This window comes from Amblyomma maculatum, chromosome 3 (assembly GCF_055883805.1).
Source record: "Amblyomma maculatum isolate TAMU_Amacu chromosome 3, ASM5588380v1, whole genome shotgun sequence".
Classification (NCBI taxonomy): domain Eukaryota; kingdom Metazoa; phylum Arthropoda; class Arachnida; order Ixodida; family Ixodidae; genus Amblyomma; species Amblyomma maculatum.
The window spans coordinates 52,055,264-52,199,442 of NC_139346.1; the positions used below are offsets into that span (position 1 = coordinate 52,055,264).

The 144,179-nt window shown below is 45.7% G+C and overlaps 3 protein-coding genes across 7 annotated transcripts; 1 reads left to right on the top strand and 2 right to left on the bottom strand.

The window, feature by feature from the left end:
* Window positions 1–19,116: 19,116 nt before the first annotated feature.
* LOC146194756 (monocarboxylate transporter 9-like) lies at window positions 19,117–111,484 on the bottom strand. Its single transcript, XM_084596113.1, has 5 exons — window positions 111,391–111,484; window positions 68,928–69,178; window positions 62,097–62,240; window positions 19,671–20,570; window positions 19,117–19,582 (listed from the first exon to the last, which is right to left on the bottom strand). The coding sequence occupies exons 2-5, from the start codon at window positions 69,157–69,159 to the stop codon at window positions 19,395–19,397; spliced, it is 1,464 nt and encodes a 487-aa protein (XP_084452239.1). The 5' UTR covers window positions 69,160–69,178; window positions 111,391–111,484; the 3' UTR covers window positions 19,117–19,394.
* On the top strand, window positions 91,690–105,994 carry LOC146194757 (uncharacterized). Of its 5 annotated transcripts, none has more exons than XM_084597533.1 (5): window positions 91,846–92,114; window positions 93,612–93,700; window positions 94,236–94,339; window positions 103,997–104,199; window positions 105,842–105,994. In XM_084597533.1, exons 3-4 carry the CDS (start codon window positions 94,244–94,246, stop codon window positions 104,195–104,197), a joined length of 297 nt encoding a protein of 98 aa, XP_084453659.1. In that variant the 5' UTR covers window positions 91,846–92,114; window positions 93,612–93,700; window positions 94,236–94,243; the 3' UTR covers window positions 104,198–104,199; window positions 105,842–105,994. The 5 variants fall into 5 exon arrangements, 4 of the variants coding, with proteins under 4 accessions (XP_084453657.1, XP_084453659.1, XP_084453658.1 ...); XM_084597535.1 differs by lacking the exon at window positions 91,846–92,114 and adding an exon at window positions 92,198–92,600; XM_084597531.1 differs by lacking the exon at window positions 94,236–94,339 and having other exon boundaries at window positions 91,690–92,114.
* A 19,521-nt stretch (window positions 111,485–131,005) lies between the features above and the next one.
* On the bottom strand, window positions 131,006–135,705 carry LOC146194758 (uncharacterized). Its single transcript, XM_084596632.1, has 4 exons — window positions 135,648–135,705; window positions 132,893–133,170; window positions 131,996–132,216; window positions 131,006–131,228 (listed from the first exon to the last, which is right to left on the bottom strand). The coding sequence occupies exons 1-4, from the start codon at window positions 135,703–135,705 to the stop codon at window positions 131,006–131,008; spliced, it is 780 nt and encodes a 259-aa protein (XP_084452758.1).
* Between the last annotated feature and the right edge of the window lie 8,474 nt (window positions 135,706–144,179).

Sequence of the window (144,179 nt, forward strand, 5' to 3'; positions counted from 1 at the left end):
GCAGCCGAGCCACCTTCGCCGCCTCGCGGAGACCGAAGAGAAACTGATTGATAATATAGGAAGGGAAAAGCACGGTAACTGTCTCAATTGTTTTCAGTGGACACCTCAACCGCGCCGTAAGAGAAGGAAGGAAGGTGGGAGTCACAGTGGAAAGGGAGAAAGAGGAGCCGTAGTGGAGGGCTACGGAGTAATTTCGACCACCTGGGGATCTTTAACATGCGCTGACCTCGCACAGCACACGGAATGACTCCTCGTTTCGCCACCATCGAAGCACAGCCGCCGAGGTAGACCGAAGAGAAAATAGAGAAGAAAGAAAAGGAAGAGGGAGAGCAAGACGCGCGCCACAACAGCCGTCGTCCACCACCGAAGCGGCGGCGGGCGCAATGACGGCTTAAAACAGATAAAAATTCGGTGGCAGGCTAGCTCCCGCCGCAAGCGGCGGTGACCCACCTGTCCCAGCCCCATCAGGGGAGTCCCTCAAACAGAAGAGAAAATAAAGAAGAAAAGGAAGAGAGAGAAAGACGAACTTGAGGTTCTTGAATAGGGGGTGAAGAAATTGGGAGGCACAGCCCTATAACTGTCTCCTAGAACAGATTAGGGACCTCCGCAACGGGGCTGTGCAGGGGAGGGGTAAGTGGAGAGAATATTGTCACGTACAAGGTGATTGAGGATATAAAGAATAGCAAAGGGGTTAGCTCCGATACAACAGCGGTGAGCAGCACAGACGCAAAACCCGCAAGCGACACTTCGTCGTTCTTCACTCAGTCATGCGCCACCTGGCAACGCTAGGTGGCACTACTCCCCCTTCCAAAAAAAAAGAAAAAAAAAGTGAACACGGGCGGTGAGAACGGTGTGCAAAGTAAGAGAGTCGTCACAGGAGGTGGCCGTGCGTTATCGTTGGTAGTACGGCTTCAGCCGCACAATGTGCACAATGTCCGAGCTGGGCTTTCGACGTTTTGAAAGTGCGGCGCCGTCTGGAATAACTTCATAACTGACATCACTCACACGACGCAACACTTTGTACGGCCCGAAGTAGCGGGAAAGGAGTTTCTCTGACAAGCCTGGACGGCGAACTGGCGTCCACACCCAGACTTGGTCCCCAGGTTTGTAGTGAACCTGGCGGTGCCGGAGGTTGTAGCGGTCCGCGTCACAGGTCTGCTGCCGCCCGATGTGCACACGGGCAAGCTGGCGGGCTTCCTCAGCGCGGATGGCATACTGCTGGGCATCTGGCGGAAGCTGGTCATCATCTGGGCATGGGAGCATGGAATCGAGCATGCTCTGAACTTCACGCCCGTACACAAGTCGAAATAGTGTGAAGCGCATTGCTTCCTGTTGGGCTGTATTATACGCAAATATGACGTACGGCAGCACCTCGTCCCAGGTCTTGTGCTGCACATCGACGTACATTGATAACATGTCCGCAATCGTCTTATTTAACCTTTCGGTAAGACCATTGCTCTGCGGATGGTACGCTGTGGTCTTGCGATGCGTCGTGTAACTCAACTCAAATATGTGGTCGATGAGCTGCGAAGTGAAAGCTGTCCCTCTGTCGGTAATGACATACGAAGGGGCGCCATGCCGCAAGACTGTGTTATGCATGAAAAACTCGGCTACTTCGGAAGCTGTGGCATGAGGGATTGCCTTTGTCTCAGCGTATCGGGTCAGGTAGTCAGTAGCGACTACTATCCATATGTTTCCCGCCTGCGACAAAGGGAAAGGACCAAGGAGGTCCATGCCGATTTGGTCTAACGGAATACGTGGTGCTCTAACGGGCTTGAGAAATCCGGCAGGCTTCAGGGGCGGTGTTTTACGGCGCTGGCATTCGCGACAGCTTCTTACATAGCGTTTCACAGTTGCGGAGAGTCCTGGCCAGTAATACATGTTGCGGACTCGAGCAAGCGTCCGTGAGTAACCCAAAAGACCAGACGTGGGTTCGTCGTGCCAAGCAAGTAGAATATCCGCACGGAGCTCGCATGGTACTACCAGAAGGAAAGCTCTTTCTTGGCCTTGGGAGTTTCTTTTATAGAAGGCGCCTTGCTGCATACAGAATGAACCGATGGGCCGAGATAGGGGTCGAGGGAGCGTCGTATCACGCCCTTCCAGATAATCGATGAATGGAAGGGTGTCTGGATCAGCTCTTTGTCGATCCCTGAGCTCAGATGCACTGAGAGCTCCTAGAAAGCCGTTGTCGCCATCGGTTGCAGCATCGTCAGTGTCAACAGGGGCTCGTGACAGCGCGTCAGCGTCTTCGTGTTTGCGGCCTGACTTATAAACAATAGTTATGTCAAATTCCTGAAGTCGTAAACTCCAGCGTGCAAGTCGTCCCGATGGATCTCGCAGATTTGCCAACCAGCATAAACAATGATGGTCCGTGACGACTTTAAATGGTCGGCCGTAAAGATAGGGGCGAAACTTCATAGTGGACCACACGACCGCCAGGCATTCCTTTTCCGAGGTGGAGTAGTTCGTTTCGGCGCGAGAGTGTGCGGCTAGAATAGGCTATTACTCGCTCAATCCCGTCTTGATGCTGAACAAGGACCGCGCCAAGACCGATACTACTGGCGTCAGTGTGCACCTCTGTGTCAGCCGCTTCATCGAAGTGCGCCAGAACAGGGGATGTTTGAAGGCGCTCGCGAAGCAAAGAAAAGGCCGTCTGCTGCTCAGAGTTCCACACAAAGGCGGTGTCCTTCCTTGTGAGGCGCGTTAGAGGTTCCGCTATTTGAGAGAAGTCCGCAATGAACCGCCGATAATATGCGCACAGGCCGAGAAAGCGCTGAACAGCCTTCTTGTTAGCTGGAACGGGAAACCGTGCGACGGCAGCAGTCTTTTCGGGATCCGGGCGCACCCCATCGGCGCTCACAACATGGCCAAGGAACTTGAGTTTTGTATACCCGAAGTGGCATTTCTCGGGCTTCAGCGTGAGATCAGCAGAACGGAGCGCTTCCAGTACAGCTCGAAGGGGTTCGAGGTGTTGGTCAAATGTTTCGGAAAAAACAACTACGTCGTCCAAGTACACAAGACAGATCTGCCACTTGAGGCCAGTGAGGACGGTGTCCATCATCCTTTGGAATGTAGCTGGGGCAGAGCACAATCCAAATGGGAGTACTTTGAATTCATATAGGCCATCTGGAGTTACAAATGCGGTTTTTTCTCGGTCTCTTTCGTCTACTTCGATTTACCAATAGCCGCTTTTGAAATAAATAGAGGAAAAATACTTCGCACTTCGCAATCTGTCCAGTGAGTCATCGATGCGCGGCAACGGGTATACATCTTTCTTTGTCACATTATTCAATTTCCGATAGTCGACGTAAAATCGAAGAGTGCCGTCTTTCTTCTTGACCAGGACTACTGGTGAGGACCCCGGGCTTTGTGAAGGCTGCACAACACCATCATCCAGCATCTCCTGAACCTTTCTCGTTCTTTGGCAGACACACGATAAGGCTGCTGTCGTATAGGGCGAGCGTCTTCATAAGTAATGATGCGATGTTGCGTGATGGGCGTTTGACGAACCTTCGAGGAAGAAGCAAAACAGTGCTTGAAGTCCAGCAACAGTAGCTCTAAGGCCCGCCGTTTCTCCTTCGACAAAAGGCAGTTAATGCCGATGTTGTCAAGAGATGGCTGATTAGTTTCGACTGCTGTGGATGTAAAACAGACCGGATCGTGCGTAACAGGGTCAGCGAAAGCGATAGCAGTTCCCGTAAGCAAGTGCCGGCGCTCATTAGAAAAATTTGTGACAAGGAGTGCAGCCCGGCCATTGTGAAGCGACAATAAACTTCGAGCAGCGCAGATGCCTTGAGCAAGCAGGAGTGAATGGTTCGCTTCCGCTACAGTATCGCCGGCACGGAAATCGTCACAGGTGACTTCCACAAGAACACTGCTTCGCGGCGGCAGCGATACGCTCTCGGCGGAAACGTGAAGTGCGGCACTGCAAGGACTTGTACTATCTCGTTCGGCAGATTGTCCCATCGAAAATGTGACACGTCTATTTCGCAGGTCGATAACTGCTCCGTATTCTCGCAGAAAGTCAATGCCGAGGATAAGGTCACGGGAACAGTCACTCAAAACGACTCAAAACTAACGATGAACGTATATCTGTTAATCTGAATACGAGCCGTGCACATCTCCTTTGGGGTAACTATATGACCACCGGCGGTTCGAAGGTACACACCTGGCCAAGCAGTGAGCACCTTCCTCAAAACAGTCGCCATGCGACCACTCAAAATCGAATAATCCGCACCGGTGTCCACTAATGCATTGACTGGAGTACGACCGTCTAAAATAACAGGAATGTCCAGAGAAACGCTTTTGGCTTCCCCAGGGGACGGTACCAGCAGCTCGCGGTCGGATCGAAGCGGCGACGACGGGAGGTCTTCAACGCAGCGACTGCCAGCGGCCTCGCCCCCGAAGGTCACTGTTTTCAGTTTTCCCGACCAGGGCTAGACGAGCGGCCTTGCCCCTCTCGCGAGGAACCTTGGGTGGACGTCGATGAGCGCCTTGGTGAAGGGGAGCGGGACTGACGCTGCGAACGAGATGAATGCTGTTCCGCCAGGTACTCTTCAATAACGCGGGGTCGTTGACCAAACCGGGGAGGAGGCGAGTCGATGCGGAAGCCTTGAAGACCGAGGCGTCGATAAGGACAATCCCGGTAGAGATGGCCTGGTTCACCGCAGTGGAAGCAGAGTGGACGGCGGTCAGGCGTGCGCCAAATGTCGGCTTTGCGTCGGGGCAGGGGACGTTCGTTGAAGTACTGCACTGGTTGCACCGAGGGCAGCGGAACTGTAGGCGGCGCGGGAATGGGTGGCGGTGAAGGAGGAGCCTGACTCTGCAGAACTTCCGTATATGTGGGACGGTTTTCGGTCCCCGACAGCAATGGCGGGCTCGTAACTAGAGGCGAAAGAGGGCTCTTGAGCGCCTGTCGTACCTCCTCCTGCGCTATAGCAGAAACGGAAGCTGGTGATTGCTGCAGGGGGTTCCAGAACTTTCTCAGTTCTTCGCGCACGACACTGCGAATTAGTTCGCGCAAAGCATCAGGATGCCGCTCGGAAGATGCAAATGACTCCGCAGTTGTGCCAGTATGGAGAGGTCGGTTATAAGCCGCGGCACGTTATTGGAGCACCCTTTCCATTGTGGCGGCCTCCGAAAGAAATTCATTTACAGTCGACGGTGGGTTGCGCACAAGTCCTGAGAACAGTTGCTCTTTCAAACCCTGCATCAAGTGCCTGACCTTTTTGTCCTCGGACATGGCGGGATCGGCTCGCCTGAAGAGGCGCGTCATGTCCTCGACGTATGCTTGGACACTTTAATTCGGCATCTGGATGCGGGAGTGAATGGCACGTTCTGCATGTTCGCGACGATCCGCGCTGGTGTAGGCCTCGAGCAGTTGACAACGGAATTCCTGCCACGATGTTAACATTTGCTCTCGGTTCTCGAACCAGATCCGGGCGCCATCCTCAAGGCTGAAGTAGACGTTCCTTAGTTTGGCAGTATCGTCCCACTGGTTAAAAGCAGCGACACGCTCAAACTGAAGGAACCAGTCCTCCACATCCTCAAAGAGGTCACCATGGAAAGGCTTCGGTACTCGAGGGGCCTGCAGGGTGTAGTTACAGGCCGGTGCGACGCCCGTTACCTGCTGAGCAGAAGCACTAGATGTCATGGCGGCGGGTGATGGCTGAAACTCTGGAGACAGTCCCTGGAGCCGTCGACTGCAGCGATGCACGGGGGTGTCAATGGCACAGGGCTGGCGCGACGTCTTTCAGATGGAGACTCTTGTATAGGTGATCTTACCCAGCAGCTCCACCAGAATGTCACGTACAAGGTGATTGAGGATATAAAGAATAGCAAAGGGGTTAGCTCCGATACAACAGCGGTGAGCAGCACAGACGCAAAACCCGCAAGCGACACTTCGTCGTTATTCACTCAGTCATGCGCCACCTGGCAACGCTAGGTGGCAATATAGATAGTGGGGGAGGGATGGGAAAGGGAGGCAGGGGGAGGAGAATTCGCGGGATGCGTTTGCCGGAACGCACATGTCAGACGCGTCCACATCGGCTCCCTACAAAAGTGTCCATTGCGATGCTAACTTCGATCGAACCACATTCAAATTGCCGAGCGAAGATAGGAAGATGACAAGAGTCTGACAATACCAAGTTTTTGGTGAGGAGACCATCAATGTTTTCGATTATTGCTACAATTCTGTCGACTACGCCGGCGTTAAGCTTAGCACGGCGGCGGAGGAAAGAGCGGGACCGAGAGTGCCTGCAGGTGGTGGCAGCCACCGCGGGGGCGATGATTTAGACAAAGGAGGTCCATCCAGGCCAACATTTGGATCGAGAATGGACGGTACCAAAGCCAAGATTTATCGATGGACACCACACATACCGCGCCCTAACCTGCCTCCATCCGACGGGGAGACAGGCGGGATGCCGGCTGCCAAGACCAACGAGACCACCGATACAAATTCCACGGAGGGCTCCTTTCAAGCCGAGTGGAAGACCGTAGTTTCGAGACTATGGAAGAAAAAAGCAAAAAAAAAACGGGAGAGAAAAACATGCATCGCAAAACAGCCGTCGTCCACCACCGAAGCGGTGGCGGGTTCAATGACGGCCTACAACAAATAAAAAGTCTGTGGCAGGCTAGCCCCCGCCGCAAGCTGCGGTGACCTACCTGTCTCAGCTATATCCGCGATATTAGCGCTAGTTAAATATCACCAGGTGGTCGAAATTACTACCTAGCCCTCCACTATGGCTCCCCTTTCACTCTTTCTAGTTTCACTCTCACCCTTCCCTTACGGCGCGGTTAAAGTGTCCACAGAAACAAGTGTCACGGATACAGTGCCGTGCCCTTCCTTTGAAGCAATTATGATACTATTAATTATATGATTTTGATACAAAAATGGCTACAGACAAACATTTGGTTGAGATACAGAATGCCGACATCATGTCATGCCGGATCCCTATCAATGAGTGGTTTGTTCTCAGTGCAACTGCTAAATTTTTAAATTCTGTTATAGAGCAGATACGAGGTTATGACGGGTAAGTGAAAATACTTGCCAGAAAATCATCTAATTGTGGCGGCCTTGCATTTGCAAAAATTATTAGTATATTGTGAGCGCAACGCGTGAACTTTCACCTCTTTCATCAGTATAGATCCATCATCATGATCATCATCGTCATCATCATCATCATCGCTGACTGCTGCTCGGAGCGTCGCGCGCTGTGTGCCAGCTGGTTCTGGAATAGAAGAGACGTTTTGTGCAAGTGCTGTCCCAGAAGTGGCGGAGGTGTGATTCGTATTCCCCACCTCTCGCTATAGACCCACCTACCGTTCTCCCTGGAGCTCCGTTCAGGCCTTCGCTTGCGTCAATGGCCCTGTGCTATGGATGACGGCAACGGTGCTCGCTCACCCCCGGCGTTTCCTCCTCCTACTGCGGCTGCCCCTGCCTGGACTGTCATCAGCCGCCAGCGCGATCCCCAAATCTTTGCTGGCCTTCGCGGTGAAGATGTCGACGACTGGCTCGACAACTACAACAGGGTCAGTGCATTTAACCGCTGGGATGACGCTCATAAACTGCTCAACGTCGTCTTCTACTTGGCTGACGTTGCCAAAACCTGGTTCCTCAATCACGAGGATGACATCGCTGACTGGCCTACGTTCACGGACCAGCTAAAGAAAATTTTCGGCACTCCGGCTGGTCGCTCAGAGCAGGCAAAGAAAAAACTTGAAGCTCGTCTCCAGCTGCCCGGCGAGTTCTATACGTCGTATATCGAGGACGTTCTGGCCCTTTGTCGCCGTGTCGACGTTGCTATGCCTGAATCTGAGCGTGTTCGCCACCTTATTAAGGGCATCAACACTGCTGCTATCAATGCCTTCGTGTTTAAAAACCCGTCGTCCGTGTCTGACATCACATCCACATGTCAATGTCTGGACCAGCTACAGTCCTGCCGCCTCGTGCAAGACCCCGGTGATGGTGGCTCCCTCATAGATGGAAATTTGCGGTCCCTAATCCGCACCATGATCCGAGAGGAGCTCTACGGCCTCACCAACCCCTCTGCAGTATCTCCAACTCTTCCGCCAGCAACGGTGAATTTGCGCAGCAACATCAAAGATGAACTGACGAATTTCAACTGCACTGTGGCACCTGCCTCACCTCCCATTGCCTCCCAACCTCCCTCGCCGCCTCCCAACGCCTCCCAACATTCCTTGCCAACCTATGCCATGCCTACTTCACGTCAACCCACTCCGCCTTCCCCGACTTGTTCGGCACCCGTATGCGGTAACGTCGCCGCCATGGCACCAAATCCTACAATGCACCGTCCTGTTACAGCCTGGCGCCCCTCCCGCCCTCTGTGCCACTATTGTGTGATACGTGGCCACATTGCCCGTGTCTGTCGCCACCACCGGCAAGACGAGCAACGGGGTTATGCTCCCTTTGAACGGGCCCGCGTGCGCCAGCCTGATGATTCTGCACTGCCCTACTCAGACTTTTACCGGCGTTCTTCCCCTCCTCCGAATTCCACCAATATTTCACGGCCCTCGCGTCCTTCCCGACGCCGATCTCCTTCGCCTTTTCGCCGCACGTCACCGCTTCGTCCTGCCTCGCAACCCTTCCAACCTATAACGGAAAACTAACCGAAGCAGTGTTTGGAGGGAAAGCTGCTTCGAGTTCGAAATCTACAATCCCTCCTGGGCGACCGTCGAATATGTTAGTAGTGATTGTTGAAGGATTGTACGTTGAGGCCCTCATCGATACCGGCGCCGCTTATTCCGTCATGCATTTCTCTCTTTGTTCTCATCTGCGCAAAGTTATAACGCCATACATTGGTCCGCCACTTCGTGGAGCTAATGGAACTCTTATGAAACCCACCGGCCGATGCACAGCACGTGTCCTCAACGATAACCAGCGGCATCATATCGAATTTATTGTGCTCCCCACGTGCGTTTATCTCATGATCTTGGGTTGGGATTTCTTATCGTCGGCGTCCGCCCTCATCTCTTGCCGTGAGCGCCTTGTTCATCTTGCGGACCCCGATATATTACCGACTTCTGATTGTTCACCACCACACGTGTTCGCAGCAGTTGATTTCGTTTTGCCCCCAGGACGCGAGCAGCTGATCATCGTGGCATTGGACTACTCTCTCGATGGCGAAGCCTTCGTTATGCCCGCTCCTCGGTGGACCTCCGACGGCCTAGCTCTTGCCTCGTGCCTCACCTCCTTCACCCGTGGTTGCGCGGTCGTTGCGGCCCTTAATACAACTCTCCAGCCGTTCTTACTGCCCAGAGGAGCCACAGTTGGGTTTATTTTTGACTGCGATCCCGTTCCCCTCAACACATTTTCCAGCGCACCACCGCCTCCTGCCAAGCCTCCATTTCCGACATCCTCTGCGCTCGCAGCCGCCATCAGCCCTGACCTTACGTGCGAGCAGTCCACAGCTCTGCTAGACGTCCTCCTGCGGCACCGAGAGTCTTTTGATGTGTGCGCCTCAGCGTTGGGGAACACCTCCGTCACCTCTCATCGCATAGAGACTGACGGCTGTGCTATTATTCGACGAAGGCCGTATCGCGCTTCAGCAGCAGAACGCAAAGTCATTGAGGAGCAAGTTGCTGACATGCTTGCTCGAAATGTCATCCGACCATCCACGAGCTCTTGGTCCTCACCTGTGGTCCTCGTTCGCAATAAAGATGGTTCAGTCCGCTTCTGCATGGATTACCGGGCACTTAACAAGATCACGCGCAAGGATGTTTACCCTTTGCCTCGTATTGATGACGCATTAGACTGTCTGCAAGGCGCTGAGTATTTCTCCAGTCTTGACCTCCGCTCGGGGTACTGGCAAATTCCTATGCACGATGCAGACAAGGACAAGACTGCTTTTTCTACCCCCGACGGTCTCTACGAATTTAACGTGATGCCTTTCGGACTCTGCAATGCGCCGGGCACCTTTGAGCGCATGATTGATACCGTGCTTCGCGGCATGAAATGGAAAACATGACTATGTTATCTCGACGACATTATTGTCTTCTCGTCAAACTTCGCTCAGCACTTACAGCGTCTCACTGATATCCTCACGTCCCTTGCACAGGCGGGGCTTCAGCTGAATACCAAGAAGTGCCACTTTGCCAGTAAGACCATCAAAGTACTCGGCCATGTCGTCAGTAAGGCAGGAATTCAGCCTGATCCCGAAAAATTTACGGCTGTCGTTAATTTTCCTCGGCCCCAACGTCAGAAAGATCTTCGCAGCTTCATTGGCTTAGCCTCCTACTTCCGCCGTTTTATTCGGAAGTTTGCAACAATTGCTGCCCCGTTACACAAGCTCGTGTCTTACCTAGTGTTTTACACCTGGTCCACTGAATGTGAAGACTCCTTCAAAGCTCTCAAGCAGGCACTCTCTTCCACTCCTGTGCTTCGCCATTTTGACGCTGACGCGCCCACCATACTTCACACAGACGCCAGTGGCCACGGTATTGGCGGGGTTCTCTTGCAACGCAACGCAGTGTCTGAACAGCAAGTCGTCGCATACGCCAGTCGTACGCTTACTGCAGCTGAGCGTAACTATACTATTACCGAGCAAGAGTGCCTCGCCGTTGTTTGGTCGGTTCAAAAATTTCGACCTTATTTGTATGGCCGCCACTTCACCATTGTCACAGACCATCACGCACTCTGTTGGCTGTCATCGCTGAAGAACTTATCGGGTCGACTGGGTCGCTGGGTACTACGTCTTCAAGAATACACCTTCACCATCACTTATAAATCTTGGCGAAAACACCTCGACGCTGACGCCCTCTCCCGCTGCCAATTGCTATCTACTGACGCGGCCCCACATACGGTCTCCTCTCCCTGCTGCCATCCGAGTCAGCCTTCTGCTAACCACCTGAATGCTGCACCCATCGCTATAGCTCCACTCGAGAACAATGCTGATTTCTCATCCCTGCAGTTGACTGACCCTTACTGCCGCACTATCATCGCTCGCCTCCGTGGAGAATCAGTTGTCCCAAACAGTCGCTTGCGCCGTCAGCTTCGTCGGTTCCGATTTCACCATGGAACACTTTACCGCGACGTTTATCACCCTATGCGTCAACGCTGGGTACCCGTAGCCCCTCGCTCCCTTCGTTTTAAAATTATGGAGGCTTACCACGACGACCCCACTGCTGGACATTTAGACCACTTTAAAACTTACGACCGTATCAAGAGCCGCTAATTCTGGCCTGGGCTTTCTGCCAGCGTCGCCAAATGCATTTCATCATGTCCGTCTTGCCAGCATCGCAAGCGTTCAACATCCCCTCCTGCTGGCCTACTGCAACCTCTACCTTGCCCATCTGTGCCTTTTGACACGGTCGCCATTGACTTGTTTGGTCCTCTCCCTTTGACGTTAGACGGCAACCGTTTTGTTGTCACTGCCATTGACCATCTAACGCGGTACGCTGAAACCGCACCTCTTCGCTCCGGTGCCGCCTCTGAAGTCGCCGATTTTTTCCTGCGCGCGATAGTTTTGCGTCATGGTGCTCCTCGTATTCTCATTAGCGATCGTGGAAAGACATTTCTTTCTCAAGTCCTTGAGGAAGTATTGCGCGCAGCCAACACCGTCCATAAGACTTCTTCTAGCTACCACCCTCAGACCAACGGACTCATCGAGCGGTTTCATCGCACTTTGTCCGGCATGATATCCATGTATATCGCTCCTGATCACCGGAACTGGGACAACGTTTTACCTTTCGTAACCTACGCCTACAATTCCGCTGTTCAGCTCACTACTGGTTATAGCCCTTTCTTTTTAGTTTATGGCCGTCAACCATCGACAGTACTGGACACTACTTTCTTCTCTGCTCCCTGTACGTCTGAATCTCTGGGCGAAGAGTTTGCCACTCGTATGGCCCAGTGTCGCCAACTTGCTCGTTTGAACACTGAAGATGCTCAACAAGAACGCAAAGCCCTGTATGATCAATGCCATCGAACTCCCTCCTTTTACCCCAGTGATGAAGTTCTCCTGTGGACACCAATCCGCATTCCTGGCCTGTGTGAGAAGTTTCTCCATCGTTACATTGGCCCTTATACAGTACTCCAACAAACGTCTCCGGTGAACTATCGCGTTATTCCCTCGCACACCGTCGCAGATCGGCGTCGTCGCTCCGATGAGATCGTCCATGTCTCGCGCATGAAGCCCTATGCCCGTCGTCCCTCATCCCTGTAATCAGCGACCAGGGTGGCCGCTCTTTTGTCGGGGGATTTGGGTGAGCACAACGCGTGAACTTTCACCTCTTTCATCTGTATAGATCCATCATCATCATCATCATCATCATCATCATCATCATCATCATCATCATCGCTGACTGGTGCTCGGAGCGTCGCGCGCTGTGTGCCAGCTGGTTCTGGAATAGAACAGACGTTTTGTGCAAGTGCTGTCCCACAATATTTTTACATATATAGAGAGAGACATAGATAGGAAACTGTCAGCGATTTAGATGATTTTTGCCTTGGGCTGCATTCAGCTGCTCCAGGTGACCGGCAGTCCAAGTCTAGCAGTGACCTCTTGCGTTCTTGCCATGACCGGCGACTGGATGTCTGGGTCCCGGCTGATAAGAACAGCTTCGCAGTGTTCCAGCAAGGGAGGTGGAACTAGATCTGCCGGAGGCGCATCCACCGCGCATTCCGAGACTATATGGTTTAAGGTGGCAGACTCGCCGCACAGTTGGCAGTACGGATTTGGTTGGTTGGTTTGTGGGGTTTAACATCCCAAAGCAACTCAGACTATGAGAGACACCGTAGTGGAATGTTCCGGAAATTTCGGCCACCTGGGTTTCTTTAACGTGCACTGACATCGCACTGCACACGGGCGCCTCCACTGAAAAGTTGCCACCGAGGCCGTAATTCGATCCCACGTTCTTGGGAACTAGTCGAGCGCCGTAACCACTGCGCCACCCCGGCGCGGGGGAAGTACGGATTTACTATTTCCGAAAAGGTTCTAGGCATACGTTCAGGGGTTTGGCTGCGACCGCGTTTGGAGCCGCCGCCACGTGGCAGCTTGATCTCGGCTGAGCGAAGCACGCGGAGACAGGCTCGCCCTGAGCTCTTTGTAATAAGTAGTAATGGGACACACTGTAACAATCTCTAAGTTCAACATTTTCTGGTGATTCATGGGCCCTACACACTGTATCTAATTGTATCAAGCTTGGTTTCTTAACTTAAATATAACTTATGCAGACTTCCTGCCACGTTATAACAGTCCATAAGTTTATCACTAACCTTTTCCGCATTTCATACATCATTCACATAATTAGCTCAATTTTATCAAGGCGTTTGCTGTTGATTTTGTGAAGCCCGGCACATATTCGCTTGATTGAAGTTTGTAGACTCTATATCACTGTTGTGATGTTTTCTTTTGCATCGATGTTCACGAGTGTTGCGTGGCTACCGCTGGTGGATATTGATGTGCATTTGTAATACAGTGTGTTTATTAATACAATAATAACGCGATATTTTTAAGGACCCCGTGTCGAAGAAAAGCTTATGCCAGTGTTCTGGTTGTAATGTGGAAATCAGAAGTAAAGAAACAATAAATCGTTTGCGGAAACCAACGGTCTTGAGCACGACTTCATCGCAGTGCGAGGCGAGCACTGAACCACTTCTTCACAGAAACGCATTGGTTCACTTCGAATAAAGGTGGACCTAAGTTATGCATCGTCTTATTACTCTACTATCAGCTGCTATTTAGGTGCGTCTTTAGAAAGAAGGTAATTACGGAAGTTACAGTTAAGTGAGTGGCAAATAACATTTCCGCTTTGCTTACTTGCGATGCTGCGCTGACTGAAACATTCTTTAATTTATATGGCGATGCCGCAAGAGATGGCGTGAGCTGCCGCGAGATTCAACTACTTATACAACCACCTACTATTTTCAAAACATTAGATTTAAAGACTGCTGAGACAAAGCAAACTACAGACTTTAACTGATAAGAAATAACAAAACGGAGGTGTTCCGATTGATGGTTAAAATCAAGGCAGGAGCGAAAGTTCACCCTTTGCTAAATATAAAAACGTAGTGGAGTGTCATCAGAAGCACATCGTTTTGAGGCTGAAGAGCATGAGAAAGCGATGCGAACAGGCCCCTGTAACGCTATTGAGTTGAACTTTTCAAAGCGGTAGGGGAGTAATTACTCATTGGCATCCACCCAAGCGCAGCCATACGGCTACAAATAAAATCTATACAGCTTTCTCAGAAACGTCGTAAAGAAAAATTCGTCCTGATCCGGGGATCGAACCCGGGACCACCGCTTTTCCGGGGCAGTCGCTCTAGCAACCGAGATAACCGGGCGGTCAGCAGATCAGATGGCAGGGTGAGAGCGAATTGATCAATGACGTATGGCTGCGCTTGAGTGGAGGCCAATGAGTAATTACTCCCTGAGTAAAAATTACTCTACCTTGGCGGATTCCCCTAAATATTTGACCAAACTCTTAAAAGCGAAGCTTAAACGTCCTCCACTTTTTTATTTTGTGAGTTAATATTTATGTGGTGGTTGTGTAATAAGGATTCCGTAGGTCAACCGGTTACATACAATTGCGTGCCTTTGCAGACCTTTAGCAAACACAAACTGCTTTCTCTATTAGGGGCAGACACCTCCATGCATCATGTGTGAGGGAAACCAACTGGATTTCTAAAAATCGTCGCTGTCTTGGCGGATCTTCTTCTGCCGAAAGCATTCTGGGTGTTCAGCCGCCCATGCTTCTGCATGACCTAACATGGGCACCAATCAGGGATGACAGTAATGGCACCTGTAAAGTAACTTAGGGTGCCTTGTAACAATGAAACCGAATTCAATGGGAAACGGGGTTTTTTAGTTTCTCCACGGAGGCGACAAGAAATGTCCAAAGAAGCGGTTTGAACATTCTGGCATAGTGCACACCATCGGAACCAGAATCTCCCTTGGTTATTCTGCTCCGGCCCCCAATCGCCTATTTATAATGGCTTTGAAGTTCCCTCCATGTTGTCGACTGAAGAAAAGCGTGGATGGCACGTGGCAGCTCATCAGTGGAAAGAATTTGGCAAGCAATATCAGTGCAGACGAGGAAGTGGCGTGCAGAAGGAAAGTAGGAAGACGGCCTCCCGTTGGGAGAAAATTCGATACCCTTAAGGGAGACAGTGTTGCTTCATTTGTTTGTATGCAGTTCGTACTGCTAGTGGTGCCCTTGGTTCAAAACTGAGCCCAACCCACAGGGCAGTGCCTACGTAGCATGCCATGTTTGGTTGAATAATTTAATTAGAGGTAAGAAAGGTAGTTAGGCGTATAAATAGCCTTGCACATGCCCATAATGTATAGACGTGCAAACCGGTAGTGACGTCAGAATTGAGAAACAAGTTGTGGAAATTGTGGCAAACCACAAACAAGACAAATAAAGGTTGAAAGCGGTTAAAATTACCAGAAAATTATTCAATCATCAATTTTTAAGACAAAACTTCCAGAGAAACGATGAAAAAAAGTATGCACACATGGTGAAGTCGCGCCAACGTGGTTGCTATATTGACTGCCGCCCCTGATATCTATAAGCCTTTCAGTAACAGCGTCACGCCATAGGAGAGGCTGGAGATGCGATGAAAAAAGAAACCTTCTGGAAAGTTTGTGGGCGTCGCCTCTGGCCACTTCAAGCCTTCCGGCTTGTTTCAGAACGTCGTGGCTATGTGAACGCCGAGCAATCGGAACGCCGCCATACCACCAATCCCACACTTCAATCAGCACTGCAACGAACGCGCGACAAGAAATGTAAATTTTCACGACGCGGCGCGAGCTCCGCCAGTAATCATATTCTTACCACCGCCACTTCTCTCGACCGAACGGTTATCTAACGTGGATCCCAGGGCATGCCTCGATCCCCGGTAATGAGCGCGTTCATGCGCTGGCTCGAGAACTCTCTACCCGAGCCCCGGATGATCAGGCACCCAACTCCACGCAGGAGGCCGCATCGGTCCTTTCTACTTACCACCAAATCACCACATTCTACAGTTACAAGCGCATGACACTGCCACCACCCCACAGCACCTTGTCACCCTTATCCAGTGCTACATGGCGACAATTGCAGACGGATCGTTTCATTTCCCCCTACCATCTCTCATGCCTTCACCCTGGCTTTCCCCCTCACTGCGACACCTGTGGCGAGCCAAAATCCTCACTTTTCCACTACCTGTGGGAATGTCCTTCCCCCCAGGCAGTGACCCCCATCCCCCATCCCACCTTTTCTTCCTGGGAGGCTGCTTTGCGGACAGCTCCACCTGCCGGTCAGAAATGGCTGGTAGATTGGGCTCTATGTGAAGCAAAAGCCCGTGGACTCCTGGACTAGTAGGGGACCACCCTGGAAGACTTGTTTTTTTTTGTTTTATGAAATAAAGTTGTTTCCTACTAGCAAAAGCTCTACAATGCAGCGCAACGGTCAGGCTTTCGCATGTTTTCGGCGCTGATTCTGGAGTGCCATCGGAATTTTTGAGGCGGAAACCTTTATTGCCCCATCACTGTTGACAGAAGATTCTCAGCAGAGGTGACACCCATTCGAAAGCTGGAGTTAAAAATAAATTAATAAACCTTGTGTTCACCTGCAATCGGACATTCATCCTTTAAATCCCCAGCCCGGCGGTTTACCAACTGCGCCACGCCCGGGATCGAGATGCGCTCTTCATAATTCCCGTTGTCCACCGTGAGGATGCAGTCTACAAGCCACATGCGAGTTGTCATTTATATTTTCTTGAAAAATGGGCATTTTGTAAACTCTAATGAAGGACAAACAGATTCTCAAATACATGGTTTGGTTTTGGTTTTGTGGGGTTTAACGTCCCAAAGCGACTCAGGCTATGAGAGACGCCGTAGTGGAGGACTCCGGAAATTTCGACCACCTGGGGTTCTTTAACGTCCACTGACATCGCACAGCACACGGGCACCTTGCTTTTCGCCTCCACCGAATAGCGGCCACCGAGGCCGGGATTCGATCCCGCGTCCTTGGGAACAGTAGTCGAGCGCCGTAACCACTGCGCCACCCCGGCGGGGTGATTCTCAAATACAATGTTCACGAGTATTTGTTTATGGCATAGAAAACGTTTGTTCAGAGTAAACATATTTTCAAATTGTAACTGGAAAACAATAGTTACGACATGATAGTAGTGCGAAAAAGACACATCAGACAGGGACAGATTAGACTGAGATCCTAAGTGGGATCTCTCCCTAACCACTAATGTATCGCGGGTGACATCAGACAGGGTATGGGACGACTTCGAGCTGACTACTGATTTTGTTGCACAAACGCTACGCATATTAGATCGAAAAAAGACACACTTTGAGCATGCGCCGCCAAAGATGACAGAAGTGACAATCACTCTAAACCGAACCTAGAAACCCGATCGAGATATGTTACCTCACTGTTGTACAGCACTACAGAAGAGTCGCTGATAAAACTGTTCTATTTTTTCTTGTTATAAGATAGGCTCCTATCAGTTGACGTGTGAGGAATTGCGGCTCTTGCCCAACTCCACACCCATTCAGCCGAGGCCGACAGCCCCTGCAGGTCACGCACTTAGCCAAATTAAAACCTTCTCCCCTTGTTTACAATAAGTGACATTCTCTTGCTCGATCGTGCACGCAGCGTTCATGAAAGAGTGAATGGCTGTATCACCGACTCTTCTATTGTGCTGCACAACAATGAGATAGCTTATCTTGATAACATAATGTAGGTTTCGAGGCTCGGTGTCTTTTGATTGTCACTTGCGTGACCTTTTCCTGCGCATGCTCTAAGTGTGTCTTGTTTTCGCTCTAATAGGTGCAGTGTTTGTACAATAAAATGAGTTATCAGTTTGCGCTCGCCCCGTACTGTCTTGTGTGTTTTTTCGTGCAACTACCATGTCTGATATACTGCACCAACTAGCCCGCAACACATCCTGCCAAAGCAATAGCACTTGGGAAGCAGCTAGAACGAGACTTTATGGCGTCAATCTATTTTATAAGAGGCACACGGCGCGAGCAGCAATCTAAAACAGACGCGCATTTGTCTATACAAAAAACATGGCGAGCACGTTAGACGACATGGTACAGAGTTGAGTAATTTTCAAAGCCAGCCAGCGAAAATACCCCCGCTGTATTATTTGGAGCGCTAAATTATTTTAGATGAATAAAACCAATCCTAGGATCTGTGCACTTAGAAATACGACTACAATTTCCCAAAGAACACTGCTATGCGATAGTGCCTTAACGGATATAAAACAATAATGCATAGGTGAGGATTTCAGCGCCAACTTCTTGATTGCAATAATTTAAGAAATTCTACCTCCTCCTGGGAAAGGTTGGGAAAGGTTAAGGGTCACCGGAGAAGGGGTAGGCAGCGAACGCGATGGTTAGATGGCATCCTCGAGGCGCTGCAGATGAAGTTATGTGATGTTGGGAGGATACTGAGAGACCGGAAGGCGGGGCGTGATATGGTCCATAAGGTCGCGAAGAGTCGGACACGACTGAACGACTGAACTGAACTGACCTCCTCCTCCGGCGTTGGACAGTGCGCAGTCGGTAACACTTTCTAGCACGGCACAAATTACTGTCTGATATGAAGTAAAGTGTGCCTCATGATGCAAGCGCCCATATGTAATATGGGTAACTAGTGATCAATTGCAGATCATGTTTGAATTATAATACTTAGCATGCAAAACGCAATGAAACAAGGCAATTGAGGAGCACAATGTGTTGTGCATTCCAAGCATCGTGTTGATTATAAATACCCGTAGTTATGAACACTGACGATTTCAGTGCGTTATAACAAGGATGAGACAATGCATTGGAGGCTTTTGCCCTTGATGACCATTTCTATAGATAAGGTTTTACGTTTTTCGGGTGAAATCATTCAGTAAAAACAGGTTCTTATCATGCCAGGTGCCCTTGCTAGATTGGTGTAAATACAGGAAATAAACTTCATGTAGTTTTCGTGCGGTGTTTTCAACTATTGCTGATAATGTCACCCAAAAAATAACAGAGCGACTATCAAGCTTCGTCTTAAGATCAGCGGTGATATTGACTTTACCTCCGCCTTTTCATTCCATGGTTTATCATTTTTGTATAAGTTAGATTTTGAGGAAAGAAAAGCGGATGACACTTGCACTTGCAATTAAAAGCATGCAAAAGGGGTACGTATATTTGTCAATTCGAATACATGACCAGTAGATGGATGCTAAATGTGAATAAAAATGGCACGACCTACCATGAACACGGCACCAAGAATGGCAGCGTCATAATTTTGATATGAAATCATGTGCATTTTTTATGCGGCGCGTATAAAACAAGGCCAACGTTCTCCTTTAAAGTTTTCGTTTACGGTGACGGTTTTTCGGCCCGACGAGTGCAGTACGCTATAGAATAACATCCTTAACTGCTATCTTTGCAACCTCAACGTCCCTGAAGCTTCTTTATACACTCATGTTCCGACTCCGCAGGCACTTGCGTAGCCTGGCGTTGCCCTCTTTTGATGGCACTGCTACACGTGAGTCCTGCCAGGAGAACGCCAACGACGGTATTCACTCCGGCGAGCATGAAGTACAGATGGTCGTATGAGCCCCTGACATCTCTGAAGAATCCTGCGCACAAGAGGGTAGTCAAAAATGACTCACATAATTTATGACTGAGTAATATTGTGATGTTCTCAACTTTTGCGCATGTACTTACCCAAAATGGTGGGTCCAGCGAGCCACACGGGGATGCTTGCAAGGCCTGCCACACCGCAGCAGAAGCTGAATCTAGCCAATCCGATATGGTCGGCCTGGATCAAGGGCCTGATGCATATGATGTAGCCCTGCGCCATGCCGGCTACACACGCGAGAGTCACCACGTACTCGTACTTTGAAACACTCGGCATCGTAAAAAAGGAGGCAGCAGTTGCTAGGAAGCAGGTCACAGCAATAGGTGACCGGCTGAAGGGAATCTTGTCTGACACGAAGGGCAGCAATAGTCGACCTACGGCTTGGCTTAGTGCATTGTACATCAGGATATTTTTTGCACTTGCCAGTCTGATACCTTTGTCGACACTGTAGTCCACAATGGTGGTCGTGTAGGTGGCGGTGGTGTAGTCTGAGACGATTTGAACTAGCGCGACGACGTAAAATGCAGGCATTGCAAACGTAGATAGTATGGTATTCGAGGAACCTGTAGTCGCATCCGAACTTGAAAATGGCTGTGGCGATTTTCGAGAATTCTGGTCGTCCGGCACGACTTCATCGCTCCCGTTGTACTCTTCAGTAGTACCGTTGAAAGAGCTGCTCTTTTCCTTCTGCTCTATCCTGTCTTTTTCATCTTTACCATTTCCTTGTTTTAACCCAGGGAAGTTACAGGGAAGAGGATTGCGGACCAACATTATGACTGGAAGCATATGCATCATTACACCGCCGGTCAGAAGAAGACACCCCTGCAGTCCGTATTTTGCCGTAAAGTAAGAGGTCATCGGAACACCAGTAGCTCCGGCGGCTACAGTACCTATATCCTTAACAGCCGTGGCAGTGGCTTTGTACTTGTCGAAGTAGAGAAGCAAGTACATAGCGACGCCCAGGAGTGTCATTCCCACGCCGGTCCCTGCAAAGGCAGACAAATGCACGAATGATTGCGCGTAGTTGTGATACATTGAGGAAGGCAGAGAAAAAAGACGTCAGCCTATTATAGCGCCTAAGTTCTGAGGTTTCAGTACATCAAAAGACTACAAGAGCACATTTTATATTAGGATACCGTTAAGAACCTGTTTGAGAGAAACTGAGGAAAGAAGAATAAAAAGAACAAATCTACGTTTCATGCTTTCCGCGCCGATCGTGTAGACGGTAGGGGCGGTGGCTTATTAACTTTGATATTGTCAAAATTATGTAACCTGGCAAAATAAGCAAAACAATAATGAATCTTAAGTGTAAGATTTTGGCTGTAGATATCACATTGCCGCATTGTGGCCCTGTCACAGTCGCTAACGTCTACTGCCCAACAGGTGTACGTAGGACAGACTATTTTGACACATTACTTGCAAATTCTAATAGGGTCGTTATTGCAGGCGATTTTAACTCGCACCATACTCTTTGGGATAACTACTCCGACGCATGTGGACAACTGCTATGGACGTGGATGTCGGCAAATGCTGTGCGCTGCTGCAATTCTCGGGCTATAACCTTCATGCGCATAAATTCGCGATCTGTCATCGATTTATCCCTGGCAGCAGGTGGGATATAGTATAGGAGGATGGTCAACAGTAGACAGTGATACATCTAGTGTCCACTTTCCAATAACATTTACCACCATTATGAGCACAACACGAGATAGCACTTTTGACCGTAAACTAGTAAACAACGCCAAATATGCAGCTTCGCTACGCTCCTCCCTCAAATCGAACCTTTGTTCATGTAGGGCCGACAAGCCACAAAAGGTATTTTTCTCAACTGCGAATGCTACTGTACATTCCCAGTTCACTGTGTGGTCTGCAGTAAACAATAAGTCGCCATCCCCATGGCGGAATGACGCGTGTGAGAAAGCCTTCCGCCGTAGGAAAGCAGCATGGAAAAGCCTTTCTTATAACCAGAGCCCAGTAAACTGGATAAACTGCAAAATTTGTTCGGCGTCATTCAAAAGAGCCATAGCGCAGGCAAAGAACGAGTACAACGAAACTTTAAATACTTATTTGTCAAACCCTAAGCACAGGAAGGCTTTGTATCGTTTCATGGAACGAAATAGAAACTCGCACCTTTCTCAGTCATTAAGGTCAGTAGTGTTGTCTCCACAGGAGGCAAAGGATGAGTTGGAACAAATTGCACAAAAGCTAGCATTACGTTTCTAGGAGCAGTGCAGAGTTCCCTTGCACGCTCCCATTTCCTGTTCAGATTATGTTGAGGTTGATAGGTCAGAACTCCTATCTGTGATTTCTTCCATGCAAAATTCGGCTCCAGGTTGGGACGGGGTTATGGTAGGCATGCTCAAAATTTTAGCAAATGAATTCACTCAGGATCTCCTGGATCAAGTTAATGAATCATTATAATCTTCATGGCTGCTGCACGTCTGGAAAGTGGCGAAAATTATATTGCTCTTGTAAGACCCTGGTAAAAGATTTCATGTTGAAAACATTCGGCCGATAGCTTTGACTTCGAATCTTGTAAAATTAATAGAAAGAATTGTGCATGGCCGCCTCTCAAAGCATATCTCATAGGTTAATGCTTTGAGTTCTTCCCAGATTGGTTTCCGCAATGGATGCTCAATATGGTCTGCACATATATTGAGAAAGCAGGATTCGCCTTGCAATGTGCAACAAGGAGGTAGCGTTAGTGACGCTCGATATTGCTAAGGCATTGAACATTCCATTCTACTTAACAAGCTGTCATTATTACGTCCTGCGCTCAACATTTGTGCGTGGAATAGGGAATTTTTGAAAGGACGAGAATTCTTTTGCACTGATGGCTCATTAATCTCAGACACCTATGCACAGACTAGAGGGATGCCTCAGGGCTCTGTGCTCTCCCCACTCTTCTTTAATATATTAATGTGCGATATTCCTGTTCATCCTGATGTCACTGTATATGTATATGCAAATTACAAAGCATTCTTCGCCTCTGAAAATGATATTCATGACCTATATCGCTCACTACAGGCTTACCTAAATGCACTTGGGGTCTGGTTGGACAAAATTAAATTGGGTTTAAATGTGTCCAAAAGTAGTGTACTAGTTTTTAAAGCCATAACCCCCTTTTATGTTTCGTTAAACTACCGCTCAGATGTCATACATCAAGTGGAATCTGTGCGGTATTTAGGCATTACGTATGATGCTAGTATGGATTAGAAGCTTCACATCAAGTCTAATGTTCGGAAAGTTGAGCGTGCCCTTGGTAGGCTCATGCGGATAAGTAATATGAAATTTGGTATGCGTCGAGATACTCTTCCACTTTTGTACAAAGCCTATGTGAGACCGACTCTGAAATTTGGCTGCATTCTTTTTTCTGGGTGTCCAAAATATAAGCTTCATCCTTTGCTGCTTTTAGAAAGACGGGCTTGCGCCTCTGCCTAGGGCTTCCACAGTCAGTCTCTACCACTGTTCTGTACTTGGAGACCCACATTTCGGACCTTAACTCCCGTTTCCGCCGTCTAACTGTCAGATCATTCTTGCGATCATTTGAGGCTACTCCCGGTGTGGCTATACCTATTTTTGTGTCAAACCCCGCACTTTTTCTCGCTCACTAGTGGCCAAGGGTCTGCATGTCCCAGGTTGTTTTCACGCAGAGCATTTTAGCAAACATTAGTGTGGACCTTGCTTCTATAAGTCCTACTGGTTGCTCAACGTTCTTTCTAGATATAAATTATGATTCTATATTTCCATCTAATGTGAAGCTCTTACCCTCGTCTAATATCCAGTCTCCTATGTGAATACCTTGAAACGTTCCCTGATCACACTGTAATTGCCACTGATGCGTCTGTGATTCCGCACAAAGCAGAGATTGGAATTTTTTTCAGTCTCTTTCCTGGAGTTTTTCGGTGCATGTGCATGTCCCGGATTACACACCGATATTTTTAGCAGAGTGTATGGCAATTAGGCTAGCAATAATAATAGTTCCCTGCAGTCAATTAAAAATAATTTTTCTATCAGACTCTCTGTTTTATTGTCACTGGAGTTACCACGGGATGCTCTGTTGAGCCGCTCACAAAAGTATTTCATACCGGGGGAGGGGGGGGGGGGGTGAAAGAAATACGCTTCACCTGGGTCCCCGGTCACAGCGGTATCTTCCAGAACGAAGCGGCAGATTTCCTGGCTTAATCAGCTCTTGATGCATCTGTTTCATGTACCATCCCTAATATCACCATTTTTGGAATGTCCCGTTTCCTGCGATATCAATACCTAGCCGCTTCACGCAATGATCCTTTGCTATCTACAGCCGAATACCAGCATCTGATATACTCATGGAAAGTTCGTTCATGCAAATCACAGCAGTGTGAGGTAACGATGACTCTCCTGAGATGCAGGATTCCTCGCCTAAATCTTTATTTATGTAGATGCGGGATCAGTCCCACAAACCTTTGTGAGGCTTGCGGTGAGATTGAAAATATTGATCACTTCCTTCTCGCTCGCCGAAGGTTTTCACATCAGAGGAGGGTGGATTTAGAAACTCCAATTGCACGCTTGGGATTTACGTTGTCGGTAACGCTTCTACTCTCCTTCGGCGCGAGTGCGGAAGGATTTGCGTTGCCTCAAATTTGTCAGTACTTACATAACTACATCACAGCTACGGACAGATTCCCTTGTTAATTGTATTCCAAATTTACAAAATTCCAAATTTTTGCTTCATACTTTTTCTTTCAAAAACTTTTGAGATCTTAAATCTTATGTTTTTGTTTAGTTGTCAATTACTTTATTACACTAATTCAGTTTGTGTACGACATTTGGCAGTCAACACTGAACCCTGGCCAATCCCCCTTCGTGGGTATGTGCCAAATATCAAGGCAGAAGAAGAAGAATAAGAACAACAACAAGTAGAAGAATAGAAAGAAGAAGAAAAGAAGAAAGAAGAGGAGAACGTGGAGAGTGGTTCGAGGAGCGCGAAGCACGGGTAGAGGACAACGGGCGAGCAGCGGCGCTCGGGAGGTGCGCATTCTACTAGGCCTGACTTGGGCCTGCCTGCCGCATCCAGTCCTGGTCCTCCTGCTGTCCCGGGTGATCGCACCAGGCAGTACTACCTCTGCCGCTCATTGCTGCTGCTGAAACGGCAGTCCATCACCGGCACGGGCGTTCGGCGCCGTGCTGGACCTAGGCATCGTCGGGGAGACCTGATTCATCGGCCATGGAACGGCAACCCGAGGCTTCGGGCCTCCACTGGGTCCCATTCGGTGGCCTAGCCTTCCACTGTGCTTACTGAGGCCTTTGTGACTACCCACACTGTGACTACCCGGAACGTCTGCACCGGCTTTCCTTACCCAACGAACTGGTGACTCTTGTCAATTTTGTGTTTAGCCTTCGTCTTACTTGCGCGTCATACTCTCGTCCCGTCCATATGTGTAAATAAAGGTATTCGTCGCTAACGTGGTCGGTCTGGTAATATATTTCGATTGGCGTCTTTGAATAAGCCACGGAATAAGGTGGCCAGTACCTGAAGGAAAGAACCTCACAGATACATAGTTGATCAACGTAAAGCAAGTCATGTTAAGTCAGGTTTTATGTCTTTCCCGTGGGAAAAGGAGGAGCCAGGACTAAAAGCTGCGGTAAACAGCTTGTTGGGGCACTGTCCTCCCTGCATACAGTAGCATACGAGCGGTGAGTATAGACATATAGAATACGAATATATATATATATATATATATATATATATATATATATATATATATATATATATATATATATATATATATATATATATATATATATATATACTGTTACGTGAAGACTCAATCTATTTACAATATATTTACAAGACGGCAACTAGAAAAGCAGTGAGCAAGGCCACTGAAAAAGTCCCACTTCGTCATCAGATGTATCCTGCCGCGTGGCCAAGGAATGAAACACTTCGTCCTTGTCTTCTCGCAACATGACCTGCGGCGGTGTAAGCGCCGTCCCGGTTATAAACTGGCAAAGAAGGCACAAGTTCGGACGGCTTCAAGCGGGAAACATGGACGACGTCAGTAGTAGGGTGGGAGGAAGAGGAGACAGGCACAAGAGTGGAAGATTGTACGTCACATCGATGACTGGGCGCACCACACGACAAGGGCTACAGAAGGGGGTCAAAAGTTTGTCCTAGAGGCCAACGCGGTGTGCAGGAGACCATAAAAGAACCAAGGACCCAGGGTCATAAGATACGTGGTGATGTCGCCTATCGCTAATATGTTTACCAGAAATATTACAGAAAACCAAACTAGGATTAATATTGCACAGTAACAAAACAAAAACACATTTTACCAAAATATTTCCGAAACTAAGCTTTGTTTTACCCTATTGTGCTTTTATGAATGTTTCAAATATAGGCTAGTTTGTAGGACAGCGCATGTAATATAGAATTTGTGCCAAAACGCGGTGTATCCCATGTATTAGACGATCTTGTGTTTATGATAGCACGAGGCGTGTCCAGAGATGCGAGAATGAAATAAAACTTACAGATGGAAGCCGACGAAAAGTAAATTCCTTGCAGTATCTTAAATATGTGCTAATTATAAACTCGGACAACGTTATAGACTCGGGAGGCGTGTTTAGAGGACGTGGCGTTATCAGGATAAGGTTATATTCAGATAAATATTTTTTGTAGCACCAGAACCTTATATATGTTTGTTTTAATTGCTGTTTCCCATACTAAACTACAGTAGTTAAGGCGAAAAAAAATCATGCGTAAAAATTTGCAGGTTACATTTCATAGGCATAGCTGCACACTATCGGACAAGCTGCACACTATCGGTTTTTATCCCAGGTAAAATGATATGCAAGGTATACTCCAATTGTTTCTCGCTGTTCATCTATTTCTATTTTTGGGCGAACCTCTTTAGCAAAGACGACGTCAGCTTGAGACATTGAAATACTATGTTCTTGCAGCAAAAACTAAAGTGCATATTTATTAAGTTCTTCTATAATTTCGCATCAATTAGGGCACACTTGTGTAGTTGCAAGCCCTGCTAGGAGTCCACTTTATTTTGTGGTGCCGAAATATAGCGGCACAACGTCTCTAATTACACACAAGAAATGAACATGGCAGATTACTTATTAATCTTGACAGAATAGTTGAAATGAATAAGGTGGAATTCGGCTTGCGGTGATTTTTTTTTACGTAAAAAGTTTACACAATTTTGTTACTACTCATTTAGTTGTATGACTTAAAGACGTTATTCTCGGCTTTCGCTTCAGAACATCGGCATGTATTGCATCGGCTCCCGTAGTGCGCGCTACACTTACTTTCAGATCATACTCCCGTCATGTAAAAATTACGTAACATAATTCGCTGATTTCTCTTATTGGCCTGAGAGTCAAATTCATCAGTATGTCGAGGATATGCTATATTCGTGGTCATATTGCTGCCGTAGTGCCCTAAATTTGGGCATATCACTACTCGCTGAAAACAATTTTTGTATTAGGTCTCCTGACAATCTTAATTTAGATAGTTATGACGGTTTTTAGCTGATAAAAAGATTGTAGTGCTGAGTGCTATATCCTGCCTGCAACTAGTTATACAAAGCGCCGGGGTGACGCAGCGGTTACGGCACTCGACTACTGTTCCAAAGGACGCGGGATCGAATACCGGCCTCAGCGGCCGCTTTTTGATGGAGGCCAACAGCAAGGCGCCCGTGTGCTGTGCGATGTCAGTGCGCGTTGAAGGACCCCAGGTGGTCGAAATTTCCCGAGTCCTCCACTACGGCATCTCTTATAGCCTGAGTTGCTTTGGGACGTTAAACCCCACAAACCAAACCAAACCTCCTCGCTGTAATATGTTCTCATGACGCACGCCCTGACTCTAGGCGTTCCAGAGGTGTCCACCCCTACGATTTCGTTACGGTGGCCTGCAAGACTGGCGTTCAGGAATGAAAGAGTGTTCGTGCATGTGCGTGTGTGCGCGCCTAAAGGCATGCATGCATGGAAGCGTGCGTGCGAATATACTGTAGAATCTGGTTGTCTAGCCACAATGCCCACCGAGAGGGATCATAATGGTGGATGTCTTGTAACAATACTCTTAATTAAAAAAAATATGAAATAAATGCGATATTCATTCCGTTCTATTCAATGGCACGGGTTATTCTAGGCGCAAAATACTTGATGAATTGGGTTATTTTTGTCGCACCTTTGCTAATTGCGAGAGACTATGTGTCTAACATGTACACAGGACCTGAGTGCATGGTGAGGACGTTCATGTAAAAAACGAGTAGCAGGGCCGGGCGACGAACAAAGGATCAAAATAGAAGGATACGACAGGTCGGAGCAATTTGTCGTTTTTCCGTCGTTCGTCTGCCAGTGTGGCGCTTTGTAGGATGACTGGTATACTATCTCGCCCAGCAACATACCGGTTCATGTTGACGAGTGGGTAACCTTGCGTCCTGTTCATTATAGTTGAAGTGACAGCGGTGTGCAATCAAACTAAAAGGACTTCTTATAGCCGGATGCCGTTGTAATCGGAAATAATTTGAGTCTAGAATGGCCCAGGATAGATCTCGGCAGCGATGGTCGCATTCAAATTAGGCCAATAAGGAAGACGCCCGTTTCCTGGACGATCTCAGTCCACACTATCGTATCGTCGCATTAATATGAAATCCAGATGATTGAAAATTCTCAGAGCTCTGCATTACTGCCTCCATCATTCTCTCTTTTGAACGTTACGCTCCATAAATACAACAAACAACGATGGCTGTGAAATTAATGAACACACACTATCATCATAATTCATCATCATCATCAGCCTGACTATACCCGCTGCAGAGCGAAGGCCTCTCCCATATTCCTCCACATAACCCGGTTCTGTGTTAGCTGCATCCACGTGACCCCTGTGAACTTGTTAACCTCATCCACCCACCTAACTTTCTGCCACCCCCTGCTACGCTTTTCTTCCCTTGGAATCCAGTTTGTTACCCTAAGCGACCATCGGTTATCCTCTCTTCGCCATATATGTCCTGCCCATGCCCATTTATTCTTCTTAAGCTCCACTAGAATGTCGCTAACTTGAGTTATTTCTCTGACCCACTCTGCACGCTTCCTATCTCTTAATGTTACCCATACCATTTTTCGTTCCACAGCCATATGGGTTGTCCTCAATTTAAGTAGAGCTCTCTTGGTTAGCTTCCACGTTTTAGCCCCATAGGTGAGTACAGGTGAGATGCAACTGTTGTATATTTTCCTCTTGAGCGATACCGGTAAGCTGCTAGTCATAATCTGCCATAAGCTGCTTGTCAAATGCGCTCAATCCCAATCTTATTCTTCTTGTTATTTCGTTTTCATTGTCCGGATCTGCGGTTACTAACTGTCCTAAGTAGTCATATTCGCCTACTACTTCCAGTACTTCGCTACCTAATTTAAACTGCTGTTCCTTCCCGAGGCTGTTGAACCTTACCTTAGTCATTTGCATATTGATTTTCAAGCCTGCCTTTCTACTTTTCCTGTCTGGGTCATCAATCATTATTTCCAGTTCATCCCCCGAGTTACTTAGCAGGCAATGTCATCAGCAAATCGCACATTACTGAGGTATTCTTCATGTACCCTTATCCCTAACTGCTCCCATTCCAAGTCTCTAAATACTTCCTCTAAGCAAGCTGTGAATAGTACTGGGGAGATTGTGTCTCCTCGCCTAACACCTTTTTTTATGGGAATTTTGTTACTTTCTTTATGCGGAACTGTGGTTGCTGGGCAGCCACTATATATATCTTCTAGCACTTTCATGTACGGTTGGTCTACCCCGTGATTTCGAAAGGCCTGCATCACCGCCGATGTTTCAACTGAGTCAAATGATTTTTCGTTATCAATGAATGCTATGTATAACGGCTGGTTATATTCCGAGCATTTTTCTATCAAATGATTGATGGTACGAATATGATCGATAGTAGAGTACCGTTTCCGAAAACCTGCTTGATCTTTTGCTTGATTGCAGTCTAAGGTTGTCCTGATTCTATTAGCGATTACCTTAGTAAATACCTTATACCTAACAGACAGTAGGCTGATCGGTCTCTAATTTTTAAGGTCCTTAGAGTCCCTTTTCTTAAGAATGAGGATAATGTTTGCATTCTTCCATGGTTTGTACCGTCGATGACACTAGGCACAGCATATACAGGGTGGCCAGTTTTTCTAGCACGATATCCCCCCCCCCCCCCCGTCCTTTAGCAAATCTATAGCTTTCTGATCCTCTCCAGCCAATTTCCACTTTTCATAGTTTCTAATGCTTTCTTGACCTCGTCCTTCGTCACTGGTAGAACGTCTGACAGTTTTTCCCTGCCTCTAATCTCGTTACGGTCCTGACTACTTTGGCTACTATAGAGATCTGTATAGAACTCCTCGGCTGCTTTGACTATCTTGTCCATATTGGTGATGTCGTTGCTCGCTTTGTCTCTTATCGCATACATCTGGTTTTTGCCTATGCCCAATTTCTTCTTTGCCGCTTTAAGGCTTCCCTCGTCCTTTACAGCATGCTCAATTTTCTCCATGTTATACTTTCTAATATCGGCCACCTTGCGCTTATTAGCTCTGATATCTCGGCCAATTGAATCTGGTCTGTTGGATTGCAAGCTTTCATACACTGGCGTTTCTTAATGAAATCTTTCGTCTCCTTAGACAGCTTACCGGTATCCTCTCTAACTATCCTACCGCCTATTTCCACCGCACACTCCGTAATGATATCTCTGAAGTTATTGTTCCGTGCTTCCAGGGTAATGTCGCAATCCTCGGTTAGAGCTGAATATCTATTCTGTAGCGAGATCCTAAATTGTTCTGTCCTCCCCCTCACCGCTAATTCCTTGATGTTTTTTTTTCTTCTTACTAATCTGTTGCGTTCCGTCTTCAGATTTAGGCTAATTCGGGACCTCACCATCCTGTGGACACTGCATCGCATTTTCCCGATTACCTCTACATCTTGCACAATGGCGGGTGTTGAACACATTATGAAGTCAATTTCATTTTTAGTCTCCTAGTTAGGATTTCTCCCTGTCTATTTCCAGTTCCTCAGTTTGCTGAAGAAGGTATTCATGAGTCTTCAGTTATTGCGCTCTGTAAACTCATTTAGTAACTGGCCCCTGCTATTCCTAGAACCAATGTCGTAGTCTCCTACTGCCTGGTCTCCTGCCTGCTTTTTCCCTACCTTGGCATTGAAGTCGCCCAATTAGTACAGTATAATGCGTCTTTCCGTTTCTCAGTTCCGATTCTACATCTTCGTAGAAGCTTTCAACTGCCTGGTCATCATAACTACATGTAGGTGCATAGGCCTGTACAACCTTCAGTTTATACCGCTTATTAAGCCTAATTACGATGACTGCCACCCTCTCATTAACACTATGGAATTCATCTATATTAGCCGCTATATACTTGTTGACAAGAAAACCTACTGCTAGTTGTTGCCTCCCAGGTAAGCCTCGATAACACAGTACATGCCCATCCTTCAGTACATTATATGCCTAATTCGGCCTCCTAACCTCACTAAGCACTATGACATCCCATTTCATACCCTCTAGTTCCTCTAACAGCACTGCTAAACTAGCTTCACTAGCTAGGGTTCTAACGTTAAACGTTGCCAGGGTCAGTTTCCAATGGCGGCCTGTCCAGCGGAGCCAGAAATTCTTACCACCCACGCTGCGTCACAGCTCTGACCGCCGCCGTGGTCAGTTGTTCCGAAGCCGCTGGTGGCTGAGGGCCGGGTTTTATGGAGCTTATCATGAGAGGTTGTGGCCAATTACTGCACCAGGGTGGCCAACTCCTGTTCTGGTGAGGGAGTGCGTTGCCGGAGGTGCTCACCGGCATCAGGTCGCACCCCAAACCTGTTTATGCAATTCCATCGACACGCGGATATTTTAATCCGGTGGAGAATTGTGCGGCACCGGAATTTGAACCCCGGTCCTCTTGCATGCGAGGCGGATGTTCTACCGCTACGCGCCCGCTGCACACACTATAGGAGTCGTGAAAGAAAGGAAAATTTGTTTGGAGGCAAGGTTATAACTAGGGTAATAAGGCTCAATAGCTGAGCGCTTTGTCGGCTGAGCAAGCGCGGCGAGTAATATTGCGCTTTGTGGAGTACATTGTTTTTTCTTTTCCTGTGTCGTGTGGCTCAGCAGGCGCCACAGGCGGTGCTGTGATCTAACCTATTGTTACCGCGAAATGAGATATAAAATAGAATTACGTAGTGTGCATGCACACGGGATATTCTTTGCACGAGCTCAGCTTTCTAGGCGATATATTGTCGCGGATCCAGGATTGCGAAGAAGTCACCGTTGATCACACAGCAGCAGCGGGCTAGGTTTGGACAGCGGCTCAACGTCAACTTCGGGATCTTCATCTCGAGGAGTCGAGCGTTCGCAATACGCACCAAGCGATGATGAGGAATGCGCCGTGTCATTGGCCCTCCGGATAAATAAGCATCGTTTAGATGCTGGGAGATTATTCTTGAGAGGAAACGTAGCACGTAAGGCAGACGCTGGGCTCATATGCGTGAACACACATACCCAAAGTAAATGTTTCGGTTGTAATAGGGATTCAGGCGGACCACTTGGACCACTTTAGGGAGCGCGGAGAGTTCAGACTTTCGAAAGCTACCCGGAACAACCTCATAATTTAGGTCCCTAACTGCTCGTTGCACCTTGTGTGGTGCAAATATTGGCAGAGGAGTTTCTCGCTAAGGCCTCGTTGGCGTATAGGAAACCAGACCCACACATGGTCTCCAGGTGCGTACCGAGCTTCACGGCGTCGGAGGTTGCATTGCTGGGCATCTTGGCGTTGATGGTTTTGAATTCGTGGCCTTGCTAGATGATGGCTTCTTCGTTGAGGGGTAGAAGGTAGGAACATGGTCATACTGGGTTTCGTCGTCCAGATGTGGCAACATGGCGTCAAGCATTGTAGTCACCTCGCGGTCGTGGACTAGAGGAAAGAGGACATGTTCGTTGTTTCCTGGACAACCGTATTGTATGCGAAAGTGACGTACGGTAGCTATTCCTCCTATGTTTTGTGCTCAGCTTCGACGTACGTGGAGAGTATGTCAGCGATTGTTTTGTTCAACCGTTCGGTCAAGCTGTTCGTTTGAGGATGGTATGGTGTCGTCTTCGTAGGTTTTGTATGACTGCAGGGCAATGCTGCTGTAACAATTCAGCTGTGATTGCAGTGCACCTGTGGGTGATCAGGATATCCGGTGTGCCATGACGCAAAACAACAAACCTGCGACCTCTGTGACTTTATCGCTGTGTAGAGCGGATGCTTCTGCGTATTGTGTAAGGTAATCTGTAGCAACGATGACCCACCGGTTATCGGAGTGCGAAAGTGGTCCTAGCATGTCCATGAAAATCTGCTGGAAGGGCCTCGATGACAGATTCATTAGCTTCAAGAACCCAATAGGTTCGGTTAGCGGCACCGTGCGACGCTGACAGCCGCGACACGTTTTGACATAATGTGTGATGTCCGCGTTAATAAGAGGCCATTAATATTTTTCCTGAATCCTTACAAATGTTCTGGTTACTGCCAAATATCCAGACATTGATTCTTCGTGGCAAGATTGCAAACTTTCGCCGGGTTGACTCATAGGCACAACAATTAGGTACAGCGTATGGCGAACGGAAAAACATTTCTTTACCAGCATACCTTCACGCACACACAACGATCGCAGAACACGCTTGAAAGTCCTCAGTGCAGTTGTGCATGTACCGTTGAGATAGTCCGTTACGTGACGATGTTCGTTGCCGGCAGTTTGCGGTTCAGTGAGGCAAGCTGCGCTGATGGAATTCAAGAGCATATTGCATGATCAGCAATATCATCGGTGGGGAGATCTACAGGGGCACGCGAGAGGCAATCGGCGTCCGAGTGCTGGCGGCCAGACTGATACCTGACAGTTATGTAGTATTCCTGAAGACGGAGACTCCTTCTGAAAAGGAGGGCTGATGGGTACTTGTGGTTTGCGAGCCAATACAGTCCATGATGGTCACTTACTACATTTAAAGGTGTCCCATAAAGATAAGGCTAGAATTTAGACGTCGCGCGCACAATTCCTAGACGCTCTCTGTGGTATAATAGTTTGGTTCAGATTTAGACAGACAACGACTGGCGTAAGCGATGACACGTTCCTGGCCGCCTTGGATTTGAACCAGACGACGGCCAAGCCTGTATTGTTTGCATCGATGTGAAGCTACGTGTCGGCGTGTTAATCGAAGTGAGCCAGAATGAGAGGGGCTTGAAGGCGGCGTTGAAGCTCGTGGAATGCTTGAACCTGCGGTGTGTCCCAAGTGAAAGGTGTATCTACCTATGTCAGACGTGTCAAAGGCTAGGCGATCTAGCGAAATCATTGACGAGGCGCCGCTAGTAGGCACATAAGCCGAGAAATTGTCGAACTGCTTTTCGGTCTTGGGGTGGATTGAAGTAGGCAATAGCTGTCATTTTGTCAGAATCCGGCAGGACACCAGCGTGGTTTACTATGTGCTTTAAGTACTTGAGCTCGGTGTAAGCAAAATGACATTTCTCAGTTTTTTTATTTAGGTGCAGATGATGTTATGGCTTGTAGAACTCCTTCAAGGCGACGAAGATGCTCCTCATACGTTGGGGCGAATTCTACGACGAGATCAAGGTAAACGAGATATGTCTGCCACTTGAGATCTCCAAGGACTGTGTCGATAAGCCTGTTGGAATGTTGCCGGCGCAGAGCACAGACCAAAGGGCATAGCCCTGAACTCATAAAGCCCATCCAAGTAATGACGCTGTTTTCTCTCGGTCCCGCTCTTCTACCTCCATTTACCAGTCTCCGGAGTTTAGGTCTATTGAAGAGAAATATTTAGTGGTGCAGAGGCATCTAGAGAATAGTGGATTCGTGGCAGGGTGTACACGTCTCTTTTAGGAATTTTGTTCAGCCAGCGCTAATCTACAAAAAGCCGCAGTGTATCATTCTTTTTATTGACGAAAACGACAGGTGTAGCCCATGGATTCTAGGAGAGCTGAATGACATCGTCGCGAAGCATCTGTTTCACTTGGCGGGTGATAGCGGCGCGTTCAGTCGCAGACACTCGGTAATGTGTCTGTCTAAGCGGGGGCACAGTGTCATTAATACCAATGCGGTGCTTAGCGAATTGAGTCCTTCCAACACGAGAAGATTTAGAGAAAGTCGCCCAATAGCGCTCTAGGAGGTCTTTCACTTGTCGACGCCGCAGTTCAGATATTTCGGGGTTGATGTCAAACGGTAAACCGGTTACAGGACTCTCTGGATCGGTCGATGACACCATCGCAAGACCAGAAGCGTTTCGAATGTCCGTGATACCGCCAATTTAAGCCAACAAAATCCTAATACATAAATGCTGATGCTCAAATCCAAAATTCGTGAGTAGAACATCTGCTCTTCCGTGATTCTCGAGAAGGAACAGTGCCGTTGGACGGTCTGATGCACTTTCTATTGCGTTCTCCGTTGATAAGGTCACTGACGTTGACTGAAGGTCAATAACTGCTATATTTTGTAGGAAATCTATTAGAAGTATTACGTCGCGAGAACGCTGAACAAGGACAACGAAGGCAGCTAGACACGTTTCTTCTTGCACAGTTACTCTAGACATGCATGTACCAGTAGGTGTGATCAAGTGGCCACCGGCAGTACGAAATTGCGAGCTTGTCTACGGTGTAGTCACCTCTTTCAGAGCAGCCGCGAATTACCCACTGAGTACAGAATAATCGGCACCAGTATCAACGAGCGCTGTGACCTCGTTCCGTCCACTGAAATATTTCGGTCAGCGGTTACAGCTGTGCTTGTGGATGATCGTCGCGGGGTCCAGCCATGGCTGCGGTGCGGCACAGAGTGGTTTTGTGTCGTCGGAGAACAGAGGCGTCAGATACGCGAATCAGAACGGAAGATGTGTCGTCGTGAAAGGGTGTGACCATTCAGCTGCAGGACTGGAAGATTTTGAGCATTTTGCCCAATAACAACCTTCCCCCCAAAGGTTGCCGCTTCTAGTTTTTCCGACGGGGATTAGGCGAGTGGAGCCGCGTCTGGCTCACATTTGGACGTGTGTGCGAAGAACACTGACGAGGTGAAGGCGATCGGCCACAGTCGTAGGGTATTCCGGAAAATTCAGTAACGTACGCGCGCGTCAATGACAGGGGGCGATCACTACGTTGCGGGTTTCGCGCGTCGGCACTAAATCCCGGCAGACCCATTCGACGATAATAGCAGTTTCGGTACAGGTGAACAGCCTCGCCACAGTGCGGCACAGTAGGGCGATGATACTGAGTGCGCCACACGCCGTTTTTGTGTGGGCGCACCTGAGGAAGTCGAGAGGAAGGTGTTGGGCGGATGTATGCAGTGGCCGCCTGGTCCTGACTTGAAGGTAGACGGCACGCCGAGTGACTGCGGCGTAGGTTATGGCTTGTGGTGGCACTGTATGGGGGCCGTCGGGTGGAGTGAGCGTCTGGTTTACCTCTTCCCGAATCATCTGTCATAGGGAGGATATTCGTGGTCGTGGTGAAGTCGAAACAGTTTCTGCAGCTCCTTGCGTACTGTGGCCCTTATTGTCTCGCCGAGCACGTCAAGGCTACCATTGTCGACGATGGCCGCAGCCATCGGGATGGACGGCCGCTCGCAGTGCTTAGCTCGAATTTCCAGCGTTTTCTCCATGGCAGTGGCCTCCGACCAAAATCCCCTAATAGTCTTCTGGAGACATCTCACTAGAAAGACGAAGATCTCGTCTTTAATTTTTCTCAATTAATAACGGACGTTTTCTCTTCGGACACGTGGGGATGAGCCCGACGGAATAACTTCGTCATATCCTCGAAATAAACGATGGCGATCTCGTTCTTGCCTGCAGTAGCAGCTCGGCGCGTTCCTTTCGGTGAACAGTGGAAAATTTACAGGGTATGGTCTTTGAAAGGGCTCCACATTGTCAGAGTAGGCTCATCATTTTCAAACTAGGTGCGAGCTGCACAGCCCAACAAAAAAAAAAAACATGTACTTTCTGGACATCGGCTCAGCAATTTTACTAAGCTCTGCGCTCATATTTCTTATACCCGTCCTCCGAGTCATCACGCGAGGAGCCTTTAAAAGCAGGCAGTTACCATGGCTGCTGCAAAACGAAGGATGGTGCATTTGCATGATCAAGGGTGACTGCGTGGTAGCCGAAGGTGGTGTAGGAGCAGGTGGTGTCCGCACAGTGCGGTATAATTACAGAGAGGAAAACGTCGGCTCAAAAGCTCGAAGCCGTGGGCTACCGTGACGGGTTGGCATAATCTCGATGCTAGGAGATCCCTGAGGGCTGGAGTCTCTGCTACCTGGGTTGAGGGGGGAGGGAGGGCCCGGCGCATTGGTTTCGTTACCCAGCACACCTCTAAGAGATGTTACGGAGACAGGTATTCGCAGAAGTCACCTATAATCACACAGCAGGAGCGAGGTACGTAAGACCACCGGCTCAACATCAACTTGGGCTTCTACGTTCCGTGGAGCCAAGCGCTCGCAATAAGCACGAAGCTACGACGAGGAATGCGCTGTGTCAATATGTACTGGCACACCCGACAGTATCAGTTTTGTGCGATTGCACAATTTGGTAAAATAAAGAAAACTAAACATTGTTGCGTGATGTTCTCGTACAAAGCCATCAGATGTTAAAATATTTCTTCCAGAAAAATAGAGGTACGCCTAGCTACGCTATTGCTCTCTTGTGTTTCTGCCCTCTTCGACATTGCCACATTACCTCCGTGCTTTCCTTGACTGAAAATATCTAACTAAAATTATCTAACGTTATCTTATTTCTGAAGAAACGGGATGCCAAGAACTTGAAACTTTACAGACCAGTCAGCTTACAATCTGTTACACATCTGTTACAAATGAATCTATGCGCAATAACGAAGTAAATCGCATATTTTAAAATTTGACGTTTCCCTCTGCGACCGTGTTGGTAAACGAGGCGGTGGAGTCTTAGTAGCCGCTCACTGCAACCTTCAGTCCCCCCTCTAATATTATATATCTGCTCAAACATCTCGTTTTCGCCAACAGTAATCTGCGCTTACGACCGCCGCTTCCCTCGCGATAGTGACATTTTGTTTATCCCCTAATTCCGCAGTGCCCTTCAGATAGTAGCTTTGAAACTTCCACGTGCTTTTATTTTTAGACTAGGTGATTTTAATTTCACTGCAGTCGACTGGTTTAGCCCAACTCAGTCATCACTAAATTCTTCAAAGTGTGACTTCATCAACATGTGCCAGACATTTGCTTTAACCCAACTGGTCACCACCCCTACAAGGCAAACTGCAAAATTATCTAACAATCTTGATCTGATTCTAACTGAACATCCAGGAAACCTATCATTCCTATCATATCTTCCGGCACTTAGTGACCATTGGTCATCTACGCCACATTTACTAGCCACCTTCCCAAACAAAAAAAAGAAACTGAATTATATTTGTTGAATTATATTTGTGTAGATTTTAAACGCTTGCAGCATTAAAATGGCATCGAGCCTTTCATGCTCGTCGCTAGTTCACGCACGGCGAGAGGGGAAATGTTGTTACTCCCGTCGTTTAAATAAGTCTTGCATTAACAAAGAACTCAAAACCTTCTCAGCAAGTTTTTAATCGACTTCGAATAACGGGCTCCCGAAACTAACTGCTCAAATTTTAAAAACAAAATGCACGAACTGATTTTAAGATACATTCCCACAATTACTATAAGCGAGCGCCTTACTTCACAATAGTTTACTAGCGCACTCCAGCGTCTCAACAACAAGAAAAAAACGCGTTTTCGATCCGCCACACAAACAAGCAATCCTAGGATATAGAAAAAATACTACGAAGCCGAAAAATCTTAAACCTCTGAAGTTTTCCAAAGCGAGAATTCATTGTATTCATCTACATTGCCTAATATGCTTCTCACAAAGCCTCTTCAATTTTAGGAAAAACACCAATTCAGACTCGAACACTTTACTCCCTTACATGTTTTATTTATTTATTCATTTATTTTACCCTCTGGGTATATATACATATACATTTCAGAGGTGAGGGGCAAACATTAGTGCATTGGGATACAACAGTGATATAAACAACAAAAATAGAACACGGTATTCGAAACAAACGAGCAAAAATGCCAAAGAACCCATAAAGCAATTGAACGGAAGAGAGCGTCTGGAGTACCAGGTTAGTTATCGCCTTTTTAAATAGTATTGTGTCTCTTATTGATGTACAGGCTGAAGGAAGGTTCCATTTGTTGCTTGTCTGAATGAAGAAAGCATGTAAACGCGTTGATGCTTGACAATGGGGTATGCTGACTTGATGAATATGATCACGACGAGAGGAAATAAACACAGCCGGTAGCCCGACATAGAGGAAAGAGCTGGAATATGATAATATATTTTATGAAATAAACATAAACGAGTGATCTTCCTAAAGATTGATAGCGACAATAAATTTACTCTGGTCTTGATTTGTATTACACTGCGCTGTTCGATGGTAGTTGTTAAAAATGAAAGGCACTGAACCATTTTGCACGGCTTCAAGCTGGTTGATGGGTGTCGTGTGGTACGGATTCCAAATCGACAATGCGTATTCTAGCTGTGGGCTACGTAGGTTTTATATAACTGTAGCTTTAAGGAAGATGGCGCGCAGGAGAAGTTTCTTCTTAGATATCCTAGTGTAGAATTACCTTTAGATTTTATGCACTCAATATGTTCTTTCCACGACCGATGTATTGTGTTGTTGACGCCAGGGTAACGGTATGATGCGACAGACTCGAGAACACTGTTATCAAGATAGTAGTTGTAACAATCTGTGTTAGTGCGAGAGATTCGCATAGCCTTGTATTTATTAGGGTTTAGCTGCAGGCACCATGTGTTACACCACTGTGATATGCGATCTCGATCATTTTGAGGTAAAAAAGAGTGTGAGACTGGTTGTTTATTTTACAAACGAAGACGGAATCATCAACAAATAAACAAATTTCAGAAGAAACGGGAGTTGATAAGTCATTCATATAAATTAGAAATAATAATAGGCTAAGAACTGCTCCTTGGGGAACTCCGGATACTGCTGGCATTGAGGAAGAGCTAGTGTTATTAATAGACACGAATTGAAGACATGATGTCAGGAGGGCATGAATCCAATTAAGTATGCATGGGTCGATATTTGGCATGCTGAGTTTATGTAAGAGAAAGGTGTGGTTAACTTTATCAAAGACTTTGGCAAAATCAATAAAAAAGCAATCAGTGATAAACCGTAAGTCCATATAAGTATGTACTCTGTTAGTAAGGTATCACAAGAAAAGGACTTACGGAAGCCATGCTGACAAATGCTGAAAAAATTGTTAGCTTCAAGATGGTTTACTAGATGCGTAAAAATGATATGCTTCATTATTTTTCATCGTACTGATGTGAGTGATATAGGCCTATAATTATAGGGATTTTGGATATCTCCTGATTTGTGAATAGGTATGATTTTACCTGTCTTCCAATCGCTTGGTATTGTGTAACTTGTGTAGGACTGCATAAAGATGCATTTAAATATGAGAGAAAAGTATTCACAAGTGGTTTGCAAGAATTTGATATTAAAGCGATTAGTTCCGCAAGTTCATTTCGGTTTGAGCGCTTCGATGACACTTCGTTATATTTCACTCCACTTTTATGCCTGTGGAGTGAAAAATAACGAGATCCATATCACTATAATTCGTAGGTTAACCATATGGAAGCGAACTGGGAAATGCTGAACATGAAAATGCTTGCACGAATGTATTAAGTATATCATCACAAAGGCTATCACCAACTAGCTTTCCATCCGATGTTAAAAGTGTTATTCTATTATCATTCTTGTTTCCTTTTATAATGCTCAAGAAGCGATTGGGAATACTTTTAGATACGTTTAAGGGTGGAATGAAAAAAGCAGAACTTAGTATATTTTAGTCTTTAAATACATTGTAGCAGCTGATGGGTAAGCGAGCCAATGTGTGGGTTCTAAGGAATGTTTAGCTTTCCGAAAAAGACGCTTCTTTTTGTTAGAAAGGCGGTTTAGAAAGCGGTTGTACCAGGGGGCTTAGCGTTTGAATAAACTTGTCGGCTAGGAGTGTAAAGATTAATAATGTCTGAAACTTTTCTCTTGAACATATCCCAGTTTTCTTTCAGTGACTGGTCTTGCTATACTTGTAAAAATGTGTCAACAAAGGAACTAAGTTCGTAGTTAATCGCATCACAATTGGCTCGGCGGTAGTCTCTGATTGTTTTGAACTGTCTGTGTGCTTGCAAGTTTGACCGGGGTAGATTAAGCGAAAAATACAAAACATCATGGTCACTTAGACCAGGTAAGTGCACCACTGGCGATACAATTTCTTCTGATAACGTTAGCACAATATCTAAAACAGATGACGTGGTTAATGTAATACGTGTTGGCAATAAGACTTTTTGTGTTAGTAAATATCCGCGCAAAATGTGATTGGAATCAAGAGGAGATAGGTCGGAAAGGGACACGTGCTAGACCAAACAATAATAGGCAAATTAGTCACTCATGAGTGTAATGTGAGCAGCACGGTATCGATGAATGATTTCGTTAAGGCAATCGTGCAAACTATCAGTAAATGAGTTTGAAGATGATGGCGATGGATAGCAAGTTCTGTTCAGTTCAGTCATTCAGTCGTGTCCGACTCTTCATGACCCTATGGACCATATCACGCCATGCGTTCCGGTCTCACACTGTCTTCCTAACAACTCATAAATTCATCTGCAGCACCTCGAGGATGCCATTTAACCGTCGCGTTCGCTGCCTACCCCTTTTACGGTGACCCTCAACCTTTCAAAAAATCAAATCTTTCTCCAGCGACTCCTCTCTTCTCATCAGGTGACCAAAGTAGCTGAGCTTTAACTTCAGAATTTGACGTTCCAATGAACAGTCAGGGTTTACGGTCGACAATATCGACTGATTTGATCTTCTGGCCGTCCAAGCAACTCTACGATTCTCCGCCAGCACCACAATTACAACGCGTGAATTCTTCGGAAGGTCAGCCTTTTTCACAGTCCAACTCTCGCATCCATACATTGCAACTGGAAAGACCATAGCACGAGTTATACGGATCTTGGTTGGCAGTGTAATGTCTGCTCTTTACTAGGCGGTCAAGGGTAGCCATGGCTCTCTTTCCCAGAAGCAAGATTGTCCTAATTTCATGGCTGCAGTTCCTTCTGGGATAATCTTGGAGCCCAAGAAGAGAAAATCTGTCACAGCTTCCACTTCTTGTCTCTTGATGGTCCAGGACTTGATGGGGCAAGACGCCATGGTCTTTGTCTTTTTAATGTTCAGTTTAAGACCAAAATTCTCACTCTCTTCTTGTACGCGCATCACAGGTCTCTTGAGTTTCACTTCACTCTCTACCATTAAAGTGGTATCATCCGCATATCTAAGGTTGTTGGTACGTTTCAAAGTAATCTTCACTCCAGCTGAAGACTCGTACAGACCGTCCTTTCTCACGATGCGCTCATAATATAGGTTAAATAGGCAGGGCGATAGTATGCAGCCTTGTCTCACTCCTTTCTCAATCGGAAACCAATCAGTAAGACCATGCCCAGTTTTGACTGCGGCCTCTTACCCTTCATACAGGTTCCTGAGGGGACAGTTGAGGTGAATCGGAACTCCCATCTCTTGGAGAGCTTGCCACAATCTGCTGTGATCTACGCAGTCAAACGCTTTCGCATAATCAATAAAGCAGCAGTAGATGGGTTTCTGGAACTCTCTTGCTTTTTCCATGATCCAGCGAAGGTTGGCATTCTGGTCTCTAGTTCCTCTGCCCTTGCAAAACCCAGCTTGCACGTCCGGAAGCTCCCGATTCACATACTGCTGCAGCCTACCTTGGAGGATTTTCAACATCACCTTGCAAGCATGCGAATTAAGCGCGATCGTGCGTTAGGTCGAACAATCTTTGGCACTGCGTTTTTTGGAATGGGGATATAATCTGACCTCCTCCAATCTTGTGGCCACTGCAGGGTTGTCCAAATTTGCTGACATAATATATACAGAACGATAACAGCGTCGTCATTTTTGACGTTTTGAAGCAACTCAGCTGGAATACCATCAATTCCGCTAGATTTGTTCTTAGCGAGGCTGGCTAAGGCCCATTCTTTACTCTTCATAATGCCTGGCTCGAGATCTGTAATCACAACCGGCTTAAGTTGGGTTTGCACATCCTTGTCCTTCTTGTACAGTTCTTCTGTGCATTCCTGCCACCACTTCTTTATCTTTGAGATTTCCGTGAGGCCCTTGCCTCGTTTGTCCTTTATCACGCCCAGCTTATCACAGAACCTTCCTTTGATATTTTTGATTGTCTTATACAGAGCTCTTGTGTTCCTCAATTGGCTGTTGTCCTCAACTGCTTGGCACTGTATGTTCAGGAAGGCATTCTTATCTCTTCTTGCTATTTTCTGAAAATCAGCACTGAGAACCTTGTATCTTTCTCTTTCCCCCATAACGTTTTCCATTCTGTTTTCCTCAGCTATGTGCAAAGCCTCTTCAGATAACCACTTTGCTTTCTTGCAATTCCTTTGCTTTTGAATTAACTTAGTAGCAACTTCTTGTATTATATCACGAGCATCAGTCCACATCTCTTCAGGCTCTCTGTCTTCTAGATTTAATTCTTGAAATAGATTCCTTGCTTCCACAGCATATTCTGATGGAATTTGATCGAGATCATACCTGAAAGACCTAGTTTTCTGTGGTTTCTCCAATCGAAGCTTAAATTTGACAACACGAAGCTAATGATCGGTGCCACAAGCGGCCCCAGGGCTTGTTTTTACTGCTTGTATAGCGCTTCTCTATCTCTGCCGGCAAAGAATATAATCAATCTGATTTCTGTACAGACCGTGCGGTGAAGTCCATGTGTACAGGTGCCTCTTATGCTGTTGAGAATGAGTATTTGCTATGGTCAGGTTGTTTTCTTGACAAAACTCTACTAGCCTCTAGACAGCTTAATTTCGCTCACCAAGACCGAACTTGCCTATAATTCTGGATATTTCTTCATTCCCGACCTTAGCATTCCAGTCTCCTATGAGAAAAACGGCGTCTAATGATGGAGTGTGGTCTAAAAGGCATTGCAGGTCCGCATAAAATCTCTCAACGTCAGCTCCTTCAGCAGTAGTGGTTGGTGCATAGACTTTGATAACTGTTATGCTGAAAGGGTGACCTTGTATCCGAAGTGAAGTCATTCGGTCGTTCTTGGGGTTGAACCCTAGCACTGCTTTGCCCATTCTGTTTACTATGAGAGCGACCCCATTCCTTCACCTCGATTCGTGCCCACAGTAAAAGACATAACGGTCGGCCGACTTAATTCTCCCATTCCGGTCCACTTTAGCTCGCTGATACCCAAGATATTAATGTTCAATCTGTCCATTTCTCGTTTGACGACATCCAGTTTACCTTGTGTCAGTGATCTTACATTCCATGTTGCTCTGTGATATATCTCCTTGCAACATAACGTTCCGGTCACTGGGCGACACATCCACAACTGATCGTCCTTCTTGCTTTATTCCAGCCGCTTCATTCGTCCCGGAGGTACTAGGAATCGCCCTTTGTTCATCCCCAGTAACATGTGGGACGCCTTCCAACCTGGGGGGCTCATCTTCCGGCGCCATATCATTATTGCTATTGTGACTGGTCATAGGGTTTTATTGGCAGGTAATACTGGAGTGGGTTGCCATTACCTTCTCCAGTGAATCACATTTTGTCAGATATCTCTGCCGTGACCTCTCTATCTTGGGTGGCCCTACACAGCAGAGCTCACGACTTCATCGAGTTTCGCAAGCCCCTCCGCCATGACGAGGCAGTGATTCATGAATAGTCTTTTTAAAATAAAAAGTAATGCAACACCAAACGGACTCTATGTCAGTTGTAGTAGCGATACCAAAACATTGAAAACGCTGATCAATGGCCAATAAGACACCTCCTCCGATCCTATCTACGCGATCACTGCGGTAAACAACATACTTTCTTTCACAACAAAACAGTTCGGCATTTGAAACATTTTCTGACAACCATATTTCAGTACGTGCAATTATGTCCGCGTTCTGTAATTTATTAATGTGTTTAATTCATCTCTGTTGTCAAATCAACCGCCTCTCGCGGTTTCCTATTTTGCAGTTTCGATCACACGACAAGTGCGCAAGAGCTTCGAAGATGGCATGCTTTCGTCTAACAGTTGCGCAGAGGACTGTGCGTTTCTATCCTGTCCAATACTATATATAGCACCTTCTTCTGTGTCATGCCCGTAGCATACGCCACCAAAAAGTACCTTTATTTAACGTAGTTTAAAAAGGTCACTACGCGGTTTTGTAAATTCTGAGTTTTTTTCTGATGTAGCGTGTTTTGCCACAAAAGTCTTCGTTCATGCTTATTTTAGTTTGTTTCAATAGACCACACTGGGAAAAAACTAACTTCTTCGTTCTGTACGTGGCGAATTTCACTATCAGTGGTCGAGATTCTTTCTCGGTGTAGTGATCGATTCTGTGTGTCGGAGAGATGTCATTGACACATCTAGAGTTTTTTCTTCTGACTGAGAGGCTCTCTCTTTAGCGACGTCCGGTAGGCCAAAAAAAGACAGAGGTTATCACGGCGAGAGCGATCCTCAGAAGCGTCGAGGCGAGAACGAAGGGGACATGTATCTTTTTCGACACGAATGACAGCCTCGCGTAACTCAATCGTATCTGATTTGCACTGGTCAAAACCAGCAGTTTGGCTTTCCACGTGTTCGAGTCTGCATAATGCTTCTGAAACAGCCTGCTGCTGCACTTTTAGTTCCGTTATCGTTGTACACATTATATTTTGCACTGCTTCCATTCTGATCGAACGCGCATTCAAATCTTTTACTGTCTGCAATACTTCGGCCATAATATTAGTCGGATCATCAGGGCTTCAAGGGCTCCAACCCGAACGCGGTCTGCTGCCGGCTCCCGTTCGATCACGGAAGGCATAAACGCTGATAATGGCCTAGCCTTCACCACCGGTTGTTTTCTTCCAACCTCGTGAGGTGCGCTGCTTCTATGGATGACCTAACGATGATGCGGAAGACTTGCTCGACCTGTTTGAACGCGTGGCAACTTTCAACTCCTGGAACGACGAGACGAAGCTCAGGCAAGTCTACTTTTCTCTTGAAGGATCTGCCCGAATATAGTTCGAAAATCATAAGGCAGGTTTGAAGGATTGGGAGATTTTCAAGAAAACGTTCTTGACTGCCTTTGCAAGTGTCGCCCGAAAGGAAAGAGCCCAGACTCTCCTTCAGTCAAGACGTCAACTCCCTACCGAGCCTGTCCTGGCATACGTTGAGGAGATGAATCGCCTCTTTCGCCGCGCTGAGCCTAACATGACCGAAGGTGAGAAAGTAAAATTTTTATGTGAGGAATAAAGAGTTTCTTTTAGCAGGGCTTGTCAGGAATCCGCCAAAAACCGTGGCGGAATTGGAAATCGAAGCGTCTACCATCGAGAAGACGTTGGACACCCGGATACGCCACTACGAACGACCACTCAAACTGGTATACTCAAGCTCCTACATCAGCGCTTCTGTGAGCGGACATAGCCTTCGAGAGATCATCCGGGTGATCGTGCGAGAGGAGCTCCGCCGATTGCTGCCATCATCCCAATAACCCCAGGTGGCGACACTCGCGGACATAGATCGTGAAGAAGTCCAGCAGACGCTGGGCACTTCCAGCACAAGACGCAACAGCGATGAACTACGCTGCTGCATTACGTGGCCCTGCGTCCCGACGTGATGACTTTCCAAGCCCTAGACGCTACCGTCCTGTTCCTGAAAGCTGCCCCTTCGCCCCCGACCGCCAAGCCGACCAACGATCTCCAAGCCCCAGAAAGTGGGACGCCTGGAGGACCGTGAAAAACCAGCCAATATGCTTCCACTGCGGTGAGGCCGGCCAAATTCTGCGCCACTGCCCGTACCGACCAATCGGTCTCCGGGGATTTGCAGTCGACACTCCCTGACCTCGTGCAGGTAAACGACAGTAAGAAATCGGCAATAATCTGCTTAGCGGTGAGATTGCGCAACCAAGCCGTCGGTTCAGGTCCCCATCGCCATACAGGGACCGCTTTGCGTCTCCAGGCCGTAACTGCAATGACAATGTGCGCAGAAGGTCCCCAAGCCCGCGCAGGACAAACTAAATAGAGCAGCATTTGGAGGTGAGCTCCTACATGGCGTAAACATGAAGATCCTGCACCGCCGACAACGAGTGACAACGAAGCACCCATTAAATCGACGATCCACAAGACGACAACGTCGGCGAGATCGCGAACAGACTTCAAGCTGACATCGCAGCCCAGTGACGTCGTGACGACAGTGTGCCCCGGCCGCGACCTCAGCACGAGACGAAGCAGAGATCGAACACCGAAGCCGACATGCAATACTCGGACGCGAACATGCGACGTTGAGGTTGCTGCCGACGGACGCAAGGTTACCGCAGTAGTAGACGCCGGAGCCGACTACTCTGTTATCAATGGAGCTTTCGCTGCCCAGCTCAAGAAATTCACGACCACTTGGGACGGCCCACAAAACCGCACCACTGGTGGTGCGCCTTATTACGCCATCGGGGCGACGCATCGCAAGGTTTACAGTAAATGGACGTGCCTACCCTATCAGCTTCGTCGTCCTACAGCATTGATCCCGTGATGTGATTCTGGGCATAGATTTTCTGAAAGAAATCGAGCGATCATCGACTTCCGTTCCAAACTAATCAAGCCCTTCACCGACGAAGCCATGCCTGCTACAAGAACTCCGACGCATTACGTCGCTCTCAACGACCTCGACGGAGAATTGACCATACCGTACCGACCAAGCGTCTTCGTCCCTGTGGTTACAAAAAAAGTTGAAGTCATGGAATGGGTTGTTGAAGGAAACAGTCAGTTTTTACTGGATACAGGACTTGGCGTCGCAAGAGTCATCGTTCGCTTACGCCATGGATAAGCTCAAGTGGTCGTCACGAACTTCACCGAAGGGTGCAAGCACTTAAACAAGGGCATGGCGATTGATTTTCTTGGCGAGCTAGCGGACATCCGAGAAGTCTTCGCCCTCCCGAGCCAACTTGAAAACGATGCACTCAACCGAGCCAAGCAGCCCGATTTCGACATCAACCCAGCGCTCCCCCGAGACAGACAAGACCAGATTCGCACTCTTTGAAAACTACAGCGAGTGCTTTTCTTCAGCGTCGAAGGTGCGGAAAAGTCCATTTGCAAAGCATCGCATCACCACTGATGAAGATGCTCGGCCGCTACATCAAAGTCACTACCGAGTAATGCCGCGAGAACGCCAGGCCATAGGCGATCAAGTTGAGGAAATGCTGCGTGATGACGTGATCCAGCCATCGAACAGCCTCTGGCAGGCTGCACTCGTTTTGGTGAAGAAGAAACACGGCACACTTCGCTTCTGCGTTGATTACCGTCGTTTGAATGACATAACTAAGAAGGATGTCTAGCCGCTTCACCGCATCGACAACACACTAGATCGGCTCTGTAACGCTAAGTACTTGTCAATGGACCTGAAGAGCAGGTACTGGCAAATTGAGGTCGACGAAAACGACCGCGAGAAGACGGTGTCCATAACACCGTACGGCCTCTTCGAATTTAAGGTAATGCCACTTGGCTTGTGCTTCGCACCAGCCATATTTCAATGGGTAATGGACACTGTCCTGGCGGGCTTAAAGTGACAGATTTATTTGGCATACTTGCACGACGTCATTGTATTCTCGTCAAACTTAGACCATCTGAGAAGGCTTCGAACAGCACTTGACGCAATAACGTCTCCAGGTTTCCCGTTGAAAGCAGAGAAGCGTCACTTCGCCTACGAAGATATGTTGTTTCTTGGTCATATTGTCAGCAAGGAGGGAGTACGCCCCCACCCACAAAAAAAGCAGCTGCGATCGCACAGTTTCCACAGCCCAGTGGCAGGAAAGTTGTGCACCGATTCTTCGGACTATGCGCATATTACCGTCGATTGATCAGAACATTTCGTGCCTCGCCGAACCTTTGACGCAGCTTACGAAATCAGACGTGCCATTTCAATGGAAAGCACCGCAAGAGGCAGCATTTGAGGAACTTAAGCGCCGTCTACAGTCTCCTCCTGTGCTAGGCCACATGAATGAGAACGCCGCGACCGAGATACATACAGACGCGAGAAGTCTGGGCCTAGACGCTGTTCTCACTCAGAAGATTGCCGGACAGGAGAAAGTAATCGCCTACGCTAGCAGGTCCCTCTCCAAAGCCGAAGCCAATGACTCGACGACCGAGGAGTACCTCGCGATCATCTGTGCCAATTCCAAGTTCAGACCGTACTGATGCGGTTGTCCATTCAAGGTGGAAAGCGATCACCACGCGCTCTGTTGGCTGGCAAATATTAAAGGCCCCTCCGGCCGCCTTGCCCGATGGAGCTGCGGCTTCAGGAATTCGACATCACAGTCGTCTACAAATCATGCCGCAAGCACTCTGATGCAGACTGCTGGTCACAAGCCCCCGTATGATGCGCCGGAAAAAGAAGGCAATGAAGACGCCTTTTTGGGACCTGTAAGCGCCAGCAGTTTCACAGACCAGCGATCAGACCCTGAGCTGAGAGTGCTAGTAGATTACGTGGAAGGAAAGACCGCTTCCCCTTCTGCTGTGCCGAGGCGTCATTTATCATCGTTCGCGTTAAGCAATGGCCTCCTTATGAAGAACTTCGCACCCAATTAGACCGCGCAGCTTCTTGTTGTGCGTAAATGCGTCCGGCAGGAAATTCTGGAGACGATGCCTAAACGTCTCCGGTAAGAAATTCTGGAGACGATGCATGATGAGCCCAGAGCGGGCTATCTCAGGTTTGCGCGCACGTTGCGTCGAATCCAGGAGAAGTACTACTGGCCGCGGCTGCCTGCCGAAGTTACCCACTAAGTTGCTCACTACGTGAAGACGTGCTGTGAGTGTCCACAATGCAAGACGCCGCCGATCAGACCAGCGGGACTACTGAACCCGATTCCGCCCCCAACCCTGCCTTTTCAGCAAATTGGGATGGACCTCCTCGACCCCTTCCCAACTTCATCACCGGGGAACAAATGCATCATCGTGGCAACCGACCACAGGACCCGCTACGCCAAAGCCCTGCCCAACGGTACCGCAGCAGAAGTTGCTAAATGTTTTGTCGAACAAATTGTCTTGTTGCACTGTGCTCCAGAAGTGCTCATCACGGACAGGGGAACGGCGTTTACGGCAGAGTTGACGCACGCCATCATGGAATAGTCATACAAGCCATTGACGAACAACTGCGTACCATCCCGAGACCAATGGACTTACGGAGCGCCTGAACAAAACGATCCCGGGCTTGATCTTCATCTACGTCGACGCTGAACACGATACCTGGTGCGCCATGTTTCTGTACGGGATCTTCGCGTATAACACGGCAGTCCAGGAGACGACCAGAGCGACCCCGTTCAATCTTGTGTACGGCAGGGAGCCCACGACGACGCTCGGCTCGATGCTGCCGCACGTAACCAACACGGACAACTTTGACGTCACCGCCTATACATGCAGCGTGCAGAGGAATCCCGACTAGTCGCACGGCTGCGTATTAAAGACCAACAACCCACCGACACCCGACGATACAATTTACGACGACGCCACGCCGAGTACAATCCAGGAGACCAAGTGTGGGTTTGGGCTCAATTCGCCGCCGTGGACTATGCGAAACGTTTCTGTGTCGATACTTCCGGTAATACAAAATCCTTCGCCGCGTTGGACAACTCGACTATGAAGTTTTTCCCGGCGGTACGACAGCATCACAACGGTGACGCGCGGGCCCAGAAATCGTACATGTTGTTTGTCTGAAGCCTTATTACGTGCAGTAAAGAAGCCGTGGTGTTCAACTTTGGAATGTTTCTATTTAAGTTGCTTTGTTTATTATGTAACATTGAGGCGATAGTTTGTAAGAGGGGAGTAATGCAGCGAAACGTTCAAAACTGTATTTGCTGTTCTTTTAGCAGCCGCTGGCATGCGGCCTTATCACTCTGATTCTGGCTCACGTATCAGTGCTGTATTCTTTGTTTGTTATTGCTCAATGTCGCGATTCGCCCCTTTATCACTTTCGTTGTCGCGCAGGATGAGCCGAGATCTGTCCCGAAGATTCTGATCACTCGGGTATCTCTACGTGACAATAGCTCTCAACAATCTTTTTCATGAGGTATTTTCATCAGAAGTCCTCTTTTCTAATATTATGAATTTCCTGCTATCGCTCAACGTGTTTCACCCAAGTCAACACGGTGTTCTCAAAGCTTCATTTTCCGACACTCACTTCACATTGTTCATTAACGACCTAAACTCTAACATCGATCTTAACATTCCATTTGACTTCCAAAAGGCATTTGACAAAATTCCTCATAAACGGCTTTTCTAAAGCATTCCCGTCTGAACCTTACATCCTATCTTTTAGATTGGATTCGCAACTTCCTGACTTACCGGCAGCAATTTGTTCTAGCTAATACGTGTTCATCTTCACGTACATCTGTTATGTCCAGAGTTCCCCAGGACATTGTCCTGGGGCCTCTGCTTTTTCTTACTTATATAAAAGACTTACCAGCTAACATACGTTCTACCCTCCGTATGTTTGCAGATGACTGGTATTTATCGCCGTATATTTCATAGCAATGACCCCCAAACTCTTCAACTGGACATTGAAAGCTTATCAACCTGGTGCAATAAATGGTCAATGTCGTTAAACGCGAAGAAAGCAACACTACTGTCTTTCCATTGTTTTCGCCCCCGGCCATCATCCAAATATTTTATCTCCAACGCTGAAATCGCCGCTCTATCAACATATAAATACCTAGTCATTTATTTAACTCGCAATATAAAAAAGGTACCATCATATAACGCAGGTAACAAACGAAGCTATTCGCGTACTTGGCTATTTTCGGTAAACACTGCGCACAACTCCTTCATCAGTTAAGTTACTAGCTTATCTAACATTTATTTGTCCCAAATTAGAGTACGCATGCGCTGTTTGGGATAATTACCAAACTCATCTTTGCAATGTACTAGATGCAACATAAAACAGCGCGGAAAGAGTAAGTGTCACCGAACTAAAACAAAATGCTCACCTTACTGACTTAGCACACCGACGCAAAATTGGTAGACAGTGCCTTTTTCACAAGTTTTTTCATCACTCCCTGCTCAAGTCATCAGTCCCGCCCACCATACAAAGCCGCACGCACCAAAAAACGACCGTTTACATTCCCCTTGCCTGGACATCTGTGGATCTGTCTTCTCTTTTGTTCGCAGCCTAAGGGACTGCAATGACTTGCCAAACACCGCCATGCTTCATTCCGACTCATAAACCTTCAGGTCATCCATCGAATGAATAATCTACTTGACAACTACTCTCTCATGTAGTACCCCTTAATTGGGTCCTTTGAGGTATTAATAAAAATATATATAAATAAAGGTGTTTATTATGGGAATCGCTAACAGAATCAGGGCAATCTTGAACTTCTATCAAGCAATAGATTAGGCAGGTTTTCGGAATGGTTACTCTACTATCGATCATATTCATACCATCAACCAGGTAAAACAAAAGGCTTGGAATATAACAAGAGGTTATACATAGCATTCACTCAATACGAAAAAAGCCTCTGACTCAGTAGAATCCTCGTGCTCATACAGAAATTGAAATACCAGGTTGTAGATGAGCTGTATGTGAAAGTAATGGAAGATATCTATAATGGCTACACAGCAAATATAGTTCCACATAACGAAAGTAAGAAAATTTTCAAAGAAAGATGCTAGGCAAGGAGACACGATCCCTCCAGTTCTATTTACAGCTTGCTTGGAGGAAGTATTTACATGATTGGAATGGGAGCTGTTAGTGATGACAATTGATGGAGAATAGCTCTGTAGTATGCAATTTGATCATAACATTGCCTTGCTAAGAAACTCAGGGGATGAACTGCAGAAAAGGATTAATGACATAGACAGGAATAGCAGAAAAGTAGGCTTGAAAATTAGTAGATGAAGAAGACTAAGGTAATGTTCAACAGCCTCGGCAAAGAACTGCAGTTCAGAATGGGTGATGAAGCACTGGTAGTAAGTAGTAGGCGAATATGTCTACTTAGGAGAGGCAGTAACTACAGATTCAGATCATGAAACAAAATTAACTAGGAAAATAAAATTGAGATGGAGCGCATATAACAAGTTTTCGCTGATTCTGACTAGTTGCTTACCGGTATCACTCATGAAGGAAAGTATATAACAGTTGCATCTTACCTGTGCTCACCCATGGGGCTGAAACGTGGAGGCTAACCAAGAGGGTTCTACTTAAGTTGAGGACCACGCAGAGGCCTATGGGACGAAAAATGGTAGGTGTAACGTTAAGAGATAGGAAGCGTGCAGAGTGGGTCAGAGAAATAACTGGAGGTAATGACATGTAGCGGTAAAATCAAGAAGCATAAAAGGGCATTGACAGGGAATGTAGACAACCGATGCTCGTTTAGGGTAATAGAGCTACAAGCGGGCTGGCAGGAAGTTAGGTGTGTGGATGAGGTTATGAAGTTCGCAGAGCTGGATTGGATACAAATAGCACAGGACCAGGTTCATTGAAGAAACATAGAAGTGGCCTTCGGCCTGCAGTGAGTACAGTCCGGCTGATGACGATGATGAAATTTGAATAAATACTTATAAGTGTGTTGTGAGACGTTGAGCGACCTGAGGTAGTAGCAACTCGTCAAATGTTTAAAATACACAACTCTCATATGTGCCTATACTGCAGTCTGGATCACATAAATGCCGTGGCCCCCTTTGAAGGAGCGGCACTGTTTTAAATCATACAAAATTCGTAAATTAAACTTAGTTGATAATAAATGTTGGTACACAATATATGTTAAATTCGTCAAAACGTTTCAATAAATAATTGGTACTGAAATTCAGCGTTACAATTGAGAGCGCTTTTTATCGAAAATGATTTCCTTTGCCAATTTAGGGTTTCTTCCGGAAGGGTACACGCAGCATACGATGTTCCCTATCGGAAGAAACTGATATTCCTTGTGTCCTAAACGTTGTAATTGTAGTCACTCAACAGATGCAGTAACATTTTTGCTAACCATCAGGTCAAAAGCATAAAATGCGCTTTTCTGATGATACAAAAATGTGTCGTCGAATATTATTTTTCTCTTATGAGTTAGAAGCACCATGTGCACAAAGAATGTGCAGATATCTTGTTTATTAAGTTACACCAAAAAAACCTGGACTTATATTTTTAAACATATGACGAACCGAGATAAAAATTACCGAAAACATTTTCACTGGCAATGAGCGCAGAAAAGGCTTGGGATTGTTCTTGGTCCCAGCAAAATGAAGCGTCGTTCTTCAAAAGATTGGTGAGTGGACGAGCCGTCTCCGCAAAGTTAGGTACAAACCGCCGAAAATAGGAGCAAAGCCCAATAAAACTACACACGTCACTGGTACAACGGGGTGTAGGAAATACACTTACAGCACGTATTTTGTCTGGATCGGGTTGAACGCCACGGGCGTCGACCACATGACCGAGCACCTTGAGTTCACGTCAGCCGAAGCTACATTTCTTCGAGTTCAGCTGAAGGCCAGCTCTTCGGAAGACGCCAGGAATGGCATCAAGGCGATGGAGATGGCTCTCAAATGTAGAAGAAAATACAATGACGTCATCGAGATAACACAAGCACGTCGTCCATTTCAAGCCGCGCAGGAGAGAGTCCATCATGCGCTCGAATGTTGCGGGCGCATTACACAGGCCGAAAGGCATCACCTTGAATTGATACAGGCCATCGGGAGTGACGAAGGCGGTCTTCTCTCGGTCCCGTTCGTCGACTGCGATCTGCCAATAACCGGACCGAAGATTCATGGAAGAGAAATAGCTGGCACCGTGTAAGCAGTCGAGGGCATCATCTATCCTGGGGAGCGGGTAAACGTCTTTCTTTTTAATTTTGTTGAGGTGTCAGTAATCAACGCAGAATCTCCAGGTACTGTCCTTCTTTTTAACAAGCACGACAGGCGACGCCCAGGACTGCTCGAAGGCTCTATAATGTTTTTTGCTAACATCTTGTCCACTTCATCTTGTATGATGCGTCGTTCAGAAATGGCGACTCGATAAGGTCTTCTGTGAATTGGGCGGGCGTCTCCGGTGTCGATACGATGTGTAACGAAGGACGTTTGTCCTAAGGGGCGGTCACCAAAATCAAAAATATCGCTGTACGAATTCAGAAGACTCGTAAGTGCTGTAGCACGGTCAGGGCGCAAATTAGATGCAACCATTGCTGATATGCGGGCCTCCAGAGATGGGGACGGTGCAGGTCGTGTCGACACTTTAGCAGTAAGGTCAGGCAAAAGAGCGGCAACTGTGACGTCAGACAGTGGGGTCAGTTCGGCGAGAGTAATGTCCTCAGGAAGAACGTGCACAAAAAGGCCGAAGTTCAAGACTGGAATATAAGCGTTGTTATTTTCTACGTGCACGATGTTATGAGGGAGAGCGATTCTACGCTGCAGTGTCACGTCGGTTATGGGGCGAACAACGTAGTCGCCATGAGGAACGGAGGGGAAAGGCGACATGAGCACATACACTGCAGCTTCTGGTGGCAGACGAGTAAATGTAGAGGAGCGGAGACGGAGCGTTGAGGTATCAGAGGTCTGTTTGTCAGGACAGAGTGGCAGGTCCAGATGAAGCAGTCCAGAAGAACAGTCAATGAGCGTGGAATGTGCAGTTAAAAAGTCGAGTCCTAATATAACGTCGTGAGGGCAACTGGTGAGGACTGTAAATAGGACAGGGATATGGCGGTCGGCAATAGTAATTCTCGCAGTACACATACCGATCACAGTAGCTGTATTGCCATCAGCAACACGAACGGTAGATGAGAAAGCGGGTGTGAGGACTTTGTTGAGGCGTTGACGGAGCGAGGAACTGAGGACGGAAATGTGGGCGCCAGTGTCAATAAGGGCAGAAACTGAGACTCTGTCCACAAAAATGTTAATGAGGTTACGTCTGGGTGTGAGGGTCAGTTCCGAGTTGATAGTCCGGGTCGGTAATGCAGCGTCACTCCCGGGCGCTGCACTCGTTAGTTTCCCGAGGGGGCGCCGGCGTATGATGGGGAGGAGTTGCGACGAGGTAGCGGTGAACGAGATTGACGAGACCGTGGAGATGGAGATCGGCTGGAGTGACGGACACTCGAGACGGCTTCGGTGTGAGGTTCATCTGGGTAAGAAGGGAATTGTCCAGGTCCATCATATGCGCGGCGGCGCTGTTCAGGTTGGGCAGGGAAGCGTCGAGGTCCGTAGTAGTACCGATGGTCAGCGTTGTAATACGAACGAGGTGTGGGAAAGGTGCGACAGCGGCAATAACGGTAAGTGTGGGCGGCTCGACAGGAAATAAAACAAATTGGCCTGTCATGTGAGGTGCGCCACTCTGCAGGATTGCGACTAACGTAGCGACGTGGGGGAGCTTGGCTAGTGGTTGCAGCTGCCACTACAGGAACAGGATGCGATGGTGACGAGGGCGGTACGGGGTTGCAGGAAAGACCGACGTTGGCAAGTTCCTGTCGGACAACAGCCTGTATCATGGCCACGGTGTCAGGCACTGGAGAGGGGAATGGTGCAGGAGCTAATGCCTCGAGTTCTCGCTTGACGATCCGACTCATTGTTGTGGACTGAGAAGGCCGTTGCAGAGGAGCCAGATCATCGCAGGATGATGTAGCTGCCGTGTTCGGAAGGTGCTCAAAGCGATGTGCCAGGCGTCGTTGTTCAGCCTGCTCGAATCTTCGGCAAACTTGAAGCACCGACTCGACGGTAGAGTAATCCATGCAGAAGAGGATGTTGAACGCGTCATCTGCGATGCCCATGAGGATGTGCCCTACCTTTTCACTTTCCAGCATGGAGCTGTTCGCCTTGCGATACAAAGCGAGCACGTCTTGAATGTAGGCCAGGTAGGACTCCGTGATGGATTTGGCGCGAGACGAAAGTTCGGTTTTGGCGGCGAGAGCCCGTCCAATGGGCTTTCCGAACAAGTCGTGAAGCTTTTGCTTGCAGATTTCCCAGGTCACCAGCTCGTGCTCGTGATTTTGAAACCATGTGCGAGCGGTTCCCGCCAAATAGAATATCAGGTTGGCCAGTATAATGGTCGTGTCCCAATGATTGTTCCGGCTGCATCGCTCGTATTCATCCAGCCAGTCGTCAACATCTGTCTTTTCTTCGCCATTGAAGATGGGAGGGTGGCGGAGTTTTGTGAGGACGAGTGGTTGCGCCGGTGTTGTTGCGGTGGTAGGAGCTGCTTCAGAGGTCATAGTGGCCGTTGTTGACGTTGTGATCCCAGGTAGGCGGCGGCCGTTGCTCAAATCTAGCTTTCGGCTGCTGAACGGAAATTATGTGTGCACACGGGAATCTTTGATCACCTCCACCTAGATGTTACTCGGCAAGGTTAGTGCACGAAAGTTAGTCCAGGATGACGCAGAAGACAAAGCACAGAATCACAGCAGCGTTAACCTTCTTCTAGCCCTGAACGTTGCGCCACTTTGTCGTCTTCTGTGTCCCTCCTTCTGATCGTTGTCTTCTTTTACGCACAGCGATGCAGGGCATATATGTCACAATATGTCCAAAATACGGGAAATGGTTTTTATTGTTCCATTTGGCTGCAGAAAAGATCGCTAAACAGGAATGGAAGCCAGTGCCACTGCAAAGTGGTACCCACGAAGGCTGTTTTGTTAGCTTGCGCCGTTCATGCTATTTGGCAAACGAGCTCGGTCGGCGGAAAGTTTATTTTTACCAGAATGCCACCTAATGTATGAGCGTGGACGAGCGCTTTTAAAAACCAGGATGCCAGATGTTAGCATACTGTGTAGCAGAAGAGGTGCGAAACACTAATACTATAAACTTCAGAAATTTGAAGAATTCTTGTATTCGACTTCACCGGACAGTCTGTGCAGGAATCAGATCGATTATATTCTTTGCCGGCGGAGATGGAGAAGCGCTATACAAGCAGTAAAAACAAGGCCTGGGGCCGATTGTGGCACCAATCATCAGCTTCTTGTTGCCAAAATTAAGCATCGATTGAGGAAAACGCAGAAAACTAGAAGGCCTTTGAGGTATGATCTGGATCAAATTCAATTAGAATATGCTGTGGAAGTGAGGAATCGATTTCAAGAATTAGGTCTAGAAGACAGAGAGCCCGAAGAGATCTCGGCTGATGTTCGGGACATAATACAAGAAGTTGCTACTAAGGTAGTTCCAAAGCAAAAGAAATGCAAGAAAGCAAACTGGTTATCTGAAGAGGCTTTGCAAATAGCTGAGGAAAGGTGGATGGCAAAAAGTATGGGGGAAAGAGCAAGATACAAGGCTCTCAATGCGCATTTTCAGAAAATAGCAAGGAGAGATAAGAATGCCTTCCTGAACATACAGTGCCAAGAAGTTGAGGACAACTTCTAATTAAGGAACACGAGAGCTCTGTATAAGACAATCAAAGATATCAAAGGAAGCTTCTGTGCTAAGCTGGGCGTGATAAAGGACAAACGAGGCAAGGACCTCACTAAAGCCTCAGCTATAAAGACGAGGTGGCAGGAATACACAGAAGAACGGTACAAGAAGGAGCCGAATGTGCAAACCCAACATAAGATGGTTGTGATTACTGACCTCGAGCCGGGCATGCTGAAGAGTGAAGTTGAATAGGCATTAGCCAGCCTTGCTAAGAACAAAGCTAGCGGAATTGATGGCATTCCAGCTGAGTTGCTTCAAAACCTCATCCATGACGCTGTTAACATTCTGCATACATTATGTTTAGAAGATTTGGACAACCCTGCAGTGGCCACAGGATTAGAGGAGGTCAGTTTACATCCCCATTCCAAAGAAAGGCAGTGCCAAAGATTGTTCCAACTACCGCACAATCGCGCTTATTTCGCATGCTAGCAAAGTGATGTTGAAAATCCTCCAAGGTAGGCTGCAGCAGTATGTGGATCGGGAGCTTCCGGACGGTCAAGCTCGGTTTCGCAAGGGCAGAGGAACTAGAGACCAAATTGCCAACCTTCACTGGATCATGGAAAAAGCAAGAGAGTTCCAAAACCCATCTACTTCTGCTTTACTGATTATGCGAAAGCGTTTGACTGCGTAGATCACAGCAGATTGTGGCAAGCTCTCCAAGAGATGGGAGTTCCAATTCACCTCATCTGTCTCCTCAGGAACCTGTATGAAGGGCAAGAAGCCACAGTCAGAACTGGGCATGGTCTTACTGATTGGTTTCCGATTGAGAAAGGAGTGAGGCAAGGCTGCATACTGTCGCCCTGCCTATTTAACCTATATGCAGAGTGCATCATGCGGAAGGCCGGTCTGGACGAGTCTTCAGCTGGAGTGAAGATTGCTGGAAAACGTATCAACAACCTTAGATATGCGGATGATACCACTTTAATGGCAGAAAGTGAAGTGGAACTCAAGAGACTTCTGATGCGCGTACAAGAAGAGAGTGAGAAGTTTGGGCTTAAACTGAACATTAAAAAGATAAAGATCATGGCGTCTTGCCCTATCAAGTCCTGGAGCATCAATGGACAAGAAGTGGAAGCTGTGACAGATTTTCTGTTCTTGGGCTCCAAGATTACCTCGAAAGGAGACTGCAGCCATAAAATTAGGAGACGCCTGCTTCTGGGAAAGCGAGCAATGGTTAGCCTTGACCGCCTAGTAAAGAGCAGAGACATTAGTCTGCCAACCAAGATCCGTGTATCTCGTGCTATGGTCTTTCCAGTTGTGATGTATGGATGCGAGAGTTGGACTGTGAAAAAGGCTGACCGCCGAAGAATTGACGCGTTTGAATTGTGGTGCTGGCGAATACTCTTGATAGTTCCTTGGACAGCCAGAAGGCCAAATCAGTTGATATTGTCGACCATAAACCCTGACTGCTCATTGGAGGGTCAAATTCTAGAGTTAAAGCTCAGCTACTTTGGTCATCTGATGAGAAGAGAGAAGTCGCTGGAGAAAGATTTGATGTTGGGAAAGGTTGAGGATCGCCGGAGAAGAGGTAGACAGCGAACGCGATGGTTAGATGGCATCCTCGAGGCACTGCTGATGAAGTTTTGTGATGTTAGGAAGATAGGGAGAGACCGGAAAGCGTGGCGTGACATGGTCCATAGGGTCACGACACGGACACGAAAGAGTCGGACACGACTGAACGACTGAACTGAACTGAGCTGTATTCGACTGCCTGAAAGATATTTTTGATTTCTTGTCAAGTTGTCATGAAGAAAGGTACGTGAACATACCGAGAAACGATGCGAAATCATTCAAAAGTTAAGGCTTGTTTATATATGGCTTTCCTTGTGCGTAACAAAAATATCTTTACTGGAAAAAGATAAAACATCATTGGCGAAGGAGTCCATGCTAAATGACGAAGAACTGATTGAATTCTGCTTGCTTCTCCACCTTGCAATGACGATCTCCAAGGCAGGTCATTTAAAAGTAATGTCTTTCCCACTGTTCCCTATGAGCTTAATGTTGGCGGCTATAAAAATAACGTATGGTCATTCAGTTCGGGCCCATACACACAACCATGGACCAATCACCCGATAACGATGCGTAGTCGCTGACGAGAACGAAATATTAGAATAATAAATAAAACAATTACAACATAAGATTATCACTGTTTGTCAGCATCTGTAGGGTTTAGTATAATGGTGAGCAGAGCAAGGGCGATAGATATGAAACTTGGCTGCAAACGTAGGCATGCATTAACTCAACGCGACTGCAGAATATTTCTGGTCACTTAGAGAGCTCCATGTTTGCTGAACTCCATAAGAATTGCGAGCCTGCGTTTCTTGTTACTTGCGCGCTCTGAAACGACACCTCTGTACTCTGCTTGCGTTGTAGTCGAGCAAGGAGTAAGAAAAGAGCAATGTCGAAGCTTTCCGTTTTGCATGTTATTGGGCTCCAAATTCTCCACAGCTTCATTGCTTCATTTTGTCCCTACTTCACAAATCTGGACCAAGCTTTCTGTGCACACGAAGAAAAAAACCTGACCACTGTAAAAGCGTGAGCGTGACCATAACCTTTTAGTCACGCCATTTTAATTGGGGCTTCTTTTGCTTATCAGCTTATCTCATATTAACTGATTTAAAGTCACTTGGTCATACCGTCACGGCTGCTTCTTTTTGTAGATATGCGGCCATTAATATTTTTTCTTGGAGCTTTACGTCCAGTTTCTTTACGTTGAGGAAATTGGCGGTAGTCGTGTACCATAGTTCTATAAAGATAACAGAGCGCATTCGAGATAGGGATATTGTCTCTCAACTTGGCCGCATGCCAAAGCAAGAGTGCACGCCAAGCAGGGTCACGATGATGACGGTGCGTATTAGTGGAGAAAGGGCATATCAAACAGGGCAGGCTTAATTAACGAGGAGTAAGCGTTTGGCGGAGCAGGTCTACAGACGTATTTAGCGCATAACGAGGCGAATGTTTTTAGTTTTTTCTTAGTCCTGTCTTATTAAGCTGCATGCCTACCCACTTAGCTTAATTTGAATTGGGCTCTGATTAATGCCTGCAAGACTGAATTGCTTAACTGCCCACACAAATTACAAGGCTGCCTGGTCTGTTGTATTTTATATTATAATGCAATTAAGATAGCTAAAGTGTAAGTTTATTAGAGCAGAAAAAGATTGCAGGTAAAAGATCATTTTTGCAGTCAATTACCTGTACCAATAATTTTACTGACCACAAAACGAAAAGGAAGCGTAATGAACAACAGTGCGCGTGCCAAATATTTCCTTACGTATTTTATTATATTACATAAGCAGCACACGAAAACTGTTTACGCAAACCAGTTAAGTGGCAAGGTAAACGGAAATTAAGAAAGATTATATTAATAGTCTCAGAAATCATCAAACAGTTTAGGTAGATATTATTCCCACTGCTGTCATCTATATGTTTGTTTATACAGGAAATGTAATTGCCATGTCATTCTATTCAGGAATTGCTCTTAGTCTTTGTAAAAGCTAAGGGAAAAGAACGCCTTTCATTGACTAAGCTGAGTACACTCAGTATACTGCTTCTTCATGCAAGGACAAGAGGTGGATTCCGGCCAGGAAGTAATGCGTAAGAGTGATGACGACCAATCAAGTAGAGAGATAATCTTCGTGTCAACACCACGAACGTTTCTGAGGAAGGCATAGAAGGGCGTGGAACGGTAGGATGGTGAAGTCCACCGTTACGTGACCGCCTCTACTGCCCGACGAAGGAGCTTACTTACTAGAAACAAATAGATGCTAAATTTCTAGTGAACTCATGTGAAGAGTCAGTAATGACAACAATGGTTGATGACGTAGAATGACAACACAGTTAACTTTTGCTAATTGGGAATCTAAAGCTAAATTAATGTTTCGGTGTTCCCTCTGTAGGATAAAGTGAGACGTGCTAAAAAGCAACTTTCCTTCGTCCGCATGCTCACATATGAAATAATTGGCACGGCTAAATAGAGCAGCGCAAATGGTGGCGCTACAATGGCTTCCTCCAACAATTCCTTGTCATACCTTGTACTACTCCGAACGTGACTGTAAGCCAGGTAATGTTGGGCGCGAATGCAGACGCGACAAGCCCCGCACAAGCCATCATTCCGCCCACGAGTGTTATCTGGTAGAGAGACAGTTTGTGCTGTGCCAGGCTCACCAGCAGACCTGCAGAGAAATGAGGAATTCCGTAGCGGTAAGTGACCACGATGTTGCAGGGTAAAATTGGAGAATATTCACATGTAACAATGACGAATTGTTGTCACCATAAAATCTATTCAGATCAACATGTCTTTCAGTGTAACCTCAAAACACCCTCTTTGAATCGCTTTACGCTCCATTTAACGCACTCATGAATGTGCGCGTTTGCATTTTGTTGGACAATCAGGATAATGAACATGAGATATGCCTCAGACAAAATGTTTGTGCCAATAATTCTATTGGTGTGCATTAATTCATAATAGCGCACTGCGTCACGATAGAAATACATCTCAAATCTGGCTTTATACTTTCATGCTTATTGGAAAGAGCAAATATGCAGGCAAGGTAGGCGTATGTATTGCTTTCAGGCCTTTTAATAAGTGGAATCGTACTATATAAGTTGAAGTTGTGCAAGTTAGTTCTGTATTGCCCATCTTCACATGATTCAAATTTTACTCAGGGCAGTCTACGCATATGCGCATATATAGGAAGGCCACTGTACAGAACAGAGTTATAATTCGGGGAAAAATTGCAATCAATCAATCAATCAATCAATCAATTTTTATTTCAAACACAACACCAACCAACACAAGTAACATTGCAACAAGCATCTGGATCCCTAGCTCGCAGGCTAGTTGGGATCCATGCACATAATGTCCCCAAAAAAGTGTTTAGTAGACAGCGCAGACACCTGGCAAAATTTCAAAAGGATTAAAAGAGTCACAACCTATTCTAACAGTGCAACTTTAGCAGCGCAGATAATTTGGTATTTTGCTTTATTTCTATGAGAATTTCATTCCATATTGTAGTCTATACAGACAGAATAGTTCTTTTTCCATACACAAGTTTGTTACTTTGGATAAGAAAATTGTTTTTCGCTTTGCTTCGTGATCTGTACTGTGAGGAAACAATTTCAGATGAAGGTAAAGGATAGCAGCACAGGACATGATAGGTATACGAGGTGTTCCACGTAAAGATAACAGAACTTTAAATAAAAAGCAGTGCCCTAATCATGAGAAAGAAGACGTGACAGTTGTTCGGAAGCTGTTTAATTTATTGAAAACGTGCTTACTAAAAGTGTGCGTTGACTAAACATTTTGAAAATACTTGAACATTGATCACGGTCGCCTTCATAAATATTATGTTACTATTGACCTATACTCTTTTCCGGAAGCGTGGTTATAATTTGTGCATCAAATAGGTAAACGTTTTAGAAGGACGCGTCACGCAGGCCAAACATCATTTTGAGAAATCAAAATCTTCGGTAGAGAAAGTTTTTATTTTTTAGAAGAGCTCTGGGTGAAGGGTTGTCTGAAATACTCTAATGAAATAAAAAAAAACGACGGGTAATCTTAATGTGATGGTGGATTGCTGAGCAGAAAGGATATGCTAGGGAACCTAATGGCTAATTGTAGTGCCTTATTTGCAAAAACTGAGTTGGGAATTATTGAGATCCAAGGCACGTTTTTGTACAATGCGAATGCTACTGGCACTGGCACGTTCCATAAACGTTCAGCAGGATAGTATGGCTTGTAATATGCACACTGATTGGTTAAGATGCGAAATATTTGTTTCATGATAGACTCGACTCGAAATCATCAGACATACAATTGACAGCATGACTGTTCAACCATTCGCCATATTCAATAAAAATATGTTTGTAGAATCTCGTTGTTCGTTTTTAGGTTCAGTAGTTTGGAAAATACCCCTTTATGTACCTAATCGTGCGCTGTACTTCATATCACTGGCTAGAGAGATTTAGAATAGGGGGAGTCAACCAGTTAGGTATATAGGGCAATAGTGGGCGAAAATGCGTACTCGCGGAGTGCTGGTGAGGGGTGCGGAAATCACTCCGGGCATGCGCACTCACTCCCCGCTATAACAATATTTCCCTAACCGATAGGATCCTATTATTCTAAATTTCTGTGATAAGTGAAAGACTCATTGTACTATAAATTGAAATAAAACGCGTGAACTCTTACAAAAGTTTTGTTCATGAAAACATTACTTGCTGAACAACAGGCTCTAAAAATGCGTCTACTTCACTTTTTCTCAAGATTATGTTGATGATGGGGATGCAGTGGTGGCGTGTCACCAATTGGGTACGTACTCTGTGGATCGATGGAGGAATATAGGAGCGTCCCCTTTGAAACGGGGGGATAGCACTTCAATAAGCGCAAGGTGGCCGATATAAGGAAGTATAAGATCAAGAAAATTCAACATGCTGTGAAGGACGGGGGAAGCCTTAAACGACAATGAAGAAATTGGGCATAGGCAAAAACCAGATGTATGCGATAAGAGACAAGGCGGGCAACGTCATCACGAATATGGACAAGATAGTCAAAGTAGCCGGAGAGTTCTTACAGATCTCTACAGTAGCCAAAGTAGTCAGGACCGTAACGAGATGGGCGGTAGTGAAAAACAGTCAGACGTTCCACCACTGAGGAAGGACGAGGTCAAGAAAGCATTAGAAACTATTAAAAGGGGGAAAGCAGCTGGAGAGTATCAGATAACTATGTTTGTTGAAGGACGGGGGGGGGGATATAGTGCTAGAATAACTGGCCATCCTGTACACGCAGTGCCTGGTGTCATCGACGGTACCGGAACCGTGGAAGACTGCAAGCATTATCCTCATTCGTAAGAAAAGGGACGCTAAGGACCTTAAAAATTACAGACCAATCAGCTTACTGTCAGTTACTTATCAGGTATTTACTAAGGTAATCGCTTATAGAATCAGGACAACCTAAGACTGCAATCAAGCAAAGGATCAAGCAGGGTTTCGGAAACGGTACTCTACTATCGATCATATCCATACCATCAATCAGGTGATAGAAAACTGCTCGGAATATAACCAGCTTTTATACATAGCATTCATTGATTACGAAAAAGCATTTGACTCATTTTAAACCTCGGCGGTGATGCAGGCATTGCGAAATCAGGGGGTAGACGAGCCGTACGTGAAAGTGTTGGAAGATATAGTATATAGTGTCCGCACAACAACCATAGTTCTGCATAGAGAAAGTAACAAAATTGCCATAAAGAAAGGTGTTAGGGGCAAGGAGACACAATCTCCCCATTACTATTAACAGCTTGCTTAGAGGAAGTATTCAGAGACTTGGAATTGGAGCAGTTAGGCATAAGGGTAGATGGAGAATACCTCAGTAATCTGCGATTTGCTGATGACATTGCCTTGCGAAGCAACTCGGGGGATGAACTGCAAATAATGATTGATGCCCTAGACAGGAAAAGTAGAAAGGTAGGCTTGAAAATCAATATGCAGAAGACTAAGGTAATGTTCAACAGCCTCGGGAAGGAAAAGCAGCTTACTTTAGGTAGCGAAGTACTGGAAGTAGTAGGCGAATATGTTTACTTAGGACAGGTAGTAACTGCAGATCCGGTCCATGAATAGGAAATAACAAGAATAAGATTGGGATGGAGCACTTTTGGCAAGCACTCGCCGATTATGACTAGCAGGTTACTGGTATCCCTCAAGAGGAAAGTATGCAACAGTTGCATCTTACCTGTACTCACCTAAGGGGCTGAAACGTGGAGGCTAACCAAGAGAGTTATATTTAAGTTGAGGACAATCCAGAGGGCTATGGAACGAAACATGGTAAGGGCAACATTAAGAGATGGGAAGTGTGCAGAGTGGGTCAGAGGAATAACTCAAGAGACCGATATCCTAGCGGTAATTAAGAAGAAGAAATGGGCACGGGCAGGACATGTAGGGCGAAGAGAGGATAACCGTTGGTAGCTTAGGGTAACAAACTGGATTCCAAGGGAAGAAAAGCGTAGCAGGGGGCGGCAGAAAGTTAGGTGGGCGGATGAGGTTAAGAAGTTCGCAGGGGTCAAGTGGATGCAGCTAGCACAGAACCGGATTAAGTGGAGAATAATGGGAGAGGCCTTCGCCCTGCAGTGGGCATAGTCAGGCTGATGATGATGGTAGCACTTGCTATCAGGCTCGTTTTTTCCCGATATCTTGAAAATGTTTTAGTTCAGTTAACTATATCATTTTTCCATTTATTTATATCTTTTTTTACATTAATAACATTACTAACATTATGCCACTTTTCTTCTTTTAATCCACTAATGTTCAATCGCGTTTTGCTAGCTTCCACCGTAGGATCATTCCCCCGACCACTCGTATCTGTAAACCAAAGGGCTCAGGAATAGTGACTGCGCCCGTATAGACATCCAGAAGGATACCATCAAATTCGACTTTACGATATTCAATTGTTTCTATAGATTTACCATATACTGCACATGTGTCATCGTCTTGGTTAAGTTTCTTTTTGCAGCTTCGTGTTCTAAGCACCCTGATATAGCTTCAAAAAGTAGGGCACTGCATCTTTAGTTATCAAATAAAGCTTCCTTCCTAGTCTGCCTCTTCCACTTTCCGTATAGTTCTACACTTTGTTTCGTTTCCATACAATTTACCCAATTTATGCCTTCTGTGCTTTCGACCTGTTGTTTAAAGAGTTTTATTTCTTCGTCCTGTGACCAGCCTACTAACTCATTAGTTTTCTAGTTGTTTTCCTCCATTGTGAGTCAACGCTTTTTATGTAGAGGTGTTTGAATACTTTAGCTGCCGCAACGTTACTGTCCTGTTTCCTCAGGATTTCCTCTTATAATATTTTACTCAGAGCTTACCATGCATCGAAAGATTCCCAGGCCATATCTCCCTGTACCGCCTCATTTGTTGTTCAGCCGTGAGAACCCAGTGCCAGTTGGTCTTTGATGTATTTCTATTGTCGGCTGTTCCTCTTCTTTTAAAAACAAAATTTCATTTCGGAAAGTAAACCTGGGCGCCATAATTCCTTTCCAAACACCCCTAAGCATCCTATACTTGTTATACAATGCCCTATGCTTCATTATCCCGGCATCTCTCTGGCCTTTTGCCCTAAGTGAGCGCTCATGCAAAAGAATATTCATGTGTGGCGTAAACGGTAGGCAGGTGATTAGGCTAGCCCCGGCTGCACTCATAAACCGATAACGTACCAGAAATGCGGTGGGCTGTCACTCAGCCGACGCTTTAAAGAAAAGTCCTACACATCCTCATTGGTATACAACTTGGTGTACAGGTAAAATGAAGTCTACACAGCGAGCAAACGATGGGACGTTCACCATGTTTACAAACAGAGTGGTGTCCCAGGTGCGATCCAGAGGTGTCGTTGCGAGCTCTAGTTCTCTCCTGCGCTAGAAGGGCGATTCGAGCCGAGGTCTGTTTATGAATTGAAAAAGAGGCCTCGAGGATCGCTGGCGTAGGACGAGTGGAGGCATGGTATTTAAAACGGCGGTAAGAAGCATGTAAAATAATGTGGCCAAAAATGGCGCAGGACAAGTTTAATTGCAGGAATATGGAGACTATTTTGTCCAGTAGAAGCTAGTTTGTTTGATGATGACGTTCATAATGAAATACGGCTGCCTCTGCCAGTATCAATCCCGCGAAGCTGAGGTCACCAGCTCTGAAGTAGAAATTGGGGCAGGTTTTCTGCCCTAGTTTAAAGAAATCGAGAGATCTTTTGAAGATCTATTATGGTTGCCTGGAATATTTTAGGTTCACTAAGTCAAGTAACGCATGCGGGCTGTCAAAATTATGTTTAGCGATAAACTCGAGGGGGGGGGGGGGAGGATCGGTGACACAAACTCTGCTTTCAGGGCAATACGCGAGAGCGTAGCATACCTTCCGATGCTTTTTCTGCGGATTCATGTACTTCGCCCCTCGCTTAATCATTATTTCAGTCATTTCTGCCTGTATTGTTTCACAAGCGCTATTTATCATGGAGCCGTAAGGTGCTGCCGTATTATGTGCTAGACCACCTGGCAGAAATATAAAGTCCCGTTTCACCTAGCCGCAAGAGGATGTCTGACTAGAAATTCGAAATGCGGGTGACTTGGATTCTTCGCTGCTTCTCACCGTCTTATCTGAATTGAGAAGCTCGAGTTGACAGCATTCGCCACATCGGCCATGCCACGTTGTCACGTGACGTCGCACAGCTGTACGGGAAATCAGTGCCCGGCCACTGAGCTTCCCGGCTACTTCCTGCTAGAGCTAAGTCCGTAATATTCCTCTCACAACGCCGCTATGACAGGGCCAGATATTCTGCAGAACGGCGCCTTTTACACAGTGCCGTTAATAATTTTTGAATAATCTCTATTATTATTGCATCAAAGGGATCATTTGTTTCGTACGTTAGGTAATCCTGTCGGGCTTGGATCCTCACGAGCCTCTCGGCTGCTTTTTATATCTTCTCACGTGGTATCACACGGCATCAGTGAGCTAAAGTATTACTCATTCAGACTGCTGTTACCCTTTGGAAACCATAGCACCTGCGCAGGCTCCGTCTCCAAATGTCAGTTCTGGTATCTGTGTACTCGATTACGAATGTGACCAACTTGAGCGTATTCTGAAAACTCAGGAGCGTCTAGAAGCTAACCAGCCCGCGATCGGTGAGCCTGCCGATCGCGAATAGCTGCAGTGTGTTCTACTAATCTGTTTCACAGAGAAGACTTAATTGTACAGCAGAACAGATGAAGCACTGATGCTCAACGAGATGGCTAGTAAAACCGTGCGCTAAAAAGCATTGCTAAGTTGCATTGTGTAACGACTGCTATGTGCGCCGTTCCTAATGAATCGACTTCGTACAATCTTACCTGCACACCCGCCAGCAATAACCATCGAACTCTGGGGCCATGCTGCTTGCTCTCGCTTTATTCCGTACTTCTCTATGAAGAGTACGTAAAGGTATCCGTAGCTCGATGCTGCGATGCAGGACAGGAAAGCGGTGCAGGCAGACACAACGGGTACGCTCCAGCACTTGTCCACAACACCACGGGGGCATCTACCAGCAGGCTCAACCGCGGACTTCGTTCCATATTCTGGCATCGTGCTTGAGAGAGGAGTTCTGAGGATTCAGGAAATAGAAAATTTTCTTCATTACGTGTTGGTAAACCACTCACTAAGTATTGTGACAGGTGACATTTTTGCATAACAATGGAACCTAGTTATGCTTTTTGTGCAGGACTTAAGATGCTCTGCTTTTAATAGCGATGCAGACAGAACTAACAGGATATGCACAAAAGCATATCATAGCTACGGTTCTTATGCCACTGTTGCACAGAGTCCTAAAAAATTGTGCGATAAACCAGTATACGCCAAATATATTTTGAACAGTACTTAGTATTGTAACAGTATTGTTAAGGAAAACGTACACAGCAGTACACGCTAGTTAAATGTCACACATACATACCACCAAAACAAAATCAGCTTAGCCTGAGCGTCCTCTTCTTCACAACACCACACCTGCACGTCGTCGTGATCTCGATACTGCGCACCGTAACAGTAACTAGCGTTTACCGCTGTGTACGTTTTCCTTAACATTTGGTTGGAGGCGCGGCGTATGTTATCCCCATTCTTGCCTTGGAGCATCGACGTCATCTGTAAGCCGGGAGCATCGACCGATGGCCCTGGGACATCGCCGAGCAGCTTCGCCCCAGCCCTTCCTGCCCAGACCCGACCAACCAGCCCCGCCCAGCCCCCAGCCCGGATCTGAAGATAATGAGAAGAGACAGACCAACCAGCCCTGAGACGAAGGACCCGAAATACCCGAAGGACCCAAAGAAACCGGACGTGTACACGCAACCCCCGCCTAGCCACTCGTTGCGACCTCCAGCCATCGCTCCCAGGGACCCTGGTGGCCGATTGTTGAACAGCTCTAGGGGAGGCGGATCACCCAAGCATCACCGTGTTCATCGTCATCGTGGTGGCAAGCGCATCATTCTCTTCTATCTTTTCTTGAACATCTACACCATCACGTCATGATCGATTTCAACGAAAGGATCGGGACGATCGCTCGGTGGCCCCGGGAAGTGTTGCGAAGAAGATCGGCAGTAGAGCGAGAGGTGCCCTCGCGCTAGGCAAGACATTAAATCATCGTTGATCCTGTCGCCATGTTGTGCCGTCTCTTTGCTTGTCCTCACGTAACAATATATTGAGCGCCTCTTGGGGGAGGGAGGTCCACAGATATCATGTCATCAAAAAAAAGAAAACGTTTTCCAGGCTAACGAAGTTCTCTTCTTGAGTTCAATAAAGAACGTTTTGTTGGTACATGCGAAATCGTTGTACACATCATTATGTGGCAAGCGCAGGTTGTTTAACGTTAGAATCTTAGATAAACGGATTTAAGAACAAGTTTTAAATATTCTCTTTCTATTTGATAGAAAATATTGCGTAATGAGTGCGAAATTATTTCTTGCGCTATTACTGGCGCCACAAAAGTGTGTCACTAGAGCTTTCAACTCAACTCACATTTACGAAAATGTCCACGCCAGGATGGAAACCACCGCTCTTCCCAGCCGAGCGCACTAACCACTGCAGTAGGAACGCGCCCATAATTATCCTTTTTTATACTGAGGTTGCTTTGGGGGAGTTAAGAAAAATAAAGAACACTAGTAGAAAAAGTTAATAAATGTAAAGTACGTTTACACAACAAAAATGAAAAAAGAAATGTTACAACGCGTCTTCTGTCGCAACAATAGCATCAACGAAACTCCTGTTTTCGGATTTATTGCAGTGAAAGAATTGGCAGTGATTTCCTTTGTTTCTGATGACTGCATAAATTTCGAACTTCATTTAGTTTTCAGAAAAAGGAGCTCACAAACATTTATAATCTATGACAGATAATTACAAAATGTTAAAAAATAGGAATTCCAGGTGTCTACAATAGTAGGCCTGTTAGTAGACACATTCAATTATGACATTATAGGAATATATTTACAAATTGAGACGCGCAGCAGCAGTTACTCTCATCCATCGCGGTGAGAGCTAAAATTACGTCTTAATACAGGTCGCCTCTTTAGTCATGTATGGTCTTACTCATCCCGTTATGCCTCTCTGTTGGTGTGACTAAACACAAAGCCCTGCATACGATTTATTTTAACATGTCATTTATTCACATTTGCACAAGTGTTGCTTAATATTCATCCTTAGATTTCATCCCTGAATGATCATGTGATTACTTTACCTTAGAGATTCCTCTAAATGAAATGGCGTCACTCGATTACGCTTAATAGATAGATAGACGGATTTATTGGAAGGAAAAGGCAGAGAGGTTGGCTGGAATAATTCAAATCTGGCCTGCTACTCTGCACTGGGGAAGGGGAAGGAGAGAAGAAAGAAGGTCATGATGGGTGACGATGTGGGAGAAGGCATATGAAATACATATATAGACACAGTAGCTTGCTCTACAAGCGCGAATCAAGTCCGCTGGCGCACAAAAAACGGCAAAGAGCAGGCACTGCCTGGACACCCTTCCCCTTGTCCTGCCAAGCGCCCAGCAGCAGTTCCTCCGACTGAGGCCTCCTGTCCAAACGCTTCAAGGAAGCGGCTAACACACTTCTTTCGCACGCATACTCCGGGCACACCAATAACACATGGTCCACAGTCTCTGGGATGTCACAAGTTGAACATTCCGATGAGTCATCTGTCCAATTAAATGTAAGTACTTACGCGTGAAAGCCACGTTTAAACGAAGTCTATGTATCAAGCATGCCTGATGACGCGGAATATCACGCGGAACATTAAATTTAAATGTTCGATCGAGCCTTCTTAGACGTATGTGTCGGGCGTCTGGTTGAGCCCAGTAAGCTGCTGTAGCAATATTCATGCGACTCTTTATAAGACACGTCGTATCCGCTCTTGAAAAAGGCACAGCTGTTCAGAGGCCATTGGTGAGTGCGCTTTTCGCTTCAACGTCGGCCTGTTCATTTCCATGGAGCCCGCAGTGGACAGAGATCCATTGAAACATTATTATGGGGCCTTGAAGCTGGACAGATGTGGGGAGCTCCATAACGTTTAGTGCCAGGGACTGATAGGCAGTGCGGCGTAGGAAGTTTTCCAAAATTTGTAATGTAGTCTTTGAGTCCGTGAATATACATCATTTTGAGGTGGTTCCCCACATATGTAGCGAATAGATTCCCGAATGACTACACGTTCAGCAGCGGTTGATGTAGAGGTATGTCCCGTCTCAAAAGGAAATGCAGAGTCGTTTTCTGAGCTGGTATGACCACAGCTGCAGCGGATATGCCTGTGCTGACACAGATCCATCGGTGCATACGTGAATATAATGAGGATATTATGACCAGATGTGCGCCAGAGTAAGTTGTTAGAGTTCACTAATTGGCACCATTGATTTCTTTAGTATTCCGGGAGCACGAAGGGGCACCAAAGGCTTATCCATCGTCCATGGTGGGTGGGCGGGACGATATGGGAGGGCATATCCTGTCGGTACTTGTGACTGATGGCAGCGGAATGCACTTGTAAAACTGCAGTCCGGCCTCTCATCCAGAATCTTGCTGAGTAGATGAAAGCGGTATCTTGTAAGTGCTCGTACATATACACGAAGTGGTTTGTGTGACAAGTATATGGATATTGGGCGAGCATGTGCCTCTTCAATTGTGTCTTTGTTAGAGGTGCATCTGGGCAGTCGAAGGCATATTTTCAGTGCCTGCGATTACACGCTGTCTAAAGTCAGCAAGCATGAAATCCTCACACTAGAGAGTACTGGAAGACTGCACCGAATGTATCCAACAAACAGAGTCTCGTAAAGCCGTATTAAGGAGCGCTCAGTTGGACCCCATTTGATGCCAGGTATGCAACGAAGTACACGACAAAAATTAATTAGCCTTTACTTCACCATAGTAATATGTTTCGACTAAGATAGTCGGTGGTCAATAATTGCTCCCAAGAATCTGTGCCTGGAGACGTATATTTTGACTCCATGAAGGGTAGTCGGGTCGCAGCAGACACATTTTCCCGTAAACGCGATCACTGCACACTTTTCTGCCGCTAAAAATAAACTTTGAAGCCGTAAGTACATTGATGTCGATGACACAGCTCGTTGCAATCTCGCACGTAGTTGTGGGCGCGTCGGACCAGAGGCCCAGATGCAGATGTCGTCAGCATATGCACTTATGTGGATGTTAGTTGGCAGTTCACTCACATTGTCGACAGGTATAGACCAACACCGTGTTTACAAACAAAGGGGGCGCTTGCGGCGTCGCAGCCGACTGGGGGTGAAAAATAGGGTTAGCGCCCATAGGAATACATGGAACCGAAATATTTCTAAGCAGTTTTCTCATTTCACAGGGCACCTGTGATGTCGTTATTCAGTACAAAGCAACTATGGACATCCTAGAACAGATCACGAAAGTATGAAATCTCATTACCGAGGCGAAGTATTTTTAAAATACCGCGAAACGTATGGGGGTGCAAGTTGGGAGGGCGACCCGTAGAAATAAATGTAAACACAACTTACCGGAACACTTTTCTCATTTCACAGAGCATCAGAAGTGGTGGCCGGTCGTTAAACGTTGACCAGCGCTTTGAAGAAGTGTGTGATAAAATAGGGTGCGTCATTACGGAGGCAGTCCACTTTTAAAACTCCCCGAATAACATGTGTTATAAATCCAAGCACCGCTAAAAGGCAAGCTGGGTGTAGCGAATCGCACAGTTTTGCTTACAGTCTGACATGCTGGCGCTTAGGGTAAATAAGCTTGATAATACTGTCGCTCAAGTGATACGTGCTAGACAGAATTACATTTAAAAAGCAGTTGTCAAACGCCATACGACAATATGAACCGAACGAGATTCGCGCATTGCAGCAGACGACAGCGTATCTGGCGGTACCCACCGCGGCCGCCTCCAGCTACGGAGCGTCTGTTAGCGACAGCGCCCGTGGCGCATTGCCGTCTGCAACTGTGCGCGGTCAGTTTATCGTGCTATGAACTGTCCCGCAAGTCGTCAGACTTGCAAGGGAATGTAGTGTGTCATGCAGCATGATGTCAGGGCGTGATACAAGACGTTCACCAAAAAATGAGAAGGGTTCAACGCTGCTGAACCGAATAAAATGTTGCGGTAAGTTGGGTTTACATGTGTTTCTATGGGTCGCCCTCCCAGTTCGCACCCGCATACGTTTCGCGGTGTTTTAAAAATACTTCGCCTCGTTAATGAGTTTTGATACTTTCGTGATCTGTTCTAGGATGTTCATGGTTGCTCTGTACCGAATAACGACATCACAGATGACCCGTGAAATTAGAAAACTGGTTTGGAATATTTCGCTTCCATGTATTCCTATGGGCGCTAAGCCTATTTTTCACCCCCAGTCGGACCACGCTGGCGATAGAAGCGCCACCGCATCGTGCTTACGTCACAGATCGGTGTTAGTCTATAGACCAACACCGATCTGTGACGTAAGCACGACGCGGTGGCGCTTCTATCGCCAGCGTGGTCCCACTGGGGGTGAAAAATAGGCTTAGCGCCCATAAAAATACATGGAAGTGAAAGATTTCATTTCAGTTTTCTCCTTTCAGACGGCGCCTATGATGTCGTTATTCGGTACAGAGCAACCATGAACATCCTAGAACAGATCGTGGAAGTGTGAAATCTCATTACCGAGTCGAAGTATTTTTAAAACACCGCGAAACGTATCGGGGTGCGAGTTGAGAGGGCGGCCCATAGACATACATGTAAACACAACTTACCGCAACATTTTGCTTTGCTCGGTTCAGCATCCTTCAACCCTTCTCATTTTTTGGTTAACGTCTTGTACGACGCCCATGACATACTACATTCTCTTACTGCAACTAATGCAAGTCTGACGACTCGCGGGACCGCTCACAGCGCGATAAACTGACTGCGCACAGTTGCAGACGACATGCACCACCCGCTGTCGCTAGCAGACACTCCGGAGCTGGAGGCGGCCGCGGTGGGCATCGCCAGCTACGCTGTCGTCTGCTAAAATGCGCGAATCTCGTTCGGTTCATTGTCGTATTGCGTTTGACAACTGCCTTTTAAATGTAATTCTGTCTAGCACGTATCACTGGAGCGACAGTATTATCAAGCTTATTTACCCTATGCGGCAGCATATCAAACTGTAAGCAAAACTGCGCGATTCGCTACACCCAGCTGGCCTTTTGGCGGTGTCTGGATTCATAACACATATTATTCGGGGAGTTTTAAAAGTAGACTGCCTCCGTAATGACGCACCATACTTTATTACACACTTCTTCAAAGCGAGGGTCAACGTTTAACGACCGGCCACCACTTCTGATGCTCTGCGGAATGAGAAAAATGGTCCGGTAAGTTGTGTTTACATGTATTTCTACGGGTCGCCCTCCCAACTCGCACCCCAACATGTTTCGCGGTATTATAAAAATACTTCGCCTCTGTAATGAGATTTCATATTTTGACGACGTGTTCTAAGATGTTTATAGTTGCTTTATAGCGAATAACGACATCACAAGTGCCCCGTGAAATGAGAAAACTGCTTTGAAATATTTCTATTCCATGTATGCTTATGGACGCTAACCCTATTTTTCAGCCCCAGTCGGCTGCGACGCCGCGAGCGCCCCCTTTGTTTGTAAACACGGTGTTGGTCTATAGGCAGCCTGCAATGGAGTTTGCTGAAGCATGTCGCGCCACCTGGCGGCCGACGGGAGCTAACATTGAGGCGGCGCAGAAGCAGAGGCCGTGCATGTTGCGGCCGCTGTGTTCCTTCTGCGTTCGCTTTTTGTGGTCCCATTGAGTGTGATTTACTCATTTAGTGGCTACAATGGTCTCTTGCGATGCTTGAACTACTACGGATGCGAACAAGAATAAAAATAAGGGCAGGGGCGGCGAGAAAGTCTCCCATAATCGCGAACGAAACCCAAGCGTACCGCTGGGGAGAACATGGGGAAAATGATGAGAGAAGGGGATAGTGGCTGTGAGAAAGTAATGTAACTTAAATTTGTTTTGTTATGAGGCCAATGGCGTAAAGTCGCGCAGCCGCCGCATCGAATTCCAGCCACTTTTTATCGGAGGCGAAAAACAAAAAACAAAATGCTCGTAGGCTCTGCGAACCGGATTTCTAATGTGGCGTCTATTCGGAACCTTGAAGCCAAATTACGCTATAAACTTCCAGTTACAGATTTGGATAAGCATATTTATCAGTAAGTTTGTTCTTAAAGTGCTGAAAAAGTCGAACTGGCGGAGTGTGGAGGCCTATGATACTGTGTACGCGGAGCATGTAACTTCGTTCTATCGTTCCGCGCAAAACATTTCTTGCACCGACTGCTCAAGCTGCTCGTGAGTTTCTTGTCCCAGATCATAGACCGTTCCGTAATTAGTAGTAAAAGTAAAAAAATCCCAACTCTAACGACCTCATTTACGGAAGCTTTGTCATTTACCGCCGGCTTTACCCAAGCTTGAAGTTTGGAGGTACAAAATGCATGCTAGTTTTCACTGATGACGCACTCTATAACCGCACACTGCTTGCAATAGCCCCGACATCCTTAGCGGGAATCGCACCTCCCTTCCTGTAACCTCCGCGACACTGTCAAAAGATGCACCACGAACAAGTGTTCGTCATGGTATTAAACTGTAAAGCGAAACCGCGAAGAAATTATGCTGCTGTAATCAAACAGCAAGAACAACTGAAAAAGAAGGAACGGCGATCAATCTCTTCTCAGGTTCGTACTGCACTTTCAATGTTTGGGTATCAGGTGTGAACCTAATAGGCAAATGAAAAGCTCCGTTTACATCAAACAACACTTTCCATTCATTTAATAACTTCTTAATTCATCATCACATATCCGACTGATGCTCTGCGGCAATAAATATCGTTATAAAAGAAACAAAAAACTTCGTTCGCTCGCGCGAAATTCAACGTTGTGCGCGCGGTTGTTCCGTTGCGAGCGGAACAACCCGTCACTTCGACCCGTGTCGACGTCACTTCGCAGTGACGTCGACACCGTTCACGTCTTAAACATGACCATTCTCGAACAGGCGGTGTCCTATCACCAGTATTGGTGTTCGGAAGCAGCTCTGAAAACATTCGAGTGCCTTAAAACCGCAGAAAATGAGAGCCGAGATGCTTCCCGCCGTACAAAGCGAATGCAAAATGACCGCGCCGACCGCCTCAGATTACTCGGTGCCGCCGTTGGCGGCGCTGAAAGCTGCTCTCCACTAAGGCTCCTCTATTTTTTAAAGGTAGCGACAGGTCTTGATGCAGCCTCCCCTCCCTCCGATACGCCGGTTGGCTGCACGTGACCTCTTCGCCGCCAAGCTCCGTCCAAAGGGTCCAGTAGTGCTCGCTGCGCCGCTGAAATGCATGGCGGTCTGCGCCTGTCAGCGTGATAGTGGCCGATAAGTTAAGCAAAAAGTATTTCACATGCCTCTGTTGCATCTTTAGGAGTCTATATGCAGTAATTAATGTTTAAGCGGACGCAAGAATTACATCCCTGAACTCAAATCTTGAAGCGTGCGCGTGACATGCGGCTGCGTCGGGCTGCTGTGCTTTCGGCTGCCGGAAGAGTGCGGAAGACGCAAAAAAGTCATTTTCTATTCTTCGCCTCAAGAAATCGGGCGTACAATTTTCGTGGCCACGGTAAACACCCGACTATGCGAAGTGATTTCTGTCTGCTTAAAAAGCGTTCGCTTACCTGGGATGGCCTTTGTTTGGGCATATGCTATTTCATGAGCAAAATATCAAGAACGCTATGACTATGTAGTCATTACTTGTACTGTGGATATCTAGTGAAAAGTCACTGCCGTTTCGAGCCCCATTATTTTCCCGAACAGATCAGGACTGCAATATTACGCGTGGAATCAATGCTGTCAAAATGCTCAGAATGAAAACCCAATGCTTGATTATGCTTATTACGAAAATTTGGTCCGTACAATTGATCAGTTAATTGATATAAATGAAAAATGAAACATTAGAAAAAGAGGAGGTTGCGAATGTATCAAAGTGATCGAAATGGAAAGTCAAAATTTGCCTATGCTAAATATCGGTGTATAAAATTAAAAAATGAAAATAAAACTTTGTACCATAAAAAGTGAAAAAACAACCGTGTGTGTGAAACGCTATTGAGTCATTGTTTTAACGGAGGAGTCTCGAAGCTTTGCATCGAATGCAAACAAGTTCCGCTGAACGCGCACAGGTGCTCAAGTTTCAAGAAGCGGCATCCAAGTTTACTGGTGATATTATTGCCCGGCAGGCTATAAGAAAACCAATAAAAGCGAATAAATAATAGAAAAGTCAGAAAACATTATCCGTGAGCTTTGTATCACATCATACCCGATTTTTTTTGTATTTGTTGGAAGATATACATGCGTTGGTAATGTGCAGCTGCAAAAAACTGACTTTTTCTCCAGAATAAAGCTATTGGAATACTGTAAACGAAATAAACTCGAGCCAAAAAAAAAAAGTTTGTGCAACGTAGTATACCCGAATAGCTACAAACGCAATGACTCCCTTATTTCATCAGAGCTCTGTGCGCAACGACGCTTCTAAAAGTTGCAGAACACTCGCAGTCTACCTATTTTTTAGTAAGGAAACGAGCCCAATAAATTTACTGAAATAGTGTTTCTACTTCAAGTTTGCTACTAATTTCAAATCATAAGTAATGAACAGTTTCCTAGCTGCTGTACTGAGTCGAGAATGGTTCAAAAGAATGAGCTTGCTCATTTAACGCAGGCGTTTTTTTTTTTGACATTTGTGCTGCGCACGCATGTTTAGGTTTTATTCCTATCTTTTGAAGTTTTCTGAGCAGCAGAGGACATAAATCTGTTGAGTTCACCGGTTTATGTGTGCGCCGAGCGCGGCTTCATGAGTGCGTGGTATACGCTAGAGTGCCACGCGTCGTTTGCTAGCGCTGCTCCTAGACCCCTCGAGAGGGCGCTCGTGTAGTTGTCGCTACCTTTAAAAATACAGAGGAGCCTTACTCTCCACTAAGACCCCTCAATAAACTAAATGTAGCGCCAAAATGTGAAGTTTGCTCCCTCCTCCTCTCTTGCGCTCTCCTTCGTCGTTCGACCCTCTCATTGGCCGAGCGCCGTCACGTGCTCGCGCGCGCTTTTCTTTTGGCTGGGCGTGCAGCTTCCTCCTCTCCAGCGGTGCGGGCGGCGCGGCACATATCGCCGTGTGTTTTGCTGCCACGCGGACTGCTGCTAGCTAAATTGTTCTCCGCCGGCTAGTTAATTTTTTTTAAGCATGTTGCGCACTTTGGCCGGCGGCTGATAGAAGCACGGAGGTGAAGGCGAGTTCAACCAACGCAGACATCGCGTACGAATGGTGTCACACACTGACAGTTGAAAGCGGAACCGTTTCAGCGCAAAATATTAAAAAAACTAACAACTGCTACCATGCTTCTCAAATTTAACGGTAGCTTACAATTCAGTCAAACTTGCAAAGAAAACCACACAGACTGCAGCTTCCGCCGCCTAGTTAAATTTTTTTCAAGCATGTTGCGCACTTTTATAAACGGCTGATGGACTCAAGGAGGTGAAGGCGAGTTAAACCGACGCCGAAATCGTGTGCGTATGGTGACACACCATGACAGCTGAAAACGGCACCAGCGCAAAATAATAAAAAAAAAAATAACTGCTACCACCCTTCCCAAGTTTACCGGTAGCTCACAAGTCGGTCAAAGGTGCAAAGACACCAGACAGACTGCAGCTTCCGCCGCCTATTAATTCTGATCTGCAGCTGAAGTTGAAAATACATGGAAGATAACTGCTGCCACATTTCTCAAGCTGCAAAGAAACCATACACAGGCTGTTGCTGAATTGTTCCTGTCCGCCACCTAGTTACAAATTTTTTAAAGCATGCCGCTGAGTTTGGCCAAAGGTGACGAACTATGGACACACTGACATGACGGCGAGTTGAATCAACGCCGAAATCGCGTACGTGTGGTGCAAGACACTCACAGCTGAAACTATTTTGGCGGGAAATCCGTGTCAACATTCGGTAATTATGTTTCAGCAGTGAGCAATATTTGAACCTGAACACATTGCGACAAAATTCAAGCTGAAATGCTCTGGTGAGACCCGGCGCCAGCGCTTTTACCGGCGCGTGCCCGCCGCGCGCGCTGATCGAGACGGCCGTGACCGGCGCCTGCTCCGGAGAGCGCGCGCTAGTCGCGCACTCCGTAGGTGGAGCCACGGTCGAAATGCGAGAGGAGGAGCGGCGCCGCCGGAGGAGGAGAGAGGAGATGGCGCTACTTTTAGTTTATTGAATTGAATTGAATTGCCTTTATTTCCATAAACATCCCTATCGAAAAATGCAGTGTCGCTGGGATACTGGACAGTGTTTTCCAGTGTAAAGCAGTATATTTTTTACACTGGCAATACTGCGCCACACTGGCGTCGCACTTGGATTCGCTGGGCCACACTTGGATGGTACTGACGCTCGCAGTTTGGCACTGGGTCGCACTGGCACCTACTGGACATTCACTGCAAGCTCACTGGTCCCAGCGTTTCACAGCGCCAAGCTACACCTTTCACGCTGGGTCGCAGTGTGTCACGCTGCGCCTAATGGACGTTCACTGCAAACTCACTGGTCCCAGCGCTGTGCAGCGCCAAGCTGTGCAGTGTCACACTGCACACAGTTTGCACACTGGGATAGTGCCCGTCTCATTACCTGAGAAAATTGGGAGCGCTTACTAACGCCTAATTGCTGGAGAATTCATACCGTGCATCTTATTGTAAGTATAGCGGTTTTTAAAATGGGTCTAAATATGCGTCTGGCGGAAGTCCATGCAGCCAATGCCGGACGTCGACGTAGACATGTAGACTATACGTTCTCCTCATGCATTATATGCTACGCGCTCTTCCGGAATGACACTAAATTCAGGACCTTCAAAGTAATGTTTAACCGTTTTTTATGTCTCGCACTCACATATGATGCCGATCGCGGCGTTTTCATGCGCATTTGCGCGCAGCGATCACTGCAGCGCTGCCGCTCGCACCACATTGCATGCAGGCGTCGCGGCGGCAAAGCAATGCGGCGTACACCGGCCAGTAGAGATACACGATATAGTTTGGCACATCTTTCGTGCTTAGTAAACGGTCTCGAACTCGGCCGTACCTCAATTTGCTCGTATTTTACAAGATGCCGGCATATATGGACCGCCGGCGCCTTCGGTGCTTTCTGAAGTACGTACTGCGCGCCCCGAATATATCGAGTGCCGCGGACATTGAAAGCACGCATCTTAAAGCGCAGCTTTTCTTTTAAGTGCAAACAGTACATAGAGGGTGTTCATTATTTTTATTTTTGCGTACATGGAGTTTAAACCCCTGCATGCGCTCGAGGTTACCGTAACTCGATTGAATGGCCTCCGCTTTCACACGAGCGGAAGATATATGTACGCGCCGGACTTCGGTACGCGGTAGAAAATGTGCGCTGCACATTTAGTTGCTGAAGCTGACTCTTGGAATTTTGCAGAGGGTGCCACGCAAGCGATCGTTGCTACATCCACCTATATATATGTTCCCACGGCTGGCCTACTCTGTGGCGCATATGAATGTAGTCGAGTACGCGCCCCCAATGCGTTGACCGGCTGTGCGGAGCTCGCAATTCTGCCCTCGATCGCGTTCGTTTTATTGCTTGTTGGGCGCTTCCATATCGAGTTTCTATGTGTGCAAAATAAACGTGAATTGTAGCCAAGCACTTGTCCTGTGATTATCGTTCCTCAATTGCGTTTTTGATGCATATATATGCGTCGAATGTACTACGTCCGCGCGCTCTCAAATGAAACATGCAGTTGCACAATAAATATTCTACTTTCGAGGGGCTGCAAACTGCTGTACAGCAGTATGCGAAGGAGAAGTTATATCATTTCTGCCTTGACCATACAAAACTCAGTGTTTCAGGTGTGGTCAAGTAGTTCGAACAGCTCGCCATTAAAGACGAATTAACGGCTGATTGGGCGAGTTGGTGAACCATGACGAACAGTAATATAAGAGCGCGACAGAAACCATTGTTGTCCTCTTCTGTTCGTCTCATTTCTGTTGCGCTCTTATATTACTGTTCGCCTTTCAAGCCCGCGGCGAGCGCTGGACCAGCAGAGCGACTTTCCACGCTACACCGCTGTCTTGCTAGAAAGTCAACCTAGGCGGCGTTTGACATTCAGCTGGTTTTTGTGGGCCCCGTAATGATAAACAACGCCTTCAGAAACGTGCTAAATGTTAAGAAATATTCAAACAATGTTTAAAAAAATTATACAGTCATCACAAACACACCAAGAGGGCATTTTAGATCATTTTCGCAGAAGACACATCCACAGCTAGCTTCATACTTATGAAAGAGGACAATTACCAATATGCAAAGAGTGGAGATGAGCTAGCAATAAACCATTCGGGGGGGGGGGGGGGTTCTATTTAACACTTTCATTCCAGGTTGTCTTCAACAAAAAAAGTGGGCAGACGTTGACAAAACAATTGAGCACTCCACTCAAAACCAAACACCCGCCCGTCTTTAGAGATCTGTAGAATTGCCAAAGGTTACTTTCCGATTGCTAGGACATTAGAGCTGCATGACAGAGCTGTCATGTGAATAGACCACACCAGACCAAAAGCTTCTCATATAGTATAGCTAACCAAGGTATACCTAACAGCGTTGTGTTGATTTTTATGGCACATAAGCGACTAATGCTGCCATGCACTAAGAACAAGGTTTAATGTATTTTTTTTTTGCATAATGACTAAAATGTTCTTTAGGATGCAGCTTGTTTAGGAACATTGCTTCCTTTAGGAAACGGAAAATGCAGGGAATTTAGACTAGTGCACTTCCTCGTAGGATTATACTGGAATGGAAAGGGATCTGTTGCAAAATTGTAGAAAATGTTTTCTTCTTAATTTCTCGCGTCTGGTGCATATGAAAGCAAGATATGGTTTATTGCTAGTTATTGCTTTCTTTATTGCTTTCTATGGTTTATTGCTTTCATAACTATGAAGCTCTGTGTCAGGTGTGGGTGTGTCTTTTGCAAAGACGGCCTAAAATGCATGATTTCCATTCCTCGATGATAGGTTTGACAAAGTTTAGTTTGTTGTTTTTTTCAATGTTCCAATCATTCTGCAATTTCACTCTCAAATTTCTTTGTAAAAGCTTCTTGGTATTTTTATGCAGTATATTCAACCTCTGTAATTTAGCATTCATCATCATCATCATCATCATCAGCCTGATTATACCCACTGCAGGGCGAAGGCCTCTCCCATATCTCTCCACTTAACCCGGTTCTGTGCTAGCTGCATCCACTTGACCCCTGCGAACTTCTTAATCTCATCCGCCCACCTAACTTTCTGCCGCCCCCTGCTACGCTTTCCTTCCCTTGGAATCCAGTTTGTTACCCTCAGCGACCATCGGTTATCCTCTCTTCGCACTACATGTCCTGCCCATGTCCATTTCTTCTTCTTAATTTCCACTAGAATGTCGTTAACTTGCGTTATTTCTCTGACCCACTCTGCACGCTTTCTATCTCTTAATGTTACCCCTACCATTTTTCGTTCCATAGCCCTCTGGGTTGTCCTCAACTTAAGTAGAACTCTCTTGGTTAGCCTCCACGTTTCAGCCCCATAGGTGAGTACAGGCAAGATGCAACTGTTGTATACTTTCCTCTTGAGCGATACCGGTAAGCTGCTAGTCATAATCTGCGAGTGCTTGCCAAATGCGCTCCATCCCAATCTTATTCTTCTTGTTATTTCCTTTTCATGGTCCGGATCTGCGGTTACTACCTGTCCTAAGTAGTTATATTCGCCTACTACTTCCAGTATTTCGCTACCTAATGTAAACTCCTGTTCCTTCCCGAGGCTGTTGAACATTACCTTAGTCTTCTGCATATTGATTTTCAAGCCTACCTTTCTACTTTTCCTGTCTAGGTCATCAATCATTATTTGCAGTTCATCTCCCGAGTTGCTTAGCAAGGCAATGTCATCAGCAAATCGCAGATTACTGAGGTATTCTCCATCTACCCTTATCCCTAACTGCTCCCATTCCAAGTCTCTGAATACTTCCTCTAAACAAGCTGTGAATAGTACTGGGGAGATTGTGTCTCCTTGCCTAACACCTTTCTTTATGGGAATTTTGTTACTCATTTAGCATTGCAGCTAGGTTAACCGGTTATTTCTCTTCAGCACCTTTGAAGACAGCTGTCCAGCATTCATAAAGTGCACGGCTTCTGACGACAGGAACTTCTTTCAAGTCATAGAAATAAATGAGACTCACAACCATTAGCTATCTAAAGTATGCATATATATATATTGAGCGCACAGTGGAATGGTGTCAGCACACCGTTAGAAGAGGTCTTGTAACAACAATCGCCCCCTGAGGTGGTCGTGCCATGTAACCACAAGCACTGACAGAACTCTTGATCATGTTATGTGATGATGCTGCCCTTGCAAAAATAAAGGTACACATTTCAAAACATCCAGTGCACCACTTGACTATTTGCCACCAATTTTTGTGCAAAAATGTCTTTTTCATCCATGTTAACCAGCATGATTAACAAACATACCTTGTGCACAAGCCAAAAGTGCCACGAGGCCACACAATATGGCAGGAGCTGCTAACTCGAGCTTGCAAAGTTACATCTTGAAATTTGTTCTGAGACGTTTCAGCTCCAAGTAAGAAAGGTTACTCCTAAGCCATGTAGGCATATTTGTACAGTTTGGTTAACACAAGCCTTACAGAGGTCTCCGTCAAGTTGTCTTTCACATAACACGGCAGCCTATGACTGCATGCTAATGAGTATGTGTGAGATAACAGAGACATGAATTAAGGAATTAGTGATTAAGTATGTAGCAAAGGGCATATACAGTTGTGAGCAAAAGTGGTATACTCCACACGCTGCAAGAAAACTGCCCACCAGATTTTTCCGACAGAGAAGCAGTTATTTCTGAGATATGCATTACGTATCCTCCTTGATATACTTGCCATCTTGCCCAAGCAATTTTGTGTGGCACATTTTGTTATGCTGAAAAAAATGAATCGTTATGGTTTGCGTGGAGTATACCACTTTTGCTCACGGGTGTACATTAATGGGAATCCACAGTGGCATCCGCAGACAAGAGTCATTAACACTGGCACATCATACCCTTACAGGTGGAGGTTAGGAATCTCCCTAATTTTTGTCTACTCAAAGCATAAGTCATTTTCTTCGTTCTTCTAGGTAAGGAGGATGTCAAAATAATAGCATCAAGAATGCCTAAGACCATCAATTACGAGGAGGTTGATCTCGTAAATAAATATTTCACAAAATATGGGTGACTAGCAGTGCTAGCAAAAGTCGAATCTTAGCGGAAAGGCATGAAATTGAAATGCAACGAATGCAGAGATGTGTTGCGAGACGATCAACTGTCGTGTGCGACATCTGTCTCCGTTAGTTTGATCAAGTGATTGGCCAAAGTTGATGGAGCTTGTGGTCTTGTGAGAAGTGCAGTGTAGTAGCATAGATGCAACCTTACCCATTAACAATTTGAGTGCCGTAAGTGCATCATATTGCTTTTGTAAGATGTTCATAGTTTTCATGCAAACATTGTGAGAAATTTCCTTTTAGTGAATGTTTGCTGAAATGTGAATATAATGTGCAATAAAACTAGTGTTTTTTGCTATTTCCTTTTTCATGTATACATTAGTTCTGCAAAGAACTCCACAGGCTTGAAGGAAATGTAATGGCATGCTTTTTGTTACTAGAGCCCATCTTGTTGGCTCAGTAGTTAAGAGCGCTCGGCTGTTGAACCCATGGATGCAGATTTGATTCCAGCCGCAGTAGGCATTTCAGTAGAGGCAAAACAATAGGCTATCATGCACCGTGTGGTGCCATTGCTTGTAAAAGAACCCCAGGTGGTTAAAATTATACCTGAGCCCTCAAATATTGCGTCCCTTATAGCCATAGTTGTTTTGGGATGCTAAACTATATATTATATATCACATCACTGTCTGTGTAAGATGCTATTCATAGTCAATTAATCATACACAAAACGACCAGTTTTTTCTGGATGGGACAGCATGTGTTCTACAATTTTATTTTAGCCTTCATGAAGAATGCCACATTGGCTCCACACGGCCTTCTGTCAACCCTTGGTATGTGTCACAATCCCACGCCCGATTATGTATTTGTCTAAGGGCACCTGTGCATGCATGAAGGGGAACATTACGTTCTATTTGTCAGAACTGAAATACATCCTTTACATCACTCCTGTTATTCAACTGCTTGCTATTTGAACTGTCCAGCATTGATGCAAGCTTCAAAGAAGTGCTATTAGCAAATTAATCCAAGAACTGCTTCGGTTTTATCTTCAACAACTGTTCCAGAACCATAATTAGCCAAATGTTGCACAACATGAATGAGAGGTTACAAAACCTAAATAAATGCACATCCTACAAATGGTATGTGGTGTCACATCCTAAAGTGACATATACGAAGAATACTGCAGTGGAGGGTTCCAGATTAACTGCTTGGGCTTTGTACCTTGCATTGACATATCGCAGCAAATAGATGTGTTTGCATTTCGCCTCCACCAAATTGTGGCTGCCATCACTGGGGTTAAATATCACGATGTCGGGGTAAGAACGCAATGCTAAGACGTCGCAGTGTGTAACCTCTCCAGCATTACAGCTGTCACATGCAAGGCAGATATTCATGTTCAGCTTTGGACAGACAAGCTTAACGTGTACCATTTCCGTTTGCCTAGCTTGACAAAGCAAGAAAAAAAAAATTAAGGAAAAGCTAAAAAAAAAAACACAATACAGGACTAGTCATTAACACATATAAAGCACATTTGTTCCTTTATTAATGATGGAGTGGCCTTCAATAACAGCAAAAAGCCTGAAGGAAGGTGCTGTGCCTGGCAGCTATTATTTTCACCTGTAGTAATGCGCATCTTGGGGGTGCTGAGCACTTATTTTTCTGTCCACTCCAACATGCGGAAACTACATCATATGTGCATTCCCAACTTTGTGCAACGCCAGGTTAAAGTATTGCCGTTCAATGCTTTTTGCAAGCTTCAAAACAATAGGCGTGTACTTTGTAGAAATAGCCCATTTTCCGAGTTTTAAGCTCCGTAGTGCAGTCTGATAAATTGTCGATCACAATTATTCTGGTCTGACTGTTGCACAGCGCGCGTCAATAAGATTACGACGCTCTCTTTACGCGACATTTTCGGACTTTCCACTGAATAAACACTGACATGCACGTGGAACATCGGCGATCATAAGCAGGCGTCCGGGCCTCGGGCTGGCCGTCATCGATACCATATAGCCTCAGCGATTACATATGCGCTTGTGCTTCTCTGCCGTGGCCCAATACACGTAAACCTATCAGGCCATCACGTAGTCTATCACCCATTGCTAGAATCACACATCCGAGGACCTCGGATCCGTTCTGGTTTTCCGACGTATCCCGGAGAAAAAACGCATCGTGTCCGCCGGACGTAAACACCACCGATCGGGTCCGTGAGATATATTTCCCGGATCTGTCAGGCTTTTCCGACAATCGCGAAGAAAAACACGCTGAGTACGTCGGGTGTAGTACCTTTAAAGCCATTGATCGGGTCCGTCCGACGTATGTACTTTTAGCCACAGCCTTTTTATATTCACTGCACAGCTACAGCAAATGTATGTTGAATCTGTTTGAGGTCTAGAGAATTCCCCGCCCGTCGCGCCTGCCGAGGCAAAGGTGTGCTCCACTGCAACAGGGATGTTTGAGGAAGACTAGATAACTACCGAGCCTGAATTTCTCCTTACGAGAGTACTTTCGTGAGTTCTAGATTAGCGCCAAGAGTGCGGGCACTTCTAAGCGGTCACCATGTGCAAACAGATGCAAACCAGAAATGAACCTGAAAAAATTCTGTCATTTCACGGTCAGTGTCAATATATGGTTCACGTGTACATAATCATATTTATTTTTTCAAGTGTCACCATAAATCTACTTGGTACCAGATACTTCTATACTATCGCAAACAGGGCTTTGCTTGGTAAACCTGTTTGCTCCAGCCTCACAGCTCTGCATCAGTACAAGGCACAACCATATCCGCACTGGCAGTGCTGCTTCCAATGTGCAGATCCTGATAATTAAACAGCAAATTATTATTCCACGCCCACTATTCTGATTTTCACTATGATATGCATGAGATAATTACAAGGGATCTGTAGGCTCTTGTTCAAAAAAAAAAAGAAGTTTGAGCCAGAAAACCATTGACAGATTTCATTGAAAACACCAAAGAATAACTGCTTTCAGATGTAGATAAATGCTGCACTCAACATTAATCACCATTACTCTGTCTGGCAGCATCTCCAGTGTATAATTATTCTAGTAGTATTTTGTAAGAAAGCAAGCTTTCATTAGCATTCATCCATTTCACTTCTCAAAGCAAAGAAAAAACAATCTTTGGACAACACCGAACCTAAATTACATGTCGACTTTGTTATTCGAGATGGTTTGATTTGTAGCAATGCACTGCTAACCTATGGAAATATTGTATAATGCAGAAATACCTCCTCCCTCTAGCAATGCACCACATGGATAAAGCAGAAGCATAAGAACAGCAATGGAACAGCCATTAGCAAGATAAAAAATAGAACTTGTAGATGCAGTTTCAGCTTGAATTGTCTAGGTACTGCATAAAGGATTTTAACTGTTGATAATTTCACAATTAAGAAATAAAATCTGCACCTGCTTCAAACCAAAACTTTTTGTGCATAAATCGAATGCACTGCATAGAGAAAAGGTGTACCAACTAAGTTTGTTCTACAGCATGAACAGCTTCTTTGTTTCAAAACAAAGAAAATCTTACAAAACATACTGCACAACTCCTGAAAGAATGCTTGTGTCCAGGACCTAATTCAGAGTGGTTAGAGTGCTCGACTTCTGTGGCCAAGGATGCAGGATCAAATCACAGCCACGGCGGCCTCTTTTCGAGAGGCAAAAAGCAAGGCGCCCATAGGCTGTGTGATGTCAGTGACGTTAAAAAACCCCAAATGGTCTAAATTTTCTGACTCCTCCACTACAGCATCTTGTACAGCTTGAGTCGCTTTGGACGTTAAATGCCACAAACCAACCAACAAACTCAGAAAGCACACAATTAAATGTGGTGCAAACCGTAAACAGCATGGTTTTGTGATTTGCATTCTGGCACAAAAAGGAATTTTCCCCTTAATAATATCAGGATATACAAATAAAATGGTCCGTTTAATTAGCTGATATGGATTAGAAACATTATACTGTTTCATTTTAATTAGTGCCAAAAAACTTATGGTCATGAAATTCAGTAGCTTTAAAAGCTCCATGATAAAATCTTACCTACAGACATTACGTTTCAAAAGAAGCAGAGTTTTTATGTGCTGCAAAATGCTAGTAACACATATTCAAAAACCCTAGATGGTCGAAATTATTTCAAATCAAACACAAACTGCGTCGCAAAACCTGTATGCAAGTTAGAGATAAGTGCGACATGCCGTGTTGTCCCATATCATTTCATATTGCTCTGTTTCAACATGAAAAAGAAGAACACAAGTTAGAAAGAGAAGGCGTGTCCCTGCGATCATTTAAATTGGCTTGCTGCATTACAAAAAGTCACCCTGTGTACCAAGCTTCTGCAACTTAGTAGCAAAACTGCAAATACTCTTCTAAGGATGCCAAGCTAGATGCACTTCACAAAAAAACTAACCAGCAATTCTCGCACCTAGTTTGTGCACACCACTGCATATGTTGTACATAGGTGCACTCTTTGACACGGTCAATATACCTTCAGAGCCAGTTTACTGCTGTGTGCCCAGGATAACGCAACCTTTACATTCACCACTGTTCCCAAGTTTGGACATCGGTCATAATCGTCATAATTAGCCAGACTATACCCACTGCAGGGCAAAGACCTCTCCCCTATTCCTCCAATTTACCCGGTCATGTGCTAACTGCATCCACTTAACCCATGCGAACTTCCTTAACCACTTCCACCCACCAAACTTCCTGTTGCCACCTGCTACGCTTTCTTTCCCTTGGAATCTAATCTGTTACCCTTAACGACCATCGGTTATCCTCTTTTAGCACAACCTGCCCTGCCCATGCTCTTTTCTTTATTACTTCCTCTAGAATGTCATTAACTCGAGTTATTTCTCTGACCCACTCTACGTGCTTCCTTTCTCTTAACGTTACACCTATCATTTTTCGTTCCATAGCCCCCTGCGTTGTCCTCAACTTAAGAAGAACCTTTTTACAGGGTATTCTGTGCAACACAAACACACGCAAGAAAGAGGACACCATGGGCGCCCATGTTGAACTCTTTCTTGTGTGTATTTGTATTGCACTCGATACCTTGTAATTATGTGTGACAGCCAACTAGCTCAGCAGTTAACTCTGTTAAAGAACCCTTTTCATTAGCCTCCACATTTCAGCCGCAAAAGTGAGTAAGGTAAGATGCAGCTGTTGTATACTTCCTGGGTGATACCGGTAAGCTGCTAGTCATAATCTGCGAATATTTGCCAAATGCGCTCCATCCCAATCTTATTCTCCTAGTTATTTCCCTTCCATGGTCTGGATGCGGTTACTACCTGTCCTAAGTAGATATATTTCAGAAGGGTAGATACTTGGGCTTGTTGGTACATGATCGAAGGGAACAAAATGTAGCGCACCAAGACAAGGACAGCGCTGTGTGTGTCTTCTTTCTCTGTCCTTGTCTTGGTGCGCTACATTTTGTTCCCTTAGATATATCTGCCTACTACTTCCAGTGCTTCGCTACCTATTGTGAACCTACCTTCCCGAGGCTGTTGAACATTACCTTAGTCTTCTGCATATTGATTTTGAAGCTTACCTTTCTGCTTTTCCTGTCTCGGTCATCATCCTTCTTTGCAGTTCATCCCGTGAGCTACTTCGCAGATTACCGCGATTCGAGAATCGCAGATTACTGACATCCGCCCTTATCAACTGCTCCCATTCGAAGTCTCTGAATACTTCCTCTTAGTAAGCTGTGAACAGTACTGGGTAGGTCGTGTCTCCTTGCATAGTACCTTTTTATATGGGAATTTTGTTACTTTTTTTATGCAGAACTATGGTTACTGATTGAACGGATAAAACTGCGTCTGCGCCTTGTTTGTGCCTGTGTGTTTCTTACGTCCTGTCTATTTTGCGCAGTTTTACCCGTTCAATAAGTATGAACCAGCCAGCCCTTCAGAGTGTATTACTTATGGTTACTGTACAGCCGCTATATATATCTTAATCCAGTACTTTTACAAACGGCTCGTCTGCAACCTGATTTCACAATGCCTGCATGACTCTCGAGGTTTTTACTAAGTCAAATGCTTTTTCGTAATCAATGAATGCTATGTATAAGGGCTGGTAGCTTAATTGGTTATTATATTCCTAGCATTTTGCTATCACCTGATTGATGATATGGACATGAAATTTTCGAAAACCTGCTTGATCTTTTGCTTGATTGAAGTCTAAGATTGCCGTAATTGTGTTAGCGATTTTGTGATTACGTTAGTAAAATCCATTATATGTAACAGATAGTAGGCTGATTGGTTTGCAATTTTGAACGCCGCTACAATCCATAATTTCAAACTTCCCGCGTCTCGGCGGCCGATGGTACTTCTGGTTCATATTGATTGAAAATAAAAGAAAACTTATGCTCCATTTTTGGCTTTCAAAACTTTTCAAAAACAGGCTCACTTTTTATTATATTATTAATAAAATGATTGTTAATTATTGCTGCACTTTTGTATACAATACTACGATACTACTACTCACAAGTAACTGCTTGGCAGTTCGCATGTGTGTGTACAGGTATGGTACAGGCGCTGGTCACTGGTGTGTATCAACGGTCAACGGTCTGTGTGGCCCACGGCCTATTGTATGTTGGGTTATCTTTGTGCTTTCTGCCGTATTTTACTTCTGCCGGCGTGCCATGTTGGCATCAGCTGCTCCCTGGCCACAGCGCGCGTCGTTTACTAACAGCGGTGGATCCGTCCTCGTCTCAAGTGTTTGTGTCGTCTCAGTATGTAGTCGAAGGCAGCGGGGAATACGTCAGTGGTAAGCCTTTTTCCACTTCTGTATGCTCTCAAGCACTGCTTACGAGTAATAGGAGGTTACGCAGAACAGTATATTGTTTTTAATTTCCGAAATTTTCATCGAGATACTGCTTGATAAAAGCGCAAAAAGAAATTATTTGAGCTCTATAGCCGCAAGTTGCTTTGTCTCTTGTCTTTTCACCGCTGTGCAAGGCGCCGTCGACGCTTTTACCCACGACCTACTGTATAATGCTTTTACCGCTGCTACCAGACGTTATTGTTCTTAAGTAGGGTCTGCATTTCAGGCAAACATCGGAAGATTAGTCGAACAGGTGTTCATGAGACTCCCCCACCCACCTCATGCGAACAGGCACCCTCTGCGCGAGCGCTCACCGCAGCTGTGTGCACTTCGCACTGTCGCGTGCTCTGCTCTTCGGATAAGTGTGCTATTACATGCCAGCTGTGCTCTGCGGTGAAGGGGCGCTAAAAGGCGACGCAACTTGCAGCAGTGAGCTCGACATCGAAAATTACTTTCTCTCTTAAAGCAACAGTTAACGCGATGAAAAATTCAGAAATGAAAGACAATAAGCTGCTCTACCTAGCGCCTTAACGTTCGTTCTTTTTTTTACTGCAACCCTTCCAGGCTGACACCAACATGTCTTCATGGTTCAACATGCACTTCTTTCTGCAAACTGTTTTCTATTTCGATATACACTGATTTACTAGATGTAACATTGGTTATAAATGACATCTAGGGAAGCAATATGGCTATTTTCTAATTCCCAAAAGCTTGTTGATAGTTGTAACGAAATGAAAATTTATGTACTTTGAGGATTTCTTACACAATGTTTAAGGAAAGATTTCGAATATTTTGAATGCTTTATTGTTTATTGAATGTGATACTTGGTTTCTCGCTTTTTTGAAACATTTGAATTTTACTCAACTCAGAAAAATGTTTTGGAGCAATTTTAAGCTTTCAAACATGCCTTGGGATGAGTCATCGGGAATGTTTTTGGACAAATCAGGTTGAGTGCAGCCTCCGGGACGTTTGGTGCAGAACGACCCTTGTTAGTTTTATATATCGGAAGAGCTCAGTCAGCATGCCTGTACACAAACAAGAGGACCTTTTAAGGAGGAAGTTTTAACTCATTTTTGTCTGTATGCTTATTGGAAATAACATGTGGAAGGGAAACAGTTTCAAGACAAGACACGAACTTATGTCATGTAGCTGCACATATTTATCCCTTACCGCTTATAGTTTTTGTGATTGCATATTTGGACCTAATATGACAGAGTCTGAATTCATAACTTTGCCATTACGAACAGCTCAGCAAACTTGGGCAGAGTGTTGGAGCAGTTTCACGAATTCTATACATCATGCACTTGTGTTCATTTTGGATATCGTACCATATTAGTTTCTATCCACTGATATGGTTAAATTAGATTTTCTTGTTTGCCAGGCATTTAACAAAAGCTTCTATGCGAGCTCTTCTCATGTCTTTTGTGTGTTGTCATGCAGAAGGTCTCAGAGAGCTGATGGCTTCTTTTAAGATATCGTGGACCCCAGTGCCAAGGCTGATTCTTGGCAAAGTCACCAAGTCTGCTAAGGTAAGGATTTTTCTGTCATCACGCCATTACCAGCTGCGCTCAAAAGAGCTGTACATAATAGGTAGGGTATTTATTAAGTGCAGTTTTATTTGTGATGTGGTCCAGTTGGACAGTCCATTTCTTAAAACTGTAGCCTATACATGCAACACTTACTGTCTGGATGAGGGACCAATTCAAAAGTGCTTTGCAAGATGAGGCTAACATGTGTGCAGTATTAGATACATTGTGACCCTCTAAATAGTGAGTGAAAGTGCATGAGCAATATCACTTGGGGTTCATTTTATTATAATAGTATGATTAGCTACCACCTCCTTGAGAATCGTAAAGGTGCTTGCTGAGTAACGGTTTTGCATTATGGGGTCATTGCAAACTGGCTATTTTAGAGAACCGGTATGTCTACAGAGCAAGATTTATTGAAAGGAAAATAGATAGGTCAGCTGACTACTATGAGGGTGGCAGCAGAACGCTGGAGCTGATCAACTGAAGAATCTATTCAACTGCACGCTAATCTGTGAGCGATTTATCTTCTTCAAAGGCCTCATAATGTCCAACCGGAAAAGGAAATGGAAGTGCCAGGCGAATCACATTGAGATGGAGAACATCCTCAAGGCATTCAAATCTTTCAAAACTCCCGATGAGGTATGTTACATTCATAATTTGTCACCTCCTTGATAGTCAGTAAAGGGTGGTGTAGCAGCTTATGGGGTGAGTTGGTGCATAATACTCAGAATTGCAGTGAAGCCTAGACAAACACATAGAAACAAACACGAAACAGGCACACACTACAAACTGTAATACAAAACTGTACCCGAATTTCCTCTTGCACACTCGGCCACAACTTCCTCCTCTACTCTCAAGTACAGCACACTCGCACACATCTTCTATCCCAAGCAGATATGTCTGGCCAATAGTAAATGTTAGCAAGGTAGCATCCAAGCAACAAATACAAGACCAAGACTGTCACTCACATCTTCTAACAAGAGTTAAAACTCCCGCCACATAGGCACAAACTAAAAAAAAAACACACATCTGCAGCTGCCAAGAATCAGGTTCACATTCACGCACAATACATCTAAACAATGAGTCTGGTTTGTGAGTTTCAACACAAAAGACATATGAAGGGAACCCTTATTTGAATCGCTGATTGCCTTGCCCAATCTGGTCAGCTGCAGTTCATTTCTTCTTTACAAGCATAAAATTCTTTTTAATTGCCTAAGGTCTTCTTATTAGGCAAGAGTCGGAATAGGATTGGCAGAGAAATTTTTGAGGCGTTATAGATACAAAAGAAAGACAGCACATGGTCCATTGATGCCTCTTTGTCCTTGTGCAAAAATGAAATTTCAGTTCTTGAAGGCTGTTTATGAGTTGTTGCTAGGGATGTGTGGTGCATGAGGAATGCTTTTTGGATGAGCTTGAAGACTTACTGAGGACTTCTCGGAAGATGAGCCGGAGCTGTGAAGCCCCATTGTTTGTCAGTTTAAAGAAGACAAAGGTTGTTCCTCTAAAAAATCAATGACTTTAAATACCTTCTGAGGAATAACCTTCGTCTTCTTCAAACTGACAAACAACGGGGCTTCGCAGCTCCGGCTGGCCTATGCAAAGAGAAGGCAACCCAGGAAATTAAGAATTTTATGTTTGTGAGGAAGAAAGCTGGTGCAAAAGCAGTGGTGTTTTGTAATGAACTGCAGCTGACCAGATTGGCCAAGGTGATCAGCAATTGAAAGGAGGGTTGCCTTGATGTGTTTTTTTTTCCGTTGAAACTCAGAAAGCGGACACATTTAGAGGTATTGGGAGGGGATGTGAACCTAATTCGTGGCAGCTGCAGATGTTTATTTTTTGTTTAAGTTTGTGTCTGTGGCGAGAGTAGTGACTGTCTTGTTTGGACGATGTGAGTGATGATCTCGGTTTTGTATTTGTTGCTTGGACGCTACCTTGCTAACAGTTATTGTTGGCCAGACATATCTGCTTGGTATAGACCAGATTTTTTTACCCTCACGCGCAGGCTGCCAGCGCGCTCCTGCTCTAGACACCAGGCGACGTATGTATGGGGACTGCGGGACCGCAGATCACGCAGGCGCCTCGCGTTGAATATGCGTGTTTGTGAGCAATCGTCAAATTCTGTAGTTAACGAGCTCTACCACTTACGCATGTAGGTGTGTGCTGTGCCTTGCTACTCACATTTGTCCTTGTCCTACATAATACTACAGCAATTTGAAACGCACTGTCCTCTTGACGCAATATACGAAGGTAGGCTACCATGCAGGTTGCGGACTGTAAATCAGCGTTCATGCGCAGCAGTGGCGTATTTTTTTTCTCGGACTGCCCTTCACAAGCATTGAATGCATATTTCCTGCTTTTTTACTTCTTTGATTCTGCGAATTTCGGACCAGACTCCATGGTGTGAGATGTAACCGGATTGGCGAGCTTCACGCTAAAGGTTGCTTAGGCAAAGCGTGTTTTCGGCCACCAGTGGTTCGTCTTTGGCTTTCATTTGCCATTCCTTAACGCGAGTTTAAGTCCGATTATAACAGACTCTTGGGCGAGTTGGGCAATCCACAAGTGCAGCCAGCGCAAAAAAAAAAAAAAAAATGTGGAGCTACGTTTCCGATGTTTTTTTTTTTTTTTGCTTGGGCGGTCTGCACTCCCACTAACAGCAATTCAAAATTTTATTTCCTTATTTCAAAGAGCCGATTTTTTTTTTGCTTGGGCTGTCTGCACTCCCACTATCAGCAATTCAAATTTTTATTTCCTTGTTTCAAAGAGAAGTCTGCATGAACAATGCTTGAGTGTAGTAGCTTTTTGTGATTTCTGCCTAAGACTCAAAAACATAATTTCATTACATGCTATGACCTGGCCGAAATGGCTAAACAGATCTTTCATATACACCGAAAGCATCTAAATAGAGAATATTCGTATTCAGCCGCTACTGTGTTATTTGTTCAAAACTTGAAAGAAATAGAGAAACTGTGTAGTGCCCTCCAGCGAGTGGCTCTGTGGATAGGGCTCTCAACTGCTGAGCCAGAAGACATGGGCTCGATCACGGAAGCTATGGTAGCTATTCGATGAAGATGAAGCTGAAGGCGCTTGTGTGGTGTGCGATGCCAGCGCACGTTAAAGAACCCCAGGCATTCATTAACTTTCCGGAGCACTTCACTACGGCGTACCTCATAGCAGATGCCACTTTTGGATGCTAAACTTCATATACCACATAAAAACAGTTGTCATGCTCCAGCTAGTATTTCTTTGCTGAAGTTTCTTCCTTTGGCGTGTATGACAATGTACGTGCAGGATAAAAAAAAAGTATCATGCTTGACATGAAGGCACTACTGTTTAATAGGTGCTAGATTATCCAGCGATGAAAAGAAACGATCCTAATGCTCCGTTGTTTATAAATAAAGCACAACAAAACTTGCGTGCTGTTAGCTTGTCGATTCCGATGAACGAACCGCGATAATTTGTTGGTGTTACTGGCACAGTCGTTGATCGTACATCAGCTGCCTTCATCAATAAGGCACCAGACAACCTGCATTCACTTTCATCTCGATGTATACTGTATTCTTTTAAGTATAAGTGATTGCATTGTTTATTACCTACTGCGATCATTCAGTAGCTCTCTTCGAGCCATCCTACAGTGGCATCCACCTACCATTTTGGCATAATCGAGGATGCACTGCTCAATTTTTTTTTCAAGGAATGGGAGGATGTAGTCTTGGAATGATGTATATTCATTCTTATTGAGTTTATTTTTGTTCTAATTCTCTTGTTTTGGAGGTTTTTTATATGTAGACATTTTAGCAGCAGCCTACATAACCACAGATAAAGCCTTCAGAAATGAAAATATGCACATACTGTTTACTTCCACAAGGCTCAACCTCATTACTGTGTCCATAGAAGGCACCCTAAATATTCTTGTTTGATGTTTTTGGACACTTCGTAAATAATGTTTGATAAAACTGCCACATACTTGTTTATCAAACAGAAGATAGTCGATGGTCACTTAGGGCGACAAATTCGATTCCAAGGTAACTAAAGCATAGCAGGGTGCAGCAGAAAGTTGGGTGAGCGGATGAATTTAAGAAGTTCACAGGGGTCAAGTGGATGCAGCTAGCAGAGGACCGGGTTAATTGTAAGAATATGAAAGAGGCCTGCAATGGATATATCTCTGCTGATATAATTTTTCCAGACCTGCTACTAGTGTTGCTTTACTGTCTATTACATACACAACATAATGCAAATACCTTGTTGCCTGCTTTTTGTCCTTTTGTTCATACATGGCTACTTTATTAGAAGTAGGTGCCGTACATGTTATTGTCATTGCAAAAGGTATCTGGAGCGCCACTTGCTAATGTCAGTCCATACAAGTATCTCATATTTGACCTGTATTTTTCACCTTCCCTTTCAGTCAACATGGCTCATGCGAAAGTTGGCAGCCCCCCCCCCCCCCCCCCTCCCACACCTCTTCGCCTCGTGTTCAGCTCTTTGAAGTCACGGGAAGAAATTTAAGCCCCTAACAAAGCTAGAAGGCTGTGTCTTTTGATCGTTCAAGAGTATTAGTTAACGTGTGCATGTTGTATGATGTGACATGTTCTGCTTATCCTATTTAATGCAGTTACATATGGCCTGGAAAACTAAAACAGCACTTTAATATGGTGTGGTGCTAGCACAGACTTCATATATTTTGACAAGTGCATGGCTTTAAGGCATTTGTAAAATGAAACTATCTAGAAGTATCCTGTTTACTCGTTTATAATATGCATCCATGTATCACAGCAAGAAAAAAAGTGGAATGCCTTGAATTTTTCTGGGCACTGGATTTTCATGGCCAAATCTCGATATTATGAATCATGTTGGGCTAAAATGGTTCATTATTTTGAATTATCACGGTACTGAAAAATTAGTGGCTATAAGGGAGTGATCTAATCTTGGTATGAAAATGATGTATCTTGGCAGTAGAGACATGCATAAAAGCCAGATCTGAAATGAAAATGTTTCACGAACTTCAAAGCTGCTTCCTTTGAAGAAATAAGTTATTTTCTTCTACTGCATGCAGCACGCGACTGATTAAAAACCTCTATACCTTCCGCTTTGTGCAATGCTTCATCGGGTGCATACTTCATTGCACCGCTCTCTCTGTTTGCTAACATATTTATGTTAACGTGTTTGTAGTAACGAGATTTGAATGTACTTGAATGAAAATCTAGCTACTTGGAACAACCAGGTTTATTGCAACCGCTCATCACTTGGAGTGATATAAATGGTGTCAAAGGATGATTTGCCTTTCTGACAGGTGGCTGGCTGTTCGCCTTCAAAGTGAAGTTCATAATTAAGAATCTTGATTGGCTTTGAACACTCTGCGTTAACCCTTTCTGCAGTCTGTTCTGTGCATGAAATATTTAACTTAATACCCCGACTCATCGCCCTGCTCCCCTTAATCAAAATATTCAGGCAAAACCGTCATTGCCAACCTCTAGGAAGAGTCAGTCACAGGCCGAAGACATTCTCGCTAATTTTTTTTTTTGCTTATTACGCACTTTATCTGCTTTCGGTATAGCCCCTTTGCCTTTTGGTTGCTGTTTTTCTTGTATTTGGTATTTGTTTGCGTTTTCTTTGGAACCAGCATTGCTTTTTGTTATGTGTTTGTACTGCGGTAACTTTTGGGCATAGGCTTCCAATTGAGCTCTTCCGGAGCTGCACTTGCACGAGACAAGCTGTAAATTTCATAGACAGTAAAACATTGTTTTGCGAGTCTTCCGAGCAAGATAAGATCCCATAAGTTTGTTTTGTTTGTGTTTTGTGGAGTTCAACGCCCCAAAGCGACTCAGGGTATGAGAGACGCCGTAGTGGAGGACGCTGGAAATTTCGACTACCTAGGGTTCTTTAACATGCGCTGACATCGCACAGCACACGGGCGCCTTGCTTTTTGCCCCCTTCGAAAAGCGGCCGCCAAGGCCGGAATTCGATCTCGCATCCTTGGGAATAGTTGTCTGCGCCACCCCGGTGGGGCATAAGATCCCATGATTAAGATCGTCAAACCGCACTAGATGCAGAAAAAAAGGAATGAATATTCTCTAGATTTTGGTTTTTTATTCAGTCCCGGAAGTTTGAAAAATTAACCTCCTCGGGTTTATGGCTCACATTCTTTTTTTTCTTAGTGTGATAGCATGCCTTGCAATACAAAATGCTTACTTACAAAAATAGGTACATGCCAGATTTTTAAAAGAAATATACTAAGTGCCGGTGATAGATGGCCCTTTCTAGATTTCCTTTGGATCACATTCATACTGTCGATGTTCACATCTTTTCATTTTTTTTGTGCCGAGAGTAATGTTTCCTCCCTGTTTAATGGCTCCAAAACTTCATGCTGCTGCTAAGTGCAGCTTTTTTTCCGTTCAGCTGCTCCAAATATGGATATTACTACTCCAAAAATTAAGATTTTGCTGCTCTTAAAATTGTTACAAATCCTATTTCAGCTGTTACATCCCTGCATTTCTGTACTCTATTCTTAATTTTTACCCAAAATTAATTTTTCTCCAAAAAAGGCACACTTCACTATGTAGTGAATAAAGGGGGACGGAATGGAATCCAGTCTTCAGGCCACGAAACGCTTGTAATTGTTTCAAGATTTTTTTTTTTGTCTTCCTCCACTTGCGAATGCAGAACTCTTCGATGTCATTTTGTTTTGCTGCAGCTTTGTTGCAAATTTCCAGTGGCTATAGACCAGATTTATAGCTGCTCCCGGGCGCGGCCATTTTTTGCCGGCGCGCCGCCACGGGGACACTTCCTTGGGGACTGCGGGACCGTGCCTGTTCAGTAGCCATGTTCAGCTAGCGTTCGGGAGCTAGACAAAATTGCCAAAAATATTTTCATGGCGTGATTGTGTTGGAGCAAGTTTATTTTCATTGTCGTAAAGTTAAAATCGACTAGTTATTAGTGGGATTTAGTACTACATTCACGTTAACTGTGTTTGATGCTCAGCATGCAACTGCGCTATAATGCTGTCATTTTGGTGCCTTACTGATGACAAAATGGCTGAACAATTGCAAGCATTACTCTTGCACCCCGCTGGGGTGGCGCAGTGGTTATGGCGCTCGAATACTGTTCCCAAGGATGCGAGATCGTATCCCGGCCGTCAACGGCCGCTTTTCGATAGAGGCGAAAAGCAAGGCGCCCGTTGTGCTGTGCGATGTCAGTGCACGTTAAAGAACCTTTAGGTGCTCTAAATTTCAGGAGTACTCTACTGAGGCGTCTCTCATAGCCTGAGTCGCTTTGGGACGTTAAACCCCACGAACCAAACCAAACCATTACTCTTGCATACGACGCGCATATAATTTCATTTCTAGTGAGCTCTTCCTTCATACCAGCCATTTCGAACCTCACCAATTGCGCTGTGCTGTTGTTAGAGTGGTGTGTGCCATTAACACCAACAAATTATCGCGGTGTGCGCATCTGAGTCGACAGGCTAACAGCAGGCAAGTTTTTTTGTGCTTTATACATACCACCACATTAGGATCGTTTCATTTTATCCCTAGAAAATCTAGTGCCTATCAAACAGTAATGCCTGCGTTTCAAGCATTTTTGTACATGCCAAAGGAAGAAACTGCAGTAAAGAAATGCTAGCTGGAGCATGACAACTCTGTTATCAAAGGTATATGGAGTTTAGCATCCAAAAGTGGCATCGGCAATGAGGTACGCCGTAGTGAAGTGCTCCGGAAATTTAGCAAATACCTGGGGTTCTCTAACGCGCGCTGACACCACACAACACATCACATATGACATCACAAGCACCTTCATCTTCATCGAAGAGCGGCCATAGCTTCCGTGATCGAACCCACGTCTTCTGGCTCGGCAGTGAAGAGCCCTATCTACAGAGCCACCACTAGAGGACACAACACAGTTTCTCTATTTCTTTTAAGTTTTGAACAAATATTAACACAGTAGCAGCTGAATACAAGTATATTCTATTTCAGTGCTTTCAGTGTGTGTGAAAGAGCTGTTTAGCCATTTGGGCCAGGTCAAAGCATGTAATGAAATTGTGTTGTGTTTCGGGGAGATGCTGACAGCAAAAAGCTATTCCGCTCAAATGTTTTGCACGCATACTTTTCTCTGTAATAAGGAAATAACAATTTGTATTGCTTACAGTCAAATTGCACACAGCACCATAAAAAAAAAAAAAACTTTTGTGCTAGTATTTTTTTTTTTCGCTGTCTGCACTCTCTTGGATTACCAACTCGCCCATGGTCAGACTTACACTGCTGTTAAGGAACGGCAAACGAAAGCCAAAGACAAACCACTGGTGGCCGAAAACGCGTTTTGCCTAAGCAACCTTCAGTGCGACGCTCTCAGATCTGGTTACATCTCACATCATGGAGTCCGGTCCGAAATTTTACATTCTCATTCGCAGAATAAAAAAAGTAAAAAGCGAAACGTGTGAATTATGCGAAGGGCAGTCTCAGCAAAAAACGCCGCCACTGCACATAAACGGCGATTTACAGTTTGCAACCTGCATGGTCGACTACCTTCGTATATTGCTTCAAGAAAAGAACAGTGCGCTTTAAAATGCTGTTGTACTCTCTGGAACAGGGACAGGTATGAGTAGCGAGGCGCAGCATACACCTCCATGCATAAGCGGTACAGTGCGTTAACGACAGCATTGAAGAATGATCGCTCACAAACACTTATTCAACGCGGGGCATCCGCATGACCCACAGTCCTGCAGTCCCCTGTCACGCGCGCCTGACAGATGTTGCCTAGTGTCGAGAGCAGGAGCGCGCTAGCAGTCTGCGCGTGAGGGTAAAAAAAAACTGGTTCGTAACCTTTAGCTTGTTTTTCGCTGTGAAAGACTGCTGCCGAGTCGCACTCATGGCACCAAAACAAAGGCTATCGGTGCAAACTGTGTTGATAGGGTGTTGAAACAGTACCTTGCAAAAGGCCTAACAACTGCTGGCAGAACAAAGCGACCAATGGCATGGAGAATAAAGACTATGCTATGGATGTGGATTTGCCTCTGCCTTCTGTTGGCTCCTTATCTGTTTGACAAGCGTTGATGGCTATGGGAATGGCGGACTACATGGACTACATTGTTGTGCAGTGACCACTGCCTCCCCCTTCCCCCTGGAAAAAATTTGCAGTTAACCTGCACCCCCAAACCTGCTTTATAGTTAAGGTAGGTTCTAGAGCTGTGCACAGGCTGGGGCTGCTCAGAAGCCCTTGGGCTTGGTCTGGGCCCAGGTATATTTATCTTGGGTGGGCCGGGCCGGACACCCTGATCACGAACACATGCAACATCTGCAAAAGTGCGAATACAGCCATAGTGCGATAAGTGTCTAGAATGCACAGCATTTTCCCGTGCCAAGCTGGATGGGGAATGTTATTGAAGCAATATTAAGCCATTTAAAGGAGCTAACATTTAAGTCGTAACCATGTGAAGCGACAATCCTTGGCGATGAGTCGTGCCATCACTGCGCTAACTCCTGTCGTTGCCACTGGTGCACACCGCACAAACGGGACTGCAACAGAGCAGCGCATTTTCAGCGTTTCTCTGTTACTGCTGCCTCGCGGTTTGGTCTAGGGAAGTACAGTTAGGCTAATACTCCATTTCTAACACTTAACAGCATGAAGTACGATATAACACTGATGAAATTTCATGTAACACATCTGGTTTCTAATGGAAACACCACATTGGTGCGTGGTGTGCTCCTGCACATCGATGCAGACTTCCATTGCAAGCAGTGACTTCGTCCAGCTCCTTTCGAAAGTAAACAATATCTAGCCACTCTATAACCTTTGTTTTCTCTTATTACCCTACCAATCAATCGACTCGATGCCCTCGTATGCACATGGACGAAATGAAGTGATCGTCTGCAGGATCTTCCTTCGTCCAAGACGGATTATAGAAAAACTTGTCGCAAAAAAGGCCAAAACGGAAGTTGAATACCTCAAAGCCTTCTGCAATTGGCTGTCTGCGATCTGATTCCGGGCAACGACTGCTGAACTCAAGGATGCAGGATCGAATTCTGGTGGCAGTGGGCACTTTTCAAAGTTTGTGAAAAGCAAGGCGCCACTGTGCTGTGCGATGCCTTGCATGTGGAAGAACCCTAGGTGGTATAAATTTCTGGAGCCTTCCACTGTGGCGTCTCTTATAGCCTGAGTCACTTTGTGATGTAAACCACATAAATAACCACTGAAGTACTTTTTGAACTCATCTTAGTGTTGCAAATTCTCATTATGGATGACTGTGCCTCTTTTTTCCACCCTCTATATATACATATTTTATGTGTGCCAATTTTGTGCTTGCAGGTTCACTTTGGGTCGAATCTGTACATCAACGAGAGAAAAGTTCAATTTATCACAAGCAAGAAAAATGAGACAAAAGTGGAGCGGGAAATGGTGATGGTATTTCTGGACACCTGCGGAGTTGAGAGAGAAGCCTCACGGGCCAGCATTGCAGAAGGACTGCAGGCAGTGTTCCAGAGATGCCGGCAACCCCTAAAAAAGTGATGGTAATCATGACTAGGTTTCGTTTTATGCTTGTTGCTGAAATCAATGCTGCAACAGCTGTGCCAATTGTGCCATTTTGATACAGCAGCATAATTCTGCGTGCGCAAAACTTGCTGAATTTGCACCAAAATGCGCCGAACGGCCGCAAAAATTTGCCATGCTCGAAGACAACTTTCTGCGACCGTGATATAGCCAGTCGTGACGTTTCAGACACTCCAGCATGTCACTGGCCTTTTATTTTTATTTTGAGATGGCTTCATGCCGTTCTAACGCCTACCCATATTTTCCTTTCTAGCATTCATGTGCTTCCTCCACTTTGAGTACGCTGAACTGTTGCGGTTTGAGGATGCTTCAACGCACGGGTCACAGTTCGTGCGGTGAAGTATCCTTTTAATGCATAGAGGCCATTTGTAACGAGGCACCACTGCTACTGCGTTGCACTGCTAAAAGGGGCGTGGTAGTATTTTTGATTTTGCAGTAATACTTCCATGCTTTGTTTTAAGCACTGCATGCTTTTAATGGGTGTATCTAGCTTTTTTTATGTCGCTTCTGGAAGTTTTCTGCATTTTGTTGCGGCTATTCATGTGCAGCAAGGTTGTTTTTATGCAGTCTAGTTGATAGACTCAAGACTCACTTTCCCGTCAGATAGTGTAGGAGATGCATCAGTTATGGCTTCTGTTGGTGATAATAAATTGGGGGGTGGGGTGGAGGGGAGGCATCGGCATGTCGGGAAACGCGCAGCAGCCAAATTTTGAATTCCATAACACCACAATGTAGCCCAAGACTGTCAGAAATAACATTTATGGATGCCGGAACATCTAAATTGCTCTGAGCACGAAGCATATAGCCTTGCTTGTACGAATATATACGACTTGCTTTCCTATCTGCTTTTGGCATTTGCCCTTTCGCCTTTGGGTTGCTTTTTTTTGTGCTTTTGAATGAAGATTTTTGTTTTTGGTACTGCGCTCGCATTTAAGCACAGGCTGATAGCAGGCTGATGGCTTTGAATCTCGACTGGAGCTGTCGTCGCGCGACACAAGCTATGAATTTTGCAGACAGTAAGATATTGTTTTAAGAGTCTTGCAAGCAAGAATCTCTGAATGAGATTGTCAAACCGCGCTAGATGCAAAAAAAAGCACATTCTTTAGCTTTTTGTATCCTTTTTTTTTTGAAAAATTAACCTTGGTTGTATGGCTAACATTCTTTTTTTGTTTGATGCCACGCCTTGCGGTACAAAATGCTTACAGAAAGAGGTGCACGCTAGATTCTCGAACGAAATATGCCAAGCGCCTGTAATTGGTGGCCCTTGCTAGATTTCCTTTGGATCACATCCATACGGTCCGATATTCACATATTTTTTGTTTGTTTGCCCCGAAGGTAAGGTTTCTTCTCTGGCTAATGGCTTCAAAATTTAAATTCATTCTGCAAAGCGCAGGTTTTTTTTTCTCCTATGAGCTGCTCCAAATACGGATTTTGCTGCTCCAAAAATTGCTACAAATCCTATTTCTTCTATTGCACCCCTGTGAAATGAATGTTAAAATTAGTGGCAGATCAACAGTGTAATTCTGAACCATGACCTTAAACACCATTTTGCTTCTGTTACTTATGCATATCTTCTCTTTTTTTTTAAATCTAATAAAAAAGGTGGTCACTGAAAACCCAAGTGACATGTCGACTGCCAAAAGGATCTCGGACCGAAAAGCCATTGATGATATGTTTGCAGAAGTCAGTCGTGTGGGCCGTCAGAAGGAAATGTGTGAAAATAAAATTGCATATATCATGCGAAGCTCTACGTTACAGTCAATGGGAACAGGGCAGCACCCGCTTCTGTGCAGGGTGTGTTCTGTCCTGCATGCTAGTATCACGTGTGGTCTGTATGCTGGCTAGCTACTGCCAGTGTGCCAGCACAGTGTCACCCAGTGTGCCAGTGTCACCCAGTGTGCCAGTGTAGGCCAGCATGCCAGTGTAGTCCAGCATGCCAGTGTTGTCCAGCATGCCAGTGTAGGCCAGCATGCCAGTGTAGGCCAGCATGCCAGTGTAGGCCAGTGTGCCAGTATGCAGTGCCACACTGGTCCGATAATCAGGTATGACACTGGCCCAGTGTCTCCCAGTGGCACTGCGTTTTCCAATAGGGATACAATTTATGGGGGATTTAAGGAAAAAGTTGCACACGGCAACTTGACGGGCCTTAAACTCAGTCTGAGGGCAGCGGCAGCGGACACAGGCACTGATTCAGTAAAAACAAAAGAAACAATACATAATAAAAAAAGAAGAAATTATATAAAAAAAATTGAGCGGCTTTACTCTCCACTAGCGCCGCCTGACCACTGCAGGTTGCCTATACACGTTGAATGTCGTCCAACACGCTAAGCACGTCACCTTGGAAGCAGTTACAGAAACATTTGATTTATTTTTTCTGCAAGCTTCTAATAAGACTTGCAACGAAATCTCACTTCGGATGTGCCCATTAGTTCACACAAACAAGCAGTTAACAATTTCATTGTGTAGATAAACAAAAATGGCTAAAAAACGGCTTGATGCTTTCTGCTTCAATTACCATTACTTAGTCATTATTTGTGTACTGTTGTTTCGGCTCATTTTCTTTAAGAATTATCCGAATGCACTAACTCAGTTACAAACACGGACCCCTCACTAAATGTCGTTGCTTAGCTGTAGAGCATCGTTCATTGAAATTGTGGCGCGAAACTTTGAAGTGGCATATTATTGTGAAGTGAACAACGATATTGTGAAAGAGCGCAGAAATGAGAGGTCAGACATCACATTTAAAGAAACGCACAATTATTTCTTACCAGTTTATAGAAATGCTTTCACCCCTTATATGACAAGGGCGTCAGCACTTTGATCTCCAATGATCTGCTAGCGCTACTGCAATGCGACAAAGGTCCTTCAAATTTGTTGTGGTCGTATAAAAACAGGATTACATCGCACAGGGCGCCGTTAGCGTGGACAGCGCATGATAAATAATGCCAAAGTGTTAGTGTTACGCAGACTTGTTTTACTCTTTTAATGCACTGTTTGAATAATAGGAGATATTGAGCAAAACTTAACGTAAAAACCTTTAAAATCAGTTGGAAATAACAAATCAGCAGATTAGGAAAGAAGAGCTCTTATTTCTGGTTAGCGCCATCGTCATTTTGAACATGAAAGCATTGGGACCTAGCATTGACTATAAATTCGGTTTTAGTCCAATATTTGAAAATAGTTTTTTTAATCGATATTTATTGCCTCAGGGCATCAGTAGGGTATGAGATGAAGGATGAATAAATGATTAAATGAATGTAAAAGGTTGGCTGATTTTATGAAGTCCAGAAGTGAGCGATGATGAGGCCCCTGCATCCAAGTGACGAATGAGCACGATTGGTTGCTGAAAGGGCAGCTCTGCTCAGCTGCCGAATCCGTGTTGGTTTAGTGCTGGGCAGTCCCACAGCAAGTGGAGAATTTTGGCCTCAACATCTTCGTTTTTTATAGATCGGGCGCCCTGGACGGGGATACAAGTGTTGGAAGTATGACCACGTCCTAGTGACGGCTGGTGTAAGATCAACACCGACCCGGATCCTCCTAAGCGCAACCTCCTCTGCACGGGTGAGACCGCGGGGAAGGGATATCGCACACGGAGAGATAAGTGCACGTGTGCAACGCGGGAGGAGCTCCTTTCTTGACAAAAGGAGGGTAGTGTCGTCCACTTCGAGGAGCCGTGGGATTGATGGGTCTTGGTTCACGAGGCGGGTTGCTAAATCAGCTTGATTTTGGGAAGGCAGCAGATCGCGTGGGACCCACTCGATGCGTATTGACTGTGCGATGCGCGCCGCAAGCTGATGGATGTCTTGGCAAATTTTAGGGCAGCGGCTGAAACGTCAAAGCAGACGTACTGCTTGAAGTGCGTCAGTGCGGATAGCAACGTGGGCTGTAGGGAGCATGGTTATGAAAGCCACGGAGCAGAGTGCCTCCTAAACTGCCACAAGCTCAGCGCAGAAAGATGTAAGTGGTTCCGAAAGCTGTAACGTAGGGGTCTGATTCTGGCTAGGTCTCCGTGGATAGTAGATTGCCGTTTTGGCTTCACAGCCTTACAGGCTTCCATCCACGTACACTACTATGGAATCTTGAGGCAGGTGAGTATCTTGCTCTTCAAATTTCTGGCGAAGCAATGGTGCCTAGTTGGCAGACGTTGGTCTGCGAATATCACTTGACTTGTCTCCTAACTGTATAAATTTCCAGAGAGGGTGAACTGGCGCAGGTGGCTGAAGGATAATGTGTGACGTTAAATACGCCCTCAGTGCTTGTGTGGAATGTGACAAAGTGGCCTTGAGTCTGCGAGCATCACGGCGCTGCTGCACCAGTTCATCGATGGTGTTTAGCTGCGTATTCTCCTGTAACGCTACGACCGGTGTGAGTCGTGGAAGGCATGTTATGGTTCTCATAGCTTCTCGATTTACGGCTTTAAGGCGATCCCATTGTGCTCTTGTAAGATGCTGGAACTGGGCCTGATAGACAATACGTGGCTGCAGAACCACACTTACTAACTGGCGTGCAACAGACGAACCAGCGCCACCAGTTTTAGGTGCAATTCTTCTGATTAAAGTCATAGTTTGAAGTGCTTGCTTTTTTGCCCGAGAAAGCCAAGGAGTCGCTGATCCTTATTGGTGAATTGTTAAGCCCAGAATTTTCAGGCTCGAACTTTCTTGTACTGGGGTGCCTGACAGAGAGAGACGAATTGGATTTGAGGTAAGTTTACGGCGTCCCCAGCGGTTGGTGACTGACGTGTATGAAGTTTTGCACACAGAAAGTTGAAGGCCAATGGAGGATGCGTAATCAGAGGTTACGTCTAATGCTGACTGAAGGGCGGCCTCTTGAGTGAGAAGATCATGGTGAGTGCTCCATACCGTGATATCATCTGCGTATTGGAAAAACTTGATTTCAGTCATATCATGTAAGCGCCACGCCAATGGGATGAAAGTAATATTGAACGTAGTCGGAGACAATACTGATCCCTTGGGCATGCCACGTAGGGAAACGGATGAACCAACAGTGTCACCACTGAGGCGTATTGCAACTTTTCTTCCGTCCAAAAATGATGCAATAAAAGTATGTACTCTCGGAGGTAGATGAAGCATGTCAATGGCATTCAGGATTGCAGCATCACTGATGTTATCATATGCCTTTTCAACGTCCATTGCTAATATGGTACGTACATTGAGGCTGCGGGTAGATAATAGAACTGCTGATGCCAAGACAGCGAACCCGTCCTCTGTACCTATGTATGGACGAAATCCAATTTGAGCAGGGTGATAAAAACCGTGCTGTTCAAGCCACAAAGAAAGTCGTGTGTCTAGCATTTTCTCTGCGAGCTTGCAAAGCGTTGATGTTAAGGAGATTGGTCATAAGTTGGCGAGGTCTGTTTGAGGCTTCCCTGGTTTGGGAATAGGGATCACGACAGCGGTTTTCCAGCTCTCGGGTACGACACCATCAAGCCACACTTTGTTTATGGTGTCTAGTAGTTGAGGAAGTGCATCATCACTGAGGTTCTTGTAAACGTCATACTGAATTTTGTCCAGTCCGGGCGCTGTTTTTCGTTTCGCATTGTCAATTGCAACCAGCAGCTCAGACATCGAAAAGGGGCTCGCAATACCATCTGCGTAGGCAGCAGATGGTAGTTTCCATGCGTCTGCAGGGATACCTGCCAAATTAAGATTTGCTGCTGAAGGAGGCAGTATATCGTATATTGGGAAAAATTTTCGAGCAGCTTCTTTGGCGAAATCGCCCGGCGACAGACCAGCCGCAAAGCATGCTGTTGCTGCTGCGTCAGTAGAACGACGACCGTGCTCTATTGCACGAAACGTTTGCCAGAGTGAGGCGTTTGATGATTTATCAGAAAATTGTTCACACCATGCATGCCACTGGCGTCGCGAGAGATCGCGTTCATATTGCCGCGAAACGGTCAAAATTGTATTCGTTGTTTTTTAACAGCCGCCGGCGTACGGCCTTATCACTGTGATTCTAGATCGCTTATCAGTTCTGTATTCTGTGTTTGTTAATGCTCGATGTCGCGAGTCGCACCTTTATCAGTTTCTTTGTAGCGTAAGATGCACCGAGATCTGCCTTGAAGAATCCGGCCACTCCTGTGTCTTTCTACAATGTTCCAGCTTGCGCTGGTAGCTGTTTACGACGTTATCTAGATTGTTCTGAGCAGCCTTTAAATTGAGCGGTGACGAGTGTGACGTGCATTTCCTTTTCGACGATCGACGAGCGCGTTTGTTTTTATCGCCGCCGCCGAGTTGCTTAGTTCTTTTGCGGGCGCAAGTAAGCCAATAAAGATTTTTTTCAGTGAAATCATCGACTCTTCATTTGTGTCATCGACCTTGTCACCCCCACGGGACAATATCTCCGAGAAATAGTTAAAATTGTGCTTTAACTGAAAACAAAGCGCCCCATACTTTCAGACAGGAGGATCGAAGCGGTGATATTTTCCATCAAATGCTGAAAATTCGGGGTTGATTCTGTCCGGGCTGCATGAAAAAATTCGATGTATTGAACAGGAGTGGCAACTGAATGCAATATATGGACATCGACATTCAAATCTCTGCGCCGATATTCTTCACCTTGTGACTGACTGTTCTGAGAATTGTGACTGAAATCTATATAAAAATATTGCACATTCCTGACTAAAATGCAAGTGCCGGTCATCGCCGGAGGTTTTAAACCGCCTCTGGACATTTAACAGGAATGCGTCTTGTATAGACCGTGACAAAAAGGATGAGTACAGCGATGTATGAATCCGACATTTCGAAACAGCAGGCGAATGTTTTGTCTGGTGTGCCTTTCATGCTTCGGTTGGGTGTACGAAAATATATACTGTGTATCCGGTGGCCAGAGTTTTATACTGATGACTTAGAATATAGTATTTAGACTTTTAAAGAGACTACATTGCCAATTCTCTGGCTCATAGTATTTTGACACAAAATATTTATGAGCGCTTTCAATGGACGAAAAATACAAATGATTCGGTGCATGCGTGCCGAAGAACCTATACTGTCTGTGACGAAAATTGTAAATATCATGATTATTTGGATAGCACCGAATTTGCTTATTTGGATAGCATCGGGGCTTTTGGGGGCTGTAAAAACACAAAAAAAGAATACGTAATCTGAAAAAGCCAAAAGAGCTTGGGAGCTTACCTAAAAAGTTTCTATTTGGAAGTTCTGTAACAGGCGAACCTTTCGGGCTGAGTCCTGAGCATTAGCGTAGCTGCGTCCAACATGTGTACTTTGCAGGTGCCATGGAGGGGAGAGATACTTGAAGAGGCCTTCATGCTCGGTGAAGATAAGATAAGAAGATATGGGCCGTCAAAGGACGCGAGATTATTCTTGCTGTTGTATGGACACCCCCGATAAGACCAGGAGGAATTCAGAAGAGAAAGTGTTACGGAGGAGACCCGCGCTTTGCTATGCTGTCCAGTATTTTGCTCCATACTCTGCTGCTCATTTGTATGCTTATTCTGAATTTGAAATAAAGAATAGAGTGACGATGTTTAGGTGTTCATTTTCCAATGAAGAGCGTCTAAAACCGTATATGTGGTGCCCAATCGATCATCCTATATGATGCGGATGTTCGAGCAAATTGAGGGGCATGGCCGTGTGATAGTAGGGTCTCGAATGAGCGCATGTTTGATTAGCAACATATAAAGACTATTCTGAAATAAGCACAATAAAGCGTTAGCTCTAGAAGTAAAAGTAGCTAAATTCAGATTCTCGCTGGAGAGTATACCTTATAGGGAGAGCGAAAATTTGTGACTTAGAAACGAAAGCGATTTGCAAAGAAGGCATTATAACCAGATGGTAACGATACCGGGCAAGATATTTACAACCGTCCTTGTCCACGAATAATCAATTTAAGAAACGCCTTAACATAGTTTGGCAGCGGTGCGCGAACGAAAAGCAAGCCTCTTATCCCTTCTGCTTTTTGCAGTGTTAAACGCCTATACTTCACGACACGTGCTGGAGCTGCCTTGGACTGCGACGGCTAAACCTGTCTGCCTGGTTACAGCAGATCGTCGGCGATTCCGGTGCATAATCTGCGTCCAATCGCCGTGGGACAACTGTATTCCGCTGCCTTTAAAACGGACAGCATTCCTGGGACTGCAGTAGTTTGGCAGCGGTGCGCGAACGAAAAGCAAGCCTCTTATCCCTTCTGCTTTTTGCAGTGTTAAACGCCTATACTTCACGACACGTGCTGGAGCTGCCTTGGACTGCGACGGCTAAACCTGTCTGCCTGGTCACAGCAGATCATCGGCGATTCCGGTGCATAATCTGCGTCCAATCGCCGTGGGACAACTGTATTCCGCTGCCTTTAAAACGGACAGCATTCCTGGGACTGCAGTAGTTTGGCAGCGGTGCGCGAACGAAAAGCAAGCCTCTTATCCCTTCTGCTTTTTGCAGTGTTAAACGCCTATACTTCACGACACGTGCTGGAGCTGCCTTGGACTGCGACGGCTAAACCTGTCTGCCTGGTCACAGCAGATCATCGGCGATTCCGGTGCATAATCTGCGTCCAATCGCCGTGGGACAACTGTATTCCGCTGCCTTTAAAACGGACAGCATTCCTGGGACTGCAGTAGTTTGGCAGCGGTGCGCGAACGAAAAGCAAGCCTCTTATCCCTTCTGCTTTTTGCAGGTGAGCGACTGAACTTTTTGTTGCTTAGCCCATAGTTTCGTTGCGCACTGCTGCCAAACTTGAATTTTTGTGTAGTGGTTTTTGTCCCTCTTGTGCCATGTCGAAAGATAAAGAAATAGCGAAAGCACTGGACGATTTCAAACGTGAAATGAGAGCTGAGCTGCGTTCTGTCAAGGATAGCCTAAAGTTCTGCAGCGACACTTGTGACGAGACGAAAGTTATCAGCTCTGAAATAAAGGCACTAAGAAAAGAGCTTAGCGAGCTGGTAAGCTGCAATGAGAATTTGAGAGCCGAAAACGTTTGGCTCTAAGGGTTGAAGAACTTGAGCAGTATGGTCGCCTAAACAACCTGGAAATCAAGGGTGTAAAGTCAGATGTTGAACCAATCGAAGTGGTAGAGAAAATCGGCGAGTTCATTAATGAAGAAGTTTCTTCCATTGACATTGACACGTGTCATAGAATCCCCACTAGCCACAAAGATGAAAACAACATCATAGTCCGCTTTGTGAGCCGAGATAAGCGCCAGGCATTTCTTTCCATGGCCAGAAAGCATGGGCTGTCTAATAAGGAGCTTGGCTTCACAGAAACAGACAGCGGCCGTATCTACGTCAATGAACACTTGACCTATAACAACAAAAAACTGCTAGGAGCGACCATTGCTCGAAAAAAGGAACTCGGCTGGAAATTTGTGTGGACGAATGGCTGCAAGATTTTCGCACGCAGGGATGAATCATCTGACACAATCAAAATCTCTGCAGGATCTGATCTGGCTAAAATGGCTAATTAAGTGTTCACTTATCTGATAGCTGGACTGATATCTCATTGACATGGACAGCGCATTGGTTGGTTGGTTTGTGGGGTTTAACGTCCCAAAGCGACTCAGGCTATGAGAGACGCCGTAGTGGAGGACTCCGGAAATTTCGACCACCTGGGGTTCTTTAACGTGCACTGACATCGCACAGCACACGGGCGCCTTGCTTTTCGCCTCCATCGAAAAGCTCCCGCCGAGGCCGGGATTCGATCCCGCGTCCTTGGGAACAGTAGTCGAGCGCCGTAACCACTGCGCCACCTCAGCGGATACAGCCCATTCCATTGCATTCATTGTGATACACGATGCTTTAACAACAAGTTTGCCACTTCCATGGGAAGATTCCCTGGCATACATATTAACGTCCGTAGTATGAAGAACAAACGTGACAGTCTTGATGAGTTCTTTGGCTCATTAAATGTGCAGTTTGATGTGCTTTTCTTTACCGAAACTTGGTTAAAATCTCAAGATGATCATTTGCCATTCATGAACTACCGGCATCATGGGCTCATTCGCCCAAATATGAAAGGTGGTGGTATTGCCTTGTATGTGAAAAACTGTTATCCACAGTCTGTACTAGAAGACATTTCGATGATAGATCCCAATGTCGAGTGTTTAGCTGTGTCACTGTCCGATATCATTGTGGTTGTGATATACAGACCTCCTGCTGGGAAAAAACGGCATTTTTTAAAGTTTCTTGAAAGTTTACTGCTCTATCTCGCCAACTTCCGGTTGCCTTTTGTAATAATGGGTGATGTTAATATTAATCTAATGCATGATGACTGTAACACACATGAATTCAATAACATTATAGCATCTTATGGTTGTATAAATGCTATATCTATACCAACTAGAGTTACCGTTGATACAGCTTCTCTTTTGGATGTTTGTGTCACAAATACGATGTCTCCTCAAACGGAGGCTGGCCTGTTATCTTCTGAAATTAGCGACCACATCCCGATTTTTTGCTTTCTTCCTATGAACCACAATAAAATTGTATCCAAAAGCGCCGAGAAGGTAACTAGGGATATTAGTGAGACAAACCTTTTTAAATTTCGAACTCTAATCGAAAACACTAGTTGGGACAATATATATTACATATCTGATGTCAACTTGTCATATACTACATTTCTTGCAAAGTTCACTGAATGTTATAATGCTGCATTTCCTTTATTTCAAGTTAAGCAGAGCTTTCGAAAGTCCAGAAAGCCATGGGTCAATAAGCAGTTATATAAACGAATACAGGTTAAAAATAAAATGTACCATAACTTTGTATGCACTCGTGATGCAAACCTTTTTACTGAGTTCAAGAAATTCCGAAATAAATTAAACAAAGACCTCAAGGCAGCAAAAACTGCTTACTATATAGAACGCTTCTCGAGAATATATAACGACCGCAAGAAAGTTTGGCCTGAGATAAACGAATTACTAAACAAGCAGAAGGGCAGAGATAACGCAGAAATTCTTATATCTGATTCCAAGACCAGTGGAACTGATATAGTAAACACCATAAACCACTTTTTCATTGAAGCTGGTAAACCCACTCTTGATCAATCTTTATCAAACCCCTCCATGCGTGACCTCATTGAACCTTTATCTAATTCTATTGTGCTGTTGCCTGTGGTTCCACAAGAAGTAGCTCTTTATATTGGTAAAATAAAAAACAATGTTTCCGCCGGCCATGACGGCATCAAAGCCATACCGTTAAAGTATGTATCGGTATCAATTTGCGACGTTCTAGCTTATATTATAAATCTAACTTTCACCAGCGGTGTGTTTCCAGATGAACTAAAAATAGCACGGGTGTGCCCAGTATATAAAGGAGGAAATAGAAAGGATGTTACGAATTATCGACCAATTTCCGTATTATCTGTATTTTCTAAGGTGTTCGAAGGAGCCATTCACAGCAGAATGGAAAAGTTCTTCAGTGCTCATAATATAATTAACCCGTCCCAGTATGGTTTCTTAAAAAATAGATCGACCGAACAAGCCTTACTTGCTGTTAAAGAGAAAGTTATTGACAACATTGAGTCCCGAGCATATACACTTGGTTTGTTTTTGGACCTACGAAAAGCTTTTGATTGCGTGCAGCATGAAATTCTTTTAAGCAAACTAACCAGGTATGGAATACGAGGTACTTCCTTGAGCCTGCTTAGAAGTTACTTGAGCAACAGACCTCAATATGTCAAATGCAATAATTTTGTTTCAGATTTCTTGTGTGTTACTCAAGGTGTGCCGCAGGGATCTATTTTAGGCCCACTTTTATTTTTAGTTTACATAAATGATGTTTGTAACATACCTGATTCACCTGATTTGGTCATGTATGCTGATGATACGAATATATTTTTCACAGCCCGAACTCTGCCAGATTTAGAAACTGCTGTAAATGACTACATGGTAAAATTGCACGCTTGGATGCAGGCAAATCAATTTAGCTTAAACTTGTCCAAGACTAGTTATATTATTTTCAGACCTATCAACGCCCCAATCCATTACTCACTTGATATAAGGTATGCTAACAAACAAATACAGCAGGTAACCACTCAGAAGTTTCTCGGTGTCTGGTTCAATGAACACCTATCCTGGAATACACATATTTCTAAACTTGCCACAGATCTTAGCAGAACTGTTGGCTGTCTCTACAGGACCAGTGACCTTTTACCTGTTTCATTAAAAGTATCTATGTATTATGCTCTATTTTTTTCTAAGTTAACTGAGGGTTATCATGGAAGACCGGAACACTAACCAACATCACCTCTATACCAAAAACATAATCTACTTCAAGCTAACCGAGTCTACACATACCGCTTGTTACAACATATCCATAGCAATAGGCTTTTCTCCGTCTCTCCTAATCGATTTCCTACTAAATACCCTCTCAGACAACATAGAAACCTCGTCCCAAAAACAAGGACAAATTACGGTAAACAGAAGCTTAATTGCCAGATTCCAACTATTCTCAAAAACCCATCCCTATGTTCAATGTTCCATCTCTCTAAACGCAGATTTAAAAGAGACATAAAAAAGCAGTTGATACTCTACGAAGTGGAATAATTGTTTAGTCTGGTTTTGTATTTGACAAATGCAAATTTTCATCATGTTATGTTACTGTACAAATTTTTCTTTTCTTTTCCGTGTTTTGTGTGCCATATGCTGTTGTTTCTTTTTGAGTGTACAGTGTACACTGTTTCTTTTTTGAGGTTTTACTCCAGTATGTTTAATTACCACGTTTGCTGTAATGTTCTGTTATCGTTTGTTTTCCGTGTTGCGCGCCGCTGTGAACTGTATGGGGAACTGTGACCCCGTCAGGCCTAACCGCCTTTTGTCGCAGTTCCTTCTTTCATTTTTGAAAGAGAAATAAAGAATATCTATCTATCTATCTAAATTAATTTTACTTTGCCGCCAGCTGTACGGACTTTGCTTATTCGTTATGACTGTTTCCAGAGGTTTTAACAACGTTTCCTTACTTTATGGACCAAGTTCATTTATCAGCTTGATCTGAATTCTATCTATTCCTGTAGATGTGTTTTCAGGAATATTTTTTTCTGCTTTTTTCCAGTTTAGATTAGACCGCACCGCCGTAAACAGCGCCCTTTGAGCCGTCCGCAAGCGGTCCGCGCCAGCGATAGGGCAGATCCCTTTCGGCTGTCTCAGAAATCATGCTAAAATTTGTTTGTCGCGTCATAATTTTAGGCCCTGAAAAAGGGAATTTAAAAAATAAAGGCTTTTTGAGAAATGCTTACCCATACGATGGGAGGTTTTGCTTAGTGCCACATACAAGCATTCGCCGGTGCGATGCCCGTGCTCAAATGTACGCCAGCTCCGCTGCTAAGCCGTCGCTGAAAATACTTGTTTCCTTCATTATAAAACAATAGGGCTGATAGGAAGTTTCATGGTAGAGTAGCTCTTTAAATAAAACGTCCCGCTGGTCACTTACAAACTGCAGTACGCTGTGGCTTCGATGCAAAGTAATGTAGGCCTAGCGACGATTAGGGAGAAACAGACGGCCAGGGCGCCGTCGTCAGCCGCGCTCGAGGGCGGCACCATTGCCGTAAGCTTGCGGCATCTTGTGTTGTAAGCCTCATGAGTTTACCGCCTACTTTCGTGATGCAGCTGGGGCCTGACAACGAGCAGCGTAAACGATACTGCTAAGACGTACGGGACGGGTATTGCGTGCCTCGACACAGCGTGCCGCGCTACGTTACTGCGCTGTCGGATGGTGCTCGAAGATTGCACAAAAGCGCAGTCGGACGGAACTCTATATGCGCAATTTATGTGGTGCTATTTTTAGACATGTTTTAGTGTACAGTGTGTACATTGTTCGAGCGAGCCAGGTCACGCAGCTGTTGTACTCGGGCCCCGACAGGGTCCTGAATCTCGCCTAGGTTAAAAGCGCTAACAAAGATCAAAAAGCAGTTTTCCGTAACAGCGGTTAGCGGCATGGCTACTGTTTTGCCCGCCACATCGGCTCCGCGTAACTATAGTGCACAGAAGATGCAGCAGACGACGCGGCGTCGGTTGATGTACCGGCCGGTGGCCAGATCAGCAAGCTGTTCGCGAAGAAACGAAAGTACTAGTTCTAAAAATATCTCCAGTTCCGATGAAGCTGAAACTTAGAGGTTTAGTTGCTTGGCACATCGGGAACATTATGCAGTAAACAGTTTATATTCCAAAATTGGTGCCATGACCCCTCCTATTGTTTTTTTTTCTGTACAGAAACATTCTACGTTTACACCCCCCCCCCCCAATAAAGGAAATATATTTAACTGAAATTCCACTTTAGGTGGAGAGTGCACTCGTATAAAATATCCGCTTTTCTGTGCCTTTTGCTGGGAGGGTTTCTTGATGAGATCTTCAACGTTTTCTCCCCTGTCTGGGAATCTGCTTCTCCATTCTCAGCAGTGACAAACTGCTGAGGTGGATGTCGGCTATGAGCAGTTGTAATCTCTAATAGTTTATTGTTTTCATCGCAGATTTCGGTGCTTACACTCATATTGAATTCGGCAGCAGTAGTGGTAGAGGTAACTTAATTGGCTTACCAGCTGGTACGAGCTGAATCCTAGTGAAAACCAGATAGGAACCTTTAATTTCATTTTTCCCTCATTGGGGGACCCGCTGACTTCCAGCTGCTAGGTTTCTGGAACCAGTTAATGCTAGTTGAGTACCTGCTGGGACAAGCTGAAATCAATCGATACCAGTTAGAATCAGCTAAATAAATTCGGTCTTTTTTTTTACATTTCGGGCGAGTACAGTTTTGTACTTTGACTGGCGAGATACGAGACTGGTTTCGGGGGTTAAGCGTACGATGCGGCAAACAGTTTTTGAAGCATCTGACATTACAATAAATAAGCTTTAATTTTAAACACGGGAAATTATAGCTGCTCGCCTAATCAGCAATCTTTTCAGTTATTACCTCATTACCCCGGATATGCTCATTAACATATAGTCGTAAGGCGGCACAGTTTACTGTGACGTTACTGAAATGAAGCGCTAAGGCAGAGAACCGGTACAGTCCGAGAACGTCCGGTCGAGAGGGAGCCTGCGCACTTAGTTGTAATGCTCAAAAACACACCAGTGAGAAACACGCCGTTGCAAAATGAACGATGGTTACGGGGGACAACACAGTGGATGCTCGAATTTAATATATATAGAAACGTATACATGAACCTCTTTGTCAAAACATATTGAAAAACTACATAACGAGAGAGCTGGGCTCATATATGACATTATTGAACATAGTGATCGTACAGAATGTTTTTTTTTCTGGGATAGTGAAACGTCGAGGCTTCTCAGGTGCCAACAGGTTTACCGATAATTACACCGTGAAGTGGGGCTTCCAGGCAAAAATAATCAATTGAAAGAATGGAACAAAGCCTTGCATACTGGTGGACCTTAGCGCTTGCTACGCAGTCCATCGTACAGCTAAACGGCGCAAGAAAGTAACTTACCTGCAGCTTATAACTTAAATAATTGTAAATGGATAACAACGCATCCATTAAACCAGTTGAAAAACTATTCTCATCTTGATTCGTATAATCATTTAAAAAATGCTGCGCTGCCCAGAAAATAAAAAGCAGTCAGAGCGAGATATGCACTAAAAGCTTCCATTCTGCTTTGTTTTTCTTAATAACCAAAAGCTTCCCGCGAAAAAAAAAAAAAATTCCCTTTAATATTTTTGCAGTTAGAATATTTTCATTCCTTTAATTTGCGGGTTTTAACTGCAAGCTGCCATTTCAATTTAAATGAATCTGTGTGTTGTTTTTATTTCATTTTCTATTCGAATTTAAAATTTAAGACATAAAAATACAAATTTCCAACATTAGTTTTCTCCACAAAATGAGGATTTCGGGAAATATTTTATCTCCACCCTGCTCTGCATCAAAGGGCACAAGAAGAACAACAATAAAACACCTTTGGGAGAGCAACCTGGGTCTCAATCCTCACCGGTGGTTGTGCCTGGCACAGCCGCCTGCCAGGACAATGACAAGAAACCATTGCGCCACTGCACCGGTAATGGCGTAAGGGTAGAAGGAATTTATATATGTGACATGTTTTTCGTACATAGCGCTGCAAAAGTTTGTGCGTACCCCATCACTTGTTAGTAGACGGCTACGGTGAAGATGAAGAAGTCTGGCAGCTGTCGAGCTGTGTACAGTCACCTCTGCGCAACATTTGTGGGTATCACACTGATACTAGTTTTTTTTTTTATTGAGGTAACCTCACTGCAATGTCCTGGCATGTTTTCTTTGGCGGATGCGGCTCCGTGGGTGCCGCACCCTGGATCAACGTCAACACCTAAGCGTCCTCTTGGCGTCGCGTCAGGCCTAAATCGGAAGGCCGCGGCAGTTATGGAAGCCTAAATTGCCATTTCAACCCTCTTCTTTTATTGTGACCGCCCGACACCAGCCGCTTCAGGACTGGCATCTACAGATACTCTTCTACAAAGCGCCCATGACGCTTCCATCGCAAGCAGAAATCGGCTGCTATCTACAGGTCAGGAACTCGTTTCATTACTGCCTCTATATCGCCTATATGGGGACTACTGCGAAGTCCATCGAAGGGCCGAAGAGGGTTTTCTTGTGTGCCTTCGATGCACCGTCACAGATCGAGGCGCGCGGTCGCTTTTGAGTGTTGACGTAACCAAAGCATGTAAAGTGTCTAAGTACAATCTTACCGTTGTCAGCAATCCATCTGATTCCGACCACCGCATTAATCGTTTCAATAAGCTGGAAATGGAACAAGTATTATTCGGATGCCATTCCTTCAAGTTCGTCGGAGCGGGCGGGTAAACCTTCTGGTGGTTGACACCCGTAGTGTGGTCGCTGCTGAGCGCCGTTAGTAAATCTAAACCACAGCAGGAATCCCAATTCAAGCACACTAGCCCTGCTCTGGCAACAGCTGCGTATGAAGCATCAATGATCTCCGCCTGGATATTACTAAAGAAAGCATTTACCCGGCATTGTTGCAGAGAGCTGAGATATAATGCCCAATGTATTACTGACAGCCCTACGCGTTCCTGCTAAAGTTTCTTAAATTTTTCTTGCAAGTCGGAGTGTATTGAACTAAATGGAGGTGAGGAGGAACATCGGTTTTGATGGCTGATATTTACGGCGTTAGTAAAACTACTTTAAACATTTGTGCGTTGCAGATAAATGTGATAGAATATCCGTCTTTTGTGCGCACTTCTTTGCACGAGCAAATAGCTTTTCATAGACCCTTTATCGATGTCAATTAACCGTGCACACGGTGCCATCTTCAAAATTCTCTGAGGTGTCCGCTCAGGGTGTCGACCAGGCTTTCAAGCGTAGTTTCGCAAACTGGATCTCCTCAAGGAGCTTTGGGGGCCCAAGTCATTCAAGATCTCCTCTTTCAAATTGTTGGACCAAGTACCGTGTGGAACCTGAGGGGCGAAGCTAGCGTAGAAAGTTGAAGACAGCATCTCCTAATTTCCTACTAGGAAAGTCTGACATATACTTTTACCAGCTACGCTTTGTTTTAGGCGGCCTTTGCAAGCACTACAAAGAAAGATCTGCGATGAACAATCAAACCTTTAAAAATTAGACGCCTTTGCAGCCGCTCAAATTCCATTCTCAGCAGCAGCGCTTTTGGTATAAAGCTGCAGGGAAGGGGGTGCAGCGAACGCACCACCACCTCTGATTTCTGGATGCACCAGCTAGACGTCTCTGCTCAATGCGCCTTACCATTCGACTTTTCTTAGCGGTTCAGCTTTGGTATTGAACGCGAGGGACTGAACAGAACACATGGCAACTTCGGCTTCAATCAATCAATCATCAATCAATCAGTCAATCAATCCACTGAGTCAGTCAATCAAGCACCACTGAGCATCGCTGCCGTGCTCATCTGTTACGGTGTTCTATTACAAAGCCCTATTACGCGTTCGATTCCGGCTGCGGCGGCCAGGCTTCACCGGAGGCGATATGATAGGAGTCCGTGTACTAGTGACGCTACCCCACGTTAAAGAACAGCCACGCGGTAGATAGTTACATACATAGAATAAACTTTAATATCCAAAGGGTAAATCGATCTGCCCACCCTCCGACAAAAAGTTCAGGGGGCGGGTGCCACCGCCTCAAATGCAGCCTTGGGTCCCAGCAGCCTCTTCAGTCATGCGGTTGATCCCAGCAGCCTATTCATTCATGCGGTTGAAATTTCCGTAGCGAACTAGAGCCGTGTCCCTCATAGCCAATGTCGCTATGGGATGTTAAATCCTATAAGCAAGACACCGAACAATAAATTGCTGGTAACAGTTATTCAGTTACAGGTAACACCTACGCCTGCAATCTTACGACGGGTGCCTGCAGTACAGAGCAGCACCTCCTCAAGGCAAGCTCGTTCTTGAAAAAGAAAAGACAGAAACCCCTTCAATTCCACAATCGCGGTGGAAGGAAAAGAATGTATTGTCATTTTTAATGTCAATTTCATTTCAGGCACAGCCGAACCAGAGCGGCTAATAAACGGCTGCGCTCTGGACCGCTGTCTCCGGCTTCTGGTCACTGTAGTTTCCCACTTGGGCCTTTTCTTCTGGAAAGGCCTTGCTTTCATCAGGAGGCAATGTTTTCCCATCAGCACCCGCATGCTTCCTGCATTTCACATTGCGGAACTTTCATTAGCAAGTAAAATATTATTAGGCCCAGTGCGTAGCAAACTTGGTACGTTAGCTGGAAGCTAAACTTTGAGGAAAAGAGAAGTTTTGAGATAAATGCGTAGAAATTACGAGGAAAATGTTAATTATGCGCATTATTGCTTTGACGAATCTTTTTCTCGCGATTTTTTTTTAAGGAATTATCGTTTGCTTTGAATGAACTTAGTTTATTGTTGTCTTCATCTATTTTGCTGTCTTGTGGTGGGTACAAGTGCTAATGAAGTTTTACCCTCTTTACTTGTAATCATTCAGTTCAGTATCAATAAATTGGCTCTAAACATTAAACTAAATAATATCTTACTCAAAAAAATTACCTGCAAAATATGTGTTTAGTATTTAGGCCTATATAATTGGTAATGAATTATCAGCTAAATAAGTATTATATCTACTAAGCAACACGCCCTTTTAGCTTAGACATCGCCCTTTGTGCAGATGCCACTGATTGCTTTTATGATTGCTTTTCTGATTGCTTGCTTTTCTTACAAGGCATGGTGTGGTTTGGATTATGTGTTATGGAATGGTTGGCTTATGGTAGTAAATGAGAGACTAAAGAAGGTACAGACGGGCGCAGATAAACGTGTCTATATATATATATATATATATATATATATATATATATATATATATATATATATATATATATATATATATATATATATATATATATATATACGATTCCTTGTAAAGGCTGTTTCGAGCATTTCTTTACAGAGACCCTGTATGATCTCACAGAAGTGCACGCACTAAATTCAAAATGTGTTTTCGCTTTGGAAAGGTATATGCGACATAAGTAAATTTGGTTTGGTAGAGCTTGTAGAGCTTATGGCGTGGAATTCACCAGCGCGCTGTACATATGTAACTTCATACCTTCCTTTCATACTTCTTGTGTATACTTCAGTAGCGGACGACGGCTGCAACATGAGATTAGGTATGATGTCACATTTATTTATTTATTCATATCACCTCACAGGCTCCAAGGACGAAGTATTGTGTGTGTGTGTGGGGGGGGGGGGGAACTACATTGATAGGAGCATGAATAACACGTTTATACAGAACTAATTGACTGTTAGTAGTGTTAGTGATGGGAGACGCATACAGAAGAAAATCGCTGGCTTGTTCTTTCGATTTATAAGGTAAAATGCCCCAGAAGCTTCAACGGCAAGTGAAGTGTGAGCTATTATATAGCAGTCTTTATATGCTTAGAGCCATCTCATGATCACATGTGACATCACAGCCATGGTTTACTTGCTAAAGCGGAACATCCGTTCAGCTAGAATTAACTGATATTTAAAGAAAGCATGGGGCATACAAAGAGCTTATGCCAAAGTGCACATGTTTAAAATGTATTAAGCTTACATCCGCAGCAAAAATACACTAAGACAATCTTTGTGTCCTAACTCTTATTCCATTCAACATTCATGTTCGTTCAAGTGTGACGAATTGTTGGCAGTCAATAATGTAGGCCAGAATCGAAAGTAACTTCATTTTCAACGTGACCTCTCACTTATGTTTAAATCTGGCTTTGAGGCGGAATGTGAGTACGTAAGTTGGAGATAGTAGAATACCACTTGAAGAACGTCGTTCAAAAGAAAAATTGTGTAGCACGATTTTTATTACCCCCTCTCCCTAAAAACCTCCGTTGAACGCTACGCAAAAACCCTTCATTTCATGAAATTAAGTGATTGTTCTTTTCATTATTAGTACCAAAGAAAGAAAAGGAAAACGTCGACCAAAGGTTTGGGTCAAAAATGTAGACAATGTAGAATGTAGAAAAATGTGTCTCCAATGTCATGCTAAACACTTCAGCAAGCACAGATTTCACTTTTGATTGCAAATTGTTATGTTGATAACCACGCTTTAATGCCACTTGGCGAAAATTGGCCATAATTTATCTTTAAAGGGCAACTCCGGAGGTTTTTTGACATTCGAATATTCTAATAAAAATTTTGCTGTATATTCTCCTCTCCGTCCTGACGCATTCTACAAAATTTGGGCGCCGTACGATAATCCGTTCGCGCGCAACACGACTTTAAAATATGCTGTTTTCATGGCTTAAGTTGAGACTATTTCTGCCGGCAACACTGAGTTTCTGACGTCACAAACAGTATACCGGAGTTACTGTCCACTTCCCGCATGATTATGAAATTGTGAGGCTTATATTGAACTACCTCAGACATTTTATGCAATGCTTCATGATTTCCATACGTTATTTTCACCATCCAATGCACGTACGAGTGGTTTTCTAATACTGAGTGTGACGTCACAATTTCGTCACCTGGGACGTCGTTTCTGGCCGTGAAAGCAGTTTTGGTTTCGATTTGCTGTTTCTCTTTTTTTTTTAAATACTTCTAATTGGAATTTCGAAAAACGGTTTTTTTTTTTGTATTGGAGTCAGGAAGTGTCGAGGAATGCTTTTCAATGAAAAACAGAAAATGATGAAAAAACCACCGGAGTTGACCTTTAACCTGACTTTTGCGTTCCAAGAAGGTTGTGCGTATGCATGCTGGTTACCCATGAGCTGCTGAAGCTATGAGCTGGTGTAAAAAATGAAGGCTTTTGCCGCCCTTCAGACCTTTGTGCAGACAAGGTTCACGAAAGTTTGGTAACAACTGAATTCAAGACCACTGCAGTTATGAGTACAGCTACAACACTCCTACTGCATTCATAGCTGCCAAATGAACGCTGTGACAAATCAATGGGCTATATTATGATTTGAACACTCGATGTTCTTTGGAGCCAACGGCAACATGCTTACACGCAATTATTTCAGTTCAGCGAACTTTCACTTCAATAAATTTTTCCTTAACTTCACTAGAACTCTATATAGCTTCCTGTGTTGTCCCTGCAAACAGCAGCATTTTCCTTGCGCAGACTGAAGTAGGCATTATGAATAGTTAGGTAGATTTTGTGATTTGTTTGTCCGTTTGTTTTGATAGGGCCGCGTACCCAAAGGGGGTCGCGGCGCGACGGTGATGCGTATATTAAATACTTTTGTAGGCTACGAGCTCGACATTACATTTATTTGTACAGTACCGAGTTAAAATCAATTAGAATTAGTTGACGTTTTACGGTGGCCTGGAAGTGTGCGCACGCACGACAATTCCTAAGCAAATAATTGAGATAAATGAGGGTGTTACAACGCCATGTTCGCGCTCTGCACAATCATGAAGCCAAATGAGTATTCACATGAGAGATATATATATTTTAATGGCAATAGGAGATGAGTAATGACATGAATAACTAATAGAAAATATAGGACATGAAGAACAACTGGCAGGAGATATCTCTGTTAAACCAATTATAGTGCGAAAGCATGGGAAGCTGCCGTTTTAACTGTACATATAGCGCCATCTGGAAGCCGCCACGTCAGACGGCGGAGCTTTAATAGTGGCCTCCGCGATCAGCTGAGGCCAAATAGCGAGCTTTATCTCGGAAGCCACGAGTTTAACCCTGGCACCGTGGCACGCCTGGGGCCGCCCCGTCTAATGGCGGATAATTTAACCTCGTTATAACGAGCGAGAGGAGTTGCGCAGTGGATCAGGGGTTAGGGGGCTTGTTATGTATAACAAGACGCTATACATAACATTCGCTCATTATGAAAAAGCGTTTGAGTCAGCCGAAACCACGGCAGTCATGCAGGCATTTGAACATAAGGGCATAAGGTGAGTTGTATGTGAAAGTACTGGAAGATATCTATAGCAGCTGCATAGGAGTCATAGTTTTGTATAAAGAAAGTAATAATATTCTCATAAGAAATGGCGTTAAGCAAGGAAGCACCACCTCCGCAGTACTATTCACAGCTTGCTTAGAGGGAGTATTCAGAATTGTGATGGGAGCAGTTAGAGATTAGGATTGGAAGAGAATACTGCAGGGGGAACTAGATTCCAAAGGAAGGAAAGCGCAGCAGGGGGCGGTAAAAAGATAGGTGGGTGGGTGAGGTCAAGAAATTCGCAGGCGTCAAGTGGATGCAGCTGGTACACTACCCCGTTAAGTGGAATAATACAGGAGAGACATGCAGCCTGCAGGGTAAAGTAACGCTGTTCAGTAGTTTTGGTTGTCTTCCCTTTATTTTTTGTGTTTTCCTGGACAGAAAAGCATTTAAATATGGTTTTATTCGAATAAAAAACAGTTGCAATTCAGCGCTTGCGTTGTGTCTTTCTTCGTTCGCCTTGTTTTCCCGCGCTGTTTTAACTATGAATCGGTACGTACAAACTCGCCTAAATCGCAGCCTTAAGTAAAGCTGCTGCTGCTGATGATCTCTGTAATCTGATTCGCTGATCACATTGCGTTACTAAATGACTCAAGGGTTGAATTGTAAATAATATTTGATGACTTAGGAAGAAAAAGCAGAAAAGTAGGCCTAAAAATTGGCAATGTTCATCTTGAAGGAACTGTAGTTTGCAATACATATCTAAGCACTGTAATTGGTAGGTGAATGTGTCTACTTTGGCGAGATAGTAACTGCAGATCCGGACCATGAAAGGGAATTAACTAGGATAACAAGATTAGGATGAAATGCATTTGTCTAGTACCAGCAGATTGCAGCTAGCAGCTTAGCGGCATCGCTTAAGAGACAAGCGTACCTGCATCTTACCAGTACTCCGCAAACCCCGCTAATGAAAACGTGGAGGCTGATGAAGAGGGTTCTAATAAGCTGAAGACAATGCGGAGAGCTATGGAACGGAAAATGGTAGGTGTAAGTTTAAAAGGTAGGAAGCGTATAAAATGGGCGAGAAAAAAAAATCGAGTTAATGACATTCTAGTGAAAATTGAACTTGGGCAGAACATTTAGTGCTAAGAGAGGGAGTCGAATTTTATTCCAAGGGAACGGAAACATATAGGGGGCGACGCAAATTTAGGTAAACGGATGAGGTTAATGAGGTCTAGCAGAGGGCTGAGTTAAATGGAGTAATACGGGAGAGGCTTTTGCCTTGCAGTGAGTATAGTCGGGCTGATGTTGATGATGATGACACATTGAAAAAATATTGCAAGGCCAGAATAGAGACCGTTGACTTACACAGGAAAAGATAAAATACAAAGGAGGAACGGTGTCGGACATGGACTAAGGAGTTTAGTACCACTGCGTTTTTACAGGCAGTATTGGGAGAGTCGATATAGATTAATTGGATATCAAGTGAATGGGGAATACTTTAAAAGCTTCCTATTTGTGTTTATGCATAGTGTAGACCACGTGTAAATAAAACTATTCGTCTGAGCATTCATGGGATATATAGCCTAATCAGGAAATAACATTTCCTTCTCAGAAGGTCACAGTAGATAATGGTAGCGAAGCACTAAAAGTAGTAAGCGAGAATGTGCTTAAGACTGGCTGTTAAGGCAGAATCGGATGATGACAGTGAAGTAAACAGTAAAGAGGAGGCAGCTGCCCGCTGCCGTCCCGGTCGACTTCGTTGGCTGCAACTGCAAGCTGCTGCTAGCGAATACTCATTGTAGTCGCCGCCAATTCCTACAACCGCGTCAGCTTTGCTCTCGCATCCGGCTGCATCCTCCGGGCCCAGCACACCGTAGCCGTCAACGACCAGCACCTGCCACTCCTGCCTAGTCCCTCCAAAACAGGTCGCCCCTAACCACGACGCACCAGCTAGGATTCCAGCCGAAGGTTTGGTCCTCATCGCGCCCATCAACTCGCTCTACCCCCATGTGTTCGGAGATCCGATCTTCCTCGGCCATCATCTACTCAGTGAACCGATCAGTCTCAAGCCCCCGACTTTATCAGCCCGATTCTATCAAGAAGTTAGCAGACTTGTAATGCTGATATCACATCCTGAAGCCGGGTGTGACCCCATTTTCAGAGGACGACGTGGTCCCATCCTCTTCGGAGCCGAACATTAGCAGCGTATATTGCACGCGTCTCAAACATTACACTCCACTGTCCAAATGTCGAGAGACATAGCAAATACCGAAAACTGGGACCGAATTTCTGGCTCTCTCTGTGACCCCACTGTCATGTCCAGCCTTCGTCGGTGCCACCATAGCGGAGATGTTTGTGCGCCGTCTGTTTTAAACGTCCCAGCTTTTCTGGTAGGCAAGTGTTGTTCTGTGGCGGCATTTGTACATGTATTGCAAATGCTATTATTACTAATTTTTGAGCCAAATCCTCCTCCAGAGCCATTTCTTGAGGAGTATGCACCCAGCCTACAGCCGGGCATGTCTCGCATGATGGCCTGCCCAGCGAGGTTTCACAATTCTTCGCACTCTCCTCAACCCACCGACATTGATGGCCTGTCTGTCCACGGCTCATCCGCCCTGTTTTCCTCTTTTGGTGAGAGCATGACTGCGCCCTCAGTCTCCGGTTGCCCTGCTTCACCTCGCTCTAACCTAGTGCTTACCCAAACCTGCACGTCTCCACTATTGTATACCCGGTCGCGTTTCTCGCAAGCTCGATATCCTCCTCCGCGCTGTTAGCGTTATGCGATTTGACCATGGCAGGGTACACTACAGCCTTGTGTCGGTGTTATATATAGACTTCTCATAATATTAATGGGAAAGCCGTACATGCCTCATTCATCACTCATGTTACGGATGTGATGGCATCAAAAGGCAAGTGCACGTGATCTCACAAGTAAAAAAAATGTTTAATGTCTTAATCAGACATAAAGTACACTAGTTGTGTATATGTGGTAACGGGAGCTAATAAAGACCTATTATCCCGTTGTGCCTCGAAGCTGACTTCACATTCGTCGTGACTTTCAGGCATTGTAGTTGCCATAGCAGCTGTGTCGCACAGTCGTCGAGCTACCGAAGCGGCGAGGGGACAACGGCATCAACAACAAATAGTCTTGTGGCAGGGCCCTTCTTTCCTTGCCGCCGCTGGTGCGCCATTCACTTGCAAGCCATATCACTAAGAGTCCTTCGCATGGCGCTAGATTTCTGCTTTTTCGTATCAAAATTGGTGTGGAATCCAGAGTTCAGTGTAGTGAACACAATTTCCCTGCTCACTTGGCTTGCATCTTATAGTCTGGTTAGCGACAGGGATTCGATTTGACATACGTGCTTCCAGTTGTATGCCATAATCATCTCTCTACACCACGTGGCATATTCCAGAGAACGTTTTTAGAAGACGAGGAGTGAAAAGAGCGCTGTCAGAGGAACGGGAGGAAGGGAGAAGGCGTAGTTATAAGCGGAAAGAGTACAGAGGGTAGCATGGCATCGATAGCGTGGCGGCACACCACAACAGAAAGCATGGGCTTCGGTCGCCGTTGGGTGAGCCAACGTTCAGCTTTATACTTGCAGAAGGTCCTCATTGCCTCGAATATTTTTGTTTGTTTTTTCAACTGACTGGCAGAGGGGGGGGGGGGGGGGGGGCTGGTAAGGTTTGTAGCGACTCGCGTGGCCAGCGTCAGCCACGTGTCTCGCAAGACGAAGCTTCGTCTGGACGCGCCAGGTTTTTGTATTTACATAATACTGCAGACCTCAGGTAGTCCAAGCAGGAAGAGCAGATAACAAGGCATATTTTCAAACGCCATAAAGTTAGTACATAGACAAAAGGTTTGATACATATGACTCAAATGAGCGAAACAAGTCAAAAGAAATGTATTGCATAATTTTTATATTTTGTAGCAACTCCACAATCTCATTGCCAAGAGTGCTTTCGAAACTGGCACTTGAGACAAGCTCTTCAGACGGTACATTCCACTCGTTTATTGTACGCGGAAAGTATGATTATTTAAACAAGTTTGCTTTCGTGAAATATGTTGTTAGGGCATGGTTATGTTGGTGGCAGGCTTTTCGTGCTGTTGAAGGTGTAATATAAGGTGAACAAGACATCCTAAACTTTCCCTGGGTGAACGAATGAAGAAATATTAGCCCAGCAATTTTCCGTCTTATATGAAGAGGTTTAATTTCGTTGGAGGCCATTAAAGCAGATGGAGGATCAGTTCTCTTGAATGTATTGCAAATGAAGTAGAACGTTCGAGACATCTGCATCGGTTTTAAGCTGCCACCACCGCTCCTTCGATTGCTGCTCTGCCTAGCTAACTATAATGGTGGCCGTAGTAGTACTGGGAAAACTAAATAAAAGGCGCAACTTGTCGTGCCAAAAGACAGTTTGTCTCTGCTTTTTCAGCGAATTATTTGCTGATGTGGAAGGGAAAAATTGTGGCAAAAAGCGCAGTTAAGAAGGCTGTTGCTTACATCGAGCCTTCGAACCAGGACGAAGAAGGGTTCTGTTCTGTGGAACTGTGGGAAGGTAACAGCGCTGATTTCCAAGAGATGGGAGGCGCCTCTCCCTTTTCGACGTCGGCCGCTTTCTCGTTAGGGAGTGAATTATTAGACCCGCTGGGCGAGCTGTCCGTGATGATCTCTAGGGTGACCGCTCTGCGGCGCCACTCGCGGACAGGCTCGTAGCAGGTCCTGTAAGACAACGGTATTGAGTGGCTTAAAAATGCACTTGACTGTTGCGTAGGGCATACGGGGTTAAATCTACACGACATCGAGCCACTTAACTTTAATATTGTAATTAACGTTGGTATGTAATGTTTGCACGATTCTTAACTTTCCAATATACTATCAGTCAGTGCTTTTGACGCATGACCTGGTGGCGAAACGGTAGTAAGAATGTTAAAGGCGTTCAGGTGTATGACGTGACGAAGGGCGTGATTTGATTGATGAATATAGAAGAGAAGGAAAGCAATGACTTGCCGGCACGATGATGACCAGATGAAGCCTGATCCAGGAAGTTTTCGGTGCACAGGTCGTCAAAATCTGGGCGTTTTAATGCTAAAGCAGTGCTGATTTCAGTGCCTTAGATTGCTATATCTGCTTGAAGAAAGAGATATCTCTGCGGGCCCTCACTGACCACGCACCTCCGGAGAGCGGCTACACCGAAAACAACCTAATGACTTCATCACATGTGGATTTTGTCGAAATCTTCCTCTGCGGAATTCGGGGGCAGCAATCAGCTGAAAGCATCTCACCGGTATCACTGAGATACCATGTCAGAAGTTGCCCTATACAGATGTTGTGAATGACACGGAGCATGCTATTATCAGCGTCATTCGGCGCCAAAAACGAATGACAAAGAAAAAGGACGGTAATATAGTAACTAGAAAACCTTTGAATTCCGCTAACCACAAAGCCGTGTTGTACAGACTTTTGATATTCATTGAGGAAGTACTCACCAGACCCTCACGCATTCTACGACGACCCAGAAAAGAGTCTGGAAGACGAGCAGCGCAATGACCAGCAGGTAAAGGAACCAGCCGAGGCCGCCCAGGAAGCGCGAAGCGTAGCTCCAGGCGAACACCAGCACCACGACGTCGCCAACGCCCGACACCAGGTTCAGCACCATCCGAAGCAGGTTACGCCTGTTGCTCTTCTCGGCGAAGAAGTCACGGAGTGGCTGCCCAACGGTGGGGTACAATGGAAGACGTTATAATTTTACGGTTTCATTTCTGTCATACAAGCTTTATAATAGAGTGCGCCTAAATGGTCGTACAGAGCGTTGCGTTAGAAAGCACAGCCTTAAAATGGGAATAGCAAGACCGATGAACTGGTACACCCCGACCCCCTTTATACCAATGCTCGTAAGCTGCGTAGTCTTCACGATTTATTCTTCAAAACCAAGTATTATTGTCGCTTTGAAGCCCAGAGGCTGTCTGATCGCTAGCTAGCTTCGTTTAGAATTATTCCCTAAAAACCAGTGACTGTAGAGATTGCCACTATCAACACGTTAGTGGCACACAATCGGATTAAGCAAAGCTATGAACAGCTGTGAATAAAGTAATAAATTATTGGTGGTTTCTGTTTGGAATAGTGTGGATAGCCTCATTCTCTAGACAGTCTGTCGGAGCCACACGGGAGGACCATGCAGGAACGGAATGCGTTTCCATAACAATATGATCTCATATACTTGTATGGTTCAGATTTCAAGAAAGTGGAAAAAAAAGGTTGGGGAGGATCTTTGAATGTTAAAATTTTCCCGCAAAAGGCACTGACCGCGTATTTATAAAATATTCACACAATTCTGCCATTCAATCTGAGATGCACCCTTCCAGTGATTTAAATCAGGTTATTACCGGGTGCTGTCGGCGGACCTTGAAGCGGGCGAGGCATACATTGCATTTGTCTGCGTCGCGCTCACGCAGCCAGCACTCCAGGCAGGCCCTGTGCGTGAGTCCCATGGTGCCCTTGCAGGCGCAGGGCGACAGCAGTTCTCCCCCACTGCGGGGACCCCGATAGCAGATGCGGCAAACAGGGCCCGCCTCGACGCTGCTCTCGTCGTACTCAGCGCTTTTCAAGGACTGCCCGCTTAGCTCCATGGGCAGCGCGGACGCGGCGCTCTCTTCGAGGGACACTGCAAAAAGGATACGTGTTATTAAGTAAAACGGAATAACTGGCTCTGGCACTGTATTCGTTTATCTGTAACGTCTCCATAAGGGACATAGTAGCGGACAAAAGAAGAAAAGTACAGTGGGCCCTAGCCAAAGACTGCCCGGCATGTTTAGTTGCTTACAGAAACCATAGCTTTTATGGATATGTGTTCTAAACCCAAGCGAAAGCTGATAAAGGCACCACTGATCTCAACGGTTAAAGCCGGGTTCCGTTTCAGAATATTGCTTGGACTATGGTCATTCAATACAAAGTAGGCAAACTACAACGTACCGACGTTTCTTTATAACCAACTTCCCGCGGGAGAAGCAGGTATGTAGCGTTGGATCTCTGTCGCTTCTTATTCTTCTACTATGGTCACAGGGACCTGCACGAGCTTGGAAGACTCTGCATCCTTTTTCTCGCTTCTGGAGGGAGAGCAAGGGAGAAGATTTTATTGAGAGCAGACGTGAAATACACGCACCAGGTGGGCAGCCTCCTTAGTACAAGAAGCCGTGAGCCCATGCCATATCCAAGAATGCCAGACAGGAAAAAAGTGAAAGAATTCGTGTGTTACCTTTTAGTTCGATTACCCAGTCCGGCCGCTATTTAATGTGCACATTTAAACAGCACTAGCGGAGCATTGGGCAATGAAGGGACGGCCAACGTCCCTTCATTGCCCAATACTCCGCTAGGGTTGCCAACGTCGCTTCGGCATCAAACTGTGTGCAAGGTTCGTCCTCATTAGTAAACTGGTTGGGAAGGCGATAACAACGTTGGAAGGGGAAAAGAGAAAAAGAAGCGAAAGAACCAGAAAAAATGAACAGGAACAGAAGAAGCAGTGCATGCGCCTGTTGCGGAGAGAAACAATTTTTATATACCATATTTATTTCGTCTGAGCACCGAGGATATAAGATAAAGGATGAAGAAACGGTTAAATTTATAAAAAAATATTTCCTGATTTCAGGAAATGCAGGAGTAAGCTATGATGAGGTGCCTGGATTCGGGAAATATTGTCACGCATTGGGATTCGGGAAATATTGTCACGCATTGGTGACGACGCCTAAACCTGCAGACAAAGAGATTCACGTTGGACTAAATGAACTTTTTTTTTTTTGGGCTGGCTTGCGCTCGCAAAAGAATTATGCGATTCGGCGGCGGCTATAACAACAAGCGTGTTCGTCAGTCGGCGATGTAAGAATGCCCGTCACACCCGTCAATGCTTAATTTTAAGGCGCCAAGAGACGTCTAGACAAAGCCCAGACGGTGGCTACCATATTCTAGAGCATTACAAACACGCGAGTGGCCGGAATCGTCTAGACACATTTGGACGCATCTTGTGTGACAAAGAAAATAATAAAGCTGTGTCTCGCGGCAAAGAGCATGAAGAAACAACGAATACAGAATCGGTCCGTGCGCTAGAATCACAGTGATAAGGCCGCATGCCAGCCGCTGTCGAAAAATAACTAATAAAGATTTAAGCGGTTCGAGGCAATATATGAAGCAAGGTTTCTCGCCGAAAGGCCGGCTACCTTCAAGAACCGGATTCTGCTAGATCTCAGTGCTGGGCAGTCCTATAGTAAGTGGTGAATATCGGCTTCAATATTTCAAATTTTTATATCCAAATTCCCGGGCGGGAATATAAATAGATCAGAAATGAGGCCACGTTTGACAGCTGTGGTGAAGGCAACCCTTACCGAGATCCTCCGTATCGCAAGTTTCTTTGCGCGGGTAAGGGCGCAGGATAGAGCTGCCGCGCATGCAATAATAAGAACACAGTCGACACACCCATGGTCTTCTTTCTTGATAAAAGGAAAGCAGTTTGTCCAGTTTAGGGAGCCAAGGCAAACATGACATGGGGTCACGAGGAGGGTCGCTAAATCTTCATAGCTTTGATAAGGGAGTTGGTTCCGCGAAAGCCACTTAACCAATCGTATGGGATGCTCGCCGTCAGCTGGTGGATTTCTTGACATATTCTTGGGAATTAAGCGGCTGACACGTCGGATCAACCGTACTACTTCAATGACGTCAGTGATGAGGAGGACGGGATCAGCAGAAGGCATAGTTGTGGAGGCTACGGGGCAGCGTCCGTCTTCAACTGCAACGAGCTGGGTTCAATATGATGTAATTCCTTAAGTGCAATGCGGAGGTTTGACTAAGGCCAGGCCTGCATAGACACTAGACTGCTGCTCTTGCTTCACAATCTTGGATGCTTCCATCCACGTATACAACAATGAACCATGAGGCAGGTGGGCCTCTTGCTCTTCCAATTTCTACCGAAGCCACGATGCCGATGTGCAGACGTTACTCTGCGATTATCTGTAAGCTTATTTTCGTTTAGATGTAGAAAAAAAATAGGGATAAACAAGTGGCACTGGCAGCTGAATGAAGGAGTGTGTAGTTGCATAAGCAATCAGTGCATGCGAGCAGTGCAATGACTGGCTTTAATTCTACGAGCATCACCGTGTTGCTGCACCAGAGCATTGATGATGTTGAACTCATCAACCTCTTGTAAAGTCATGACCGTTGTCATGTGTGGAAGGCATGTAGTTGCTTTCATAGCATCTTAGTTCATAGCTTTTAAGCTGTCCTAATGTGCTCTTGCAATATGTTAAAACTGGGATTGATAACACGTGGCAGAACTGTTCTCACCATTTGCAGTGGAACAGAGGAACCAGAACTTTTGTGAACATTTTATGAACAAATCTTCTAATCAGTCCCAATGTCTTGCTTTTTCATGAGAAAGCCAAGGAGTAATTCACTCTGGTTGGCGAATCATCAAAGCCAGAATTTTTACATTTTGACTTCCTTGTAGTGGGATGAAACCTTATAGACAGAGACGAATAGAACTTGCTTCAAGTTTACGGTGCTTCCAGCGACTGGCGATCGACGTGTATATGTAATTTTGCCCACGAAAAGCTGAAGGCCAATTGACTAAGAGTGATATTGGAGGTAATGCCCAAAGCTGAGTGCAGGGCGGCCTCCTGAGTGAAGAGATCGTGATGAGTGATCTACAAAGTAACCTTATACGCGTATTGTAAACACTCAATTTCGGGTATTTCATGTAGGCACCGTACAAAAAGGACGATAGCAATATTAACTAACGTCGGTCGCATTACCGATCCCAGGGGCACGCTGCGGAGCGAAATAAATCAGCTGACCCACTTCACCACGGCAGCACAGTCATTTTTTCGCTTTCAGAAAAGATTCGACAAACGTAGTCTGAAAGGAATATGGTGCATGTGAATTGAGTTTAGGATGGCAGTATGACTGATGTTTCGTATACCTTTCCCAGTGTCTATTGCAAAAACGATACGCAGATGCGCAGACGATACGCAGCAGGGTAGATGACATAACGGCTGATACCGAGAAAGCCAACCCATCCACTCTATTTATATGCGGAAGAAAGCCAATTCTGTCGCGTTTATAGAAGGTGTAGCTGTGCTGTTCAATCCACCACAACAGTCGTGTAGCTAGCATTTTCTCTACCAGCTTGAACATTGTTGGCGCTAAGGAGGTACGTTGTAAGTTGGCAAGGTTCGCTGGAGGATTTCCTGGTTTCGGGATAGGGATCACGACCGAGGAATTTAAGCTCTTGGGCAGGACACTTCCTTGTCGTATGTCGTTTATGGTGTTCAATAATAGAGATAGAGCAGCGCTTTTTAGGTTCTTGTAAACTCTAAATATTGTCCGGTTTGGGCGCTGTTTTCCGTTCTACATCATCTATTGCAGTCAGCAAGGCAAGTATAAGAAGGGACTTGCAATTCCGGTGGCACCGGTAGCAGATGGAAGTTTATACATGTGCATGTGCTGAGATACCAGCCGAATTGAAATCAGCAGCTTAACGAGAGGAAACATTGCACTTTGAGAAAAAATGTTTCGTGCGGCTTTTTTGTTGAAATCATAAGAGAAATAAGATGCAAGCTATTCGTGTCCTGCTGCGTCAAAATAATGTCGACCATTTTCCATTGCGCGGAACGTTAGCCAGAGTGAAGCATCCGAGGATTCAGCTGAAACATCCTCACGTCACGCAGGCCACTCAGTTTTTGAGAGGTTCCGATAATATCTGTGAGCATTACCAGTAAGAGAATTCAGTCGTGTACGTGCCTGCTCCGAAGTAGGGAATCGCGTAACAGCCAGCTCAGCTTGACGGGAGGAGATGAGTTAAGCAGGCCGAAATCTGGTACCGCTCGATGAACATCAGTCCAGGTGGTGTTCGCAGAACTGTTAAGCGCTCTTTGCATGCGCTCAATTAGGAGTGATGACTAACTTGGAGAGGTTGTCCAGAAAGAATCGAAGGCTCATACATTTGATCACCGACATTTTTGGCCTAAAGGACGGAGACGTGAGGGATGGAGACCGATGACGATAGGGGGGTTGCCACTTGTCCAGAAGTCTGGTTCTATGCGCCACGATAATGTACCTGGCCCGAAAACCATGTCAAGCCTGGATCACAGGTAGAACTGCGTATGCGACGTGGAGGCCGTGTTGCTGTGCCAGGACGGTTTAACAGACAGGTCATTCTTGAAAGCGGCGACCCGTACACACCTTCCGCGAGGGTTCGATGTGGGACACCCCAACTCGCAATCCGGTTGAGGAGTATTGAAGTCGCCTACGACTAAAATCAAACACCTGGGGTGTTGCTCACGGACCCTCAACAACCAGCGAATGTTATTGTGGAACTGGTCGAAAGTAAAACGAAACAACTACACCGGTTTCCTTCAGAAATTTCAAAGTCCCGGACTCTACTTATAGATATGATGTGCACCAGGTTTCGAGTGAAAAGCGCACATGACGCAAATGCGCTTTAACATATACCGTTTCCTTGCCCGGGAGAGCAGAAGTGTGCACAAAATGATCGGTCATAGAAGGTGTGTAACAAGTGAAGTCCGAAAGGGATATCAACGCGTTTGTTTAATGTAGCAACATCGCTCACACGCGGAGCCTGTTAATTAGTAGCTGAGCCTTGAACTCTCCCTCTATAGCACACCAGGACGACAGGCACAGCTAGAAGTAATATGGGAGGGAACACGGGAGCGCGTGGTCTCGCATTTGTCAAAGCGCTGCCCCCGATAGAAGACGGAAATGGGTGACTCCAGGGGCATACCTGGAAAAAGCAGCCGACCAAGCTTACTTTGCATGCGACTTTACCGCTGATTCTTATTACCTGACAGTGGCAGCGCTTTGCAAAGCGTGGAGGCCACGCGATACAGTATTCCTTCTTATATTGTTTCTAGTTTTACTTACCATTTTCGGATTATAGCAGCGATGCAGTATCACGGACGGCAGGTTGGACATGTGGTTGACCATATATAGCGGTGCAGATAATGATACAGAGTTATTTATCAGCGTTTTGGTAATCTGGGGAAGGTAGAAAATGACACCGGTGGGCACGGAGGTAGTCGACGCTGCTCTTCCATTGATAGGTGCGGCTGTTGAATCCGCATCTCGTCGACATAGAGCAGGCAGTTCGTGTTGTTGACGGAGCTTGGCGACCTCCGCTAAAAGATGTGCGAATCTTCATCTAGTGCGTACATATCGCCCTGCGGCAGTTCAGAAATACTTCGCTGCTTTCATGGCTCGAGTCGGCGGTGGTCCTTGCGAAACCTATTGCTTGACGTCTGCTTAACTCCAAGGGTACTCGTGGCGGGCTCAGAAAGCTCCAACCTCTCGTCTAATGAAGAAACAAGTTCTTCAATGGAATATCAGCGCGTGATAAATCGAAAGATGTGACAATTTGTCACTATATTGACGCGTTTGCCTAAGAGAGAGAGAGAGAGAGAGAGTAAACGCACCAATATTGCTCGACTGCACTTGCTGCGTCCTGCCAACGTTTTCGATCAAAGTGCCCACCTGCCTACTGACTCCAGTTGGTGCGCGCATGACAGCTTCCAGGGCTTTAGAACTATAACTGTAGTTTATTGTACATTCTTGCCAGTATGACCTTACTACGGCCTCCAAGATTACGATTGCAGAAACTACCTCTAAATTTTGCGCGGAAGTGATCTCTTTGCAGAACAGCGGTTTTCATCAGCAGCCGTCATTGCCCATGTGGATATCATCGTCGCTCTTAAGATCAATCCGTTGGGTTTTATTCTAAAACAGAGGACCAGTCTAAGGACTGCTTGCATTGGCTTAGAGAGATCCCTTGAAATGTCGAGGCCTCCACCACCTGCTTGATAAGCCGTGGTTGGTCTCCTGGCTCGGAGGTATGCAGGTATGCAGGAGAGATTCTAACGTCTGTGGGGTGTTAGAATTGTTATGAATGAATTGTCAGCGCAGTGTTTTTTTGTCTCTTTCTATCTGTCCGTGTTCTAGCACCGTTTTAGAGTAATGTTCAGCCAACTCGCCCAACAAGCCACTTTGTATTGTCTGTGTTGTAGTGTGTACAAGTCCACGCCATGCGTATATGTGAGTGGCGGAGGTGAGCAGTGTTTGCACGTGGGAGCTACATGTTCGTCAAACATCCTGCTGGACAAGAGGCGGTATGGAAAGCTGCTAGTTTGTAGTTTTCGCTATTGTGCGGCATCGTGTCTGGTTAGATAGCGGTGTGCGAAGCCTACACATCCACCTATGTGCCGTTGTAATAAATGATGTTATGCGAAGTCCTCACATGAACAACTAATAAAATGAAAATAACTGATTAGCCCGAATTGAAGGCTAATCGATCTTGTTAAAACAAAGAAAGCAGACGAAGCCTCGGATATATTCAGAGCTTTATATTAGTGTACAAATAAATATTTTACTGGAATAATTTCTAGAATGGTTAATTAAATTAAAAATGAACTGAAATTTCAAGTCAGAAATGCCGAGAAGCTAGGATAATTAGGTTATCCTTGCACGTTTGATTGATAATGTTTAGCATTCATAGAACCATATTTTTTAGTAAGCATCTCTGAATTATTACTGCCTAAATTAGCCACTGTCGGTGTACGCTGACTGCAATGCGTGATATCGCTCTTTAAACGGTAGGTTCCTCTGAGCGATGTTACCCAGGGATAAATAATAGATATGCAATAAAACCGAAAAACTTCACAATAAAAAGCGCTGATATCCGTCGCTTCTGTAGCACGTCAAGTTTGAACACATTTCCAACCTACTTCGTAGCAGCTTTTGTACTTTTTGTGTTGACATACGACAATAAGCAACTAAATTTCTCAGCTATTATCGCATTTTAGGTTGTGCGGTTTATCATTCTAGGTTGCAATATGGAATGCCTTTGAGTCGAAACGGCAGTGAAAGCAGGGGTGAACACAGCCGGGAGGCGACATCAAATGTTACGACACCGAAAACACAATGCAGTTAATCGTACCGAAATTAAAAAACACCTTCTAAGTATGTATGTTATCTTTTGGGCTCTAATGAGAGAAACAGCTGAGTTGAAATCATTAACTTGCTGACAGACGACAAGAAAAGAAGTTGGGGGACACTTCTTTTGAAAGACCGAAACTACGCGACTACAACTGAGGTCGGCCGCGTTCAGAAAGCAAACTGAGAATCACTATGAAGCCCCCGTTATAAGCACGTTGTCTGGAAACAATCAAAAGATTGAGATTTGTTTAAGTCTACGAACAAGGTGGAAATTATGGACGTTACTTACTCGTTAAGCAGCAGAGTAATGTAGCTGGCCTGGGCAATAATAAATGTGGATCAGATAGAACGCTAGCCTCAGAGATTGCGCACCCACTCAGTTATGTATACAACTACGTGCTGTAAAACTGTCTGCTTCCGGGAGAGATCCCAAGAATGGCCGTGCAGCTGTTATTTACAAAGTTGGCTCCAAAGGTGATTGCAACTACTGCAGACCATTGAATGCAGCTAGTTTAGAAAGTGTTATTTATTTATTTTTCATTCATTGGCTATTTAAAACTTGAAATTGATTTCCTTTTACCGGTTGCAATTCCAAAAGGTGCTAAAGATGTTTACAAATTTGTGTGCGAACATTTAGAAATTGAAGATTATTTTATAAACAGAAATATTGTGACTTCGTTAAACGGGGCGATACCAATTTCCACAGACAGTTTTTAAGCAAGCAAAACTGACAAGTGAGCTTCCAGTTAAGTTGTAAATATAAATGATATTACGCGATAACTCGTTTAAATTGAAAATGACGCGCAGGTAGTACCCTCCTGCATCAAAAAAATTAGAGGATTTCTTAGACGTCTCTTAAGAGGGGAATGGCGAAAACCTAACCGTCGTCTCTAAACATTTACCTCTTATCGGCGTGCATTGCAGTAGTTCACTATAGCAGTACTATGCATATAATTATAATTGGCTTACAGGAAAGGAAAGACATAGTATGCGTCCCACTTTCTCCGGCAAGTGTGCGTTTGGACTCGCTCCTATCGCGGGGCGTTCCTTGGGACGCGTTAATAGTAATTGGTTCACAGTGTACGAAACGTGCAGTATCTGTCACACTCGTTCTGTGGACACCCGGACCGCGCCGTAAGGGAAGGGAGGAAGGGGGCAGTAAAAGTGGAAAGAGAAAAACAGGAGCCGTAGTGGAATAATGCGGAGTAATTTCAACCACCTGGGGATTGTGGGAATTCTCTACGGGGCTGTGGCTCCGCTCTGAGAGCAAACAGCGCTCCGCTAGCTCAGACCACAGTGGTGGCCCCCAAGAACAACACGAACACCGAGAACCAAAGGGTAACCGGTTTAATTGTTTTCCTCAGTCGCGCACGCGCGATCAAGCAATTCACTTCACCTGGTTCCAGTCTTTTCCGGACGCGTCCGCACTGCTGGCCCGTCCGGTCCGCTCTGTGTTCAGGCCGCACACCCCCACACTCACACACAGCGCACGCCTCCCTCGCCACAGCAGTCGAGGGAGAGAGGGGAAGGAGGCTGTCACGTGATGTGGAGAAGACAGGCCGCGCCTCACCCTCGCCGCCGCGTCGTAGCCAGGAGGGGAAGGAGCGGTGGTATGTGCCTTCCCACACCCCTCCTACCTCAATCGAGGCGTCCGCCCGGGGGTGCAGGCGCGCGTCGCTTCCACCCTTTAGTGCCGTTGGTCTGGCTTCTCGGCAGTTCCCTGCCGCTGGACACTAGGTTGTGCCCCGGAGAGGCAGGCTCTGCAACTGGGATCTTAGTCGCTGCTGCCGGGGTGAAGGCGCGAAGTTCGAAAGCTACTCAGAACGCACCCCCCGAGGGCCGCATACGGCCAGACGGTCGGGGTGCCTCTGAAACCCGCCGAGCGTCGCAGCAACAAGCATGGCGATCTGTGCGCTGCTTTAGCTGTGGCCAAACTGGTCACATAGCCAGAAACTGCCCCTCGAGATCGGGAAACGAGGCAGGCCGCCGGTAGCAGCACCGGCGGAGGCTGAAAACGCTCGGAAGCCTGTATCCGTCACGTCCGCATTCAAAGTTGGAGAGCCAACTAACACGCCAGCGCCTTTTGTTGACCTCGCCGTAGCGGGAGCAACATTTAAGGCACTGCTGGACACGGGTGCAAGCATTTCGCTGATCGGAGACGCGGTCGTTTCCCAGCTCCGACGGCGGTCCGTTCGGATGCGACAGCGAACAACGCCCCTCCTGCTCGCTAGCGGAGAGGTGCGCTCCTGCGGTGACATTCGCCTCGTAGTGCGCTTCGATAAGCGTGTACGCAGAATGCGTTTTGTTCACCTGCCTGGCCTGACAGTACCAATTATCCTAGGCCGAGAGTTCTTGGCAAAAACTGGACTGGTGATCGATATCGCCAGTGGGGGTTATCGGGAGAGCCCGTGTGCCCCGCTCAGGCCATTCGCCGAACCGCCGGTTACAACGCAATCGTTGTTCACGCGCACGGCCGATCCGCTCGCAGACAGGAGGCATACCTCCTATGAGCGCTGTTCGCCCCCGCGACCGAGCTCGGTTAGGGCGGCCCGTCTCAATGCTCCCTCTCCGCAGTCGGAGAAGAAAACGCATACAACCCCGGCCACTGCCGGCGGAAAAAGAGACAGTGGGTTTCCGTGTCAGCTGCCGCGATCGGCAGCGGCGGCCTGCCAGTACGCTTTTCATCCGCATTCGGAAAAGAAAATGCAGAGATTGCTGGCCGATGCCGGTGCGCTGACAGAGCACCAACGTGACCGACTCTTGTCGTTGCTACACAACTTTGACGAGATGTTCACAGACCAGCCGGGATGTACCAATCTGGTGCAGCACCGCATAAATACGGGTGACGCGCTGCCCTGGAAATGTAACCCAAGGCCCGTCAGCGCTGCTAAAAGGCAAGAGATCGATGAGGCGCTCCAGGAGTTGCTCGATGCTGGTCTTATATGCCGTTCTCAAAGTCCATGGGGGTGCCCAGTGGTGCTCGTTCCAAAGAAAGACCGCACTTGGCGTTTGTGCGTGGACTATCGGCATCTGAACGAGGTCACGGAGAAAGATGCGTACCCCTTTCCGAGAATAGACGAGATTGTTTCCAATCTTGGCGGCGCTCAGTTCTTTTCGATACTTGACGCCAGCAAGGGGTATCTGCAGGTCGAAATGCGACCAGGCGATGAGTACAAAACGGCGTTCTCATGTCACAGAGGACTTTTCCACTTCAAAAGAATGCCCTTTGGATTGTCCGGCGCTCCGAGCACATTCCAGAGACTAATGGACCGCGTACTCGGCGATGCCCGATGGCAGCACGCCCTCGCCTACCTGGACGATGTGATCGTCTATTCCCACACATTCGAGGAACACCTCGATCACCTCAGAGACGTTCTGGGAAAGCTCAGGTCCGCTGGCCTTACGCTCAATCCCGCAAAGGCGCAGATATGCCAGGCTCAGGTGAGCTTGCTTGGATATCGAGTTGAGCGGGGGCAGGTGTCTCCTGATCCAGAGAAACTTCGGGCGATCCTGGAGTTTCCTGCGCCTACAGATGTCAGCGCTGTTCGCCGATATCTCGGTATGGTGGGATACTACCGACAGTTCATTCCAAACTGTGTGCGCCTGCAAGCGCCCTTGGCACGATTGCTAAGAAAGTCTTCCCGTTGGCAATGGGGAGATGAGCAGGAAAGGAGCTTTCGCCAG

Bases quoted from the DNA above. Each gene is read 5' to 3' on its own strand.
- LOC146194756 (XM_084596113.1), bottom strand. From the start codon at position 69,159: ATGCCAGAATATGGAACGAAGTCCGCGGTTGAGCCTGCTGGTAGATGC. The intron at 20,571-62,096 runs GTATGACAAGGA...CTGCCTTTGCAG, and splicing joins CACGTTCGGAGTAGTACAAG to GGACCGGCGTGGGAATGACA. The intron at 19,583-19,670 runs GTAAGTACATGC...TCTTGTGCGCAG, and splicing joins CGCTGGACCCACCATTTTGG to GATTCTTCAGAGATGTCAGG.
- LOC146194757 (XM_084597531.1), top strand. From the start codon at position 91,871: ATGGTACAGGCGCTGGTCACTGGTGTGTATCAACGGTCAACGGTCTGT. The intron at 92,115-93,611 runs GTAAGCCTTTTT...GTTGTCATGCAG, and splicing joins CAGCGGGGAATACGTCAGTG to AAGGTCTCAGAGAGCTGATG. The intron at 93,701-103,996 runs GTAAGGATTTTT...TTGTGCTTGCAG, and splicing joins AAGTCACCAAGTCTGCTAAG to GTTCACTTTGGGTCGAATCT.
- LOC146194758 (XM_084596632.1), bottom strand. From the start codon at position 135,705: ATGACTTTACAAGAGGTTGATGAGTTCAACATCATCAATGCTCTGGTG. The intron at 133,171-135,647 runs GTGATGCTCGTA...TCCTTTTTGCAG, and splicing joins TGCTCTGGTGCAGCAACACG to TGTCCCTCGAAGAGAGCGCC. The intron at 131,229-131,995 runs GTGAGTACTTCC...GTTGTCTTACAG, and splicing joins GTAGAATGCGTGAGGGTCTG to GACCTGCTACGAGCCTGTCC.